At 53.3% G+C, this 134246-nt stretch overlaps 8 protein-coding genes, 2 long non-coding RNA genes, 12 other non-coding genes and 1 pseudogene across 38 annotated transcripts; 15 read left to right on the top strand and 8 right to left on the bottom strand.

Moving 5' to 3' along the window:
• Positions 1-1490: 1490 nt before the first annotated feature.
• On the bottom strand, positions 1491-13992 carry ARHGEF15 (Rho guanine nucleotide exchange factor 15). 8 transcript variants are annotated; one of them, XM_030296473.1, is made up of 19 exons: positions 13896-13992; positions 13356-13389; positions 12976-13179; positions 11443-12098; positions 10313-10645; positions 9995-10049; positions 8717-8775; positions 8401-8612; positions 8122-8282; positions 7788-7940; positions 7558-7687; positions 6214-6288; positions 6007-6099; positions 5757-5917; positions 5498-5650; positions 5260-5342; positions 5045-5149; positions 3229-3410; positions 1491-2539 (listed from the first exon to the last, which is right to left on the bottom strand). In XM_030296473.1, the coding sequence occupies exons 4-18, from the start codon at positions 12047-12049 to the stop codon at positions 3259-3261; spliced, it is 2532 nt and encodes an 843-aa protein (XP_030152333.1). In that variant the 5' UTR covers positions 12050-12098; positions 12976-13179; positions 13356-13389; positions 13896-13992; the 3' UTR covers positions 1491-2539; positions 3229-3258. The 8 variants fall into 8 exon arrangements, with proteins under 8 accessions (XP_030152333.1, XP_030152330.1, XP_030152327.1 ...); XM_030296470.1 differs by having other exon boundaries at positions 1491-2536; XM_030296467.1 differs by having other exon boundaries at positions 1491-3410.
• A 728-nt stretch (positions 13993-14720) lies between these two features.
• On the top strand, positions 14721-18771 carry LOC116737768. Its single transcript, XR_004342917.1, has 3 exons — positions 14721-14945; positions 15685-15741; positions 18552-18771. It is a non-coding gene; the product is annotated as an uncharacterized LOC116737768 (long non-coding RNA).
• Positions 18772-24574: 5803 nt separating this feature from the next.
• SLC25A35 (solute carrier family 25 member 35) lies at positions 24575-28396 on the top strand. Of its 2 annotated transcripts, XM_030296435.1 has the most exons (5): positions 24575-25537; positions 26429-26494; positions 26936-27088; positions 27475-27609; positions 27782-28396. In XM_030296435.1, the coding sequence occupies exons 1-5, from the start codon at positions 25163-25165 to the stop codon at positions 27953-27955; spliced, it is 903 nt and encodes a 300-aa protein (XP_030152295.1). In that variant the 5' UTR covers positions 24575-25162; the 3' UTR covers positions 27956-28396. The 2 variants fall into 2 exon arrangements, with proteins under 2 accessions (XP_030152295.1, XP_030152297.1); XM_030296437.1 differs by lacking the exon at positions 26936-27088.
• Positions 28367-29764, bottom strand: RANGRF (RAN guanine nucleotide release factor). Its single transcript, XM_030296438.1, has 5 exons — positions 29586-29764; positions 29381-29497; positions 29007-29163; positions 28814-28899; positions 28367-28641 (listed from the first exon to the last, which is right to left on the bottom strand). The coding sequence occupies exons 1-5, from the start codon at positions 29684-29686 to the stop codon at positions 28518-28520; spliced, it is 585 nt and encodes a 194-aa protein (XP_030152298.1). The 5' UTR covers positions 29687-29764; the 3' UTR covers positions 28367-28517.
• Positions 29765-41866: 12102 nt separating this feature from the next.
• Positions 41867-60143, bottom strand: PFAS (phosphoribosylformylglycinamidine synthase). The gene is given in 47 exon segments (XM_030295949.1): positions 41867-42197; positions 42200-42448; positions 42554-42877; positions 43890-44004; positions 44084-44175; positions 44326-44536; positions 44617-44700; positions 44703-44788; positions 45131-45152; positions 45154-45215; positions 45218-45250; positions 45449-45604; positions 45749-45826; positions 45910-45936; positions 45939-46046; positions 46049-46108; positions 46276-46350; positions 46353-46397; positions 46400-46442; positions 46444-46488; positions 46696-46827; positions 46960-47024; positions 47027-47078; positions 47385-47545; positions 47648-47731; positions 48040-48196; positions 48307-48332; positions 48335-48379; positions 53358-53399; positions 53402-53485; positions 53621-53756; positions 54691-54817; positions 54984-55072; positions 55074-55107; positions 55225-55243; positions 55246-55293; positions 55296-55363; positions 55724-55829; positions 55942-56131; positions 56464-56501; positions 56504-56568; positions 56800-56867; positions 56869-56906; positions 56909-56935; positions 57020-57116; positions 57118-57201; positions 60077-60143. Coding segments are annotated over 46 exon segments (4254 nt in total). The 5' UTR covers positions 57163-57201; positions 60077-60143; the 3' UTR covers positions 41867-41901.
• A 3992-nt stretch (positions 60144-64135) lies between these two features.
• On the top strand, positions 64136-84966 carry CTC1 (CST telomere replication complex component 1). Of its 7 annotated transcripts, XM_030294769.1 has the most exons (23): positions 64136-64220; positions 69124-69287; positions 73832-74069; positions 74219-74430; positions 74761-74905; positions 77536-77820; positions 77921-78049; positions 78570-78802; positions 78909-79086; positions 79175-79375; positions 79881-80007; positions 80597-80711; positions 80862-81189; positions 81290-81379; positions 81624-81817; positions 82193-82281; positions 82374-82548; positions 82819-82896; positions 83328-83472; positions 83563-83627; positions 83887-84052; positions 84200-84326; positions 84483-84966. In XM_030294769.1, exons 1-23 carry the CDS (start codon positions 64188-64190, stop codon positions 84620-84622), a joined length of 3657 nt encoding a protein of 1218 aa, XP_030150629.1. In that variant the 5' UTR covers positions 64136-64187; the 3' UTR covers positions 84623-84966. The 7 variants fall into 7 exon arrangements, with proteins under 7 accessions (XP_030150629.1, XP_030150630.1, XP_030150633.1 ...); XM_030294770.1 differs by lacking the exons at positions 84200-84326; positions 84483-84966 and having other exon boundaries at positions 83563-83640; positions 83887-83979; XM_030294773.1 differs by lacking the exons at positions 83328-83472; positions 84200-84326; positions 84483-84966 and having other exon boundaries at positions 83563-83640; positions 83887-83979.
• Positions 84967-85670: 704 nt separating this feature from the next.
• TRNAI-AAU lies at positions 85671-85744 on the top strand. The gene has a single exon. It is a non-coding gene; the product is annotated as a tRNA-Ile (tRNA).
• A 406-nt stretch (positions 85745-86150) lies between these two features.
• TRNAS-AGA lies at positions 86151-86232 on the top strand. The gene has a single exon. It is a non-coding gene; the product is annotated as a tRNA-Ser (tRNA).
• A 302-nt stretch (positions 86233-86534) lies between these two features.
• TRNAT-AGU lies at positions 86535-86608 on the top strand. Its single transcript has one exon. It is a non-coding gene; the product is annotated as a tRNA-Thr (tRNA).
• Positions 86609-89627: 3019 nt separating this feature from the next.
• Positions 89628-91629, top strand: LOC115500405. Its single transcript, XR_003964527.1, has 2 exons — positions 89628-90341; positions 90576-91629. It is a non-coding gene; the product is annotated as an uncharacterized LOC115500405 (long non-coding RNA).
• Positions 89791-89862, top strand: TRNAP-CGG. Its single transcript has one exon. It is a non-coding gene; the product is annotated as a tRNA-Pro (tRNA).
• TRNAD-GUC lies at positions 90325-90396 on the top strand. Its single transcript has one exon. It is a non-coding gene; the product is annotated as a tRNA-Asp (tRNA).
• TRNAG-UCC lies at positions 90667-90738 on the bottom strand. Its single transcript has one exon. It is a non-coding gene; the product is annotated as a tRNA-Gly (tRNA).
• Positions 91264-91335, top strand: TRNAW-CCA. The gene has a single exon. It is a non-coding gene; the product is annotated as a tRNA-Trp (tRNA).
• Positions 91630-99557: 7928 nt separating the features above from the next.
• AURKB (aurora kinase B) lies at positions 99558-104654 on the top strand. Its single transcript, XM_030294776.1, is given in 9 exon segments — positions 99558-99926; positions 102007-102109; positions 102218-102272; positions 102470-102661; positions 102882-103020; positions 103141-103289; positions 104069-104243; positions 104386-104401; positions 104404-104654. Coding segments are annotated over 9 exon segments (1032 nt in total). The 5' UTR covers positions 99558-99878; the 3' UTR covers positions 104559-104654.
• A 505-nt stretch (positions 104655-105159) lies between these two features.
• LOC115501295 lies at positions 105160-108219 on the top strand (annotated as a pseudogene).
• Positions 108220-111313: 3094 nt separating this feature from the next.
• BORCS6 (BLOC-1 related complex subunit 6) lies at positions 111314-113677 on the top strand. The gene is given in 4 exon segments (XM_030296237.2): positions 111314-112012; positions 112015-112148; positions 112150-112662; positions 112664-113677. Coding segments are annotated over 4 exon segments (1068 nt in total). The 5' UTR covers positions 111314-111894; the 3' UTR covers positions 112967-113677.
• Positions 113678-114391: 714 nt separating this feature from the next.
• Positions 114392-114465, bottom strand: TRNAI-AAU. The gene has a single exon. It is a non-coding gene; the product is annotated as a tRNA-Ile (tRNA).
• Positions 114466-114882: 417 nt separating this feature from the next.
• On the bottom strand, positions 114883-114956 carry TRNAT-AGU. The gene has a single exon. It is a non-coding gene; the product is annotated as a tRNA-Thr (tRNA).
• A 264-nt stretch (positions 114957-115220) lies between these two features.
• TRNAS-GCU lies at positions 115221-115302 on the bottom strand. The gene has a single exon. It is a non-coding gene; the product is annotated as a tRNA-Ser (tRNA).
• A 424-nt stretch (positions 115303-115726) lies between these two features.
• Positions 115727-115798, bottom strand: TRNAW-CCA. Its single transcript has one exon. It is a non-coding gene; the product is annotated as a tRNA-Trp (tRNA).
• A 7828-nt stretch (positions 115799-123626) lies between these two features.
• Positions 123627-133732, top strand: TMEM107 (transmembrane protein 107). 3 transcript variants are annotated; one of them, XR_004342900.1, is made up of 7 exons: positions 123627-123855; positions 124038-124105; positions 124208-124308; positions 125482-125578; positions 125809-126001; positions 132139-132688; positions 132889-133732. XR_004342900.1 is itself a non-coding variant. In XM_032591169.1 (5 exons), the coding sequence occupies exons 1-5, from the start codon at positions 123769-123771 to the stop codon at positions 125876-125878; spliced, it is 423 nt and encodes a 140-aa protein (XP_032447060.1). In that variant the 5' UTR covers positions 123630-123768; the 3' UTR covers positions 125879-126738. The 3 variants fall into 3 exon arrangements, 1 of the variants encoding a protein (XP_032447060.1); XR_004342902.1 differs by lacking the exons at positions 132139-132688; positions 132889-133732 and adding an exon at positions 128131-128294 and having other exon boundaries at positions 123630-123855; XM_032591169.1 differs by lacking the exons at positions 132139-132688; positions 132889-133732 and having other exon boundaries at positions 123630-123855; positions 125809-126738.
• Positions 126481-126616, top strand: LOC115501884. Its single transcript, XR_003964939.1, has one exon. It is a non-coding gene; the product is annotated as a U8 small nucleolar RNA (small nucleolar RNA).
• Positions 133733-134246: the final 514 nt, after the last annotated feature.

The following is a 134246-nucleotide window of genomic DNA, read 5'->3' as shown; positions in this document are numbered from 1 at the left end:
CAGGTGCCCTGTCCTATCTTCATTGGCATCGACTCCCCAAACGTGGAGACCACGAACACGAGGAGCAAGGTTGGTGGTGGAGAAAGGACTTACTGACTCAGAGAGATTCCCGGGGCGGCCCAGCTTCCCCACCTGCACCTTTCCGGGGCCTCTGACAATATCTGTTTCCTAAATCCCCCCAGCATGACAGAATGCGAAGGAATGGGGGTAATGGCAGCCCCAGGACTCCCCACGTGGGTCGGCGAGCCTATCATCACCTGGGACATTCGTACCTGCTACCCACACCACCATGCCTGGAATGGCAACCCTGGCAGCCCTGAGAGCCTCCTTCTCCCCTGGCGCCTCCTATCGCACCTACAAGGAAGTTGCAGGAGGCAACCAGAGAGAGAGACACGGAGTGTGCACGGGGGAGGGGCAGAGAGAGGGAGACACAGAATCCGAAGCAGGCTCAAGGCTCCCAGCTGTCAGCACAGAGCCCGACACGGGGCTGGAACCCACCAACTGTGAGATCATGACCTGAGCTGAAGTTGGACACTCAACCGCCTGAGCCCCCCAGGCGCCCCTCCCATCCATTTTCTCCAAGTTTACCGCGGTCCTCACTCCCCGCATCCACCAACCGCTCCCATTACAGCCGGGCATCGTGGCCCTCTGCCCTCTCCCACAGGCCCGCAGAGGGCAGACCCCTCAGGACTGCACAGACACACTGGGGTCACCCCAGAATGGAAAGGGGTCCCTAAGGTAACAGAAGGGTAACAGCCCTCTTCCCTGTCTTTTCAGTCTCCTTTGGAACGTGTGGTTGTACTTTGTGTGTCTGCGTGTCCCCTGAACAACACTTGTCTGCTCTCCATTTCCCCATTATCCCAGCATCAGAACTTCTGAACTGGTGAAGGGAGGCTTCCTTAGAGCAGGAATGGGGCGGGGGGCGGTGAGGAGCCTGGAGGGAATGTACACAGAGTGCGTGTGTGGCTGTTTGCCTCTGCGTGTCTATCTCAGTATCTCAGAGGAAGAGGGGAGCGTAGTGGGGAGGGGCTCCCCCACCAGGAAACTTCAAGGAGCGTGCGCACCGGCCCCCTCCCATGACCACTAACCTCCTCTTCCCGGAACCTCAGTCCCCCTATTGCAACCCCAGAATGCTCTTTGCCCAGATCTTACCAGAGTTGCTTTCTTCTTGTCATTTGGACCTCAGCTCAAACATCACTTCCTCTAGGCTCTTCCCCAAAGCCACACACACATTCACACACACACACACAATCATTCTGAACTCCAGCCCCTTCCTGTATTTTCTTCACAGCACTCACTGCTCCCTTACTTATTAATTTGTTTACTTGGCATTTGTTCTCCCTCAACCCAGAATGTAGGCTCCTTGAGGAGCCTTAGTCTTTTTCATCTCTGTACCCCTGTGTCCTAGAACAGTGCCTGATGCATAGAAGGCGCTCCACAAATAGGTACTGTATTGAACGGAACTGAATTGAACTGAACAGAGATGCTTGGCTGGTCAGTAAAGGACATTTATTGCTGACTGACTGCCCTTTTTGCCTTTCTCCCTATGTCTTCATCCCCTGCTGGAGTCCCAGCCATACCTGGCCCTGCCCTGTCCTCTTCCCCAACCCGCGACAGCGCTCTGCTCCAGCTGTAGACCCTTCCCCGCCCCTGCCTAGATCCCCCGGGGAACGACGAGTGGGGGCCAACACCCTCAGGCCATGCTCCTGGTCTCCAAGCCCCAGGCCCAGCAGAACCGACCCCGGCTCTCAAAGAATCTCTTTCCAAGCAGCCCCACCCCCTTACAAAGCCACGTTTGGGAAACTTTAAGCACACGCTCCCCTCCATACAGGTCCACCAACGTTTACTGAGGGTTTCTCATTCGCCGGGCACTGTGCAAGCCCGGACGGCCAAATGCCAGTCCCTTTCTCCCTCCGAGTCTCCCAGAGTCCTTCCACCTCCTGTGGCTGGCGTGGCGGTTGCTGTCCTGGGCCGGTTGCCACGCATGAGCAGAAGGGACAGAGTGATGGTCTAGTTCAGGGGAGGCCTGGTGCCAGGCCTGGGCACCCCCCCCACCCCACCCCCCACCCTCGCCAGCAACTGTCTGCTCTGCCCTGGCCCCATCCCTCACGTCCTTGTGGCATCCTGCAGGGCCGTTTCTCCTCTGGAAGGAGATGCTCCGGAGGGGGTTACACTGGCTCTTTGTCCTCTCCCCACTGGTTGGCCCAGTGTTTCTGTGACAGGGCCAGGATGACGGCGGGAAAGGCCAGGAGGCTCACCGGAGGGCCCGCGATCCACAGCTCCAGTCTCTTCACCCAAACCCAGAGGCGGTCTGAAGCCCGAAGCCGGGGCTGCGTGACTGGATACGGTTGGGTTGGAGGCCAAGTTTGGGGCAAGGAAGTTTCAGGGGGCTTCAGGCCGCAGCCACTGGCCATCTTCGTCCACTACCAGGCTGCCACGGACCCCTGGCCCAGCGCCCAGGCCTCTCACCCCCAACTCTGGCTTCTGGCTGCCAAGCCACACCCAGCACATCTCGTCTGGAGCTCAGACCTCCTGTCTTCTTGGAGAGAATAATAGGAAAAACAGGGGGTGAGGGAAGGCATGGGGCACTTGGTCACGGGGGGGGGGGGGGGGGGGGGGGGCTAGACCGCACACACACACACACGCCATGTTCAGCAGAATCACCTTCCTTGATACATCCAGAGACATGCACGGACGCGCACACACACATATTCTCTGAGTCACACACTCTGGATTCTTCTAGAAGAGAGGAAGTGGCTTGAAAGGGCACAGGAGGCACCCCAGGAGTGGAATCCAAAGCTTCCCAGACTCAAAGGGCAGGACAGTCGTGGCTGGAGAACGAGGCAGGGTCACTACCGGTCTCTTGGGCCCAGACCCCCATCTTGTGTGGCCGGATGGCTCCCTGCTTATCGCCACTGGCTATTTTATTCTAAGACTTTATCTCCAGCTCAGCCCTTTTTAAAGCTTTATTGACCTAGCTTAGTCTTCCTGGGCCGTGAGCGTAGCAGGGATACTCATTGGCCAGGGGCTCAGCCAGCTCAGCACCCATTGGCTGCTCTGCACTAAGCCTCTTTCTCCATTGGCCGCTCACTCGAGCGTGTTCGTTGGCTGCTCTTTCCTGAAGCTCGGTCCCTATTGGTTGCCAATAGAGGTAGCGTTCCCACTGACAGCGAATCCAATGGGTAGGTGGGCTTTGCCCTCCCGGTGCCAAGCGCCAGATGTCCCAACCTGTGCACCACCGCTGCCGCCCTGCCTGCCTTAGGGTGGGGGAGCGCTGGGGGGGCCTGAAGAGGGCCCAACGGCCTCGAGGAGTCTCTGGTGCTGGCGAAGGTGCTTCCTCCTTTCGTGTTCCCCTGTGACTTCACACACCAGCTGGGCAGGGAAGGCCCCAGGAAAGCCCTTTAGCCAGCCTGGGAAAAGAGAGACAGGGGCCCAAGTGGAGCCAGGGCAGTGGACGGGACAGGAAGGAAAAGGAGGTCCGACGGGGTCTGATGCCTGAGGGTCACGGTGAATGTGGGGATGAGTGGAGAAGCCTGGAGCGGCAGTAGAAAGGCCATTTCATTAGAGGTGGAGACAGCAGCAGCAACAGAAGATGTGTGTCATTCCTGTCCAGCCCTGCTCATCTCTCATCAGTGCTGCTCATCTCACGCAAGGGAGAGCTGGAGTTCTTACGGGACCCGCACGGTCTGGTCCCCCTTACTTCTGTGACCTCATCTGTTTCTCTGGCCTTTTTTCACTCCGTCTACCACGCTGGCTGGCCTCCTTATGATTCTTCAAACACTGTGGCCACAGGGCCTTTGCACCGACTCCTGCCTTGGTCTGGGACACTCTTTTCCCAGACACCATGCGCCCAACTAAGTTCTTCACCTCTGTCAAGTCACTGCTCACACGGTGCCTCCTTGTGGAGGGGCACCTCGACCTCCTATTTATTTTTAAATTTTTTAAATGTTCATTTATTTTTGAGAGAGACAGAGAGGCAGAGCACGAGCAGGGGAGGGGCGGAGACAGAGGGAGACATAGAATCCCAAGCAAGCTCCAGGCTCCGAGCTATCAGCACAGAGCCAGACCTGGGGCTTGAACTCATGAACTGTAAGATCGTGACCTGAGCCGAAGTCAGACACTTTACCGACTGAGGCACCCAGGCTCTCCTATTTTTACTTTTTTAAGCTTATTTATTTATTTTGAGAGAGAGAGAGAGAGAGCGCCAGCACCCCGTTGACCTATGTTAAATTGTAATCCTGGGGCACCTGGGTGTCTCAGTTGGTTAAGCGTCCAACTTTGGCTCAGGTCATGATCTCGCACATGGTTCATGAGTTCGAGCCCCGCATTGGGCTCTGTGTGGTCAGCTCAGAGCCTGGAGCCTGCTTCAGATTCTGTGTCTCCCTCTCTTTTTGCCCCTCCCCCACTCACTATTTTTCTCTTTTTCTCTCTCACTCTCTCTCTCAAAAATAAACATAATAGGGGCGCCTGGGTGGCTCAGTCGGTTGAGCGTCAGACTTCAGCTCAGGTCACAATCTCACAGTTCGTGAGTTCGAGCCCCGCGTCAGGCTCTGGGCTGGTGGCTCAGAGCCTGGAGCCTGCTTCCGATTCTGTGTCTCCCTCTCTCTCTGACCCTCCCCCATTCATGCTCTGTCTCTCTCTGTCTCAAAAATAAATAAACATTAAAAAAAAAATTAAAAAAAAAAAATAAACATAATAAATAAATAAACATTAAAAAAAATTGTAATCCTATCCAACCCTGGGGCCGCCTGACCCTGACTCTGTTCTACATGTGTTTTCCCACAACACTTATAACCCTCAGACACTGTATCATCTACTTTTTTTTTTTTTAAAGTAATTCCTACAGGGGGCACCTGGGTGGCTCAGTGGGTTAAGTGTCCAACTCTTGACTTCAGCTGGAGTCATGATGTATCAGTTTGTGGGTCTGAGCCCCACATCAGGATTCTCTCTCTTTCTGCCCTTCCTTCTCCCCTTTCTCTCTAAATAAATGCATAAACTTATTTTTTTTTAATTCACCGAATGAATAAATAAAAGAATCTCTCACCTTCAGGGCTCTTGTGCAGGTGCCTGGGCAGAGCCCTGGACTCCAGACTTCGTGCCTCAGTCCTGGCCGGTGCAGAAGACTCTGAACACAGTTCCTGGGAACAGTCTGCTTGGGGGTGGGTGACACACAGTGGGATCAAGGCCCTTTGTAGCTTTTCCCCCATCTTCCCCTCTCAGCCTCACTTTTCCTTCCCTCGTCTCCCAGAGGACACTCACCACAGTCCTCATAGACGGTGTCCGGGGAGCAGGGAAGGGGGCCGGGGGTAGGAAAGGCTCCCAGCCAGCGCTGCATGTCTGATCTGGTAGGGACATAGGGAGGGGTCACGTTTGAACCAGGAGGTCCTTCTGAGGGACAGACAGGGGCCGTGGAGGACAGAGACTGAGGAAGAGGGTGGCGGGGCCTGACAATCCAAGTGAGGGTCCCAGGGTGTTTTCTGAAGGCGACACGACTCACAGGGAGGAGGCTTGGAGTAGCCGGTGGGTGGGGCGGCCCTGGTGGTTGCTGAGAAGGGAGAGGCGGAACGTAGGGGGTCCAGATGGGTCCGGAACCTGCTGGGCCTGGACCAGGGAGCGGTGGGCATAGTCCAGAACCTGCAGCCGCTGCCCGCTGCCCAGGGAAGAGGCAGTTCAGAGGGAGAATGGGGGATCCGGCTGGACCCCCAGCTCCCCGCCTCCCTACCCCAGCCTGGGCTCCCTCCCTCCCTGGGACCCACCTCTTGGGCTGAGTGATGAGCAGCAGGTCGCTGAACAGTAGCAGGCAGAGGGGGGTGAAGCGGGGGCGCGAGGTAAAGAGCACACCCCCCCTCCGGCACCCTAACTCGGTCAGCTCCCCTTGCAGCTCCAGGCGCCTGGACCAGGACACCAGGGGCAGGGCCTGTGGGGGAGCAGGGGGAGGTTCTGGCTTGTTGCCGCACTGCGGGGGGGGGGGGGGGGGCGGGGGGGGGGGCCTGGGCAGGGGCTCACCTTGACTTTGTGAAAGCGCAGCCTCTGGGTGAGCCGGATCAGCTCCTCTGTCTGCTTCATGCGCCCCACCTCTGCACTGCAGCGCTCAATGATCTGGGGTCGGGGGAGCCGTGTCACCCACCCCTCCTTCCTTCCGCCCCAACCACCTGGTCGCCTGCCTCCCGATCCCCTATCCCCCCCCCCCCCAACAGCATCCCTCCTGCCCACCTTGCTGACGGCACCCAGGGCTTTCTGGGCATTCTCCTGGCGGCTGGACCCCTCCTCTGTCTGGCGCAGGATATTCTGGGGACAAGGAGGTAAGAGGGACTGGGCGCCCCGCTCTGCCGCCCTGGGATTCAGAGGGGCTGCTGTTCAGAGGACCCTACGTAGCTTGACAAACTGTTCTGGGTTCACCGGGCTGGGGAACCAACCTCAGGGAGGCAGACAGACCTCACCACTCCCCATCTGCATTACCCTGAGCCCGTCATGTTACCTCTCTGGGCCTCAGTCTCGCCATCTGTCAAATGGGGACAATAATACCCACCCAGCAGACCAGAAGCACTGCTGTAACGATTCAACGAGGTAAATCTACGAAAAGTACTCCTTGGCCCGCAGTAAACACAAAAGAAGACAGCTACTATTTTCATCGTTAGCTCTTAGCGCAAACAATGCAGCCAAGTGGTTAAGAGCGCCCGGCCGTCCATTTTGCCGCTCTCAGTTATTCTCTGTATGACCTGGGGCAAGTTATGTAACCTCGCGGTGCCTCAGTTTCCTCATCCATAAAGTGGGGTCAGTAACACTTCCCACCTACAGTGGCCGGTAATGTGAAACAGGTAGACAACACTTAAAATCATGCCCAGGACAGAGCGCTCCACAGCCGTTTAGCTATTACGATTAGTATGATTATGGCACTGTCTACACAAGGATATAGAAAGCTGAATACGATACGAAGAGGCTGATACCCTAGATGGGGCCTCTCACCGGGTCACCCACAGCAGGTGACCTGGTTTAGGGAGAAGTTTCTGCTTTGCAACAGAAGAGCGTTTCTGTGTCTCAACCTAACCCCCATCCCCGGTATCGCTCCGCCAAGGCGCCTTTTTAGACACGTTTTCCCCGCAGCGTCCTGCCCGCGTGGAATGTTAATGCCACAGATACGCTGCGCGTCTACCGACGTGCCCCCGCAAACACTGGACCAGCTAAGGTTGTTTTCACCCCCAAAGAGCTCATCCGTGCCTCGCTGGGAGTGCCATCACCCCCACTGGGGAGGCACGCGGCGGGAGACCTCAAAGGCCACTCCTCACGTTCCCCCCAGACCCAGGGACAGGAGGGGACCTGCCCAAGACCACTGGGCCAGCTAGTGGCCGAGCTAAGTGGCGAACCCGCGCGTCCAGCCAGGGGCTCCTTCGCGGCACCCAGACTGCTCCCAGGGACGGTCGGTCGGCTCCAGCCAGGCTGGGTGGGTCCTGAGTTGAGAAGCCGGGCAGGAGGGCCCCCCCCCCCCGCTGGGGGGGGGAGGGGGAGAGTGCTCCCGCGAGGGCCCTCCCCGCCCCTACCCCCGGGGGGCACAGGTACCTGCAGCAGCATGCGGAGCCTCGTGATTCGCTGAAAGGGCAGCAGCAGGAAGGACGGCAGCGGCAGCCGCTCGCACTTGGGGAGGCTTTGCAGGCGCCGCAGCTCGGCCGAGAAGCGCACGTTCGTGTCCCTGCGAAAGCGGTCCCCGCGGATGGCGGCGTCCACCTGGAGGCTCCGCCCCCGCCCCTGCGCCCCTCCCGTCCTCCCCCTCCCCCGCCACGTGCACTCACATAAGGCGGCTGTAGGTCTCCTCCTGGTATTGCTGGTTCCGCACGTAATCCACGTACACCGAGAAGGGGCCCACGGCGTGGTCGTGCACCACGTCACACAGGTCGCTGATGTGGGGGGAAGAGCGCACACGGGACAGCAGCGTCCCTAGAAACCTGAGGGAGTCAGGGGAACACGCAATGGAGGTGGGGCACACAGCCAGGTCTCCCAGGAGTCCGAGCGAAGAGCTGGGCGCTATCTGGGCCCCTGGAAGGGAGGACCTGGGACAAGCAGAAAGCTAAGGGAGTGCTCAGAGGCCAGAGGCCCCGCTTGCTGTTCCGACAGGACCCCACTGACCGCTCGCTGACTCCCTGGACTCGCTGCACGTTGGAGAAGAGGGTGTGGTGGTCCCGGGGGGTGAGCGTGTCCCGGAGAGCCTGGCTCAGCACGAAGGTGTCAGTTAGCAGCCGCAGGGAGCGCAGGTAGGAGGCCTCGGAGGTCACCACCTCGAACAGGCTCTGAGGAGGAAGGGCAGGGCAGTGGGCGGAAAGCCCGGCTCCCCGCCAGTCCCGGACCCAGGTTCCACCCTCCTCCCCCCGCCCCGCGCCAGCCCTGCCGGACCCCAGGCGTGCCTACCTCCTGCATGCGCCTCTCCTGGGGGCTGAGGGTGTCCAGGAGGCCGCTGGCCCGCACAGCCGGCAGCTCCTGCCACAGCGTGTTGCGAGGTCCAGGGGGCCGTGCGAAGGTGGGAGCTTCGCCGGGGTTTGTTGGAGAGGGACACCCGTCCTCGCCGACCCCCCAGAGCTCCTCTGACAGCACAGCCGCTCGATAGTTCTGGTACAGGGGCTCTGGAGTACAGACCCAGCACATCAGGGAAGCCCAGCGCCCCAGAACCCTTCCCCACTGCTTGAAGGGGGGGCACAGAGGGGACCCCAGGTCCAGAGGCCCTCACCGTCCTGCAGGGGCAGCTCCCAGTTCTGTTCCTTCAGCAATTCCAGCCCCTCCTTGTCCCTGCGGAGAGAAACAGAGGGACTGCCCCAGAGCCACCACAATCACACACCCCCAGGGGGCGCTATTCACATGCTAGTGTAAGGGAGTGCGCGATCCGCACACAGGTAGTGTGCAGGGACCCCGATGGAACCACAGACACAAAATTATTTATGCGGGGCTCCTGGGTGGCCCAGTCGGGGGACCGTCTGACTTTGGCTCAGGTCCCGATCTCCCGGTTTGTGGGTTCAAGCCCCGCATCGGGCTCTGCGCTGACAGCTCAGGGCCTGCTTGGGATCCTCTCTCTCTGCCCCTCCCCTGCTCTCTCTCTCTCTCTCTTGAAAAATAAACAAACATTTTGTAAAAATTATTTATGTGCCTGTTGTATACGAGGCCCTGTACTGGGCAGGCCCCATCCATTCCTGCTATCTCAGCTACTGGGTACCACACACTTCCAAGCCTCTCTCTCCAGAGCTCTCCAGATCGCTCAGGTGCGGATGGTTGTCTGGCGTGTCCTATTTGTGTCTCAGTGAAATTCAGCATGACCAAACCCAGAATCGCACCTCCCTGCTCTGCCGCATTCAACCAAGTTAAACACCTAGGAGAATTCCTACCAGCAAGGGCTGAATAAGTGAGTGGGGCCTCACTAGCTCCGATAGGGGTGGTGAATCTAAAATGATTAATAGGGGTGCCCGGGTGGCTCAGCCGGTTAAGCATCTGACTCTTGATTTCGGCTCAGGTCACGATTTCATGGTTCGTGGGTTTGAGCCCCGTATCGGGCTCTGTGCTGACAGCGCGGAGCCTGCTTGGGATTCTCTATCTCCTTCTCTTTCTCTGCCTCTCTCTCTCTCTCTCAAAATAAAATAAATGAATATTAAGATGATCAACAAACCCACATAACACAGGAGAGGCGTCCCTGGTGCTAAACAGATTTATAGACCATTGCAATAGAGGCTCAAGGTCCCGGAAGTAAACCAGAGCAATTGCTGTGGGCGGGGCTCTTTACCAATATCGCACTCAACAACTCTGTGAAGTAGCTGGTGTCTTATCCCCACCCACAGATGAGGACCCTGAGACCAGAAAGGTTAAGTGACTTGTCTGAGGCCACACAGCTGGTAAGGGACAGAACCGCTTGTCTCCAAAGCCCTAGACGTCCTTCCCCCACATGTGCAAAGATGAGATTTCGCTGGGCCTGAAGCTTAGCCTGCGCTGGGGTAGGGGTAAGGGTGTGGGTATTTGGTACCTGCCCTCCATAGATGCTGGAGGAGTGTCCTGACGAGCTTCATCAGGATTGTCCCCTGGAGAGAGAGCCCAGGGTCAAGAGAACAAATCTCCAGGATCCCCAGCCCCGGACTCCTGACTCCAGCCCCCACCCCACCCCCACCCGCCAGCGGGAGACGCTCACTATAAAAACTACAACTCCAGTCAGCCCCAGAGCAGCAGCTGGTGGAGAACAAAGAGTCCTGAGCGCGTTGTGGGTGGTAGTTTTTTGGCTTTTACAAAGATCCACCTCCAGCCCTTCCCTTCCCCGCCCAGAGACGCGCTCACCCGGGCTCTGTACCTGTCGGGATTCCGTCTTCCGAGGGCAAATGGAGATCTGGCTGCGGGGGGTCCCCAGAAGCGGTGATGTCTGGCCTGACCCACGCTGGTTTGGGGGCTTTCAGGGGTGGCAAGAGTTTGCGTTCGGCAGTGGAGCGGTAGGAGGTAAGGACCACTGGGGGGAGACTGAGGCTTGGAGGGCTGGGGCGGGAGCGGGAGGTCCTCAGTGGGGAGGCCCGGCAGAAAGCCCTGGGGCCATCCTCATAGCCCCCCACAGGTACCCAGCGGAGCTCCAGGCCAGGCCGGCCTATGTGGCAGACACAGGGGCAACAGGGAGGGCAGGCCAGGACAGCATCTGGGGGAGACAGGGGTGCCCTAAGGAGAAGGCCCTTGGGGCCTGGCCCCACCTTGCCTGGGCCTCCTCCCTCCCCCTAAGCTACCAAGCAGTGGGACAAGGTGGTCCAGCCCCAGGCATCTTTACCTTCCCCACCCTGACTCTCCTCAAACCCCCCAAAAAAACATGGCAATCAGACTTTTCCCAACATGAAATCCATTTTTAAAAATGTAGCCCCTAGGGGTGCCTGAGTGACTCAGTCAGTTAAGAGTCTGACCGACTTCAGCTCACGTCATGATCTTGCAGTTTGTGAGTTCAAGCCCCGTGTCAGGCTCTGTGCTGACAGCTCGGAGCCTGGAGCCTGCTTCGGATTCTGTGTGTCCCTCCCTCTCTCTCTGTCCCACCCCCACCCACCCTGTGCTCTGTCTCTCTGTCTCTCAAAAATAAATATATCTTGGGGCGCCTGGGTGGCGCAGTCGGTTAAGCGTCCGACTTCAGCCAGGTCACGATCTCGCGGTCCGGGAGTTCGAGCCCCGCGTCAGGCTCTGGGCTGATGGCTCAGAGCCTGGAGCCTGTTTCCGATTCTGTGTCTCCCTCTCTCTCTGCCCCTCCCCCGTTCATGCTCTGTCTCTCTCTGTCCCAAAAATAAATAAAAAAACGTTGAAAAAAAAATAATAAATAAATAAATATATCTTTAAAAAATGTAAAAAAAAAAAAAATAAAAAAATATATATATATATATATATAGCCCCTGAAAGGACCCAGTCTTAAAGCACTAAAAACAAAGAAGCCCACCCAGGGCTCCACGATGCACTTACCCGGAGCGCCATTCTCCTGTGACCCGCTCCCAGCAAGGTTGCCCTGGGGAACCTCTCTCTCGCCATTCACATCCACTGCCCCATGGGCACCCGGCTCCAAGGCATCCCCAGCCTGGACCTTGCCTTCAGCCCCCCATTCAAACCTGCCAGCCAATCTCCGCACAGTGCCTGGGGCCGAGGCAGAGCCACCCTGGGCCAGCACCTCAGCCCTGGGGAGCATGGGCGGAGTGTGGGGTGACCCGGAGGGCTTGGGTGGGGGAACTGGAGAGCGGGGAGCGGGCTCTGGGGTGACGGAGCGCCTGGACACTGGACTGGGGGTGCTGGAAGGCGAGTCTGGGGAAGTCTGGGAGTCGAGGCTGGCTTTAGAAGCCGAGGGGGGCAGAAGGGCAGGGGGCTTGAGGGCCGAGGCTGGGGGTTCCCAGGGGATGGGGGTGCACATCGGGGTTGGTGCATCATCGGAGGTGAGGGGAGCTTCTCGTGGAGAAGAGCCGTTGTGGTGGGGCCCTGGGGACTGGGCAGCCCTGGGGCGAGAAGGAGGACGGGGGCGGATGATCCGAGGGGGCTTCTGGGTAGGGGGTGTCGCTGCAGGAAGAGACTGGGCTGACATCTTCCTCTGGGCTCTTCAAAGGAGTGGGATACTCTTCTGGAGTCATCCCCTGAGGAAGAGGGAGGAAGAGACCCTTAATGCCCACCCCACCCCACCCCACCCACCCCCTTCCCCCGCCATGGGTAGACGGAGGCCTCCCAGCAGAAACTGTTTGCAAGCAAATGGGGACATGATTTCGGGGTGGGGGGGGGCGCGGGAGGGGGAAAGGCTAGTGCCCTCCCTCTGCTTCTTTCTCATCCCCACTGTCTTCCTCTCCTCACCTCTCACCCCTCCCAGCCTCCCAGCCTCCATTTCTCTCTGTCTTTTGGCTTCTGCTGCCACAGTCGGGCCACAGGGGGCAGTGAGGCCGGCGCGGGGGCGGCCAGCTGGAGACCCAGGTTGGGGGCCCCGGTACATCGCGCTTCTCCTATGGCCAGACGTGTCCGGCTGCAGAGCTGTGCGTGCGTGCGTGCGTGCGTGCGCCAGCGCGCGAGAGGTGTTGAGAACGCACGCTCCGTGCGGCCAGGCAGGGGGCGAGCGCAGGCTGCGGCGCGGTGCAGGCGGAGAGGCGGGGTGCGAGCGGACGCGTGTGCGCAGGCGCGCCGCCCGGGCCCGGGGAAGCGAGGGATGCATCACTATTTCCCTGCTCCAGCGGGCCCTCCGCCCCCCATTTCCCAGTTCCTCTCTCCGGACTCTCCCTTTCCGGATTATTTTTAGTCTCCTTTTCCTGCCCTCAAGATTCCTGGAGCCTCTGACCCCAAGAGACCAGGGGGCCCCGGGCACGGTCTCTCCTGCCCCGGCCTCATCCCTGCCCGCCCCCGCCCCGCATCTGGTCAGAGAGGCCCCAGTGGGAGGCCTGGGTCCTGCCAGGATGCCTGGTGGGTGGTCGGGAGACCGGACTGAAGGTGAGGACCAGTGGGGCCAGGACGCCGAAACCCGGGCTTCACCTCCTCCTGCGGGCAGGCGGCTGCAATCCTGAGAAGGCGGCAGGGTCAGGGCGGTGGCCCCAAACTCCGCACAGGAGGTGGCCGGAGAGTCAGACCCCTCCAGGCCCCGGATTAGGTTCTGGAGAAAGGATGCCGGGTGGGGGCTGGGGGCCGGAGGCTGTGAATCTTGCAGCTCAATGGCCTCTGTGTTCTGGCAGGAAGCTCCTTAGGTGACCCAGGCAGTGGCCTCACCAGCTGGCGGGCTCCTCCCCAGCCTTGCCCCCCTTCAGGGATCCCTCCCCTCCCCACTCCCCGCCAAAGGTACCTGCGTTTACTTCCTTTCCCGCCCCCCACTCAGGCCTCTCTCACAGGGACCCAGGTACCAGGCCCCACGCACTCACCCTTCAGTCCTCTCCACTCTGTCACCTCCCAGGGCTGAGTGAGTAGGGGCAGGAAACAGGAATCGGATCCTCCTCCCAACCGGACACCCCCCCTCCCCAAACCACACCGCACTCCACATGCGCACACTAGGGTTCTGGAAGATGTGATGGACCCAGGATCCCAAGGGTCCCGGAAAAAGGCTGAAACGCCGGCATGGGAGAGTGGGCTGTTCTGTATGCACAGGGTCTGGTTGTGGCTGCGTGGCTGCGTGGACTGGGGGCTGACGGGGCCCTGGGGTGAGGACGAAGGATGGGCTGGCAATGGCACAGGGCCGGGCCGGTGGGAGGGCACCGGGCACGGGTGTCTGGACACCTCTGTATCAGCTGAGGGACGGTGTGTGTGTCCCTCCAGGACGTGTCTATCTCTCCCACACCACACATGAGAGCCTGTCCCTTAAGCTTCTAACCCGTCCCTCTGGGTGTGAGCCAGTCTTTATGCCACACCACGGGACCCCCACCCAGGCTTCCCGCTCCCTGTAGTGCCCCCCTCCCTGAACTTACCTTTATCTTTCTGGAAGCTGTTTCTATTTTCAGCCTGTCCTGCCTACCCCTTGCAGCGAGGAGCGTGGGGCCAGGTCTCCAAATGCCTGTTCCTGTGTTTCTGGGGCGGGAACTGAGGGCCCAGATTGAGATCTCCACAGAGGAAGCCAGTTCCTTGGCCCCACCCGGCCATTGTGTCAGGCGTGTGTGCGTGTGTGCATGGGGGGGGGGCGGGGGGGAGGGAGGCAGGGGGAGAGGCCTCCAGTGGGAAGGAGGTCGGAGACCTGAGACCCCGGTCTCCTCCAGGTGGGTGTGACATTTGCTGGGACCCCTGCCTGTTCACCCTTCTCTGCCCACCTCTCTCTGGGTCCCAGCCCCTGACTCTCCCTTTCCCACTGGGAGGCTTTGATGTGGACTGGCCTGTGCAGTCAGCACCCCCTGAGGCTGGGTGGGCGGGGGACCCTCTCCCCTCTAATTTGCTCTGTGCTTGAGGGGCTGGGGGTGTGCCATAAAAACAGGGTGGAGCATGGGGCGCCTGGGTGGCGCAGTCGGTTAAGCGTCCGACTTCAGCCAGGTCACGATCTCGCGGTCCGTGAGTTCGAGCCCCGCGTCGGGCTCTGGGCTGATGGCTCGGAGCCTGGAGCCTGTTTCCGATTCTGTGTCTCCCTCTCTCTCTGCCCCTCCCCCGTTCATGCTCTGTCTCTCTCTGTCCCAAAAAATAAATAAACGTTGAAAAAAAAATTAAAAAAAAAAAAAAAAAAAACAGGGTGGAGCGAACCCCCGCCTAGCCTGGATTCAGGCTGGTGGGAGGAAGATACAAGGGCGGTTATGAAATCCGGGGGCCTCTGCCCACGCCCAGTGCCGCTCTTTCTAGATCTTCGCGCCCACGCCCAAACAAGATACTGGAAAGAAAAGCCGGAAAACTTGGTATAAAAGCGTTTGACCCCTTTTCTCCTCCACGTGAAAGGCAAAATTCTCGCAACGACCTACCAGGCGCTACCCGACCTACCCTCCGCCCATCCCTGTCCGGGCCTGCAGCCTGGAAACCTGCCTCCGGAGACGTCCCCATGGGTGAGTCCCTCCCTTCTTCAAGTCACTTGCTCAGAGACCACCGTCTCACGAGGCCTGCCCCACCACTCTGAAACTGCCAGCCGCCGCCTCCTGCCCCATTCCCGACCTGCCTTCTTTCCCCGCCGGCAACCATTGCTTGTAACGCACCAAAATCTGTGCTCTCAAATTGACAAATTCTGTTTATAGTTAATTACCTTTCCGTGTTAAAAAGTAAGCTTCCTGGTGGCAGGATCTTTATGTTCTGCTCACTGATGTATCTATCCCCAAGTTCTGGAACAGGGTCAGGCATATAATAATAGGTGCTTAGGGGCGCCTGGGTGGCTCAGTCGGTTGGGTGGCCGACTTCACCTCAGGTCATGATCTTGCGGTCTGTGAGTTCGAGCCCCGCGTCGGGCTCCTTCCTGACTGCTTGGAGCCTGGAGCCTGCTTCAAATTCTGTGTCTCCTTCTCTCTCTGCCCCTTCCCCATTCTCACTCTGTCTTTCAAAAATGAAGAAATGTTAAAAAAATTAAAAAATAATAATAATAGGTGTTTAATGTTTTGGGAATTGACACAAATTGAATCCTCCCCATAGGTCTACTAGTCTCTGACTCTCCTTCCCTACAGACCGTTTCCATGATTCTGTTGATCCCACCTGTTTCCCAACACACACACCATACACACTCATACACACACACACACACCAGGACCAGGAATCTAACCTCCCAGCCCTCATCTCTAAATCCTTTTGGACTTTCAGGGAGAGGAAATCTTTCCAAGAGTATCTCACAGACCCAATCAAGAAAGCTGAATACACGTAAGTAGCCAAAAGAATCCTGGTGTGTGTGTGTGTGTGTGTGTGTGTGTGTGTGTGTGCGCGCGCGTGTGTTTTAACTGAAACGGGAATATCTTATTCATTTTGCTACTTACAAAAATAACATTAAAAAAAGATAACCCAAGGGGCACCTGGCTCGCCCAGTCGGTGGAACGTGCAACTCGTGATCTCAGGGTTGTGAGTTCAAGCCCCACATTAGATGTAGAGCTTACTTTAAAAAATAAAAATAAGGACAGCACCTCGGTGGCTCAGTGGGTTGAGCCAGGGTTGTGGGATCAAGCCCAGTGTCGGGCTCTGAGTTGACCATGGAGCCTGCTTAAGATTCTCTCTCTCTCTCCCTCTGCCACTCTCCTCCCCCACTCACACACACACACTCCCTCTCTCTCTCTCTCTCTCTCAAATAAAAATAAATAAATAATAGGGGCGCCTTGGTGGCTCAGTCGGTGAAGTGTCCGACTCTTGGTTTCGGCTCAGGTCATGATCTTGTGGTTGGTGGGTTTGAGCCCTACGTCAGGCTCCATGCTGCTGACGGGGCAGAGTCTGCTTGGGATTCTCCCTCTCTCTGCTCCCACCCTGCTCTCTCTCTCTTTCTCAAAATAAATAAACTTTTAAAATAAACAAATAAATAAATAGTGTAACCCCAAAGTGCTGGTTATTAGCTGCAAACACGAATGGCACTTGACACTTTCTAAAACCCAGGGGTGAGTGGGGATGCCGGCAGAAGAGGAATGGAGTGGACTGGACCCCCCTGGGCCCTTCACTGTCCTCCCTCACTTTCCCGCTGCCTCTCTCTGTCCTGACTGACCCACCCGGAGGCCTCCTATCTGCCTAGCTGTTGGTGAGAGATGTCCCCTCCTCCCCCAAACTGAAGCTCCCTAGGACTGCACTCGGAATGTTCTAACATTCCTGACCAAGAGGCTCTACTGGGCCCCACTGCTCAAAGCAACCACAAGGACGAAAAAAAAAAACACACGACTTTTCAGAGCTATAAAATCACCGTCTGTTTATTTATATGTGTGCACCGTCTCATTCGAAAAGAAACTGAGCTCTGAAAATCATACCGTGCGACACCCACCAGATTATTTTTGTACGGACACGTATTTGTCGTGCAAATACTTTTGCAAAGGTAGTGAAGGTTTTTTCGTGTAGTAATACAGCGTCCCACCCCTACCAAGGCAAAAGCTTTCTATTTTTCCATATTCCAGGGACACCATCATCGTTTCGAGTCTGTATTCTGCCTTCTCTTATTTAGCGTTGCTTTATGACCCTTTGTCATGTTGCTACACGGTCTTCGTAACTACAGCTTTTCCTGGAATATAATATTGCATCAACTAGGTTTTACCACCTTGGTAAGAGCAGTAAAAGTCTTCTAGGAAATGCTTCACGCCCCCACCCCCACCCCACTCCATATGGTTCCAGTGGGACAGCCAACCACAGGCCATCTGACCCAGGTTTGGTCAATCCTCTGGCCACAGAGAATGGCCCAGGAATGCAGGAGTCACCCAAGCAGGGACAGCCTCCCTGGGAAAGAGCCGCTTTCTCTTTCCTCCAAGGGCACAAAGCAGGAACAAGGTTAAGTCTAGCGCCATCAGACTTGGCCTTTCCCCCACCCCACCCGCCATCCCCACCCTAGTCAATTCAATGGGGAGAAAATGAGCCCCATACCCCAGGGAAGCAGAGACAAGAGATGGAGGGGGGCTGACAACTCATTTTTGTCCACTGGACCACCCCATTTCCTGAGCCACTAAATTCTTTCATGCTTAAGCTAGTTTCAGCTGGGTTTCTGTCACTTATTGCTGAAAGAATCTTGACTATTGTAATTCATTCCCTAGGGCCGGACGTGTGGGTCGCTTTCAGGTTTTGTCATTACAATCAAGGCTGCAATGCACATCCTTTTCTGTGCAAAACACTTGCAATTTGAAATGTGATTCACGAAGGAACCCTAGGAGACACTTAGACTGTTCCTTGAAAATCAGGTAGGGCTTGGCCAGGCCAAGAGGCGAGGCTGGGTGCCCATCTGGGGGAACCACAGAGAGTGGGCCCATCTGGAGAACTGTGGGGAGAGAGTCTTGGCTGAAATGGAAAGAAGGTTAGGAGGCTGGAGGAACAGGCACAGAAGCTTTCTGAGTGGGGGTGGCGGGGGCGGAGAGAAATGGTTTTGACCATTTCCTTACCCAGCCCCACCTTCTGGTACCTGGTTCTCCTTCAGGGAGCCACCATCATTCTAGTCCACATGGCCCAGAAGCAGCCCGCCAACACGTGCTCTCTTCCCTAGCCACCGAGACTGATTCAGGGGTGAGCCTGTGACACACGCAGGGCCAAAGCATAATCCACGCGGGACGTAGGCGCCAATCACTGAAAAAGACCTTCTATGCTCTCTGGTAGGTTATTTTCCGAAGATGGTTGCAACATTCCCTCCCATCCCAAATTCCCTTTTGCAATGGGACTCTGACACTCTTCTCATTAAGAGGAAGAATTTAGGGTGACTCAGTCGGCCAAGCAATCGACTCTTGATCTCGGCTCAGGTCACAATCTTGCAGTCTGTGAGTTCGAGCCCCATGTCAGGATTGGGATCCTGTCTCCCTCTCTCTCTGCCCGTCCACAGCTTGTGTGCTCTCGCTCTCCAAATAAATAAACTTAAAGACAAGAGAAAGGAAGAATTTATTTTCCCTCCAGTTCAACCTGGGCTGGCCCCGTGACCTGCTTTGATCAAGAGAACGTGAAGAATGACACTGTGCCTGTTCGGGGCCTGGGCCTGAAGAGGACTGACAGCTTCATCTTTGTTTTCTTAGGAGCCAGCCGTCGTGCACAGAAATGTCGGTGAGACTACTGAATGGTGACCGGCCATGTGGAGGGAGAAGCCACTTGGAGAACCAGGATGCCCCAGCCATCAGCTAGGATGGAGATCTTAGGACACGTGAGAAGGCCATGTTGGATTCTCCAGCCCCACCCAACTAATACCACACAGGGCATCCACACTGAGCCCTGCCCAAATCCTTTTTTTTCCTCCCAAATTCTTCTTAACGTTTATTTATTTTTGAGAGAGAGAGAGACAGAGCGTGAGTGGGTAAGGGGCAGAGAGAGGGAGACACAGAATCGGAAGCAGGCTCCAGGCTCCGGGCTGTCAGCACAGAGCCCGTCGCGAGGCTTGAACCCACAAACCGTGAGATCGTGACCTGAGCCGAAGCCGGATGCTTAACCGCCTGGGTGCCCCAGCCCAAATTCTTGATCCACAGACTTCTGAGCAAAGAAATGGTTTGTGTGTCAGGCCACTAAGTCTTGGGTTGATTCCTTATGCAGAGATAGACAACCAAAGCGCTGTCTCTCCTCTGGGGATGCTAAGCTGATGAGGCACAGGCCTAGGGCTACTCCGTGGGGTGCCTGAGAATAAAACCAACACAAGGGAGAGGCTGAGACACAGAGGTGAGTCCCTGATCCCCCTGGCCTGAAATCCTATCTGTGTTTGCGCTTTTCTGTGATGTGAGTCAACAAATTCCTGTTCTGTAAGCTGGTTTGAGTAGGGTTTCCATCACTTATAGCCAAAAAAAAAAAAAAAAAAAAAAAAATTCCTTATGAGGGGAGAGGAGCTCTCGGTGAAAGAAATATTGAGTCCCACTGGTGTCTGGTAGGGCCGGGACCTTGAACTCCAATAGAATCCTGCCGGGAGTGGGGCGCCTGGGTGGCTCAGTTGGTTAACTTCAGCTCAGGTCAAGATCTCACACGGTCTGCGGGTTCAAGCCCCCGTCGGGCTCTGTGCTGACAGCTGGGGCCTGGTTCAGATTGTGTCTCCCTCTCCCTCTCTGCCCTTCCACTGCTCATGCTCTGTCTGTCTGTCTGTCTCTCTCTCTCAAAAATAAGTAATTAAAAAAAAAATGAAGAAACCTTCTGGAAGCACACAGTCCCCGGGCGTCCTTTTCTGTATGGAATGCTTAACCCACTGAGCCACCCAGGCGCCCCATAGAGATAGGTTCTGATGTTGGTAAGGATAAAGGATTCGGTCCAACTGCCACCAGGTGGAGGAGTCTGAGCACTTCAGGTGTGGGACCTGGCCGCCAAAGGAACCCATCAGTGTCCAGGCCACCCCAGCACAGGTGGAGACGAGGCACAGCCCAGTGTTCTCCACACACTGTATCATGCTCCCTACCCCTCTCTGTGGTCCCACCCTTTCCCCCGGGCACCTGGGGTCCACCTTTGGGTCCCCCCCTCCGCTCCTCTCAAATTTGTCTCAGGACATTCACACCCAGCAAAAAATGGTGACAGTTTATAGTCATCAAGACGACACGGTGTTAGCAAAAGAAATGATGCAAGGATCAACGGGAGAGAATACGGAGCCCAGAAATAGGCCCACACGGATATATTCAACCGATGTTAACCAAAAGAGCAAAGGCAGCTGGGTGGAGAAAGGATACTCTTCTCAATAAAAGTTCCTGGCACAGTCGGACATCCATGTTTAAAAAAGGGGCGCCTGGGTGGCTCAGTCAGTTGAGCGTCCGGCTTCGGCTCAGGTCATGATCTCACGGTCCGTGAGTTCGAACCCCGGTGAGTTTGCAGTCCCACGTCGGGCTCTGTGCTGACAACTGGGAGCCTGGAGCCTGCTTCGGATTCTGTGTCTCTCCCTCTCTGCCCCTCCCCCACTCATGCTCTTTCTGTCTCACTCTCTGAAAAATAAATACACATAAAAAATTTTTTAAAAATGAATCTAGACACAGGCCTTACATCATCCAGGCTCAAAAAAAGACTATAGACCTATGACGTAAAATGTAAAACTCTGAGATTTCAAGAAGAAAAATATAGGAGCTAATCCAGGTGACCTTGGGTTTGGCGATATGTTTTTGGATACAACACGAAAAGCATGGTCCATGAAAGAAAGAGCTCCCAACGCTAAAGCTAGAACACTTTGAGCAACAAAATAAAGTATATGGGATTATAACCCAAAGTATAAAATAAATATCCGTGGGTCCATACTGATAGAAATCAATAGTTGAATAAACGAATATATAAATGAGGGAGACAACTCTTCCGTGCATTAATTCCAAATAAATTGTGCAGATATTTCTCCCTTGAGGAGGCGGAGTCTAACTCTCCATCCCTTAAGTGTGGGCTGTGCACAGTGACTTCCCTCCAAACAGTACAGTTTGCAGAGGAGGAAAAAATCATAGCTTTGCAACGGAGACCCCTGACAAAGGGTACCTGATCCAGGTGATCAAGATCGACACAACAGGGACACCTGGGTGGCTCAGTCGGTTAAGCATCCGACTTTGGCTCAGGTCATGATCTCACAGTACGTGAGTTCAAGCTCCACATCGGGCTCTGTGCTGACGGCTCAGAGCCTGGAGTGTGTGTCTCCCTCTCTCTCTAGCCCTCCCTGACTAGTGCTCTGTCTCTCTCTGTCTCTCAAAAATAAATAAATGTAAAAAAAAGAAAAGATCAACACCCACAGTGAGAAGCCACTTTGACAGTATGCATCCAGTGGCACCCTTGATATGATGTGATGAATGACATTTACCTCTGTGGTCTTCCTCCCAAAAACCCATGACCTCAGTTCAATCATGAGGGGGAGAAAAGAAAGAAAGAAAATCATGAGACAAAAAGCCCTCAGTCAATCCTGAGAATGCAGAGTACATGCTACAAAATCCTTAACACAGGACTCCTCAAAACTGTCAAGGTCATCAAAAAACTGTCAAGGTCATCAAAAACAAGGAGAATCTGAGAAATTGTCACAGCTAAGACAGATTTCCAGCCTAAGAAGATATGACAATGAAGTGTAATGTGGTACGTGCCCTGCATGGGGTCCTGGAACAGAAAAAGAAGTTGAAGCAAAAATGAAGAAAATCCGAGTAAAATATGGACTCTAATGAATAATAATGTGTCAATATCAGTCCATTATTACAACAATATATCATATTAACACAAGATGTTAATAACAAGGGAAACTGGATGGGGGTAATATGGGAACTCTCATAGTATCTTTACAACTTTTACAACTTTTCTGTAAATTTGTTTTTAAAAAAATTTTTTAATGTTTATTTTTTTGAGAGAGAGACAGTGTGAGCCAGGGAGAGGCAGAGAGAGATAGAGGGAGACACAGAATTCAAAGCAGGCTCCAGGCTCTGAGCTGTCAGCACAGAGCCCGATGCAGGGCTCGAACTCACAAACCGTGAGATCGTGACCTGAGCCGAAGTCGGACGCTTAACCAACTGAGCCCCTCCAGGTGCCCCGCGGCTTTTCTGTAAATTTAACACTTCTAAAATTTACGCTATTAAAAAAACCCCTTTTTAAAAATGTTTATTCATTTTTGAGAGAGAGAGACACAGAGAATGAGAGGGGGAGGGGCAGAGAGAGAGGGAGACACAGAATCGGAAGCAGGCTCCAGGCTCCAAGCTGTCAGCACAGAGCCCAACGCAGGGCTTGAACCCACGAATTGTGAGATCATGACCTGAGCCAAAACCAAGAGTCGGACGCTTAACCGACTGAGCCACCCAGGCACCCCAAAATTAAGGTATTTTTGGGGCGCCTGGGTGGCGCAGTCGGTTAAGCGTCCGACTTCAGCCAGGTCACGATCTCGCGGTCCGTGAGTTCGAGCCCCGCGTCAGGCTCTGGGCTGATGGCTCGGAGCCTGGAGCCTGTTTCCGATTCTGTGTCTCCCTCTCTCTCTGCCCCTCCCCCATTCATGCTCTGTCTCTCTCTGTCCCAAAAAATAAATAAACGTTGAAAAAAAAAATTAAAAAAAAAAATAAATAAATAAATAAAAAATTAAGGTATTTTTAAAAATAATACTATAAAAGTAGTCTATCTCTAGGGTATCTAGATATTAAAGACAAAAGGCCCAAACTAATGGTTCTAAAACTTCAGCACACATCAGAATAACCTACAGGGCTTGTTGAACGGAGTAGTCAGTCAGTCTTCGCCTCCTGAGTTCCTGGTGCCGGAAGTCTAAGGCAAGACTAGAGAATTTGCATTTCTAGTGAATTCCCAGGTGCTGCTGCTGCTCTGGGGACCACACTTTGAGAACCACTGGTGTAAACTCCAGGATTAAAATAATAATTAATTCTCGGAGCTCCTGGGTGTCTCAGTCGGTTAAGTGTCCGACTTCAGCCCAGGTCATGATCTCACACTCTGTGAATTCAAGCCCCGCGTTGGGCTCTGTGCTTACAGCTCAGAGCCTGAGCCTGGAGCCTGCTTCTGTGTCTCCCCCTCTCTCTGCCCCTCCCCTGCTCATGCTCTGCCTCTGTCTCTCTCTCTCTCTCTCAAAAATAAAAACATTAAAAAAAAAAAATTCTCATCCCATCCACCAGGTGGAGAACTCTAAGAGCATTCTTTGGAAATTTCCAGAAGACTCAGAGCTCCTCCTGAGAAGCCCCATTATCTGTGCTACTTTACCCTCCACCCCTCCTGCCTCACCTGAACTGCTCAATGAGGTAGCAGTACAATGGTGAGATAGATATGACTCAGACAGGGTCTAGGGGTGGGCTGGGGCATCCAAGAACTCCCAGGGAGGTGAAGGAGTCCGGGAGTAAACAATTGCTAGTTAAAATGAAAAATGTGGGTAAATGCTTGAGAAGCAAAGCCAGATGGAAATGGCTGAAAGTAGAGAACTTGAAAAAGCTTCAAGTGTCAGGAGAAGTAAAGGTCAAGGTGAGGAATGGTTTGGGAATCGCCAAAAGAAGGAAGGGACATTCCTCCGGGCAGTGGGAACAAGACACTGGAGGGCACAGGGCACAGGAGTCTGACAGCTCCCGGCTTTTCTGGAAACCTGGTAACTGAGCACTTAGTACAGGTCCAACACTTGCACTCAGGTCGGTGCAATAGATAATTATCATTCCTGTTTAGAAAGGAAGGTCTGAAATGTTAAGTAACTTGCCTAAGGTCACTGACCCGGTGCACAACAGGACCCAAACTGGAACGCCAGAGGCGCTGAGTCTAAATCTGGTCGCTGCCTCACTCACACACAGGCAGGCAGCCTCTGCCTCCTCCTCCTCCTCCCTCCCTCCCTCCCCAAGATGACATCCCCCATCCTGCTTTCTTTCTCCCAAGCCTTCTTTCTCCTTCCACCCCTTCCCAGGGTTGCTAGCTAACCCAACCTCTTTCCTCAGTTCTCCCGTGATTAACTGTCAGCGGACTCATGAGCAAAGACAGGGGTCCAGGATCCCAGGCTACTCCCCCCCCCCCCACCAGCTGACAGTGTAAACCTAAACCCAGGGAACTAACCCCTCCCTTGCCCTGTCCGCCCTTCGCCTCTGGATTGCCGCGAGGATCAAGAGCTCAGGGTTGACTGCGCTCCCACGCCAACCTTCGGGGCCCGCAGCCACCACACCCCGGCGCTGGAGCCTACGAATACTCTCCACAGCCTCAAGAGATCCATCCGGTCCAGCAGGTGTGCCCCCCATCTGCACCTGCGGGCGTAGCCGCAGCCTCCGGGTTCACCTGGCGCCAGAACCCAGGAGGGAGCGGATCCACAGTTTGACACAGACCCGGACAGAAGGCGAAGGGAGGGGCGCCCTCGGCCCGCGAGAGGAGCGGCCCCAAACCCCAGCCCAGGAGCCCTGGGTCCAGCCTCTCCTCCCCGCGGGAGATACAAGCTCTGCTCCCCCAACGCCCCTCCCGGAGCTTCCCATCCGCCGCGCCGGCGCCGGCGCCGGCGTGGGGAGAGTTAATTTCAACAGCCTCTCCCAGGATTCCGGGGGCCGGGTCGTCCAGAGCACCTCCCATTGGCCGCGGAGCCGGCTCGGCGCTGATTGGCTGGCGCTCCCGGCTGCGGCTCTCCCCGGCTCCCGATTGGGCGCCGCGCTCCAGTGACTGGAGTGTGGCGGCCCGGCCTCCGCTGGCTACCCCTGGCCGGAGCTGCAGCGGGCTTCGGCAGCTGCCCGGGGACGCTTATCCCGGGCTGGAGTCCCGACTTGCTTCCCCGATACAGATCGATCCCGTTGCCTTCCCCGGGACGCCACCGATCTTCTCCAGGATCCTTTTCCTCCGTAACCTGCTGTTTTTCTTTTTCCTTCCTCCCGGCTCCCATCTCCCGAATCCGCATTTCCCTCCCCTGCTCCTGGGCCCCCGTAGCCGACCATCCTCATCATTCCACCTGCCATCCTCCTGACTTCCGCCCTTCCTTGGCCTCAAATCCTTGACCGACAGAGCCCTGCCATAACCTTCTCACCAGGCTCTCCTAAACTCCTTTTTCTTCTCTCTTTGCCAGCTCCTGACTCCCAAATTCCAGCTAACCCTTGACCTCTTGACATTTGACCCTAACAGTCTCCGCTCCAGACCTCTCAATTCCTATCTCCTGCAGCCCGGACTGCTAAGACTGAGGCCCTCCCCCTGATTTCTGACCCCCCCCCCCCCCCGTTTCTGAAGCTCAGTTTTACTTTTTTACTCCCGGGCCACTTCCTGTTACTGCTACCCCACCATGGACTTCTTGATGAGCGGCCTGGCAGCCTGCGGGGCCTGTCTGTTCACCAACCCCCTGGAAGTGGTAAAGACCAGGATGCAGCTGCAGGGAGAATTGCAGGCCCCGGGCACCTACCAGCGGCACTACCGAAACGTCTTCCACGCCTTCATCACCATCGGCAGGGTGGACGGCCTGGCTGCCTTGCAGAAGGGACTGGCCCCCGCCCTCTTATACCAGTTCCTGATGAATGGCATCCGCTTGGGCACCTACGGGCTGGCTGAGGCTGGGGGCTACCTGCACACTGCCGAAGGCACCCTCAGCCCTCCACGAAGCGCAGCAGCTGGGGCCCTGGCTGGGGTCATGGGAGCCTACTTGGGGAGCCCCATCTACATGGTGAGAAGAAGGATCTTGCCTGGGGCCTTCAGGCAGACACTTGGTGTCGGGTGGGCCCGGGCCTGCACAAGCTGATACTGAGCTTGGAAGTGGGTTCGTGCAGGGGATGATGGGGAATTTGAGCACCATACATCAGCGGGTGTAGGGGATCAAGGAAAGTCCCGGGCATCACAGAATTAGAATCCCGCAGTGTTCTCCTTTGAGTTTTCTGGAATAGATGAAGGGTCAATAGCCTGAGGCCCAGAGAGGGGAAGTGACCAGCTCAAGGTCACACAGCTGCTTATTGCTAGGATTAGGCCTTGCTTAGGGCTCCTCTTGGAAGATCCTGGGAGGCAGTCAGTTCTGTAAGAGAGGCAGTCTGTCTGGTCTCGCTCTCAGGGTATGAGATTCAGGGACAGTGACCCCTTCAAAAATCAGCCTCCACATGCCCCCGTGGGGTTTGGGGGCCAGAGAGCAAGTTTTACAGATGACCCCTCACAACCTGCCCCAGTTCGATGGGCAGGCTGGTTCACAGTGGTGGCCGGAGATCCAGTCTGAGAATAAGAGCTGGCACGAGAGGCCGAACACCAGAGTGTTGCCATACGGGAACAGTCTTAGGAAATGTTGCCTTTCTCCAACCTCCCCATCCCCCACCCTGCCTCCCCAAGGGAAGGAGGATGTAGAGGGGGTGGGGTGTCTTCTCCGTGCTAAGAGATCCATCCCCTGGGACTGGAGCCAAGGGACACAGAGTCTCATGACCGATTTGTTAAGTGGGAACCACAATAACTATCAGATTAAAAGGATATACCTTGCCGAACACCCCAGAGGAAGTGTGAGGGGGTCAGGCGTTCGGGTCTTTGGGGTGGGAGGGTGGCCCCCGGGCTGGAGGCTGTGATACTCTCTCGTCCCCAGGTGAAGACACACCTACAGGCACAAGCAGCCTCGGAAATTGCGGTAGGGCACCAGTATAAGCATCAGGTGAGGGTTTTCCAGCCCCGCTGGCTCCTTGCCCCCTGCGCCCCTTGCCCCCCAGCTCTCTGCCTGCCCCCGACAACTGCAACCCAGCCCCGGCTCTGCCTGGTCCACCAGCTCAGCCCCACTGCGTCCCTGGAGTCTGCCCAGACCCTCTTTCCCACATGGTCCCCACTTCCTCCACGTCTCTGCACCTGTTTCTCCCATCCCATTCTCCTGAGCTGCTCATGTCCTCCCTTGCTTCCTGCCCCTATTCTGGGGTGATGAAGAAAGGAACCACGGGGGGTGGCAGATCCCTGAAGGGGCCACATGCCGACTCTTAAGTCCACACGGAGCTGGTTGTCCAGACACCGGGTGCCTGTTAAGGACCCCTCCCTGGCAGTGTTAGGTGGCAGCCCCTGACGCTGGGGGGACTGAAGCCCGCCCCCGTGGTCTTCCCCCTGCCAGGGCATGTTTCAGGCGCTAAGCGAGATTGGCCAGAAACATGGTCTGGTGGGGTTGTGGCGTGGGGCCCTGGGCGGCCTGCCCCGAGTTATCATCGGTTCCTCCACCCAGCTGTGCACCTTCTCATCCACCAAGGACCTCATCACGCAGTGGGAGGTACTGCCTGGGAAAGGGGTGGGGCCACCCCGGGAACGTGGGCAGGGGGGAAGGGCAAGCTGAAGGGCCCCCCCCCCCCCAGAGGGGACAGTGCTAACATTCAGTGTGAGGGAACAAGGGAACAGCAGGAGGGCTTGGCGCTCACTGACTCTTGACACCCTTCCCACAGTCCTCTTGTCGCTTACCTCGCTTACCTCGCAGAAGTCGTCTCTGAGTCCCCAAGCAGCCTGCCCTTCCTCCTTCCAAGTGTCATCACGCTGTATTACAACTGGTGGCATGGGAGCTTCCCGAGTTACCAGCTCTCTCCTGTGTCCCCAGGACGGGGCCTATCCTTCCCTAGGCCTCGATTGATTGGCTGACAAAACTCTCCCTCCCTCCACTCTTAGGTACTTCCTCCCCAGAGCTGGAAAGTGGCTCTGGCAGCTGCCATGGTGAGTGGCATTGCGGTGGTCCTGGCCATGACGCCGTTTGATGTGGTCAGCACGAGGCTCTACAACCAGCCCACGGACTCTCAGGGCAAGGTAAGGGAGTGCTCTGGAGTGTCGGCAGGCAGGGAGAGCCAGGGGGTGGGCGAAGGCAGATCGTGGGGGCAGGTGGGACAGCCAGAAAGGCAGCCTGCCGAGGAGAGGCCCCCTGGTGGGCTCTGACAGACCCCTTCCCTGTGCTCTCCCTCCCTCTCCAACCTGCTCTCAGGGCCTCATGTACCGGGGGATGCTGGATGCTCTGCGGCAGACCGCTCGGACAGAGGGCATTTTTGGCATGTACAAGGGTATAGGTGCCTCCTACTTCCGCCTTGGCCCCCACACCATCCTTTCCCTCTTCTTCTGGGACCAGTTACGCACCCTCTACCACACGTACACCAAATAACAGCCAGTCCTTCCCACACCACCACATCGGCACTCCTTAGACACTTCTGCCTCCACTATTGTATTCTCGTGACTTCTGACCAGCGGATCTTTTCGTCCATCCAAAGGGAACCGCCTACGCCACTCCCTAACTGTCTTCTCAGGGTTGAATCACTACAAGGGATAGTTTCCCTCCCTTTCTTGGGTGTCACTTTCTTTAAACCTTCCCTACCCGTCCCCCTGGACACTTCATACCCCTCTCTCAGGGCTGAACCGGTCACTCCAAAGTATTTCCTCCTTTTATTTGGGCAGCCTTGGGTCCCTTCTGCTCTGATGCACAAACTTTACACTCCCCACTCCAAGACCAAAGGGAACCCGGCGGGGGGGGGGGGGGGCCAGGTGTCTTGTTAGATGCAATGGCACAGAGATTATCTTGGGTATAAAGCAAGTTTATTTCTGCAGACAGGAGGTGTCTTATGTTTATGCACAGGGAAGGAATTAGGGGAATATCTCCAAACCCTCGCTCCCCTTGCAGAACAGGGCCCCCACGTGCTTCAGCAGCGTCACGCGGTACTTCAGGATCTTTACTGGGGACCAAAGATGCCGGGATGGTGAAGGGTCAGACTGGTCACCAGCTGTTCAAAGTCACCCAGGCTCCAGGGCAGAAGTGACAGATTTTCAGGGCTAAGAAATGGCCTGTTGTCAGGGCTTGAGGGTGGGGGAACAGATGGAGAGAGAACATCATCCAGGCCTTGGGTTTGGAGGTTCCCACCTCCTGTTTCCAGGAGAACCCCACCAGCCAGTCTCCCTGCTCCTCCCCTCCCAGCAGATCCTCCTGGGGACCGAGCCATGAGCCATGTGTCCTATCTGTCCTCCTTACGGGGGCTGACTGAAGGTGAGCAGGACATCAGTCTGGTGCTGGGGCAGCCGCAGCAAGGCCTGGTGCACCGTCACGTCCTTTGCTACCTAAAGGGATCAGGGTCAGGATGCTTACCCGACCCCACCCCCTCACCCCTCCCCCGCCGGGGCCACTCCCTTCACCCCTCCAGGAATCTCACATTCCCTGCCCTCACCTGCTGGTTTTCCTTAGCCACCTGCTGCTTGCCAGAGAGGACCCAGGCTTCTTGACAGCAGCCCCTCAGGGCCAGGTTCTCCAAAAAGAGGGGCTGCACAGTTTCCACTTGCACAGCCCTAGCCTCCTGCGCCCCGCAAACGTCCTCAAAGTGGTATCTAGAGTAGGGGGAGCAGGGTCAGGCAGGGGCATCTCTCACCGCTCCTCCCCTCCCCCCCAGCATCTTTGAGTCCTTTGAGCTTCGCTCGCTTCCGGTGATAAAGTGTTGCCCTTGGAGTTCTCATTGCCCCGATTAGACGTCCAGCCGCAGGCCCCGCCCACTCCTCCAGCTCCGGCCCTCCCATTGGCCAGCCGCGCGGGCGCCGCCTCCCTCACCGCGCAGCCTCCTCTCCCTGCACGTGGGCCTGCTGCTCCAGAAGTTCCACGATCAGGCTCTGGTCCGTCACGCGGTGGCAGAAGACTTCCTGGTTGTTCGGGACGGGCCGGAGATCGCTGGAGAGAGGCGAGGCAGACCCCCGGGGTGACCCCCGCCGCTCCCCGCATCCCACCCTGTCGGCCAGCGGTGCCCGCGCCTTCTCACCTCACGTCGATGGCCCCGGGGGGGAGAGTGGCGGAGAAGGCCCCCCCAAACAGCGGATAGTCTCGCGTGGGCTCCATGCGCCTGGGACTAGGTTCGGGCATTACAGAGATGCACGAAAAACCCACGTGCGGCCCCGCCGCTTCCCCTCCGGCGTTTCGCCGCCGCCCCGGCAGTCTCCGGGCCACCCTAGTCCCGCCCCTTTAGCGTTTGGTCCCGCCCCGCGGTCGCGTTGGCCAATCGGCGCCTGCGTCTTCGGGGCGGTGCCCGGCGGGGCGGATCCCGGAAGCCACGCTCCCCCGGGGGTCCCCCACCCCCGACCCCGGCGTCTGCCGAGAGCTCTGATCTCGGTTTGGGAATAATGATGCCCGCCTGCTCCCGAGCTCGCGCCCACCCGTCTCCTCTTTTTTTTTTTTTTTTTCCAACGTTTATTTATTTTTGGGACAGAGAGAGACAGAGCATGAACGGGGGAGGGGCAGAGAGAGAGGGAGACACAGAATCGGAAACAGGCTCCAGGCTCTGAGCCATCAGCCCAGAGCCTGACGCGGGGCTCGAACTCACGGACCGCGAGATCGTGACCTGGCTGAAGTCGGACGCTTAACCGACTGCGCCACCCAGGCGCCCCATTTTTTTTTTTTTCAACGTTTATTTATTTTTGGGACAGAGAGAGACAGAGCATGAACGGGGGAGGGGCAGAGAGAGAGGGACCGTCTCCTCTTTTAAAAAGGGTTGCACCTCCTAAGATTGTCGCCTGAGACCCTCGTTAGGGACCCTTGCTCGTGCCAGGGACCGGCGTCTAGATGGGGTCTCCTGAGTCCAGGGAGAATAGTTTGAGGGTCTCGCAACTCCCTCTTTGGGGCCCCTTGATGGCAGCGAGCTGCAAACCAGACCGCTAATTCCCGGATGCGGGGAATTAGGGATACAGTGGGGCCAGGTGTGGGGCCTGGTTAGGATTCAGGCCTCATGCTTTCCTGGACGCGAGACCCAACCCGGGGATTATAATGCTTAATCCCTCTCAAATCTTGCCTTGAGAACGCGGTGGGGAGTGGGGAGGGTGGCCGCCCCAACACGCACCTGGAGGAAAACACGGATTAAACCCTCTGTTGTTTCTCTTTTATAGATTTTTAGAATGTTCTTAAAGTGTCTGCTCAGTGGTACCCTGCCAGCTAGTGTCTCCATTCATGTTTGATCCCCAGCACCGGGCAGTGTTTAGAACATAATAGACCCATTATGTATTGTTAAATGATTCAATAAACCCCACCCACGGGGTTCCAAGTGGGACCATACTATGGACCCTAATAATCTAGTGGCATTGGGGTCAGGGGACACCTCATTTTTGGCCCCTTACCAAAGCTGGAGGGTACAGAGGCAATTAAGACCCGATCCCGTGGAGTACACGTTGACCCAAAATTCACTAGGGCATCCTAGGGGTGTTTTAGCCAGGGCATCATCAGGAGCCAAGACTTGGAGATGAAACGGCATATTTTGGGAGAGGCTAGCATATCAGTTTGGCAAGGGTGCGGTGAGGAACGGGTAGCGGGCAGCTGTGAACAGTGACGCTGGAGAGGCTGCCTTGTGCAGGGTCTTTATAGAGCATCCAAAGAAGCTTGGCCTGGTCTCTTCTGACTGCTAGCATCAGACTTCTCTCAGCCTCACGTCCTCATCTCTAAAACGTTAGGATTAAAAGAGCTATGGACGTAGCGGCATCTCTGGATCTGTTTCTGGGCAAGGAGAGTGGACTAGGTTTGATCCATGAGGAATTCTAGAGAGGAGGGGAGTGTTACAGACCCCAGAGGGAGAGAAGGAGCTTGGGCAAGGGAAACCAAGGGGGCCAGATCCCAGAGGTCTACTCCATGTGGCCTCTGTCAGGTGGGGAGTGGCAGACCTCTTGGTCCCTCCCTCCCCATCTCTGCCTGCCACCTCCCCCCACCCCCAGCCCAACCCCACCTGCGCAGTACCAGCTGTAACTGCTTTGTGAGCAGTCAAGCAGATAGGGAACCCTTGGAAAGGGGATTTCAAGGACAAAGAGGTTAACGGGGCCCTGGCACTGGGCACAGGGGGTGGGGGCCTACTGAGCCAGGATTAGGGAGACTGAGGAGAAAGCCCTCCACTTCATCTATTTGGGTCTCTGGCATGCCAGGAGTCATGCTGTGCTGTGAGCCTTGTGTGAGACTGGGGATTCCTGGCCCGCCACAATTCTCTGAGGGCTCAGGTTAGGTCCGCTCTTGCAAGTGGTGAGAGGCAGACCTTCATGAAGTGACACAGGCACGGGGCCAGACCCCCACCCTCACTTGGCAAGCTCCACCTTGGACTTTGTTTCCCTTCTCTCACCGTTTACCTCTGTCTTTGTGCCGGTCACTTCCTCTGGCCCTCCCAACTGCTGACCCCTTGCATGTTCAAGTGCAGTCTCCCAAGAGACAGAAACTAACTGGGTCATCCAACTGGAAAGTACCTGTTTGGCAAGCCCTCGTGCTTGGCCACCTCCCAGGCCACTAGCCAGACACGAGTGAAATCCCTGGTCCAGCTGGCCGTCGCTAGGATGAAGGGTATCATGGGACGAGTCACAGACCCAGGTGGCCCAAGGGAGGGTGTGTGTGAGGGTTTGTCCGGCTCTCAGCTCACTGGTTGAAAGAGATCTGCAACTGATGGATTCCGTACCCCTAGGATGTTCCCTTAGGTGATGCCCTGCATGCACTTGATACAGCTGTTTCTTTGGGGACAGGTGTCCCAGAGCACCTTTGAGGGCACCAGGGATTGGAAGTGATGGACTTGGACCAGAGAGATGACCTCAGTATCCAAAGTCAAACATCAATTTTAGGAAGAATGAGGGTGACATATATACTTCTATTAAGCACAGGTTTTTTACCTTTTTTTTTTCCTACCGTGTGTCCCCTTGGCCGTTTGGTGAGGCCCATGGACCCCTACTCAGGAAAATGTTTTCAAATTCATAAAGTAAACTATGTATGACTACAAAGGAAATGAAACTATGTAAATATAATAATCAAAATGAAAACCCCAGATTTGTTTTAAAGTTTATTTATTTTGAGAGAGAGAGAGAGAGAGCGTGCTTGCAAGCAGAGGAGAGGCAGAGAGAGTGGGAAAGAGAATCCCAAGCAGGCCCCACGCTGTCAGCGCAGAGCCCAACGCGGGTCTCCATGCCACGAACCGTGAGATGATGACCTGAGCTGAGATCAAGAGTCAGATGCTTAACCAACTGAGCCAGCCAGGCGCCCCCAAGCCCCCAGATTCTTGTTAGAGTCAAGATGTGCTTCTCTGATATCACGTTCACAAGATCTAACAGCAGGTCTGGAAAGTGTGACGTCAAACTGGCAATGCACATACATTGTACCTCAAGAGATCAGCAACCCCCGTAATGTGACGGTATCTGCAGCCGCCATTGTGACAGAGCCTCTGGTACTGTTCCTGCTACTGTGGTATCTACAGTCACAACTGTAGGAGCTGCTGAATTTCAATCGGAAATAAGCATAAATGCATAACAAGCGTTTCCGGTTGGTCATTGGAAATAAGCATACTTCTTTCCCCATCCAAGTTGATTGATCGGAGCATAAGGAACCCAGCTGTGGGGGCGCCTGGCTAGCTCTCGTGCGACTCTCCATCTCAGGGTTGTGAATTCCAGCCCCAGGGTGGGTGGAGACATTACTTAAATAAAACTTAAAAAAAAATTTTTTTTTATTTTTTATTTTTATTATTTTTTTTTTTTTCAAAATTTTTTTTCAACATTTATTTATTTTTGGGACAGAGAGAGACAGAGCATGAATGGGGGAGGGGCAGAGAGAGAGGGAGACGACACAGAATCTGAAACAGGCTCCAGGCTCTGAGCCATCAGCCCAGAGCCCGACGCGGGGCTCGAACTCACGGACCGCGAGATCGTGACCTGGCTGAAGTCGGACGCTTAACCGACTGCGCCACCCAGGCGCCCCCAAAAAATTTTTTTAAATAAAAAGAGGAAAAGACAAACCGGGCTATGAAGTACGTGCCATGGCCGTGGACTAGGCTCTGAGAAAAAAATCCAAAAATGTGTGAAACACGGTGTCACTTTCTGAGCCCCCAGCGGAGCGAGAGAGCTGGGGTGAACAGTCTCCATCCCGTAAGGTTATAGACATTAGTGCCCTCACTTCCCGGTTGAAGCTGCCTCGGAGAGGTGCCCACGGTCCTGGGGCAGCCAGTGGTAGCCCTGGGAGATTTCTAACCAAAGACCTGGCATCGTGAAGGCAGTGTTTGAGGAAGACCATGTACCCTTGTATTGGGGATGATTCTATAGCTGTCACCCAGACCCCCCCCCCCCATGCCCCACGGACCTTTCCAGCCCTCTATCTCCCCCTTCTCCCCTCATGCTCTATATGCAAGGTACTCTGAACTTCCTTTAGCCCTTTGGCTGAGTCATTCTCTTTCATGCCTTAGTGCTTTTACACATGTGCCTTCTGCCTAGAACTTTCTCCCTCTCTTCCCTGGCTAACTCATTGTCAGGGTTCACTGATCCTTCAGAGGGCTCCTGTGATGCTTGACTTCCTTGTCCCCACTGTAGATACTCACTGTACTGTAATGCTCTAATCTTCAGTAGATTCTAAGCACCAGGAGGTTTCTGTTGTTTTGTTGTGTTTTGTTTTGTTTTAAGAGAGAGAGAGATTGAGAGACCACAAGCGGGGGAGAGGAGTAGAGGCAGAGAAAGAATCCCCAGCCATGTGGGGCCCCACATGGGGCTCAAACCCACAAACTGTGAGATCATGACCTGAGCCAAAGCCAAGAGTCAGACACTTAACCGACTGAGCCACCCAGACGCCCCAACCGTACCCATCTTTCACCTTTAGCTTCCCACTGAGTTGTACGGGGCCTGGTCCATAAATATTTATCGAATGGATATTGCTTAAGAGACAAGCAGTTATTTACCAGTTAAAACCAGTCAAGAGATGTCATAAGATAAAGAACTCGACTGGCCTTCCTTCTTAATTCCTGAGAGGGAAACTAAATCCTTGGGATCTTCCAAGTGACGGGGGTTCCTGGTTACTCATGGCGGGCCCTGCTAGCTTGCACTAATGGGACGACTACATGGTTTATGCAAAGGGAAGAGTCAGGATGAGCGTAGGCCACACTGTAGAGACCAACCATGTTCGAGCCACTTGATATCAGCCCAATCAGACCCCAAGCCCCAGTAAAAACTCTGGACACTGAGGCTCAGGGAGACGTTCTTGGATGGTAAACACACCGATGTGCCAGGAGGGCGATACCCCTTGTCCCCTGGGGGAATGGGCTTAGAAGGTCTGCTTCTAGGACCCTTCCAGACCCTTGCAGTGAAACAGCAGTCCTAAGTAGAGCACTTCCCTGAGTTCTGTGAGTCATTCCAGTGAAATATCGAACCTGTGGGCATTGCAGGAAGCCTGGAATTTATAACCACTTGGCCAGAAATGTGGGTGACTTGGGGACCCAGGAGATTTATAGTTGGCATCTGAAGTGAAGGTGGTCTTGTGGAAAACAATCTATAACATGTAGCACCTGATGCCACCTTCCAGTTGGTGTTGGACCAGTTAGGGTGACATAGAATAAGAGGTCAGTGTGATATCCCAAGTTCAGGGTGATGAGGGTCTGTTCTGCGCTGGTAGAGAAGGGAGAGGAAGAGACGGCACCAGATAAGCCATGAGCAAGGGAAGCCATGACCTGGGTGATCCCAGGTGGAAGGAAACATGGAGATCAGTGTCCAAGATGGAGGCCTGGCCGAGAAGAATGGCTACACCGATGACAGAAATAGGGCACGGGCACCGAAGGGTTTGGCTGTGGGGCCAGGAAGAGACAGCATCCTTTCCTCCAGCTCCCAACGGTGGAGTGCAGGTGCCTATGATTCTGCCATTCCTCCTTGTCACCGTGGGTTGTCCGTAGCCAGTCACACGGAGGCGACAGTACCATGTGCCAGGGCTCAGTGACGTTTCTTCCTGAGGACCCTCTGCCCGGAGCTAGCGGACGGCACACAGCCTCAGAGTGAGTCATGGGTCCTTCTGGATAACCTTTTCCGTAAGTACATCAGGGCCTCCCAGATCCTCACCTCCATCCCAGATGTGTCCTGGCCGCCCACTGGATACCTCCGTCGGTGCGTCCTGAGCACAGCACAGCCTCTTGACCCAAGCGTGCCCCCTCTCCAGTGTTCCTATCACGGTTAATGATATTATCATGGAGCCGGTCCAAGCAAGAAGTCTGGGCTCCACCATTGGCCCCCCCCCCCCCACGCTCTCCTCCTCCCCTCACATCCAGTTCCTGGTGAGTCCTGCCTCCTAGTGTCCCTGGAACCCTTCCATTTCTCTCCATCTCCAGTCTGGGCCAGCATTTCCTGCCTGGAGAGTGCCACGCCTTCTTCCCCGGAACCCCCCACCACACACACCCTCCTCTGTCTTCCTCCCCTGCAGCCCTAGTGGTAGTCCCATCTCTACCCCGAAACAGACCCCTTCTAGAGATTCCCTGTTGCTCTCTGGAGAAATTCCAGGTTCCCTAATATACTTGTTAGGTCTTTCCCCAGGCCTGTCCTCTCTCCCACTTAATACTCCAGACACCCCTTCGTTCAAGTCCTTACATCACCATCTTTGCGAGTCAAGTCTCCACCCCCCCCCCCCCCCCCCGCCCCGAGCTTTCCTGTAACAAGGTTAGTCCTCCCTCAGGCCTCAGCCACTCCGGGGAATCCCTCCCTGAGCCTGAAAGCTTGGGCCGAATTTTGTGGCCACAGGACAGGCGAAGCCGCACACACCCACCCCTTCTGGGGGGTGGGGGACTGACTCACAGTGGCCAGTACTCCCAGTGGGCTGCTCACACAGGAAGGTCCTTCCTGAAGCCAGAGACGGGACTCCAACCCAAGCCCCACCCCAGCAGTACCTGGCCCTCCACCATCTGGCTGTGTGCTGCCCCCACATATCCAATGACAGGCTGAAATTGATTTGATTTCCGCCCCAGCGTCTCGAATACCGCAGGTGGTAGGGAAACAGGTTTGCCCGCCCCCTGGATCCTGTTGGCTGCCAGGCAGGTATTAAACTGGGAAACCAGATGGGGCACCTGTGGGGCTCAGTTGGTTAAGCTTCTGACTTCGGCTCAGGTCATCATCATGCGGTCCGTGGGTTCGAGCCCTGCATCTGGCTCTGTGCTGACAGCTCAGAGCCTGCTTCCAATTCTGTGTCTCCCTCTCTCTCTACCTCTCCCCTGCTCGCACTCTGTCTCTCTCTCTCTCTCTCTCTCTCTCTCTCAAAAATAAACATTAAGAAATGTTTTTAAAAATTGGGAAAACAGTAAGACTTAAGGGTTCTCGTGTCTTCCATCCCACCTGAACACACACACACACACACACACACACACACACACACAGTGTCCCTCATTTAATGTGATGACAAGAAGTTGCCACTCTGAATGACTGGAGAGATGAAGTAAAAAAGGGAAATCCTTGAGAGGACCTGAAAAGCCAAGCCAGATTCACTAAATTTGCTCTTCTCTTAAAAAAAAAAAAAAAAGTGTATCAACCTTTCCTAATTTTAACATTCACATTTATTAATTCATTCCGCATATAGTGATTGAGCACCTAGTAGGCGGTAGGTACGTTTCCAGGTGGTCGGATCCAGGGGAGAGCAAAGACGGAGTTCTCATTCTCGTGGAGCTTACACTCCACGGTGGAGACAGATTTTTGATCGAAGGAGCACACAGAAAAATAGATTACAACAGTGACTTGGGTGTGTGGAGCTTCCGGTGTCTAACAGAGGGTTTCATCAGAGAGTTGTTGACTGGCGGAACCCCAAAAAAGGACAGGACTTGATTATTAGCTTTAGATGTTGCTATAGATTTTTTAAAAAGATCTTTAAGTAATCTCTGCCCCCAACGTGGGGCTTGAACCCACAACCTGGAGGTCAAGAGTCACACGCTCTACCAACTGAGCCAGCCAGGAACCCTTATAGGTGGCTTTTTTGTAGACCTCAGGTGTGGAGAGCTGTCATCATCCCCTTCGGTTCATGGTATATTATCATTGCCCGACTGGAGGGCCTTCTCTTACCGCCTTTGATCTCTAATTCCCATTTTGTTCCCCCCATAAGGGGATAATGATGAATTTATGAGATAGCTGATGGTTGGGATTTTGTCACATGGGAATGACGAAAAGATACTCGGTCAAGTTAAAGGACACTGGACAGGTTATGCCTGGAGGTTGGATGAGAGGGGAAGAAGGAAGTGGCTTGGGGGGAAGGTTATTGAGGTGGAGGTCCTGATGATTTCAAGATCTCAGAGTACCGAAGATGAAGAAACGAGAGCTGAGGGGCACCTGGGTGGCTCAGTCAGCTAAGCGTCCGACTTCGGCTCAGGTCATGATCTCACAGTTCGTGGGTTCGAGCCCCAAGTTGGGCTCTGTGCTGACAGCTCCGAGCCTGCTTGGGGATTCTCTCTCTCTCTCTCTCTCTGCCCCTCCCCAGCTTGCTCTCTCTCTCTCCCTCAAAATAAATAAACATTAAAAAAATTAAAAATGAAACAAAGAAACGAGATGCGAGGAAGGGAGGCTGTGGCCAGAGGCAGGGAGCTTGAATAAGCAAGAGTGGAACCAGTGTGGCAGATCTGGGTGATGACGAAACCCAAGGTTGGCCAAGGCGGAATGGACGAAGTCATTGGAGAAAGGTCCGGAGTGTTAAATGGTCATCGACATGAATCCAGAATAACCGAAGGGATTGGGGTGGACAGCAAGATGTGAACCAGGAACCAATGCCCTTGAAGGATGAGGGGGAATTAGGAAGGGTTGCATAGGATAAGGTTTGGCTACAAGTGTTAGAAAACAACCAAATATGGCTAAACAAGACAGAAGCATGACATCTAGGGCTTGAAGCACCCCAGTGGCTCAGTCGGTCAAGCATCTGACTCTTGGTTTCAGCTCACAATTCGTGAGTTCGAGCCCTGCATCTGGCTCTCTGCCGTCAGCCCAGAGCTTGCTTCGGATCATTTGTCTCTCTCTCTCTCTCTCTCTCTCTCTGCCCCTCCTCTGCTCTCTCTCTCAAATAAATAAACTTGAAAAAAAAAAAAAAGACATCCAGGGCTCACATGTAGTCTTCAGTGTCGAGACCCAGTCTCCTATCTTCTTACTCTGCTCCACGTGATGCCGATTCCAAAAGCTACCTCGTGGCCCAATGTGGTGCTGGGTGCTGGAGTTCCGGCCATCACACCTTTGACCTAGACATCAGGAAGCAAGGATAGCTGAAGAGAAGCATATACCCTTCCTTTAAGAACACTTGGAAGTCGTATACACGGTTTTCTCTCTCATTGGTCAGATGAGAGGTCACAACCCCTGCTAAAATACTCAGGGGTTCTATTTCTAGAAGGGGAACCAGACATTGGGGAACAAGTGACTGTCTCTTCCAGAGTGATGGGGAAGCCAGAACACAAAGTAGGGAGTGAAGGTGATATAAAAGGATGGCATGAGCCTAAAATGGGGCAAGGTGTTCTTCAAAGGGGGTAGAGAACAATCCAGAAGGGGTACAGGGAGGACCCAACTCCAACTCTCTGGGAGGCGTGTGAAGTCTGAGAATGGAAGCCACCACTTGGAAGGGGTGTGGAGTGGATTTTGGAGTAGCCCATTTCCCGTGGAGACAACGAGGGGCAGAGAACAGGTAGTCTGCTGGAGTTTGCTAGAAGATCTTTGCAAAGGGGATGGGCAGAGTCAGGAGCTGGGTCAAGGACCAGCAAAGACCGGGCTGAGAAGCCGCAGGGACTCAGTCTCAGCAGTGGCCAAGGGTGGGTCTTGCTTGGCCAGGGTGATCCAAACCGAAACCTATCTACAGATGCACAAACTTCTCTGCCACAGCCAGTCACGAACCACCCTTCTTTTGCATCAAGTGCTAAGTAAACTTGACATCTAAGTTTTGGTATCGGCTCCCAAATTGTGCATTTGAGATCATCTACAAATGTAAAAAACATTGTTGGAAAAAAATCTCTCTCAAAAATAAATAAACTTAAAAAAAAAAATCAACCAAATTACATTGAAGATCTAATTGGCCTTATGAGATGATTCATGAATCCAGGAGCAGCCCATCTAGCGAGTCGAGGGGGCCCCCCCAGGAGCCATACAAATGGAAGGAGGGTGGGGGGCAGAAAGTGATGTGAAAGAAATGGATTGTTCCCGGCAAGGGCAAGGATACTTTCCCTTACAGGGAAGAACAGGGGCCTTATCACGCAGACAATGGCTTCCTTTGAATATGGAGGCCCATGTGGCCGACTCACTGGCACCCATCAGAAAATTACTGACCGCTAAGACTACATTTTGTGGGGAGGTCGACAATGCAATGAGATTAAGTTTTGAGCCCCCTTTTGGGACTAGGTCTAAGCAATGTCATTTGGGGCCTGCTGTTTCCATGTGTATGCATATGTATACGTATATTTATATGTATACGTACATGTATATATGTATGTGTATATGTATATGTATATGTGTATGTGTATGTGTATATGCATATCTATGGTTCTTATAGTTTCCCACGATCAGGGAGGCATGAGCAAAAGCCAAAAATGACCCTTACTAGCCCCACCCCCTCCCGCTGCTCAGGGAAGTCAGTTTGCAAAGCAATAAGAAAAAGACCTGAATGCTTATTGTCTTCAGAGCCGTAATTTAAAATTGTTTCATTAGTCAGTCTCTTCTTTTTATTATTTTTTTGACGTTTTGCTTTTTAGTTTTGAGAGGGAGAGACAGCGTGAGTGGGGGAGGGGCAAGAGAGAGGGAGGGAGACACAGAATCCAAAGCAGGCTCCAGGCTCTGAGCTGTCAGCACAGAGCCCGACAGGGGGCTCAAACCCATGAACCTCAAGATCAGGACCTGAGCCGAAGTTCCACGCTTAACTGAGCCACCCAGGTGCCCCGTCTCTTCTTTTATTCTGAAAGAAAGAGGACAAATGGAGAAGGGGCAGAGAGAGAGAGGGGGGTGGGGAAGAATCCCAAGCAGGCGCCACACTGTCAGCATGGAGCCCGATTCGGGGGCTTGAAAGCAGGAACCGTGAGATCACGATCTGAGTTGAAACCAAGATCTGAGTTGAAATCAACCGCCCAGGCGCCCCTTGGTGAATGAAATTTCCTGAATAAAGATGTTGAACTCTCCAGGGGGCAAACGCATTCCAGTTGCACAAGTCCTGGGGAAGTGACCTCTGCACACAGTCACAGTCTTGTAAGCAAAGGAGGCGATGGACGGCTGTCAGCATTACTCTGGGTCCCGCCGCCTCCGGCGTGACTGCAGGAAGGCAGCAGCAGCTGTAGGCCGAGCCCTGCCTCCCGGCTGGCCCGTAGATGTGTGTCCCTAGGCTATTTATTTAACCTTAATTCTACCTTTGAGAAAAAAAAAAAACCAAAAACAAAAGAACAAAGAGGGTAGCCTCTCAAGTATCTTGATGAATTCTTGTGACATAATTTAGATACATTTAAAATGCCAAACACATGCTTAGTTCCTGGTATACTCTTTATACTCTTTATTTTTGAGAGGCTCTGGGCTGCCTGTGGAGCCCGGCTAGGGATTCCAACTCACAAACTGTGAGATCCTGACCTGAGGCAAAACCAAGCCGACTGAGCCACCCGAGTGCCCCTACAGCTGTGATTTAAATTCTATTCACACCAGAAGACCCCTGGGAGCAGTGACCACGTTAGGCCCTGTGGCTAATCACCACACATTAATGGAATGACCGAATGACTGGATACTGAAGGCTCAATCCGAGGGAAGCAGGTGCTGCCCTTTTCTGCCAGGAAGGGATCTGCTAAATCTAGAAGCAAATGCTGAGTTCAGAGGCCCGCACTGGGGCAAGCCCTACCCCACAGCTGGACACCGGTTTTGCAGAAACGTCCGCAAACAATTGCTTGCACCACACAGCACTACATTTTGTTTTAAGGTTTATTTATTTTTGAAAGAGAAACAGGGTGAGTGGGGGAGGGGCAGAGAGCGAGGGAGACACAGAATGCGAAGCAGCTCCAGCTCTGAGCTGTCAGCACAGAGCCCGACGCGGCGACGCGGGGCTCGAACCCACGAGCTGGGAGATCCCGACCTGAGCTGAAGTCCTACGTGTAACCGACTGAGGCCCCAGGCGACCAGCACTACATTTTGAAAAGAGAAATCTCGAAAGCTTCCTTCTGCAGTTTTTCTGATGAGAACACTCAGGCCCCGACTTGCGTGCTCTCGCACACCCCCAGCCCCACAATCCCACGTATGGGGAAGGGGCACGTAAAACATGCCCCCGAGCCCGGAGGAAGACAGGAGGCACGCCTCGATCACTGGCCCGAGTGGCCTGGGGCGATGGGACCCTCCCCCTGCTGCAGGCAGGCTTCTGCCTCAGAACCACACGCGGCTTCCCGGGTCCACAAAGAACAAACTATGGCAGAGAGGAACACATCCAACAATGTAAGGCAAAAGCGGGCTGATTAGTAACATTAGCTGAGGTTTTTTTTTTTGCGCTTTGGTCCTTGTCTGTCCCAGACGTCTGTGGAGATGACGTGGGGGTGCTTCTGAAGATGGGGATGGGGCGGGCTGAGACCGTTGGGCCCGGGTGCCCCCCACGACGCCCCCCTGCTCAGCAGCCCCCTCCCGGGTCCAGTTTCGCGCGTTGACGAAGAGCTGGAGCCAGGGGAGGTAGTCAGAGTGTCAAAGGGAGGAGGCTGCCACGCCCACTGCCAAAGCCGCACAGCCCGCTCAGGGTGAGGCATGAGGGCCAGGTGGCGGCCGTCGAGGGAGCAGACGCCAGCCACGCCCCCTGGGGACCCGTTGGGGTTCAGGGGATACTGTTCCGTGGGGTTCCCGTCGTCGTCGGCCCAGTGCAGCGGAGCCAAGCCCCTGGCCTCAATCTGGGCTTGGAGTTCCGGAGAAGAAAAAGCCATGTAACCTGGGGAAGGGGGGGGGGGAGAGGAGGGGGAAGTGAGATCACAGCTTCCCCTCTGGCCCCCCCCCCCCCACCCGGCCAGACCCTCCCCTCCTTTGGGAGGCTGACCTTCGCCATGAGCGCTCCACACGGGTAGCACAGCTCCTTCCATCCCTCGAAGCATCAGGGCCGGCCCAGGACCCACCCGCACGCTGGCCCAGCGGGACTCAAAGCGCCCAGACAGGTTGTGGCGAAGCAGGAGGCCCGGCCGGGCCGGCCAGGAGTCCTGGCCCGTCCCCTCTGCCTCCTCGCTGGGGCTACCTCCCACCCAGCCCAGCAGAGCCAGCAACTGACAGCCATTACACACGCCCAGGCTGAAGGTGTCGGGCCGCTTCCGGAAGCGTCTCAGTTCAGCCCCGGCCAGCGGGTGGAAGGTCACAGCAGCGGCCCACCCTAGCAGGGAACACAGAAGTCACGGAGGGACCCGGAACGGAGGCGGATGGCTGCGTTTCCGGTTTCCAGCCCTGCCATGACCGCCACCCCCGCCCCTCCCCAGCACCCAAAATACACACACGTGCACGCAACTCAGGGCAAATCCAAGGGGAAGAAATAGGTTTATCTGCTTAAATCAGATGTTGCCAAGTCCTGGACCAGAGATGGCCCGTAAGTTTCTTGCCTGGCCAGCGGGCATGTGCAACACTTTATTTCACTGCCTAACATTTACAAATAAGATTTTGTGGGGACGCCTGGGTGGCTCAGTCGGTTAAGTGTCCGACTTCGGCTCAGGTCACGATCTCGTGGTTCACAGTTCGAGCCCAGCGTCAGGCTCTGTGCTGTCAGCACAGAGCCTGCAGCCTGCTTCGGATTCTGTGTCTCCCTCCCTCTCTGCCCCTCCCCTGCCCCCTAAAATAAAACATTTAAAAACAATTTTTTTAACTAAAATTTCATATAGGGGCGCCTGGGTGGCTCAGTCGGTTAAGCTGCCGACTATTGACTTCGGCTCAGGTCATGACCTCATGGTTTGTGAGTTCAAGCCCTGAGTTGGGCTCTGTGCTGACAGCGTGGGGCCTGCTTGGGATTCTCTTTGTCTCTGTGCCTCCCCGCCACTCACATTCTGTCTCTCTCAAAAATAATAAACGTTTTTAAAAATACAGATTCTGTGCAAAAAAAAAATCTGGATTTTTGGCTTCTCTCGAAAACAAGACCTGGCCGTGCCAAGCCGGCTTTCTAACAGCACAATCTGCTGGTGTTGAGTGGTGCCCTTTGGTTGAGTCATGTGCCACCCAGCGCTCCCACACCTCATGTCGGTTAGCCACAGGCCTTGTGCTGGCAGCCGGCCCAGAGTCAATGTGCTCTCTCTCCCCGGACTTGGGAGGAGAGAGGCCAGCTCTCGGTCAAGAAGGGAGCTAAGGCACCTCCCCGCGAATGGGGCGGGGGAGGCCGTGGGCGGAAGCCTGACGCCCACCTTTGGCAGAGCCCAGGACATCCGCGTAGCTGAAGCCGCCCACGAAGGCCACGCCGCGGAACGTGTCCAGCCCGATCGCCCCAGAGCAGAGGTCCTGCATGGTCACATCCCACACCTGTCAGGACGGGGAGGGGAAGCTCAGGAGGACAAAGAGCCCGAGGCCCAGCCCCGGCCCCGCTGACGACGACGCTCACCTCGAACCCGGCCAAATGGAAGCCGTCTGCCATCTCGCGGTCTCCGTTACTGCCCTCCTCTCGCAAGATGGCAACCCGGGGAATGGGACCACCTGGAGGGTGAAGGAGGGTCTCTGGGCCGGAGGGCTCCTTCCCCACCGCCATCCCCCCAGACGCGGCTCCAGGGAGGCCCTGGCGTCGGGCCGTGGGTTCCACCCCGGCCCAGTGTCCGGGAAGCCACGACTGTGCACACATTGCCTCACCAGGCTCTCGGGGCACGGAAGCTTTGGGGAAGCCTGGGGGGCAGGCAGTAAGTGGGCCCCGTCCGCTCCCCTGAGCCCCCTGCTCTTCCTCCGCCACACAGCGCGGCTCGGCCTGCAGCCGGTCCAGCTGGAAACTCGTCTCCTCCCAGAGGGCTCGCAGCTGCCTCACAGACTCTTCCAGAACCACAGCCCCGTTCACGGACACTCGCACCTACGGGGAGAGGCCAGAGCGAGGACGTCCAACCCGGCCCCCTCCCCCGGGCCGGCACAGGCGGACCGCGGCCCCACCGCGAGGCTGCTGCCCGCTCCCTCACCAGGGCCGTGGGGCCCAGCGTCGCCCGTGGCGCCCAGCTCCAGGCAGTGCAGGCCGGCCGTCACGGGTAGCGCTTCAGCACCTGGGCCAGGTCGGGCCCCCGCACCTCCAGCACAGGGCCCGGCTCCTCGGCGAACAATGCAGGCAGCGCTGGGGGAACAGAGGGGGCGGGAGGGTGACAAGGGTGCCACCGGGGATGCGGAGGTACACCGAGGCGGGGGGGGGGGGGGGGCGGGGCGGCTAAGGGCTGAGTGAGCGCAGGCAAGGATCAGGGGTGGGGTGAGGCCTGGGAGACCAAGACCGAGGATGTGGCCTCAGGGTCTCGGGAGATCTCAGATGGCAGGGGCGGGGAACTCACCTGCTCAGGGTCAGGGAGATGGCAAGGACTCAGGGAATGGAGGTGGGGATGCTCCATTTTCTCACAGGACCTGGGGTCTACGGGGCCCACCCTGCAGGCCACTCAGGCCCGAGTCCAGACCCCCGGCTCCTCACCATCGACCCCAGGGGCAGGCACGGTCCACCTCTATCCCACAATTCCCAGCAAAGGCCATCTCTAGCAGGCAGGTGACGAGACCCCGTCACTGACATCGTGGCCTGAGCAGAGGAGACGGTCTGGAGGAAGGAGAAAAACGCTCAGCAAGCTCAGGGCCCAAACCTGACGGCCCCGCGCCCTCACCCAGCAGGCCACGTGTGGGAACCAGAGAGAGGGGACGCCGCATCCCTCTTGCCCCAGCCTCGCCAGCTCAGCCGGGGAACGCCCGCCACGCATCCGCCACACACAACACCGTCTCCGCCAGGGGCCCCGCTCACCTCGCAGCAGCCCCTGTGTGATGCGGAAGGCACGCACCAGGTTCTCGGGAAGGTCCAGGTTCGGGGGCTGCTCGCCCAGCTGCGAGAAGCACTGGGCCAGGGCTGTGCCCCCCAGCCGGTGCTGCCCGGGGCTCAGAGGCACGAACAGCAGCTGGCCTGGGGAGACGGGGAAGGGGTGAGGGAGGTGAGCGGCTCAGGACTCCCCACCACACTCACGAGTGCCAAAGCGGCCGGCACGCGGACAGACCCACAGACCCCGAACACATGACGCGGCGAGGGACAGGGAAGCATCCACGTTACCTCTGCCCCCAGGACGCTTGAGTCCGGGGTCACAGTGGATTATGTCCGGACAGACAGAGTAGGAAGAGAGAAGAGAAGGAAGGGAAAGAGTGACGAACAGGGAGGTGCAAAGAAGAGAGAAGAAGGAAGGACCACGCTCTAACAGGGGACACACCCAGGACATACGGGGGCCCGAACGGTCTCAGAGCGACCCGGGCGGCCCATGGAGGGAGTCCTTGCCACCGTCCCACCGCCACACCCAAGGCCGCCATCACCGCCACCATCGCCGCGCAGGCGTCGGCCAGAGCCGCGCCCTCCACGGGAGCTTGGCCGCCCACATCCAGTTCCCGCTGCACTTCACGTCCTGGGGAGCGGTGGACACGGGCATTAAAGAGGGAGAGCCGCGTGGAGACCGGACCGGGGCACAGGGACCGGGAGGTCCCGGGCACGAAGGGCAGGAGGAAAAGGTGAGCGGTGGACGGAGGTGCATCGCAGAGGCCTGCAGCCCCAGGGCAGAAGCCGCAGGGGACTCCCGGAGGTCGGTGACAGAGCAAACACCAGGTTGGTGAGGGCTTCGGCCACAGCCAGTCGGGCGGCAACCTTGGGGTCCAGCAGGCTTTTGACGGCTGCTCTCCTAGAGCCGTGGCAGCCCCTACGAGCTCCTGGTGATCAATGCCACAACCGCCACGTCGGCCAGAGGGGTCTGCAGGGGCCCAAACGCACTGCTGCTGCGCCACCAGGCCGCCCACGGAGCGGTCCACCTGCGGGACCAGGCAGGGTCGGCAAGAGGCCAAGGGACGGGACGCCGGGGCGCGGGGGCACCAGGCCATCAGGGCGGCCGCCGGGCCCCGTCACTCCTCCCTTGGGCCTGTTGAGCCCCCTCGGCAATCCCAAAGAGTGGGAGGCCAGGGCGGTGAGCAGAGGGAAGGGCGCGGGGGACAAGGGGCAGAGCAGGGGTGCAGGGAAACCTTGTTCGTGAGGTATCGCTTGCTGGCCACAGCAGGCAGCCTCAGGACGCGCTCCAGAGCCTGGCGCACACTCAGCCCCGGGGGCAAGGGCCAGGGCCGCAGCACGGGGAGACTCCGCTGCAGGAAGAACTCCTAGGACACAGAAGGCGGCAGGGGTGTGAGCACCGGGCACCGGGTGAGGGGTGAGAAGGCGCACGTCGGCAAAGGGGGAGTGAAGGGCCGGGGTGGGGAAGGGAGACCAGCCTCCCACCCACACACACGCACCTTCCGAGGCATCTGGCCCAGCACCCAATCCAGCTCCAGGTCCACAGGGGTTGGGGGCGAGGGGCGTCCCCTTCGCCATTTCTTCCGACGGGACAGTCCCGATCGTCCACCAGCACGATCTACAGACCATGGAACATGGCCCAGAGGGCACGAGACCATGAGGCCCAGCAGGGGCCACTTCGAGACCGTGAGGCCCAGCGGGGGCCACTTCTAGAAAGCAGCGAGGTGCGCTTCCCACCCTCTGCTTGGGCGTCCCCTCGAGGGCCCGGCCCCCCCCCCCCCCCCGTTTCCCAGTCTGTGAGCCACCTACCCCCTGCTCCAGCCCACCGCCCGCAGCTGAGCCACCAACTCCCGCCCTCCCACTCCCCGCACCTACCCCCTGCTCCAGCCCACCCCCCGCAGCTCCGCCCACCCATGCGGCCAACTCACCTCCTGTCTCCCGTAATGGTGCCCACAAAGCAAGCTGGGCAGCGCTCCCGGGCGCTGACACGACTGAGGAAGTCTCGGTCACACGGGCCTCAGCAGAGCATTTGACTCCTGGTACTCGGCCCCCAGATTTCCAGGGCGTTCAGGGTCGGGTCCCGAGCTGCATCCACGGGGGAGGAGGAAAGGAAGAGGTCGGTGGGCACTCCCCAGGCTCACGTTTCTGCTAGAAGATGGCGGGGGCCGGCGGGGAGGGGAGGGAGGCAGAGGGGGGACAAGGCCCACCTGGAAGCGGCTGGTGTGTAGATGACAGCTCCAGCCGGGTCACTCAGCTCCTTCAGGACGTTGCTGGTGAGACGGTGCGTGGGAAGGTGGTGACCTGGCCACGGTCGGGACCCGGCGAACAGAGGGCAGTGCCCGGCCTCCAGGGAGCCCCTGATGCTGTGTGTCCGCACGGATCACTTCCACACCCCCCACCAAACCACCCAGGGCAGCAGGCTCCCAACGCCCCAAAGCGGAGCCTCTCCAGAAGGTACAGGGGGTGGAGGATGGGACCCGGGGCCGGGCGGCCAGTCGCAGATCCTCGATGCCCCTCTCTGAGCCGAATCTGGCAAGAGCCCGGGGCGGCCGGGACCTTGTCCGGACCCCTTCTCTCACCGTTGCCACCGGCACCCTGGTCGTGGAGGCTGCAGATGGGGTTCCCCCTGGCGGCCTCCACGCAAGCCCGGATCACACGGTTCATCTTCTGTTCCATCTCCGGGTCTCCCCGCTGCACAGCCCCGAAGTCCAGGTCACTGGAATTGTCTCCCTGCACCTGGGGGAACGCATGGCATAGCTCAGGCGAGGGGGTCCGGGAGCTCACGCCCCACCTGCGCACAGGGCCCCACAACGTCCCGGAGGCTGCATCTGAGCTACTCTCCTCACCTGCACAGACGAGGCGGCTCCACCCCGACTCCGATCCTGTAGACGGGACCCCCGACCTTTACAACATCCATGCCTGAGAGGAAGGAAGACAGAGTCCGAACACTGGCGTCAAGATCCCACACAAGTGTCAGCACGAGTAAGTTAAGGATACAGGGAAGCAGACAGACCGGGACAGCAATCAGTATTACAAACGCAAGTATTCTTTGGATAAATACACTTTGAGGAATTCACGCTCCCGGATTATTCACGTAGGCGCAAAGTCACCTCTGTACCAAATTAACACTGCAGTATTATTTGTATTACCAGAGAGGAAATACCGTTGACCTTTCTTTAAAAAATTTTTTTTAATGTTTGTTTATTTTTGAAGGAGAGAGAGACAGAGTGTGAGCGGGGGAGGTGCAGAGAGGGAGACACAGAATCTGAAGCAGGCTCCCGGCTCTGAGCGTCAGCACAGAGCCCGACACGGGGCTCAAACGATGAACCTGCCAGATCATGACCTGAGACCGAATCCGGTGCGCTTATCGACTGAGCCACCCAGGCACCCCCTGGCCAACTGATTTTTGACAAGAGTCCCAAGACAATTCAAGAAGGTACGAATAGTCTTTTCAAAACATGGTGTTAGGACAACTGGATATGCACATATAAAAGGGAGAAGTTAGACTCCTACCTCACACCATATACAAAAATTCATTCAAAACATATCAGAAACCTAAATGTAAGAGCTAAAAACTATAAAAATAATATATAAAAAACACAGCTGTAAATCTTTAGGACTTCCTAAATATAAAGGTTAAGAGCTATAAAAAATATTACAAGAAAACACTGCTGTAAATCTTAAGGACTTTGGCTTAGGCGATGATTTCTTAGTCGTGACATCAAAACCATAAACAGCAAAAGAAAAAATAGATAAACCAGACTTTACCAAAATTAAAAACACTGGGGTTTCATAAGACACCACGAAGAAAGTAAAAAGACAACCCACAGAATAGGATATATTTGCAAATCATGTATCTACCCGATAAAAGTCTAGCATCTAGAATATATAAAACTCTTATAACTACACAAAAAAGACAACCCCATTTAAAAATGGACAAAGAAACTGGTGTAGCCGCTCTGGAAAACAGTATGAAGGTTCCTCAGAAAATGAAAAATAAAACTACCCTACGACCCAACAATTGCACTACTGGGTATTTATCCAAAGGATACAAGTGTGCTGTTTCGAAGGGACACATGCACCCCCATGTTTACAGCGGCACTATCGACGATAGCCAAAGTGTGGAAAGAGCCCAAATGTCCAACGACAGACAAATGGATAAAGAACACGTGGTATATAGGCAATGGAGAATTATTTGGCAGTAAAAAAGAATGAAAACTTGCCATTTGCAGTAACATGGATGGAACTAGAGGGTACTATGCTCAGCGAAATTAGTCAGAGAAAGACAAGTATCATACGACTTCACTCGTATGGAATTTAAGATACAAAACAGAAGAACATAGGGGAAGGGAAGCAAAAATAATATAAAAACAGGGAAGGGGACAAAACATAAGGGACTCTTAAATATAAAGAGTAAACTGGGGCGCCTGCGTGGCTCAGTCAGTTAAGCGTCCGACTTCGACTCAGGTCATGGTCTCACCTTGTGGGTTCGAGCCCCACGTCGGGCTCTGTGCTGACAGCTTGGAGCCTGGAGCCTGCTTGGGATTCTGTGACTCCCTCTCTCTCTGCCTCTCCCACTAATGCTCTCTCACTCTCAAAAATAAATTAAAGAAAAAACCATTTAAAAATAATCAAAGAAAAAAATAAACTGAGGGCTGCTGGAGGGGTTATGGGTGGAGGATGGGCTAAATGGGTAAGTGGCATTAAGGAGAACACTTGTTGGGACGAGCACTAGGTGTTATACGTAGGGGATGAATCACTGGAATCTACTCCTGAAATCATTAGTGCATTATATGGTAACTGACTTGGATGTAAATTTAAAAAATTAATAAAAATAAATAAAATAAAAATGGACAAGGAGGGGTGCCTGGATGGCTCAGTAGGTTAAGTGTCTGCTCTTGGTTTCGGCTTAGGTCATGATCTCAGTTGTGAGATCAAGAGATCAAGCCCCGCATTGGGTTCTGCGCTGGGCATAGAGCCTGCTTAGAATTCTCTCTCTTCCTCTCTGCCTCTCCCCCGTTCACACTCTGTCTCTCACAAATAAATTAATTAATTTAAAAAGAATGGACAAAGAATCGAGACAGACATTTCACCACGGAAGACATAGAAACGCATATGAGGAGTGTCAACGTCATCAGTCATTAGGGAAATGCAAATCAAAACCACAACGAGACACGACTTTATGACATGGGATGGCTAGAATCAAAAAAGATCAGCAAGACGTGGTGAGGATGTGGAGAAATCAGAACCCTCTTACATTGCTGGGGGGAGTATGAAAGGGTCCAGCTGCTTTGGAAAACAGTCTGGCCATTTTTCAAAAAGTTACACGTAGGGGCGCATGGTGGCTCAGTCGGTTGAGCGGCCGACTTCGGCTCAGGTCATGATTTCACGGTCCGTGAGTTCAAGCCCCGCGTCGGGCTCTGGGCTGACGGCTCAGAGCCTGGAGCCTGTTTCAGGAGGCTGTTTCAGATTCTGTGTCTCCCTCTCTCTGACCCTCCCCTGTTCGTGCTCTGTCTCTCCCTGTCCCAAAAATGAAAATAAAAAAAAAGTTAAATTGTTAAAAAAAAAAAAAGTTTACACATAGTGACTAAGGGACTCAGCAATTCCACACCTAGTTATACAGGCTAGAGATACGAGAACCTGTGGACACAGAAAAATGTGTACACATATATTTGGGGCACCTGGCGGCTCCGTCAGTTGAGTGTCCCGACTTCAGCTCAGGTCATGGTTTCACGGTTCGTGGTTCGAGCCCCACATCAGGCTTCCTGCTGTCAGTGCAGAGCCCGCTTCAGATCCTCTGTTCCCCCTTCTCTGCCCCTACCCCACCTGTGCGCTCTCTCTCTCTCAAAAATAAACATTAAAAAAAAGAAAAGAGAGAAAAACGTGTACACGTATATTTATAGCAGCACTATCCACACCAGCTGAAAAGTAGAAGAAACTCAAATGTCTACGGACTGAGGAATGGATAAACATGATAGGTCTACATAACGGAGTATCATTTGACTGTTAAAAAAAAAAAAAAAAAAAAAAAAAAGAGGGGCGCCTGGGTGGCTCACTCGGTTGAGCGTCCGACTTCAGCTCAGGTCACGATCTCACGGTCCGTAAGTTCGAGCCCCACGTCAGGCTCTGGGCTGATGGCTCAGAGCCTGGAGCCTGTTTCCGATTCTGTGTCTCCCTCTCTCTCTGACCCTCCCCCGTTCATGCTCTGTCTCTGTCTCAAAAATAAATAAATGTTAAAAAAAATAATAAAAAAAAAAAAAGAAATATTAATACATGCTCTGGTGCAGATGAGTCTTGAAAATACGCTAAGTGAAAGATGCCAGACACAAAAGGTCACAGACCGTTTGATCCCATTTACATGAAGTATCTGGAACTGGCAAATCCACAGGGACAGACATAGATTTAGCAGCCGCCAGAGGCTGAGGGGGGAAGGTGCTAAGGGAGTATGGTGGTGCGACAATGTTCTGGAATTGGTAGGAATCGATGCACAGACTTTGTGAATACACTAAAAAAACCCCACTGATGTGGGTTTAAAAGGGTGACCTTTATGATACACAGATTACATCTCTATTTTATTAAAAAATTGAAGTGTGCGCATATGTTCCTTATCTAAAAAAAGGGACAAATATACATATAGGCCTGTCTTCTCCCCCCCCCCTTTTTTTTAAATGTTTATTTATTTCTGAGAGAGAGAGGACGAGCGGGAACAGACAAGGGGCGGGAGAGAGAGGGAGACAGAATCGGAAGCAGGCTCCAGGCTCTGGGCTGTCAGCACAGAGCCCGACGAGGGGTTCGAACTCATAAACCATGAGACCATGACCTGAGCCGAAGTCGGACCTTAACCCGACTGAGCATACAAGGTGCCCCCATATAGGTCTGTTTTCTTAAACAAGTTCTTTCCTTTTAGCACGCATGAGTGGAGGGGCAGAGAGAGGGAGAGAGGGAATCCCAAGCAGGCTCACGCTCGGCATCGAGCCCGACGCGGGGCTCAGTCTCACGAACTGTGAAAACATAACCTGAGCCGAAATCAGAAGTCGGGTGCTTAACCGACTGAGTCACCCGGGCGCCCCAGGTCTGTTATATATGCTGGAAATATCTCCAGTAAGGTACGCAAGTTAACTGGTTAACAGTGATTATCTCTAGGGAGAGAAACATGGTGCTGGAGGTCAAGGGAAGGACAGTTTTTGCGGTATAACCTTGTTTGCCTTTTAAATTCTGAACCATGTGACGGGGTCACCCATTCAATACACGGGACCTGGTTCGTATCTTGATCGTACCCCACGATCCGGCACGGGGTGGGGCCTGACAAATGGTTGCCCACCTGAACTGAGCGAGCAGATAAAAGCCCCTGGAGGACAGCGCTGGTTGCCTCGACTTAGCAGGGCAGGCCCCTGGCGGGTAGAAGGAAACAGGCGCACACAGAGGCAACACAGACGGAGACAGCCCCGTGGGCATAAAGCGCCGTCCTGCCTTGAAAACCTATACTGGGAGAAGACACAGGAGCTGGGAGATTAAAAACAAACCCCTTGATCGTAAGGGGAAGGGAAGGAAAAATATAAACAGAGGGAGGCAAACCGTAAGAGACTCTTAAATACAGAGAACAAACTAAGGGTTGATGGGTGTGGGAAAATGGGTGATGGGCACGGAGGAGGGCACTTGTTGGGATGAGCATTGGTGCCGTATGTAAGCGATGAATCACTGGGTCTACTCCTGAAGCCAAGGCTATAGTGTATGTTAAATAACTTGAGAATAAGAAAAAAAAAAATATGTGCGTGTGTGTATAAATAAATAATAAACACATAAAAACGAACCCTAGCATAGCCTCTAATTCCCCTCCAGCAGCTGCTGGTGCTGCGGACAAGCCGGCTGGATAAGGAGAAAGGGGGTGGGCTTTTACCTGGCTCTGGGGGCTCCTTGCTCACATGCTCAGCCTCCATGGACCAATGCCCCCACTAAACATGATGGGTTTGATCCACTCACGCCGCTGGCCGTCCGGGAGCTGGAGGCCCAAGGAGCGGGCGAAGCCTGGAGCGTGACACCACAGACAGTGGGGACAGAGGCCAGTCAGTACCCGCCCCCCACAGCCCAGTGCTCTCAGTCATTCACCCCACCACACCTCTAGTACTAGGGGTCCGTTAACCCCCACACCCCCAGCCTCACCGGCCAGCACTGGCTCCCCAAACTTGTTGCCGTAATCAGAAGCCCCGTTACTGGCCTCAATGGCGACCTCCAGGGGTCGGGCAAAGTTCTCAGGATACTGGAAGCTTGGGTCCTCCCAGGGCAAATTGTAACCTGGAAGGAAAGGGGAAGGTTGGCTGTAAAGACAGAAGACAGGGGCGCCTGGGTGGCTCAGTCGGTTAAGCGTCCGACTTCAGCTCAGGTCATGATCTCACACTCCGTGAGTTCGAGCCCCGCGTCGGGCTCTGTGCTGACAGCTCAGAGCCTGGAGCCTGCTTCAGATTCTGTGTCTCCCTCTCTCTGACCCCCCCCGTTCATGCTCTGTCTCTGTCTCAAAAATAAATAAACGTTAAAAAAAAAAAAAAAAAAGACAGAGGCGCCAGGGTCCTTTGGGAAGAGTCTAATCCACCAAGGACCGCCCGTGTGGTTGGAATGTCCCGCTTCTGGAAGTTCTATTTCAAGGAGGTGTAGAGCCTGTGATTAAGCGCCGATCTTGTTCCCCACCTCCCACACCAGCCTTTCTTGAGTCTTGGGATCAGAGTTCTTAGGGCTCTCTAAGAAATTAGACTTTGGGGGCAGGTGGTGATCATTAAGACTGACCCAACACCATGTTTCGTTGCTGAGCAGATGCTTTTTTATAAAGAAAATTGCAGGAGGCGCCTGGGTGGCTCAGTCGGTTAAGCATCAGACTCTTGGTTTTGGGCTCAGGCCATGATTCCATGAGCTGTGAGTTGGGCTCTGTGCTGAGAGCGCGGGGCCTGCTTGGGATTCTCTCTCTCTCCTCTCTCTCTGCCCTCCCCCACTCATGCTTGCGCTCTCTCTCAAAACATAAATAAACTTAAAAAAAAGAAAGAACGTGCAGTTCTGCAAAGCCTATCTGGGCACCTGGGTCTCCCCTGGGCTTAAGAGTCCTCACGGCCACAGTCGGTGAAAGGCCAGCTACACTGGAGCCCTGCCTCCCAAGAAAAGGCACCCAGGATGACCTTAGAACAGAGGTGCTCCAGGCCTGCCGGGACAGGGAAGGGACGCAGGGAGCAAAGAGGCAGGACCTGGATGTGCAGGTTTCCAAAGCAGTAGCCAGCAGTCCCAGCCACCACGTGGGCGCCACGGCCCGTGCACTGGACATCTCGGATCCGGCCCCCGGTGCCTGTGGTCGCCCCACTGAAGGGGGCTACTCCTGTAAAGAGACGGGGGAGAGGTATGGGTACCACAGAGAGAGACCCCAACCCTGCCCACCCATTAAACTCAGGACAACCAGCCTGTCTGTTTTCCCAGACCAGCCGAGGACCTTCACTCTACCCTACACTCCGAGCTCCCTCACCTGTCCCCAGGACCCAGCTCACATGTGGGGAAGTTGTGGGTCTCCGCCGTGAAGACGACATGTCTCAGCGCCCGCTGCTGCCGGAAGCAGCTTGGTCGCGTGGGGTCCTCCGGGCTGTAGGAATCGTACCTCCTTCCCTTGGATTGCGCTGTGGACACATTGGTTCTGGACCTTGCTTCCTTCTGGGGTCTGCGCTTACCCCGTGAAGGCTTGGGGCCTCCCCTCTCCTGGACCCGAGGCCACCCCAGCCTAGACCCAAGCCCACCTGCTGTTGTCACAGAACGTAGGACGTTGTGTGGGTTCGAGGACGCCTGAGTGCTCATGATGGCCTCAACAGGGAGTGCGTCATCTCCTGCCCATCCATGTGGAGCTGGCCCTTGAAGAACCAGTGTCGGCTGTGCTCGCTGCAGGGGTGACGGGAGAGGCGGGGGGAGGGCCGCAAGAAACACGGGTCACGTCGCACACCGTGCCGGCTCTCCCCACCAGCGTCAGCAACTGTTACGGTACAGCAGCTCTCACTCAGATAACAGGTCACACCAGATTCCCAAACCCACAATCCTCAAACGTTCTTTCACTGTGGACCACTCGGACTCAAAGTGAACAGGGTGTCAGACTGAATGGAGACGACTGCATGGACAGGCCCAGGCCCCCAGACAGACTCGGGGCGCCCCCGTGCCAAAAGACAGCCGTGAAGGCGGGTCCCTGCGCCCTCCCTTCCAACCTCCACGGGCTCAGACATCAGGATGGCCCCCATTCCTTCCCACCTATTGGACTGAGCCAGGTCGAAGGCCTCCACGGTGCTGGGGTTCCGCTTTAGCTCCTGGAAGCGTTTGGTGTAGAAATCCAGGTCCCAGGAGTCTAGGGCCAGGCCTAGGAGACAACCACGGGAAGAGCGGACGGTGGGGTGCAGGCCCCCACTGTCACGGGTCCCGGCATCCCGAGTGGCCTCGCCTGGGCCTGCCTCCCGGGCACCCCTGCTCACCTAGCTCCCGGTTGGCTTTTTCCAGGGCACACCGGCCCTCTGCCAGGATGTCGATCTGGCCGTTGAGAGGTGCTGACATGCTCCGAAGGGAGAAGCTCTGGATGGGCCTCGGGAAGTGCTGCTCCGTCATCCGGTCATGCAGGGTAGCCAGAGCCAGGGTCTTCGCCTCAGAGGAAGGGGGCTTGGCAAACTAGGGGCGGAGACACACGCAGAGGGCAGGGGGCGGAGAGCTGAAGAGTGGACAAAATGGAGCACCCCCGGTCCTCTAAGTCACGCAGGGCCGGCCCACTGCTGTCTCCGTGGTGCCCGTGTTCTGATTAGAACAACACGCCCCGCCCACGCCGGCACGAGTCCGCGGTAAGGGGCGCACAGGCTGGACTTCCGTCCCATTCAGCCCTCGACCAGGTAGCCTCAGGCAGTGAACAACTTGCAAACAGGACAGGCCTAAAGCCAAGAGCTCCTCCCGTTTCTCCTTTACTACCTTTGTAAGTCAGGACCTCATCTCTTTATCTCAGGCCTCACCGAGAGCAGGTACCGCCGGGTAGTCTCCACGCGATCCCGGCCCCCAGCCCCGCAGCCCAGCACACGGACACGACGTTGGTAGAGGCTGGGGTGGAGAAGTTCAGCCTGAGGAGTGGGCCGGATGGTTAGCACCCCAGAGCCCCCGGTTTCAGTGGCTTTCCGGGCGGGGTGTGGCGTTCCGGGCAGGGAGAAGGACGGAACGAAGGAAGTACAGATCCGCCGAGGATCGAGATGGGAGGAAGGAGAGGAATGGAAGCAGAAGGGTTGGGCAGTGTGCCTGCAAGGGAGGAATGCCCGAGAACATGGAATGGATCGCCCTGGGGCTGAGACACTTGCCTGGGCCCAACCTCCAGCAGTAGGTCGCTGGAGTCAGAACGGAGCCAGGACTCCTGGGCAACATCACCCCGGTAACAAGGGGCAGCCAAAGAGCCACGTGAGCTTCTCATCTCCTCGGCGCTTGGGAGGGAGTCCGCTGCACGGAGGGACAGGGCAAGGATACCTGGAGACACGGCCCCTGGCTGGTAGACCTCCCCCAAGAATCCGATACTTGGCCCACCTGTCCAGTTCACGTTGTAGCACAGCTCGGTCTTGACAGCCTGCAGCTCTGGCAATTTCCCTTGCAGCTTCCTCCGAGTGTGTCCAGAGGCCGCCCTCTTCATGGCCAGAGGGACGGACATAGAAGTGAAGGACTGAGGGCATCTCTGCAGGCGTCCCGTACTGGAGGGAGGCGTTAGGTTCCTAAAAAGTAACACCACTATAACCTGTCAAACTGATTTCACGTTCCGAAGACAGATGAGGCTTCGGAGGCGTTAGGGATGGGGTGGGGGAGAGAGGGGCATTTTCAGAGGTACTCTGAAAAAACGGAAGCTTGGGGGTCTTAATTAGCCCTGCAAAATGTAGGAACAGGTACATTCTCGACGCATGCTCCTTGCCGGGCCCCCACGCGCGGTCTTAGGAACCATTTCCGCCCTTGTAGAGGTTACATTTATTGAGGGAGACAGGCAAGGACCCAAACGTTTCCAGGCCACTGTGGTTAGGGCCAAGAGACTGTGGGTACCGACCTAGCACTTTAGGAATTAAGGAAGACTTGCAGGGAAAAATAGCATCTAAGTGTAAATCTATAGGATGAGCCGGACTGGGCCCAGCTGCTGAAGTCAGATGACACCATTCTCTGACACTCTTCTGCCTTCTGAGGCGCCTGCTGGGAACCTGTCCTTCATTCTCTTCCCTCTACATGCTCTTCCTAAGTGACTTTGTGCAGACTCGTGGCTTTAAATACCGTCTGGTAGACTGAGCAACTGAAAATGCCAGCATTCAACCATTTCTTTTAACCAAAAACGGCAATTTCATATTATTTGAGTTGCCACCTGCCAACAGATTCCCTAACTTAACTCAATCTGGACTCTCCCTGAAACGCCAAAGCAGTACGTTAAAATGCTCACATGACTGGGGTGCTCAGCTGGCTGAGTCAGTGGAGCGTGCAACTCTTTACCTCAAGTTGTGAGTTCGAGTTCCACGTGGGGTGGAGAGATTACGTCAAGATAAAATCTTTGAAATATAATAATAAAATGCGGGGCGGCTGGGTGGCTCAGTCAGTTGAGTGTCTGACTTCAGCTCAGGTCATGATCTCACGGTTCGTGGGTTCGAGCCCCGCGTCGGGCTCTGTGCTGACAGCTCAGAGCCTGGAGCCTGCTTCCGATTCTGGGTCTCTCTCTCTCTCTCTCTCTCTCTGCCCTCTCCCGCTCATGCTGTCTCTGTCTCCCAAAAATAAACATTAAAAATTTTAAAAATAAAATATAATAATAAAATGAAATGCTTACGTGACATCTCCACATAGATGTGCCATAAACACAGATGATTGTCCGTTTTGGCCAAAACAGAAATTTTGATCCCTCACTCCTCCAGACCTGCCTATTCTCCCAGTTTTCTCCCTCCGGTCAACACTAACAAACAGCTGCTCAAGCCAAAAATACAGTCTACATTAATTCTTCTTTCTCTGAGCCCTCTCGGTATACCCAATCTGCCAGCAAAGCCATTTCCAAACATATCCCCGATCTGTCCACACCCTTCCATCCCTGTTACCATCTGTCACTACGATCAGTCACTTGGGACCTCCTGAATAGCACCCCAATCCCACTCCCGCCCTAGCCACCAGCCACTTGGCATATTTCAACATAAATGAGATCATGGCTTCTCATCACACGTGGTAAAACCTTCCACCCAGTACCTGGCTTTCCTAGTCTGGCCACTGCCCACTACTCCAACCCTATCTTATGCCACACTCTTTTTCATCCCCAAGGCCCCACCACACTGGCTTCTTTTCTGTTTCTCTTAACTTGTCAATCTCAGTTCTGGAAGGTGTTTTTCTCACGTGGATATTTGCACAGCTAGCACTTTTGTGACTTAGATTCCTGGTGAAATCACCTTCTTGGAAGGGACTTCCTTGATCCACCCTTCTGAACTAGCCCCTCTCAGACAGCCCTGTTTTATTTAATTAATTTAGGTTGTTTTTCAAGTCTATTTATTTTGAGAGAGAGAGAGAGAGGGAGGGCGAGAATCCCAAGCAGGCTCTGGTGGTGTCAGCACAGAGCTGGATGTGGGGCTCAAACTCACGAACCTTGAGATCATAACCTGAGCTGAAATCAAGAGTTGGACACTTCACCCACGGAGCCACCCAGGAAAGCCTAATTTAATGTTTAATATTTGCATATAATTAGTCATAATTAAAGTTAATTACAACTAATGTAAATTTAATTAATTATAAATATAAGCTTTAGGGCGCCTGGGTGGCGCAGTCGGTTAAGCGGCCGACTTCAGCCAGGTCACGATCTCGCTAGTCCGTGAGTTTCGAGCCCCACGTCAGGCTCTGGGCTGACGGCTCAGAGCCTGGAGCCTGTTTCCGATTCTGTGTCTCCCTCTCTCTCTGCCCCTCCCCCGTTCATGCTCTGTCTCTCTCTGTCCCAAAAATAAAATAAAACCGTTGAAAAAAAAAATTTAAAAAAAAAATATAAGCTTTAGAATTATATATGATTAGCTTAAATGATTATTAATCCAGTGCTTATCAGTACCTGACATTTTAATTCATTTTAAGCTCTACCTGCCCCCACTAGCCCAAAATCTCCATTCGGGCCAGGCCTCATTTCCGTGAACGATGATGCTCCTGACCGATCAGTCTCGATCCCCGCCTTTCTCAGCGCTCCCCACGCTTCTGATCACCCTTTTTCTGAAACTGGGCCCCCTCCCAGTCGTCCTTTATACCGTCCTTCCTATAGGAATTATCACACGTGAGCCATCTGACTTTCGTCTATCACTCCGTAAACAGAAGCCCCAAGAGCTCAGGGACAGGCTTGCCCACGCAGGGCTGCACCCCCAACGGCTAGCATGACATAATCGAGGAGATCCCAGGCGAGAGGGGCTGAGGGCTACGCGGGGAGTCTGCCCTGCCCGCGCGGCTCGGGAAGGCGCGCAAGGTCGCACGAATGCACCGCAGCTGGACACAGCTGGGCGGGGCCCGCTAGGGGACACGGACGTGGCCTGAGTCAGACCTGGAGAGGGTGGCGAAAGGGTGTGGGCAAACAAGGTGTCAGGACTGACGCGTGATAGCCATACGCACGTGGAAATCCACGATCCCCAGGTCCAGAGGTTCTCGAAAAGCAAGCCCGTCCCGTGGAGCCCGGAAGAGGCGGGGCTCACTCCCGTGGGCGGGGCCGCCGAGCAACTTCCGGTACCCCCCCCCCGCACCCCTCCAGCTTGTGTAGCTCAGTAACGAGCTGAGTTCTTGGTTTTGGGGGTTTTGTTTTTGTTTTTTTTGGGAAATACGGTAGGTCCCATGGCCTGCCCTCCCCGGTGTCCTTATAAACTGTGACGGAGACAGGAACTTTGAATGCAGGAAACGGAACGAGAAGCATCGTCCTTGTCCAGGACTCAGTTCCCTCTCCCTCCTACTTTGGCTTTCTTTCACTTTTTCCTTTAATAAATGAATAGATTTATTTAATTCTTAGCAGAGTGGGAGGCCTACATTTTAATTTCCACACTCTCGCCAGTGACAGTAACAATGACAACGATAGGAAGACATTCACTAAAACGCCCGTTAAGGCACTTGACAGGATCTCGTTTGATCTTCACAAAAACCCTTGGTGTACAGATGTGGGAGCTGAGGTTCCTCGCAACGACTTGTTACCTGGTTTTGTCACTTGGCACTTTCTACCTATGTACACATTTTTTTGTGCATTTTTTAAACCCTCGTAATACATAGATACATGGTTTGTATCAGTGAGGATCCTATCAGAATATGGATGGCACACTCGAAAAGGTCTAACAACAGGAATTCAATAGAGTTGTATTTTACAGAGATACGGGCAGGATTAAGGGAACTAACAAAGTACAGTGGGGGGTGGGGGCATCCAGAGGCTGGCAACGGCAGAAAGTGCTTACCACCTGTAGGCTTAAAGGGACAAAAGAGGGAAGAGTGCCATCAGCTGAGAGGTGCAGCCATGAAAGGGCATCCGAGGGCACAATTACAGTGTTGAAAGAGAAAGGAAATAAACATTGGGTTCTCTCTCTCTAGGGCCAAGTTCCCACACAAACTGTTTCTGCCTCTCATTAGCTAAATCTTGCCTGAAGCCTGACGGCAAGTAAGCTGGAGAGCTATGCCAGGGCCAATGGCCCAGAGGTCTTTTTAATGAATCTTTAACAGAGAAATGTTCCGAGTAAAAGGTGAAAGTCTTGATCCTCATCTGTTTCCTTATTTATTCCCCTCTGCTATATAGGGGCCAAGAGGAAGGTAAGGCACGTGAGTACCTGGGTGCAAAACTTATGGAGATACTTCAAATGTTCATTCACCCTAATTCCAGCCGTGCCCCAGATATAATAGTTGCTACCTGTTTGATGTGTAAAGTTCCAGGTTATTGAAATGAGTTTTCTCAGGGCTCACTTCTGACAGAGGTCATGTATTAATCTTTTGACATCTGAGCACCTCTTGGTTTCTTTCCCTTTAGGCGCTCCTTGGCTCCACCCAGTACGTACCTTCCAGAGCCTTCCAGGAGCCTTAGTTTGCTCAACTCTCTCTCTGATCCTATTTACTTCACATTTTCTTGTGTTTTTGTTTTTGTTTTGTTTTGTTTTGTTTTTTAAGTAGGCTTCTTGCCCAACGTGGAGCTTGAACTGACAACCCTGGGATGAAGAGTCACCTCTCTACCAACTGAGCTAGCCAGGCACCTCTCCCCAACATTTTAGTATTCCCGGTGTATCGTAAGTTTTCAGCTTTCACCTCCATATAGTGACTTCCAGACTTATCCTTTGGGCCCTAATCCCTCTCCTGACTTTGGTCCCATATATCCAGCTGCCCCTTGGACAAGAATAGCCTGTTCAAAATCACCAGGTCTAGAGGACAGCACCACACTTCCTTCCCTGTGTGACAGACCAACCACTCTTCTCCATGCTTCCCTAACATCTTCCCCTCTCCCATCCTTTTCCTTTAAGATGCTTATTAAATCAAGCATGATCTATTTCAGTGTCCTGTTATTCTCTTGTGCCCTTCTCATTTGGTTTTTGCATGCTGCCGCCAGATTAGCCTGACATTTAAATGACACCAGTGAAGGGAGGGTGGTGAGGGTGAGAAGTACAACTTTCTCTGATCACTGTCACTGATACTCAACGCTCCCTCCTGTGAACCATCAAAAGTAAATCCCAGGATGTAGGGCATATCTTCATGGATTTGGTAACTACAGGGAGTCTTCCAGAGTCCAGAAAACATTGAAAGCAAAAGGAATGATGAGGTTTGGGACTTCAGGCTTTGACAGGCGTTTTAACAAGGGTGTTTTGGGGGAATTTGTTGTTTCGGTGAAAAGGCAAGAAACATATCTAAAGTAATCATGGGGAGTGACTGCAAAGATTCACTTTCTACACAATTTGTCACTGCAATGCACTGCAGGAATAGAGAGCTTACATCGAATGTGCAATTGAATTAGGGGATACCATAAGTTGTAGAATTAAAGCCTATGTTCTCCTGTTTTTTTTTTTGTTTTTTTTTTTTTTAATTTTTTTTTCAACATTTATTTATTTTTGGGACAGAGAGAGACAGAGCATGAACGGGGGAGGGGCAGAGAGAGAGGGAGACACAGAATCGGAAACAGGCTCCAGGCTCTGAGCCATCAGCCCAGAGCCCGACGCGGGGCTCGAACTCACGGACCGCGAGATCGTGACCTGGCTGAAGTCGGCCGCTTAACCGACTGCGCCACCCAGGCGCCCCTATGTTCTCCTGTTAAATGATGACTAGAGCATTCTTATTGTCTACAGTGTTTTTGTATGTTTATTTATTTTTGAGTGGGAGGGGGCAGAGCATGAACGGGGAAGGGGCAGAGAGAGAGGGAGATACAGAATCTGAAGCAGGCTCCAGGCTTTGAGTTGTCAGCACAGAGCCCAACACGGGGGCTCGAACTCCAAACCGTGAGGTCATGATCTGAGCAGAAGTCGACGCTTAACGGAGCCACCCAGGAGCCCCTACAATGTTCATACTTAGAATATTCTACTATCTTGTTCCAAAAACAACTGGAAGCTGCTACAAGTTTACAACTTTAAATGCCCCTCTTTCGCTGTACTTTATTTTTTCTTAAAGTTTGAATTTTTAGTTGGAGTATAGTTGGCATGCAATACTATTATGTTTTAATCAAACAACAGAGTGATTCAGAAAGCATATACGTTACGAAATGCTCACCACGGTAAGTCAGCACAAAGCTATTACCATATTATTGACTATATTCTCTATGCTGTGACTCATCCCTGTGACTTATAACTGGAAGTTTGTACCCCTTAACCCCCTTTACTTCTCTCGCATATTCCCCCAACCTCCTCACTTTACCTTTCTAATCTCCTGTCTTCCCCTCCCAGTGCCTGGTGCATAGTTGCCTGAATTCTGCTCACTCACTGCCTACTAAGCCAGGGAATGCTTGGTTGGTTGACTGAGGTAGAAAGAGCAAAAGGCTTTCATTAGTTGAGCCACAAATATTTACCCAGTTCATATGCATATATATTTCAAAGAAAGACATGGTTTAAAGTTTTATGTAAGTAATCTCTACCCAGGGAGTGCCTGGATGGCTCTGTGGGTTAAGCATCTGACTCTTGGTTTCAGCTCAGGTCATGATCTCAGTTTGAATTTGAGCTCTGTGCTGACAGCTCGGAGCCTGCTTGGCACTCTCTCTCTCTCTCAATCTGTCTCAAAAATAAACTTAAAAAATAAAAGAGTCGTATGCTTTTCCGACTGAGCCAGCCAGACGCCCCCAGCTCTTATTAGCAACAATCACTGTTCTAGGCACCAGGATACACAGAAAAACAGAATAAGTAGGATAAAGCTTCTAGGTACAGCATAGCGGAGAAACAATTACAGCAGTGAGTCAAGGCCGTCACATAAGTATGAATGATGTGCTCAGGCTGCACTAAAGAGACAGCTCTCTCTGGTTGGTAAGATCAGGGAGATGGAAAGATGCTTAGGAGCGACCAACCAGGCGGGCTGCGCTAGACCCCGTTCCGGGGGAGGCCAGACAGGAAGCCACGGGCGAGCACGGCTTGGGGGGGGGCACCAGAGTCACCGCGGCTGCGCAGCGACACCCGGAGCCGGAGGCGGAGCCGCGGCCGCGCCCACCGATGACGTCACGGAGCGGCCTTCCCGAGAGCCCTCGCGCGACGGCCGTTAGCGGGCTCTCCCTGGGCGTAGCCTCGGGCGCATCATGGAGGCCGCCACGGCTCCGGCTCCCGACTCCGTGAGTGCCGTTCTCCGTCCTTCGTCCCTTTTTCCTCGTGCGCCCGGATTCTCCCCTTTCTCCTGCTCCCTCCACCATGTTTCTTTGCCTCCGTGCCTGCCCCGGCCGCGCCCGGGCGAGGGGGGCCTGGGAGGCTGTCCTTCCTCCCACCGTCGCTGGTTTCTGCGAATGTGTTTGTTTGTTCCCGGGGCGCCAGCTGGGAGCCTCGGACACGTCTCCGCCCACTCTGCAGGCTTCCAGCCCGTGGCGAAGCCGGGAGCGGACTCGTGGAGCCCGGTGGGGCTGAGGGTTCCGGGGGGGAGGCCCCTGACGCAGCTGCAGGGTGAAGGAATAACGACGATCGAGAAAAAACGTCTGAGACCCGAAGCGCACGTAGGGGTTAGCCAGGCAGAAAAAGCGCTGAAAGAGGTTTCAAGGCGGAGGCAAAGACATGTTCAGAAGCAAGAGATAGAAACAGGTATCTCTGAAAAACTCAAGTTCAGTTGGGTGGTGATGGAGGAGTGAGAGCTGACCGTCTTAGAAGTCTTGCTAAATAGCGACCCTAAACTGAGGATAATCGGGAGTTAGTGGAGGGTTTTAAGCAGAAGAGCGATTGGAGTTTTCCTTTCCTGAGATAGCGGTGCAGAGTACCAGTTAGAAGGCTGTGGTTGAAAAGCAGTGAGAGAGGATGGTGACCCCGACCAAGGCAGCAATGTTGAGGTTCCAGAAGTGAAGACAGTTTAAAAAAAAAAAAAAAAAGGAGATAGAGTCTATCTAAAGGACTTGGGTCTTGTGTAGGGAAAGGAAGGCATTAAAGGAGGACTTGGGGTTTCAGGGTAGAATTATTTGGTGAGGGTGCAACTTGCCAGTTAGTGAACGTTGGAAGAGGAGTGGTTTTTTTTTTTTTTTTTGAAAAGCACAGTGCTGGGATGTGTGGTGCCTGTACGTTGGCGAGGTGAAGAATCGGGTAGGCAGACGGATGTTATTAGAGCTTGAGATAGAGCTCAGCTAAATTCGCATCTATGGATGGCTACTAAAGACATCCAGTGGCTGAGGTCGTTGAGGGAAAAATGTATAGTGTTCTCAAACTTCAGCTTTTATCGGTACTGATCTGGGGAAGCGTATTTAAAATAGAGATTTCTGTGTCCCCCGCTCCTGCCAGGATTCTGATTCAGCATGTGAGATCCATGAATTCACATTTTTAATAAAACTTAGGTGATTCTGGGGCACCTGGTTAGTTCAGTTGGTTAGGCGTCCAACTTCGGCTCAGGTCATGATGTCGCGGTTCCATGAGTTCGAGCCCCGCGTCGGGCTCTGTGCTGATAGCTCAGAACATTAAAAAACAAAAAGAAACTTGGGTGATTCCGAGGCAGTGGCGACACTTTGAAAAACAGTAGTACATTCAATGCCAAGTAGTATATTCAGTGCCAAGTAGTGGACAGGCCCTCAGGAGCTAGAAAAGAAGACAGAAAATATGAGAGTCTGGGTGAGGCTCTCCTTACGTTGGTGAGGCAGTGCTGAATGATGGCATGGGCCAATTTAAAAAAAAATTTTTTTTCAATGTTTATTTTTGAGAGAAAGAGACACAGAGCATGAGTGGTGAGGGGCAGAGAGAGGGAGACACAGAATCCGAAGCAGGCTCCAGGCTCCGAGCTGTCAGCACAGAGCTCAACACGGGGCTGGAACCCACTGACCATGACCTGAGTGAAGTGGGGTGCTTAACTGAGCCATCCAGGTGCCCCTCCAATTTTTTTTAAAGACCTTATTTAGGGGCGCCTGGGTGGCTCTGTTGGTTAAGCGTCCGACTTCGGCTCAGGTCATGATCTCACGGTCCGTGGGTTCGAGCCCCGCGTCAGGCTCTGTGCTGACTGCTCAGAGCCTGGAGCCTGTTTCAGATTCTGTGTCTCCCTCTCTCTCTGACTCTCCCCCGTTCATGCTCTGTCTCTCTCTGTCTCAAAAATAAACAAACGTTAAAAAAAATAAAAAATAAAATAAAGACCTTATTTATTTTGAAATTTTTTAAATGCTTATTTATTCTTGAGAGAGATAGAGACAGCGTGAGTGGGGGAGGGACAGAGAAAGAGGGAGACACAGAATCCGAAGCAGGCTCCAGGCTCTGAGCTGTTAGCACAGAGCCTGATGTGAGGCTCGAGCTCACGAACCATGAGATCATGACTTGAGCTGAAGTTGGAAGCTTAACCGATGAAGCCACACAGGTGCCTCTTAAAGACTTTATTATTTTTTTTTTTTTTAATTTTTTTTTTTCAACGTTTATTTATTTTTGGGACAGAGAGAGACAGAGCATGAATGGGGGAGGGGCAGAGAGCGAGGGAGACGCAGAATCGGAAACAGGCTCCAGGCTCTGAGCCATCAGCCCAGAGCCCGACGCGGGGCTCGAACTCACGGACCGCGAGATCGCGACCTGGCTGAAGTCGGCCGCTTAACCGACTGCGCCACCCAGGCGCCCCTAAAGACTTTATTTTTAAGCAGTCTCTACACCCAACGTGGGGGCTCCAACTCACAATCAAGAGTCACCTGCTCTACTGACTGAGCCAGCCAGGTGCCTCAATTTTTTTTTTTTTTTTTTTTACATTTTATTAAAAAAAAATTTTTTTTAACGTTTATTTATTTTTGAGACAGAAAAAAACAGAGCATGAGCGGGGGAGGGGCAGAGAGAGAGGGAGACACAGAATCAGAAGCAGGCTCCAGGCTCTGAGCCATCAGCCCAGAGCCCGATGTGGGGCTCGAACCCACAGACCGCGAGATCGTGACCTGAGCTGAAGTCGGATGCTTAACCGACTGAGCCACCCAGATGCCCCTTACATTTTATTTATTTATTTATTTTTCAACGTTTATTTATTTTTGGGACAGAGAGAGACAGAGCATGAACGGGGGAGGGGCAGAGAGAGAGGGAGACACAGAATCGGAAACAGGTTCCAGGCTCTGAGCCATCAGCCCAGAGCCTGACGCGGGGCTCGAACTCACGGACCGCGAGATCGTGACCTGGCTGAAGTCGGAGGCTTAACCGACTGCGCCACCCAGGCGCCCCTACATTTTATTTTAAAGAGAGAGAATCCCAAGCATGCTCCGTACTGTCAGCGCGGAGCCTGACCCTGGACTCAGTCCCACAACCCTGGGATCATGACTTGAGCCAAAATGAAGAGTCAGACGCTCAACCAGCTGAGTCACCCAGGCGCCCCTAGGTGCCCCAATTTTGATATCCATGGCCATGAGTGACAGTGTTTAGCGAAGGTGGAGTGAAGGTGAGGTTTAGTGGTAGGGCTGTTTGCAAGAACACTGAAGTCACTAGAACGTGAAGACTGGTTTCTCAGGCTGCTAAAGATTGACTGAATGTGGAGGATTGACCAGAAGGTTAATAGAAGAGCGCTGGAGGAACAGGGATTGAGCTGTGATGGTTTAGAATTATCACTGGGGATTGGAATAAAGGTCCTGCCCCTCAGTACTGTTGAACTCTGTCAGAATTTTAAAACGAAGGAAACCAGCATTGGAAGTAGGCCAAACTGGTCCCCTTTTCTAGAGCTATCTATAGACAGACAACCGTGTGTCCAGAATGTGTGGTAGGTATATAAAGTGGTTCATGTGCTCTTTAGGAAGCCTACATCTGAGCTGAAAAGACAGAGCAGAAAACAAATCCAGTGGGATTATATCTTAACGTTGATTTAGCTTATGGGAACTCACGTGTATATACTTGACTAAAAAAAATAAATGATTAAAAATTAGGAGTGCTTGATGGCTCAGTTGGTTTAGCATCCGACTTTGGCTCAGGTCATGATCTCACAGCTTGTGAGTTCGAGCCCCACATCGGGCTCTGTGCTGACAGCTCAAAGACTGGAGCCTCCTTCTGATTCTGTCTCCCTCGCTCTCTGCCCCTCCCCTGCTCATGCTCTGTCTCTGTCTCTCTCCCTGAAAAATAAATATTAAAAAAATTTTTTTAATTATATTGTGTCCTGGGGCGCCTGGGTGGCTCAGTCGGTTGAGCGTCCGACTTCGGCTCAGGTCATGATCTCGCGGTCCGTGAGTTCAAGCCCCGCGTCGCACTCTGTGCTGACAGCTCAGAGCCTGGAGCCTGTTTCGGATTCTGTGTCTCCCTCTCTCTCTGACCCTCCCCCGTTCGTGCTCTGTCTCTCTCTGTCTCAAAAATAAATAAATGTTAAAAAAAAATTAAAAAAAAATATATTGTGTCCTTTTTATATACTGCTTATAATGCAGTATGTTTAAATATACTTGTTACCGTAGGATACCGTGTCATTTTTTTTTTTTTTAAATGTTTACCCTTGAGAGAGAGACACAGAGACAGAGTGGGGAGGGGCAGAGAGAGAGGGAGACAGAATCTGAAGCAGGCTCCAGGCTCCAAGCTGTCAGCACAGAGCCCGACTCAGAGCTTGAACTCCCGAATCTCGAGATCATGACCTGAGCCGAGGTAGGACGCTTAACTGACTGAGCCACCCAGGCGCCCCGCCCCCCCCCCTTGTCATATTCTTTATGAGCAACAGAAAGGATTTTTTTCAAGGGTGATTTTGAGTATTTCTCAAGTTGCTGGCTTTAGAACCAGACCCCACGTAAGATGGGATACCACTATGTTGTACCTTGTGATCATGGATCTTAGACGTATGTCCAAGATGTTGGGGGAGACCCACGGGGGTGTCACAGAGCAGTGTAAGGCCACCTGCATAGCTCCAGCGGGGCAATTGGTTATCACATGGCACCTACAGGAGAAGGAGGTCAGACCTGAGGTGTGACTGAATTACGTCACGCCTAAGGTTTCTTCTAATGGCTCAACTCGGCGGCTTGTTTTCTTTATTTACGTGCCCTCTTAATTTCTCTTTTTATTACTTTATTCCCCAAATTTCATTGGTGGGCAGGTCGGTTAGGAAGATGTTTTAACTAGATTCACTTTCCTCAGGAGCAGGCCTGGCTTGAGGCTGCCCGGACCTTCATCCAAGAGACCCTGTGTCCAGCTGGCACGGAGCCCGATGTCCAGTTGACTCAGTTGGTAATTGACTGTGTGAAGACCATCTGGTTGTCCCAGGGAAAGAACCAGGGTTTTCCCCTGCCCCTCAGCTACAGGTAAGGAGAGGCGGGCTCTCTAAGAGAGGAAGTTAACTTTGGGACTGAAACGGAATGACCTGTAGTTAAGGGGAAAATGACAAGCCTGAGGGGAAGCTGTGCTACCAGGAGGAAAAGGTCTATCGAGCCCCTTCTGCTGGGTTCCTCCAGCCTCCATTACGCTGCTTTCCTTACCTGTGGTTCTCCTTAATTGACTGATGTCAAGGGACATCAGTCTTGTTAGGGACAAGGAGAAGAGGGAGGAAGACGGAAAGACAGAAAATTTGGAAAAAGGACCCCCAAGGTGGAGAGGTTGATATTCTTTTGTGTATTAGGAAACTAAGGTATGGAGCATTAAGACGTCAGCAAGTGCAGATTAGTTGTGTTTGAAACTGGAGTTTCAAGTCTTCTGAAGGTATTTAGTTTTTGTTTTTTTACAACGCTTGTGTTTCTTAAACTGTTCAAGACAGTGTTAATAAGTTACCACAAGAAAAGGGTTCCATGGCTAAATGAGTTTAAGAGACACTGAACATGTGATAACCTTCTCTGGGAAAGTCACAAGGCTCATTAACGTATTAAAGGCTCTGAAAGGCCTGTGAAAAGAAATTCAATTACTTCCTCACGGAAGGAACCACTATCTCAAATATGGGGTGTGTTAATTCCTGTGTTTTTATTTCTATATAAATGTATACGCATTCTACATACACGTACGTCTATATGTTTTCTCAGGTCTATTTTAGAGAGAGCGTGTGCGTGCACACTCGTGTGCAGGGTAGGGGCAGAGAGGGAGAGGGGGACAGAGGATCTGAAGCTGGCTCCATGCTGCCAGCACAGAGCCCACTGTGGGGCTTGAACCTACGAACCGTGAGATCATGACCTGAGCTGAAGTCAGACGCTCAATCTACCGAGCCATCCAGTATGTTTTTATTGCACGTGTGTCTGTCCCTAAGCAGTATACTGTAGAGTTTTGCATACTTTTTGCTTTTATATAAATGGCACCGTACCTTATATATCCTCTGCAATTTGCTTTTTGTGCCTCGTGCTCGTGAGACTCACTCCTAATGATGGCTCTAGCTCCTCTCTTTTACTGCTGCATGGTATTCTGTTATGATGTGAATATACGTATCACTGTTTGTCCTCTAAAAAGTAAAAAAAGGTGCAGATCTGTTTAGCTTTGTTTAATTAGGCATCTCCCAAACTTACTCGAGCGTAGGATACTTTTTCCCTGGGCTGACCCTGCTTATGGCCGTTTGACGTCACTCGGCCCTGTGCTCTGTCTCCGCAAAGGCGAGGGATCTTTGGTGAGAAGACAGCCTAACGGTACTCTGTTATCCGAAACGTCATTTTCAGAATTCTGACTTGTTTTCTCAGCCGTGGATTTGTTATAAGCCGATGGTAACTACGCATGCTGGTCCGCCAGAATGTAAATCAACGCACTGCTTCCTTCGTTGAGAAGGTGCTGCGTGTGGAAGTCCTCCGATGAAGCAGTGCGCTTGCTGCGTCATACAGTCAGTACTCCTGCTCACCTTTTGAAAACCTTCACGTTTGCCGTGTTGGCTCCAGTTCTTTGTTATTTTTATTTTTTCAAGTTTATTTATTCTGAGAGAGCGTGAGAGAGAATGAGCAGGAGAGGGGCAGAGAGAGACGCAGAGAGAGAATCTCAAGCAGGCTCCACGCTGTCGTTGCAGAGCGTGATCTGGGGCTCGAACCACGAACCCCGAGATCATGATCTGAGCCACCCAGGCGCCCCTCAGTTCTTCTTTACGAGAAGTGAAGCGTGACAGATTCGGTGGAGTCTCCTAAGCGCTCTACCCTGATCCGGTTCCCTGCCCTTCTCCAGCAGCACCCACTGTCCTGAAGGGGAGTGCAGGCTCCGCGGGTGTGCACACAGTGGCCTCACTAGCCGTTTGCACGTTGCTTTCCCGTGGGTGGAGTTGTACCAGCGGATACACGTAGCGGTATACGTCTACATCCGGAACCTTTTCCAAATCTGGGGTTTGTTTAAAAAAATGGGTTTGTTTTTTTTTTTTTTTAATTTTTTTTTTTTAACATTTATTTATTTTTGAGACAGAGAGAGACAGAGCATGAACGGGGGGAGGGCCAGAGAGAGAGGGAGACACAGAATCTGAAGCAGGCTCCAGGCTCTGAGCTGTCAGCACAGAGCCTGATGCGGGGCTCGAACTCACGGACCGTGAGATCGTGACCTGAGCGAAGTCGGACGCTCAACCGACTGACCACCCAGGTGCCCCCAAAAAATGGGTTTTTTTGCCTCTTTGATGGGTATGAAATGATGTCTTATTTGAATCCCAAAGTAATTTCTCAGGACACGCTTGCCTGGGGGCACTTTTCTTCCTGTGTAACTCTTCTCATCCTAATCCATGGGCCTCTGGTTTCCCATCTTTTCCTACAGTTCTCGTCCACGTCCGTAACTATTAAGGTTAAATACGTTGTTTATGTAAACACGGGATGAAGTCTCAGGACAAAACTGTCCTGCTAACATGGGAAGGGCCCGGGGACAGAGAACTACTTACTGATTAGTCCTAGTAGAGGAGGTTGTGCAGCCTCTGGCAGTGGCGTAGAGTCTCCCGCAGGTGAGCCGAGTATGCGCCTCGTGGCCTCTGCGATCAGTCTAAGACGAAAGAGATCCGAATCTCTCCAGATTCTGGCGTTGCTAGAACAATGGAGAAGCGGGAAGTCAGGAATTGTTAGGAAAGTTGGAAGCTTTTTGAAGTTTCTTGTTGTTTTCAAGATAAACGGAAAATCGATGGCAGTTTACGTAGAAGTGAGTCTGTAAAGAACGGTGGGTGGGGATCAAACAGGAATTGTTTGACAGGTTCAAAGATTTTAATCATCTTTTTCCTTTCTCCTTGGTCATGTGCCTGCAGTGTGCCAGGCAGTATGTTAGGCAGTGAAAGTTGGAGAGCAGTGACAGATGCAAGGATTTGAAGTTCTCACCTTCAGTTTCCTGACCTAGACCCTGAAGAGTCTGGGGAGAGTGACCCCTGTCCTTACTGTTTTCTGTTCTGAAGGTGTCTCCACTTGCTTTGTCCCGGGCCGTTAGAGCAGTAGAGAAACAGGAAAAGAACATGGGCTTTTGAGCGAGGCACCCTTGGCTTTGCCACCTACGCCCCTGGGTTCCTGACTTCTCAAAGTTTCCTCGCTGGTAGTGTTTACAGTGATTTGGGGTGAAGCTTCAGTGAATCACTGAGCGGGAACGGGCCCAGCATCGTGTGTATGTAACAGGGACTCGACACATACTAGTTACCATCTGTGCCTTTTATGTTGTGCACATCCGTGTGGGAGAGAAGGAAGCAGGTGTGGAAGGGGAGTGGGCCGTCTAGGACAGCGTTCCCCGCTGTTGGTACCCACACGGGGGTCATGTTCGTGCTACAGAGGAGGGTGAGTTACGACGTTCTGTATCTTTATCCTTTCTCTTCTTTCTGCTCAGAAGATGGTGAGCATGCCAGTGTGTGCAGTCACAGGATTACAGGTGTGAATCTGTCCCGACCGTGATAAGTTCGCCTGTTACCACGTTATCCACGCCCCGCCTCGTCATGGATAGTGGTGGGCGGTGTTGCAGCACTTGCCTTGGGAACGGCTGATCCTAAGCATCTTCTGAGATCGGGGAGCTCTTGAAAGCGACTCCCGTCTCAGCCTCTGCTTCCCCGCCAGTCGAGAGTTCTGTGATCTCCCAGACCAGGAAGGAAGCCTGGCCGGGGCCACTGAGGTCGAGCCATCAGGCACAGGCCATGGTGGCTGCACTGGAGTTCTCTGTGGAGCTAAGAAACCAGACACCATCAGGGGAGCTGAGTGTGGCCATTGTTATCCCCACACTCCTGCCCTCGGGCTGTTCTTTTACTCCTTTGTGTTCCTGGGTCCCCTGTAGCTCCGTCTTGTTCAAAATGTCACTCAGCACCGACTTTCTTCCTGCCTGCCTTACTACCTAGTCTTTGGGCCTAGACCCCATCCTCATGTCCTTAGGCTTTTAGCCCTAAGGCTTTTTTGTTGTTTGTTTTTAATGTTTATTTTTGAGACAGAGAAAGACAGAGCCTGAGCAGGGGTGGGGCGAGAGAGAGAGAGAGAGGGAGACACAGAATCTGAAGCAGGCTCCAGGCTCTGTCTGAGCTGTCTGCACAGAGCCCGACATGGGGCTCAAACTCATGAACTGTGAGATCAGGACCTGAACTGAAATCAGATGCTTAATGGACTGAGCCGCCCAAGTGCCCCTTGGTTGTTTTTAACTTTAGAGAGAGAGTGAGTGAGCTGAGGAGAGGAGTAGAGGGAGGGAGAGAGAATCCTAAGCAGACTCCATGCTCAACACGGAGCCTGACTCAGGGCTCGATCCCACAACCCCAGGATCACGACCTGAGCCGAAATCAAAAATCCGATGCTCAACCGACTGAGCGTCCCCGCCCTTGGGGCTTTTGCCCTTGAGTCAAACTCCTCTCTTCGTCCATGTTTTCTGTTGACTTTTCTTTGGGAACTTGGGGGATTTGTTGGGGTTAAGGATAATTTTCTAGGCTTGGATATGGCTTTGCAGGACCTCTGCTCCCTTCCCTCTGCAGCTTTGTCTCAGTACAGGACCTCAAGACCCACCAAAACCTCCCATGCTGCAGCCACCTGTCCTGGAGCAGTAATGCATACCAGGCTTGGGCCCAAGAGGCTGGACCAAGTGGGACTCCCCTACCCCGGGAGCGGCTGTTACTCTTAGGGACACTAACAGACCTGTCAGGGGACTTGGAACAAGAGTGCAGGAAAGGAGACCTCTATGTGAAAGATAACACTGGTGTCCTGGGCTGTGAGGTGAGTAGGAAGGTGAAGGTCGGATGCTCAGATCCTAACAAGAATGGTATCTAGGGAGCGAGGAAATTAAGTCTCTGAGGGAAGAAAGGTGGAGAAGGGTGGATGGGACGCTAGGGTCCTGGCTAACCCTTGCTCTTGGTTTTTTCTAGCTCATAGATCTGGACCTTTCTTGGTTGGGCCATCTCTTTCTGTTCCCCAGTTGGAGCTACCTCCCTCCTCCCAGGTGGAGTTCTTCAGGGGAAGGACACTTGGAGCTCTTGAGTGCTCCAGTGCCAGTGCTCCCCCTGACCAGCAGTCCGAGCTCCCTCAGCCCTCTCTCTGTTCTCTATCCAGAGACTGCTTCCCGCCTGCTCAGGCACAGGTAGTCCTTCCCTGTCGGGGGGAGGACAGAGCGCCACGCAGCTGGGAGGAGGGGGTGGGCTGGTGGGAGGAGGGGAGAAAGGTTCTGGGAGCAGGACGGCTGGAGTGTTCCAGATGAGGGGGGCGATGGGGCCTCTCTGGGTATCGGGAGTGGGTGTCTTCACGTGAAGTTTGCCTCATCTAAGGTCAGGAAGAGTTTGAAGGGAGTCTTGGGAATGATCGCTTTGGCAGTTTTAAATCACCACTAGGTTATTTATGGCGGAAGGGAAGGCATCTACAGGGAAAAAGAAATGGAAAGGACTTCTCCCTCTCCTCTTTCTTCCTTCTTTAGAGGCAAGCTCAGAGGCGTGCAGCCCAACCTGGCCGGGAAGCTGGTTCGCGTGAGCGCTCTGGTGAGGAGTCAGAAGAAAGCTCACTTTGTCCTGTCTCTTGGTGGATCCTCGCCAGCTGGCAGCCTCGTGTCCGTCGTCGTGCAGGTGAGGACTGGGGTCCGTTCGGGCTGTGGAGTCGCAGAGGGGCCGTCAGGGCTCTTTGCAGGAGAGAGAGCAGTAGGAGAGGAAGGCAACTCGGGGAGCAGTTTTCTAGGACGGCGTTGTTGAAGGAGGAGTCTAGGGAACATCATTCCGACGCACAGGAAGCAGGGGGCAGACTTCTCTGCTGTGTAGTTCGTCTGAGTGGATGACTTGTGTACCGTGGGTGACTCTTTCAGACCTGCCAGAATCGCTTGTTTTTCCCCTGCATTAGAAAAGGATACGTTTTAGCACCGTTAAGACATCAAATATGTGCGTTTTTTTTTTTTTTTCTTTTTTTTAAGAGTGAGAGACCGAGCACGAGTGGGGAAGAGGGGCAGGGGAGAGGGAGAAAAGAGTCTTAAGCAGGTTCCATACTCAGCACAGAGCCCAGCCTGGGGCTTGATCCCACGATCCTGGGATCACGACCTGAGCTGAAATCAAGAGCCAGACACTCGACCGACCGAGCCATCCAGGCGCTCCAAGTATGTGTGCTTCCTGAAATTTTTTTGCAGTGTGCACTTTTTTGAAAACTTGGTACTTACTGTCTTACGACTTACATGATTATCTGAATAGTGTTTCAAAAGCATTTGAAACGATTAAAGGCTAAAAAGACTCTCTTCTGTGCATGTCAGGAAAGGCAGTTCTGAAACGTGGTAGCGCGGTCAGAATTCTCGTGTCCGTATGTGTCATGAGCTTAAGTGGCAGTTATTAGCGTGTTCAAGGAACCTGCAACGACTAAAACTAAAACCGCTTAGAGGCCGCCTAAATTTCTGGTCTGGTCTTTCCTCCTGGGTTATGGAGGAGCCTCTGTATTTTCTTTACGTTAGACTGTTTCCCGTCCCCTAGAGACCACGGGAAATGCTGTTCAGGGCAGAGTTGGCCTGAACAGGGGAGGAGTGATCTTGCTATATTTATAGGCTGAGGAGGAGACATATTGGAGACGTACTGTCGCCCTAGATGACCCCAGGGAATCTCTTCTGTGATGGAGGAGCTGAGATCATCTCTTGAAAATGAAGGACTGGACTCTGAAAAGAGAAGAAAAGGTTCAGGGTCCCTGCTGTTGCTAGGTATCTGGGGACACGAGGCTGCTAAACAGCGGCCCCGCCGGAGAGTGTTTGGCACTGGGGTAACGGGGGCCCGACTTCCTCAAGTGGGGCTTTTGCCTTAGAAGAGGAGTTGAGGAAACAGAGCAGTGCCGGTGTGCTGCTGGTAGGCTCGGGGCGAAGGGAGGCCGACAGGGCAGGGCTCGGGGTCCGCGTTCAGATCCTGGCACTCACACAGAGGAAAGAAGTGCTCGGCGTCTTGAGTGAAGGCGGAGGGGCTGCGCATTGGCTGTCCTGGTGAGAGTGGAAGGAAGTCTGTGGAGCAGAGGGCAGTGGGGGAGGAGCAGAGGCACCCGTCTGTGCAGTCAAACCGCTCTTAACTACTTGTCCTGCACAAGCCGTAAGCTTAGGTGAGGTCTTAGCAATACCTCGCGACGAGGCGTCAATACCTCGCGTCCACGGTCTGGTCGGTGGCCTCTGGTCGGTGGTCTCACCCAGTTGCACAGTACAGATGGAGGTCTGTGAGGTGGAGCACAGGAGACCGGGGGGTTCAGGTGTCCCGAGTAGGCAGAGGGTTTCAAAGCTCCTGCGAATGGCTGTGTGTTCTCTCGGCCCTAGAAGGTTGTTGCATTTGAGAACCGTCTGTCTTCCCCTGGTGCGTGAGTTTCAACAACCACACTGCTCCAGTCCATAGGATACCCTGCTCTCCGAGGCTTATTTTCTTTTTGTACTTTTGATGTCTCTCATTTTCCTATAAAATGAAGTTTTCAGCTTGTCATTTCTGGGTTTTTTCTCTCCTCTGGGCTCTCCCATCTTGTGTCCTGAGACTCCCAGGAGCGATCCTTCTCCATCTTGGACCATGTTCTCACTGCCTTGCTTGTCCTGAGTTTCGGACATCTTTATGTTGCCCCCTGCGCGAATCCCCCTTCTCTCTCCTCTCCGCTTTGACAAAGCAGAGACATCCTTCAGGACCCTGGGCAGGGGCCAGCTTCTTTCACTGAGTCTTCCTGATCATTCCAACCCATGGTCACCTCTCTCTTTCCCCAGAACCTTGCGGAATGTGTGTGGTTTTTGACACTTGATCGCATATGGCCCCGTATCATTACTTGAGTTTGTGTCTGCGTTCCCCAGTGGTTTAAAGTATGCGGGGAAAGAGGGTCCAATCTATTGTATTTCCCTTAACGTCTTTTCCAACACTGAATACGTATGTGCTCCGTACGTGTGGGTTAAGTAAATGAGAGTCATCTGTACGTTTACAAGGTGGGATGGGGAAATGCAAAAGCTGTAATTTTGGGATGGGATGTTTCCCTGTTTGGGTGGGATGGTTTGTATCTTCAGGGAGGGATTGGGAAACATGTGGCATCTTCTGTGAGAGGGAAGAGATCCAGAAGGTTAAGAGTTAACTGGCAGACAGGGCCGCTGAAGACGCAGAACAGAATTCACGAGGAGCAGGTCTTGGAAGTCAAGTCATGATGGAAAGAGACTCTGGCAGAGGGGCAGTGTCGTGGGAAGCGTCTCATGTACCGTGTTGCCTGCCCCTGCACGAGCCAGATCCCTGCCCAGCTGGTGTGGCACCGAGCCCTCTGGCCTGGTAGGTCCTATGTGCTGACAGCCTTGCGAGTGGTCAGGATCCGCGGCCACTGTTACCGCGTTTGGACGACCAGTCCCTCCTCCCATCTGCTGCCCCTGCGACCGGAGTGTGTGCGGGAGCTGGAGCTGGAGCTGGATGGACCCCTCTTGGAGGCTGACCCCCCGCCACTCCCCGCGCCCAGCAGCTCCCAGGACGGGGACAGGGAAGCAGCTCTTGTCCGGAACTCTACGCTCTTGTCGTACACGGTGAGCGCGAAGGAGAGATCCGAGAGTTCGGGGGGCAGGAAAGGCGGGTCTCCAAGGAGGGAGGAAATCGCGACCGACGGGACCTTTGGCGTGTTGGCAGGGAAAGGTCACTGGCGTGCTGAGTCAGCCGGCCGGCCTCTACGAGATGGACGGGCAGCTGGCGCTCTGCCTCGCCTACCAGCAGTTCCACAGCCTCAGGAAGGTGGTGCGGCCGGGAGTCTCCCTGGAGGTAGGTGAGGGGTCGGCTCAGAGGTCCTCTCGGCAACTCCCCCTGCCTTTATGGACTGGGCTTTTTGTTTTGTTTTGTTTTTTGCACTAGCAGCAGGGTATAGGAACGTCTACAGCAAAAACATAGAAAGAGACTGTGTGTTGGAGGGTGGGGTTGGCAGACTTGTGCCAAGAACAGTTTGGGCTCAGGTCAGGAAGGGCCTTCGAATAGAGGAGGTGATGCTGGGACCGAACGACATGCGTGGGGCCAGGACGGTCTCAGGCAGCTGCTGAGTGGTGGCCCAGCACCCGCCAGGGGCCTCCCGGCCGCCGAAAAGCAGAGTAGAGCTCGTGGGAGGTGAGGGCTCTCCGCAGGGGAGGGTTTGTGACGGGGCGAGGCGCAGGGGGGCCGGAAGGAGGTGCCGGTGTGGGAGAAGTCACGTTTCCCCCGGAGGCCGGGCTGGGGGACCGCGGTGACTCTGCCGGGCTCGTTCGGTTGAGGGCTTCCCCTCTGCTTCTTCACGTGTCCTGCTTTCCTCCAGCTCCAGGACGTTCACCTGCTGCAGTCCGTGGGCGGGGGGACGAGACGGCCAGTGCTGGCCCCCTGCCTCCACGGCGCCATCCTGCTCCGGGGCTTCTCTTGCCAGAAGCCTGAGACTCAGTCGTTCCACCAGGCCCAGGGGGCCTCCCTGTATGAGCAGCTGGTGTGGGAACGTCAGCTGGGACTCCCCCTGTACCTGTGGGCCACCAAGGCACTGGAGGAGCTGGCCTGCAAGTGAGGACAGGGGTCTGGGCGGGGGCCCGGGGGGCAGGACGCCTCCTGGGAGTGGAAGAGGTGCCTCTGCCTTTGGGGGTCACGACCGCCTCTCCTCCTGGCCAAGGCTGTGTCCCCACGTGCTGAGACACCACCAGCTCCTGCAGCACTCCTGTCCTGGGAACCCCAGCCCGGGGCTGCAGCTTCTGGCCCCCGTCCTGGACGTTCTAGCTCCGCCGGGCAGCAGCCGTCGCAATGCCCACAAGGAGATCCTCGAAGATCCACATCACTGTCCCCTACAGAAGGTACGAGCGTGTGCGGGGAAGGCGAGGTGGGTGGCAGGGCCAGCGTACCGCGGGGCGCGCGGTGTGACTGCTCTGCTCTCCCCGACAGTACACGCGGCTGCAGACCCCTTGCTCTTTCCCTACTCTGGCCACCCTGAAAGACCAAGGCCGGTGCAGGGCCTGGGCCGCCTTTGACGCTAAGACCCTCCTGCCCCTCCCGGAGGCCTCTCATCTGACCAGCGGCCAGCTCAACCAGCGTCTGTCGTGGTCCTGGCTCTCTCTGCTGCCCTCCACCTTCCACCCGCCCCAGGTAGGTGGGGCGCCAGCAGGGCTCAGGGACCCCTGTTTTTGCCGCCCTCCCTGCCGCTGTCGTCGCCCTTTCTCGTCATTGTGGCCGCACTAGCCTCCTACTTACACCGCCCGTCTCTTGTCAACCCGATCCGTTCGTTCTCCCTGCGGCAGACGGGAGAGTGGGCTAAAACCTCCCTGGGCTCACAAAGCTCTCTTGCTCTCAATCCTTTTTTGTTTCTGCCAGTGCTCGTGACATAAACCCACCCTCCTTCCTGTGTCCTGTGAGGCCCCGTACGGTCTCCTACTTCCAACCTTGATTCGTATGCTTTCTGCCCCGCTCCTGAACGTGTGAACGTGCGTGTGTGTTTTTTTATATCTGTCTTCCCCACCCGATACGAGTTCTTTGAGGTCAGAAACTGCGTCTTTTCTGTTCACTTTGTAGCTAACATTTGGCGGCGTCTGGAGCATAGTAGATGCTGAGTGTTTGCTAAATACTTGATACCTTGTCTTTCGTCCCCCTGCAGATTTTAATTGGGCTGCTGGCGGCTTCATCTCACAAAGGCTGCCTGCAGCTTCGGGACAGAAGCGGTTCCCTCCCCTGCGTAATCCTGGCCAAGCACTCTCAGCCCATCAGCGACTCCCGGCTCATAGGTTTGGAGTTCAGAAGTGGCGAGAAGATGGTGGACGGGGAGGGTCTCAGAACAGCAGGGTTGGGGAGGGGGCATCTCCTGGGATTTTCTCGAGATGCGAAGTGGCATATGTTGAACCACAAGTTCGGGGACAAGTCCGGGACACCAGTACTGGCAGAGGACCGGAGTCAGGGTTTTTCTAGCGAGGACTCCAATTCCCAGTGTTCATCTCTCCTACCGTAGCTCCTGATGTGCACGGCAGATGACGCTTCTTAGTTTGGGAGAGTGATGGTCTTCTTTGGATTTGCTGAGATTTGTAGACCGGGAAAGTTCCTGTAAAGGGAAGTTTTTTAGACCAAGGGACAGGCCCTGTAGGGATTTGTGAGAAAGTGGAATTGAGGCCGAGGAGGCCGGGGGCAGGCCTGGACACGTGGCCAGGACAGTTTCTCCCTTGGGGATGGCATCTCAGGAGGGGGGCAGGCCTGGGCCCTCACGTCGTGTTAGGGGAGCAACTCGGGCCTGGACTGGGCGGTGAGGCCTGCCGGGTAGTCTCCTCCACTTCCCAGCCCATCACTCTCTCCCCTCGCCAAAAGAGAAAACTTTCTCTCTAGGCTGCTTGGTGCGGACAGAGAAGTTCCAGTTGATCATAGAGAGGAACGTCAGGAGCACCTTCCCTTCTTGTAAGGAGCTGAGCATGGCGGGCTTCATCCAGAAGCAGCAGGCCAGGTCGGCCCTTCCGGGCGGCGGCGATCCCCTGAGCCTCCAAGGGGAAGGGAAGGGAAGGGAAGGGCCTGGTGCGGGTGGCGGGCGTCTGGGGCCCACGACACCCAGCGCCTGCACCTCTGAGAAACCTCTCCTCCTTGTCTCTCCCAACAGGGTCTACATCCAGTTCTTCCTGGCTGACGCCCTGATCCTGCCTGTGCCGAGACCCTTGCTTCTCTCAGCCGCCTCCCTCGCACCTTCTCAGACAGAGCCCGCCCTGCCAGAGGGCCCTCCCACAGAACAGAGCCGACTGTTCTTGCTGTCCCACAAGGAGGCACTGATGAAGAGGAACTTCGGTGTCCTCCCAGGAGCTAGTCCAGAGGTGCCCAAGCCCATTCTCAGCTTCTACGTATCAGGGCGCTGGCTTGGGGGCACCCAGAGGAAGGAGGGGACTGCATGGGGCCCACCTGAGCCCGAGGGAGATGAGAGCAAGGATCAGAAGGTAACCTGGACTGTGGGGATCTGGGGCCTGGCATCCCGTGCCCCTAGCTCCTGCCGGAGGCCCCAGCACCTCCCTCCCTCCCTCCCTCCCTCCCCCCCAGGTTCTCTTAGTCTTCCGTGGCTCCTCCATCCGCTGGTTCGAGTTCTTGCACCCGGGTCGAGTGTACCGACTGGTGGCTCCTGGCCCTCCCGTGAGTGTCCCGCCTCGTCCTTCATTCACCCTTCCCCGGACGGCTTTTTCGCCTTGGGGTCTGGAGAGCAAGCGGCAGTGCCCGGCTAGTGTCGAGGTCTCCCGGAGGAAAGGCGGAAAGCCTGTCTGAATCTGGACGGCTTCTCTCACCAGGCTCCAGAAGGAAAGCAAAATCGCCCCAGTATTTTGTGAGCCTCCCTCTGGAGCAGGACGCACTCACCAAGTTGTCTTCCTGTCCCCGGCAGACGCCACTGTTGTTCGCGGAGGGCGGGCCGTCCTGCGTCCCGCAGCGTCCTCTGGAGCTGGCCGGCTGCACGTCCTGCCTCACTGTGCGGGACGAGTGGACCGTGGAACTTGAGAGCAGCCGGGACCTCCCCGCCGCGCCTGACGCCAACAAGGCCCTGCCCGAGACCTCGCTGGCCGACCTGCTCAGTGGCGAGTAAATGTCCGCCGGCCTCGCCGGCCGCTCTGGCCGCTCGCTCTCCTCTCCCCGCGGCTGGGTTGGGTGGACAGCGTTCTCCGCCGTAGCGTGCGTCTCTTGGGCGTGCTTTAGCTCCTAGAGGAATGGCGTCCTCGGGAGGTGGAAGTGGTGATTCAGGCCTGGCTTCCCCCCTGGCAAGTTCTTGTTCTGAGAAGATCGTGAGCAGACTTTCTCACAACTGAGGAAAAGCTGTAGCAGTAAAAGGAAATGTTAAAAAAAATGAAGAAATTGACAAGGAAGAGCCTTTTTAGTGTAAGCAGTGGCTTGTTCTCAAATCTCTTCCCGTTCTCTGCTTTCTTACTCTGTCGTTCCTGTATTTCTGTGACCCGACAGCCACACCAATTCCCTGGTGTCCTTCTCAGCTGAGGTTTTGTCACGCACACTGTGTGAACCGTTTCCGGCCCCTTTCTGGACAAAGCCTGGTAACGATGCCTCCTTTGGGGGGTGAGAAATAGGTTAGCGGGGACTTTGTGGTCCTCGCAGATGCCACCGACCCTCCCCTCTCCTTCCGTAGGCACCGCTCGGACCTCGAGGGGGTGCGTGAAGCTGACCGTAGCTGTGCGGGTTGCCGACTGTCAGTTCCCCCCTCACCTGGACATCTACATCAAAGACCCACACTTGCCTCCCCCGCTGGGACTCCTTCCAGGAGCCCGAGTCTACTTTGGCCAGCTGGAGAAAAAGATTTCCAGGTGCGGATCTGTGGGGCTGGCTCTGCCTCCCCTCCCCGCTGACGCGGTTCTCCCGCCGTCCCTTTGACGTGCTGTCCGTGCTGTCCGCGTGCCGTGCGTGCCCTCTCCCCTCGAGGGACGCTCCGGGCCGGTCCTTGCCTCCTTCCTCCCTCTGCTTTGGCGGGGCCGGGGCCAGAGCGCATCCCTCAGGGGTCTGAGCCTGTGACCCCGGTGTCTGTTCTGGTCTCGCTTGGCTTCTTTCCCTCATCGCTCTTCCTCCTCCGCTTGCAGATCCCATAATGTTTACTGTTGCTTCCGGCCATCCACTTACCTGCAGGTCCTGAGCTTCCCCCCGGAGACCAGCATCAGGTCGGTGCCCCAGGCCCCGATCCCCAGACCTCGTGGCCTTGCATCCGCTTCCTCCATGTGGTCCTGGCTCTGGGAGTTTTGCCCTAACTAGTCTCCAGTGCTAGTGGGGCATGTTGAGTCAGAAGGGTTTCCTCTGCCCTGAATAAAAATGCTGAGAATTACTGTTTTACCCAGAAAGATTCAGTGTTCTAAGCCCTTCCAGGCTTTTCAGCCTAAAATGTAGCTGTCTTCCTTGGCTGACACCTTGGGTCAAGCCTGTGCAATGATCAGTGGTCAGAGGTCAGGATGCAAAATGGGTCATGAGGCTTCCCGGAGACTACAGAAGCCACCGCTGTCCCCGTCTCTGTGCCTGCTCGGTCCTTCCAGACCCAGACCTCGCTCGCTTTCACCCCTGTGGGCTGTTCTTGACCTCTCTCTCTCCCTGTCTTCAGTGCTCCCCTGCCCCGCATCTTCCTGGCTGAACTACTGCAGGGGAGCCGGGCCCCGTTCCAGGCCACCGCCTCTTGCCATATCGTTTCTGTCTTCAGCCTTCAGCTCCTGTGGGTTTGTGCTCACTGTACCAGCCTCTGCCCCCAGGTACGGGCGGGGCCAGGCGAGCCGGGCACAGGGTGGCAGGGAGTTGTGATGGGCCCAGGTGGGTTTGTCCAACCTCTGTCCTCACTGCAGGGAAGGTGTGCTCGTCAGGGCTCGACCTGCCCCACACAGACGTCCATAATCCAGGCCAGCGTCAGGTGAGCGCACAAGGTGGGCACCCATCGCTCCATTGATTTCTTTTCTACGCGGCTTCGTCTGTCTGCTCTCCTGTTGTTAGCACAGTTCCTGGCTTGTGGGAATTGCTTCATAAGTATTTGGGGATGGATGAACTAAAGAAAAATGAGTTAAGACGGGGCCGGGGTGGGGGGGGCGGGCAGAGAGGTGTGTCGGGTCCCCCCAGGGCACCGGGGTTTGCCGTGGGAGTTCTTGCTTCTCCCCGGCCCCTCCTTCCCCCAGGCTCCTGGTAGAGGACGGCACTGCCGAGGCTTTGGTCACCTGTAAGAATCATCACGTGGCAACGGCTCTAGGGCTCTGTCCCAGTGAGTGGACGTCCCTCCTGGAGTGTGTCCGTGGGCCGGGGAAGGTGGCCTTGCAATTTACAGGTCCTGGAGCCCAGGTGGAGGTGAGACGTGGCTGGGAGGTGGGGGGCTGGATACCCAGATTCCCACGGGTTTGGTAGAAAGTTCAAGAATTTGAAAAAAAAAAATTTTTCTGGGGAAAAAAAAAGTTAAAAATTGAATTCTGCTTAATCCTGAGTCTGCCTTTCTAGTCTTCAGCCAAGATTGATGAGCCTTTGGTCCTCTTCCTCCGGACGCTTTGTACCAGCTTTTCTGTCCTCCGTCCTGTTGTGCTTTCCTTTGAGCTTGAGAGGAAATCCTCCATGGTCACCGTGTTGGGTAAGGGAGGAGGGGTGTGTAGACAGGTGGGTCCCAGGAGGAAGGGGGAAGAGCGAGCGATTGCTGGGGGCATTTCCAGAACTGGGGAGGAAGACAGCGGACGGGGATGACAGACCACGCGCAGAGGACATACACTTTCCTCTCTTCCCGTTGCAGAACCTCCTCGGCTACAGCGGTTCCAGTGTGGGGAGCTGACTCTCCTGACTCGTGTGAATCCCAGGATCCAGCTGTCCTGCCTTTCCATCCAGGAGCCCAAGCACCCCAGCTCCCTGGGAGCCTTTTCCTTGTCCTGCTAACGGGGACTTCAAGGGTGGCCTGAAAGTCCTTCCCGCGGTGTTGGAGGCCCTGAGGCCCCTGCCCATCTCCTCCCCTCGTTGTCCCCTTACCTGTTCTGTGATCGCACTGGGACCCCAGGTCCCTGAATTCACAAACTGCTGTCCTCCTACAGTTTTCTGTTCTGGTGCCAGTCTGCCTTGAAATTGTTGAAATGGGCAAATCCTGGCACTCTTGATACTTCTTTTCTGGTAGGGGTCAAGGCATTGGCCCTGACAGGTGGCCCTGAGCACCTGGGTTCTGCCTTGGTGGGGGGTATTTGTGATAGGCCCCTTGGCCTGCAATAAAGCTCTGGTGATGTATCTCACTCTTGCTTTTCTCAGGGTCCCAGGCCTCCTGACCTCCAGGCAGCCAGCCCATCATTTCAGTTCTTGTTTGTTGCTAGTGGCAAAATCGGTTTAGAGAAGAGCTTCTGGTCCAACAAAGATAACCAAAAGTCATGCCTTAAAGGGAAGAAATTGGGGAGTGGAGGGCAGGGTAGACGAGGTGGCTATGATGGTCTCAGCCAGCAAGGTTGGGCCCAGGGAGAAGCCAAGTGCACCAGCCTAGAGGGCTGGGGAGAACACGATGGGTACGGGGGGGAAGGGGGGTGCCAAGCACTAGCAGGACACATGAGGAAGCTGGGGTGCCTGTGTTGGGGACCCCCCCGCTGCCCCGCTATCAGGGCTAAGGGTTTCTTATAGGCCAGGCAGATCATTGGTCAAAACCCTGAGACCGGCAGGAATTCTGAAGTCCGAACCCATCGATTCAGGAGTTGGCAGGAGCAGTAAATTTGAGGGTGATGATGCATCTGGCTGGTGGTCTGGTTCTTTCTTGGGAGCTGCTCCCTACTTGGAGAGCTACAGCCATGTCGCCTCTTAGAGGCGTTCAGAGGCGTCCTTAACTGGCCGTTAGGGGTCGCTTCCAGTTCGCATCTAGGAAACCGGTGGTGACGTCGTGGGTCTTCTGGTGGCATTGCCTATACTTGAGTGATGCATATGTAGAGACTTGAGGCACCCTTTTGGCGCAGCTGGCCGGTTAGCTCAGTTGGTTAGAGCGTGGTGCTAATAACGCCAAGGTCGCGGGTTCGATCCCCGTACGGGCCACAGCGGTCTTTTTATTATCTTTTTTTTTTTTTTTTTTTCTTACCCCCCCTTACCCATCCCTCCTCCCCTCCGCACACCTGCTGTTTACAACCCACAAGTTTCTGCGCGGAACCGATGACTTTTGATCGCAGACGACATGGCACCCACCGCCTCTCAAATCGCTAGCACACTGCCAGGCTTGGAAGGGAGGTGCCCGGGCGGAGGGAGCCTTCCCCGGGAGGCGGTGGGGGACAGGGTCAGGTCCCGGCGGAGGAGCCCAGGGAGGCGGGGCGGGGCGCGGCGGCTCCAAGTTCCCTGCTGGTGCTGTATCCGCGCTCTCGGCTCCCGAACCCCAAAGTTGCTCGGGGCCGTGTCTGCAGGGTTTGTGAACTGAGAAAGGCTAGCACGAGGACTTCCCTCAGACGGTGTAGTCGTGGCCGAGTGGTTAAGGCGATGGACTAGAAATCCATTGGGGTCTCCCCGCGCAGGTTCGAATCCTGCCGACTACGCATGCTTTTGCTTCTCCGACGTTCTGGCCGCGTCCCTCTGTGTCCAAGGTCAGGGACCGATCCCGCAGAATCTGGATGTCAGGGATCCTACACTCCCGGGGATACCCCGAGCCAGCACTTCTGCCTAGGGTTCATACGTCTGTTTTATTCCTTTCGACCCTGTGGGCATCCCGCGGCGAGAGGGCGATGCCGAATCCCGCCGCTCTGCGGAAACTAGTTTTAGAAAAGTCTGAAGGTGCCGCGGCCGCGCTCCGAGCGCTCTATTCCTGTAGTGCAGCTTCGGAAGGAAGCCGGGTGTGTTTGGCGCCGTGGCTTAGTTGGTTAAAGCGCCTGTCTAGTAAACAGGAGATCCTGGGTTCGAATCCCAGCGGTGCCTTTATTTCAGCCCTAGCGGGGGTTTTTAACGTTTTGTCGGTAAATCCATATTCTTTAATGGGTGTATGGGGTGCTTTTTACACCAGGGGAGCAAGGGCTCCAGTTCCGCCCTCGGAGCACCCAGATTCCCCGCTGAAACGACTTGCCACTCCCGGGACACCACCGCTCCAAAAGCTCGCCCCTCCGACCCGGCCTACGTCTTCCTTTGAGCAGCTGCTGTGGCACCGGCTGTGCGGGTGGGCTAGCCTCGAACCCCGCGAGAGGAGCCCCCACCCCCGCCCCCGCCCAGTCTCTACCCCAGGACGCCCCGGGGCGCCTGAGCCGCCTTGTTTGGTGTGGTTCTTCGTTGTATTTTGGGGGGCTGGGGCCTCAAAATTACATATGTACATATGTATTTTTAATACTTTTTTTCATTAGAAAGAATTTGGGGACGGTGCATATTGTATATGCTGCTCTTTCACGCACAGTTACCTTCATTGGTCTTATTATACTAGCGGAAAGTCAGGGTTAGGAGTTAGCAGAGAAACCGTGCCATCCGCTTTCCTCCAAGAGGGTGCTGACGGGCTGGCACCACGAATGCGGGCAGGGTGAGAGCCGAAGAGCGGTCTTTGCGGGGGGGGGGGGGGTGGTTCCACAAGGTCAAGCGCGGAAGCCCTGGGGGCGCACTTCTGGAACCCTGAAGCCGATCTCGAAAGGCTGTGGATGGAGGAGGCAGGAAGTAAGCGGTTGGCAGGGCCTAAACCTTCCTGGAAGACAGGCAGAAAGATCTCGATACGTTGATACAAGCCTTTGGCTCCCGAACCATTCTAAAATGTCTGAGCAGAAGTATGGTCTAGAAGGAATTGCTCTCTGGAGATGACAGGTCTCGATGCCGCACCACCCAAAGTTCGTGCTAAAACGTGGACCGCATTATGTGCGTCAAGGCACACCCCGTTTTCTCCAAGGGCTCGTGAGAAGGAAGAGGAAATCACAACCCAATGCGCTCAGGGCAGGGACAGGATGCTGTGACAACACGGAGAGAAGGAGCATCTCATGGGGACTAAGAGTAGAGAGTGATCAGGGGAGGCTTTCTGGAGGAGGTGAGCTAAGTCTTGAAGACCAGTGGAAATTTGCCACACGTTCTCTTAAACGACGAGTACTGTATATCAGCCAGTGTTCCAGGTGCTGGAAATACAGCAGGGAACAATAAACACAACGAAGGTGTTTTAAATATTAAATTAGACAATACACTAGATAGATGCTACGTAAAAGAATAACACAGGGATCAGAGTGTGCGTGTGTGTGGGGGGGGGAGGGCGGAGACGGTTGGTGATAGAAATGTCAAAGGCTTGCACCAGGGCAGTTGTAGAAGACATGGAAAGGAGGGGTTAAATGCAAGGCATGTTTATGGTCGGTAAATGGTCGGATGTAGTAAATGGCCGGATGTAGAGTCTGAAAAGAGGCAGATATTCAGGATAGAGCCGCAGATCTTTAGCACTTTAGCGAAGTGCTGGGGGCAGAGGTGCAAACAACTCCAATTCACCAAGAATATTTTTTCGCTCTTTCCCACCCAGTCTTTTTCAAGCAACTGTGACTACCCGAAGCCGCAGCTTAGAACTCCATTTCTCCGGGCAAAGCTTTGGCTCCTGTTAAAATCTAAAACACAGCAAATTCAACAGTAATCAGTTTACACCTCAGTTCTTGGATCCTAAGAGTGGGGTCCATGGGTGGGGCTTCAGGGAGTGGGTGAACTCTCTGATGCTGTATGCGTTTTTCTAGGGAAAAGGACCATGTTCTTTGAGGAATGTAGGGCTCGGCCTCTGCGTAGATTAGGTGCCTGAGACCAGGTGAGAGAGTGGTAACTAGAGACCTGGGGGAAAGCTGGCGCCCAAGGGGAGGAGAGAGAAATGACGAAAGGGTAAAGGGGAGGCAGATGTCAGAAGACCAGCCCCGAGCGCTTCATCCACTTGAAAAGGCCTGGGACGCTGACGGGACAGGATGGGCTGCTCTCTGCTCCCCTTCCCCGTCGCCTGGCCAGGGACACTGGGAAAAGAAAAAAGCCAAGCAGTGAACTGAGGTCTCCTCACTAAAGTGCCTGTGGGCGGGGCAGGAGGAAGGGCCCCACAAATCACAGGACTGGGCGATGGAGCAAAATGGTTCAGCCCAGAGATGCTCCCAGATCCCCGCTGGAAGAGCAGGGAAGGCAGAGCAGGTGGCGGGCAGCGGACTCCACCAGCTCCTGCGGGGACTCCAGGCAGCCCCCAGGTGACAGCGTGGTGAGTGTAGTTAGAGCTTAGAGACCCTGAGAGGGGATAGCAGCCGGGGAGACCCTGCGAGGCCCCAAGGCCGGGTGTGCTGGCCTTAGACCACACTCCTGCCGGCGTTTGCCTCCGAGCACCTTTCTGGGGGTCTTAGACGGCAGGTAGAAGGGTCACCTTCCCGGCCATCCTAGGAGGTAAGCGGACAGCGGAGGGTGGACGGGAGGGTAGGGGGAGCCTGACTGTGCAGGCGGGAAATCCTGGAGGCAGTGCTGGTGGGGCTGTTGGACGGCAGGGACGGCCCTGGTCGTCAGACCTGGCACCTCGTCCCCAATCACGCAGGTTGGAAAGCCTGTCCCCTACCCCGCCCCGCCAGCCACTCATCTCAATGACTCCTCCTCCGTGGGTCTTCTTGGCCCCGGGAATTATTCCCTTGCCTGGGCACCTGCCCTGCTGGTCGCTTCAGGAGGATGGACAGGTGCAGGACAGATAGAGGAGCAGATGTCCACCTAGGAATCTCAGGGCTCATTCATTGTCCCCAACCAAGCATCTCCACCGCCTATCTTTAAAGCTCTGCGCCAGAGGACTGGGTCCGAGGACGCCGGGAGCAGGCGGCAAGAGTTGAGCCCCCAGGTTATGGAGTGGCACCGAGACAATGACCACAGGGAAGCGGAAACTCGGGTGCTCAAGGCAGTCCCGGAGAGCCGCGCGGCGGTGGGGGGAGGCCGAGACCACTCCCTCCTACTTCCCCGACGTTATTTCCTGGGAGGAGTCGGCGTTCGCTGGCGGGAGCGGTGATTCCCGGACCCGGCTCGCGAGTCCGCGGCACCGGGCGGGTGGTCCCTGCGGGCGCGCCGGGGCCGCTCCCCCGCCGTGAGCCGTGGCCCTCGGACCGCGGCGAGCCTGGTACGACCTCTAAAGGCGTCCGCGAGCGCACTTACACGTCGGCTCGTTGGTCTAGGGGTATGATTCTCGCTTCGGGTGCGAGAGGTCCCGGGTTCAAATCCCGGACGAGCCCGGCTTCGGTTTTGGCGCGAAGGGCGAGTGCGGCCGGGGCCTGGCGAGCGGGAACGGCGCCCGGCGTGCAGGCGGATCCGCGACCCCGCCAAGCGAGCGGACAGCCTGGAACAGGTGCGCTGGGAGCTCTTTTGTTCTGTTCGCACACCCGGCGGCCGTAGGGAGCTCGCGGGGCACAGCCGGTCCAGGCCGGGGTGCGCAGGGCCGCGTGCGGACCCGGGCCAACCCCGCTCATTCTGGCGCGGCGGCTGGGGCTGTGCGTGACGTGGGGTGGACCCGAGTGGGGGCGGAACCTGTCGGAAGTCGGGTCTCCGCGGCCTCGCAGGCGGTCTGCTTCCCGAGTCGCTCAGTCGCCGTCAGGAGCTCTCGCAGGTTTGTCCCAGCGGCCGGAGGGAGCAAAGCCCCGGCCCAGGGCGCGCTGGGCACCAGATCCTCGAGTCGCAGAGCATGTTCTTCAGCTCCTTCCTCGTTAGTATAGTGGTGAGTATCCCCGCCTGTCACGCGGGAGACCGGGGTTCGATTCCCCGACGGGGAGAAGCGGGTCGCCTTTTGCCCTTTTCTCTTCTTCCTGTAACAAATCCCACTTGCAACCGAGCAACCGTCCTGGGGTGTGGGGTGGTGATTTTTTTTTTTTTTTTTTTTTTTTTTTTTAATAAGAGGAAAGAAAGGGAAGGAAGAAGGTAAAAGATAGTGGGTCCTCACTCGTTCTAAAAGCTCGGCGCGCAGCCCTCTGTGGTGGCCAGAGGATCCCGGCAGACCCCTGATCCCGGAGAGGGCGGCGAAAAGTTCTAAAACTGAAGGCTATTGCGTTGGCCGGGAATCGAACCCGGGTCAACTGCTTGGAAGGCAGCTATGCTCACCACTATACCACCAACGCCCGCTGGCGAACCTTGCTCCCGACGCTAGAACTTCCGAACGTGCGCAGGCGCGGGGCCTGCGAGAAGCCCCCTCCGAACTCGAGCGCAGGACGCACGTCAACGAAGCCGCGACCGAGGCGGCAGGTGGCACGCAGCCTACAGATGAGAAACCGAAGTTCAGAGTACCTATGTGAAGGGCTTTCGGAGTCACTGGGAGAGCCTCGGTTATATCTAAGACTTGTCTGGGGGCCAGGACTGCCGCGACACCGCGTGGGCTTTGTCACCCCCAGAAACAAGTCCCAAACGCACAGATCGCTTCTCTGTTGGGCGAACCCCACGTGTCGCAAGGTTGAAGAACTGAGCCTTGCGCCAAGCGCGCCTGAGCACATCTACCCACAGTAGGAGCTTTGATTCCTAGGTGTTCACTCCCGGCTCTCGAAAGGACTCGGACAGAACCTTCGGGGCCGGTCCTGAGGCTGTGGCTCCGCCCCTTATCGCTGACGATCGATCTGTTCACGAGATCCGTGCAGCCCCCGGCTCGGGGAGGCCTCGTGGCGCAACGGTAGCGCGTCTGACTCCAGATCAGAAGGTTGCGTGTTCAAATCACGTCGGGGTCACGAAAGCTTGCAATTTTAGATGTATGTTGATATTTTTCGGAGAAAGAAAGGGGGGAAAAAGATTTGTTTCTACATACGAAAAAAATACAAACCTCAGCGTTCCTGTGATTTTGCTTTTCCCAAAGTGTATGGATTTTCTCCTAAAATACAAATGTTGGAACGTCTATTGCAGCTTTCCAGTAGTGATCCTTTTAATCTCAGATATTTTAGGTATCCCAACACAAATTTTTCATGGGGAGCTATGAGTTCTTGTTCAGAAAATATACTTGGAACAATAAAGATTCTTTATTGGAAGGGATGTAGCAAGAATTGATAATTATTATAAGTAACAATTAATGAATTACAGAGATGTTCTCCAGGGGCGCCTGGGTGGCTTAGTCGGTTCGGCCTGCGACTTGAGCTCAGGTCATGATCTCGTGGTTTGTGAGTTGGAGCCCCGCTAGGGAATCTGTGCTGACAGCTCAGAGCCTGAATCCTGCTTCAGATTCTGTCTGCCCCTCCCCTGCTCATGCTCTGTCTCTCTCTGTCTCTTGATAATAAACATTAAAAAAAAGAGAGAGATGTTCTCCAGACTTCTCAGTGGTGACTAGAAGCCACCTGCATTTTTGCTGCTTCTGGTCTATTGGGGGACCAAAGAAATACAGGCCAGCCACTCTATAAGCCTTGTCTTTCCCAGCAGGCAATTCTTCCTGGACATCTCTTTCCTTAACAGTGTTTGTTTGAAAGTACCAGACCTGGGCTGAGCCAGCTCTGCACCCCGCACAGGGCAGACACCTGCACGATGTTTGGCCCTCCCCATCTGCTCCGCTCCCTGTCTGCTCTCCCGGTTCAGTGAACTGCATTTAATTCGTAAAGAACCTCTTGCTCTCATCCACTGGGGCCAGGTGATGCCTTAGTCATAATGATAGCTGACACTGAGGGCTTGCTGTGGGCCAGCCACGGAGCCAAGCGCTTCAGAGACCTTTCCTCAATTAATCCTGATAGCCAGCTTGCAAGGCTGTATAACCATGCCCATCTTAGAGCTGACACTCAGCAGGATTGATCCGTTTGCCAAGCAACACAGATTGCAAGTGGTGGGCTCAGAGGCAAACGCGTAATGCCCAAGCCCACAGGCTTTCTCCTGCATGGTGTTCCCTAAGAGCCCACCTGAGGAGTGACCAGGTAAGGTTAGTGGCCCCAGGGGAAGGGAGGATGACCTCGGAGTGTGGTTTATGGTCCAGAAGAGCCCTGGGATTAGGGATGGGATGTTTGTAGTCTAGAGACCAAATCCAGTCCACAGACATGTTTGGTGACTGATTTGCCAACATTGACAGCTCAGTCAATTTCACACGTAAATCTAGACTTTTTTTTTAAGTTTATTTATTTTAAGAGAGACAGAGAGGGGCGCCTGGGTGGCTCAGTCGGTTGGGCGTCCAACTTCGGCTCAGGTCATGATCCGAAATTCAAAAGATCCGTCCACACCTGGGGGCTACGCTTTCACATAGTAACAATCCACTAGAGCGGAGTCTTGCCTCTGTCTTTCAGACATGCCTTCCCTCTTTGACACACTCCCGATCACGGAAGCTGAGGTCCATCATACACCAACCTAGGGAAGATCCAAAAAACCTGGGGTTCGGAAAAAGCCTGGATTTTTGGCAGAAACAGGACAGTGAGTTCCCACCCTGACCCCTTTTGCTTCAGATACGTAGCACTGATAGATAAAATATAAAATATAGAGAACTAAAAGGCCATAGAAAGGCTTACAAATGAACAATTCAGTAGTCTGAATGCAAAACCTTGAACTGGGCTGATGAAGGAAATGGGATGCTGACTGGGGACAGAGAGGGAAGCCAGAGCCTCAGCGCTATCCTTGTATCAGAAAAGGAGGCTGTAAAACAAACCACCAACTCCCTGCCTGGAACCACAGGCCCGAAAGGGCAGGAGGACTCAGATGTGGCTCAAGACCAGAAACACGTCCAACTTTCCCTCTCCCCCATGATTGCATTTGAGATACCCTCAATATCACAGTGAGGCAGGAGCCCCCAAATTCCATGATAAGAACTGATTTTTTGACTGGGAGCGAGGAGGTAACAGCTATGGCCAGATTGTAGGTCAGGGAGCAATGTGTGACATGAAGAGAGAGAGAGAAAACAACAAAATGAAACACTCTTCTGGCCCAGATGACATTACAAACCCAAATCCCAAAACGTATGAAGAAGCATAACTGGAACAGAGACAATAATTGGAAGATATGAAAATAAGTCTACGGGGCAGTCCGGTAGAGAATTTAAAGTAAGTGTGACTGGGATATGTAAAAAGATAAATAACAAAATCAAATCATGAGACAAAAAGACAAAGATTCAATAAAGTCATATGGATAGGCAACTGACCAATTAGAAATCTCACACATGGATGACAGATGTAATAAAAGAAGTCTAGGTAGGGGTGCCTGGCTGGCTCAGTCGGTTAAGCCTCCGACTCTAGGTTTTGGCTCAGGTCATGATCTCGTGGTTTCCTGAGTTCAAGGTCCACATTGGGCTCTGCGCTGACAGTGCAGAGCCTGCTTGGAATTCTCTCTCTCTCTCCCTCTCTCTCTGCCCCTCCCCTACTCACACTGTCTCTGTCTCTCTCTCTCTTTTTTTTTTTTAACGTTTATTCATTTTTTGAGACAGAGAGAGAGACAGACCATGAATGGGGGAAGGTCAGAGAGAGAGGGAGACACAGAATCTGAAACAGGCTCCAGGCTCTGAGCTGTCAGCACAGAGCCTGATGCGGGGCTCGAACTCACGGACCGCGAGATCATGACCTGAGCCGAAGTTGGACGCCCAACCGACTGAGCCACCCAGGCGCCCCTCTCTGTCTCTCTTAAAATAAATAAACTTAAAAAAAAAAGTCTATCTTACATCTTAAGCTGGGAACAGTCTGAGAGAGATTTAGCTATTAAAAAAAAAAAAAAATAGAACTCAAGAATTTATCCAAAACACAGCACAGAACAGAGGGACGAGAAATTTCAAAAGCATGAAAAAACAAGCTAACTGATGTGGAAGATAGATTTAGAAGCTCTGATTACCTCCAGAGGAGTTTCAGAAAAAAGACAACAGAAAATAGTAAAGAAACAATATACATAGACTTACTTATTACATTTTTGCACTGAAGCTTCACCTGGATGCCTTTTATTTCACACACACACACACACACACACACACACACACCAGAAGCAAACAGGGAAAAATTGGTCAAGATTGAAATAATTGAATAGTAGTTATGCAGTTGCTTTAAAAAGTATTCCTGTGGGAATGCAAGCTGGTGCAGCCACTCTGGAAAACAGTATGGAGTTTCCTCAAAAAACTAAAAACAGAACTACCCTACAACCCAGCAATTGCACCACTAGGCATTTATCCACGGGATACAGGTGTGCTGTTTTGAAGGGACACATGCACCCCCATGTTTATAGCAGCCCTATCGACAATAGCCAAAGTATGGAAAGAGCCCAAATGTCCATCGATGGATGAATGGATAAAGAAGATGTGGTATATATATACAATGGAGTATTATTCGGCAATCAAAAAGAAGGAAATCTTGCCATTTGCAATACGTGGATGGAACTGGAGGGTATTACGCTACATGAAATTAGTCAGAGAAAGACAAAAATCATATGACTTCATTTATAGGAGAACTTTAGGAGACAAAACAGATGAACATAAGGGAAGGGAAACAAAAATAATATAAAAACAAGGAGGGGGACAAAACAGAAGAGACTCATAAATACGGAGAACAAACTGAGGGTTACTGGAGGGTGTGGGAGGGAGGATGCGCTAAATGGGGGAGGGGCATTAAGGAATCTACTCCTGAAATCATTGTTGCACCATATGCTAATTAATTTGGATGTAAATTTTAAAAAATAAAAAATTAAATTAAAAAAAAATAAAATCATAGCAGATAGCATGCAAAATAAAAGCTCATTTAAAGATCAGTTTTAGGGTTATCTGGGTGGCTCAGTTGGTTGGGCGTCCAACTTTGGGTCCGGTCATGGTCTCACAGTTTGTGCATTCAAGCCCTGCATCCAGCTTTGTGCTGACTCTGTGGAGACAGCTTAGGATTTGCTCTCTCCCTCTGTCTCTGCCCCTCCCCTTCTCTCTCTCTCTCTCTCTCTCTCTCTCTCCCCCCTCAAAAATAAACATTAAAAAATAATAATAAAGATCAATTTTACTTCTTGGTGTGAAAAAAAAAGTATTCCTGGTATTTGAAATATTTTGTAATCTTTTTTTTCCATATTTTTTTTGGTGGTAAAATACACTTACCATAAAATTTACCATCTTAACCATTTTAATGTGTACAACTCAGGGGGTTGTAGTATGGTTACACAGTTGTTCACCAATCACCACGATGTGATTACGGAATGTTTTCTTTTTTTATTATTTTTCATTTTTTTAAGTCTATTTGAGAGAAAGAAAGCACAAGTTGGGGAGGGGCAGAGAGAGAGGGTAGTGGAGAGAGAGAATCCCAAGCAGGCTCTACATGGTTGGTGGAGAGCCCGATGTGGGGCTCAAACTCTTGAACTGTGAGATCTTGAGCCTAAGTCCCCCACTTAACTGACTGAGCCACCCGGGCACCCCCAGAACATTTTCATCACTCTGAAAAGAAACCCCTGTAGCCATTGGCCATCCCTCCCCATTTCCCCTGCCCCCTTGGGAGTATTGGCCAGGCTCCCCCCAAACCAGCCCCTTCCAGATCCTTCTGAGTCTACTCCTCATTCCTGAAAGAGGCTTATTGGTTGATACTGAGAATTCGTGTCTTGACATTTCTTTGGGGGAGATTCCATTATGAGAAATACAAGGGACTAACATCTATGCATCCCGAGCGTCATAGTATCCCAGCCATCCTGCCCTGAACACATCCTGTCCCTTTGGAACACGATCCAATCCTGCCCCTTCCCAGTCTTGGGAAAATACGCCCCAGCAAGGAGGTCACTGACAACTCCCCCTCACTGACCTCTCCAGAAGCTCTGGGGTAAACAACAGGGATTTTGTTCACTAACTTGAACAGGCAGCTGATGGTTGCCTAGCCGATAGAACAGATAGTTTTTGTTTTGTTTTGTGGTTTATGAATAATGCAAATCCCGGTCCTGTGCTGGCCCCGTCAAATATTCCTGAAAGGCCAAATATCTTCTGGCAAAATGTGCGAGTGGGAGTTTAAAGACCGTGGAGGGACGGGGACACTGTACGGGATCGATCAGGCATATCCCACCCTTGCACTGCGTCTCCTGACACATTCCGGAAACATCTCCCTTTGCTAGGTCATGAGGAATAAAGGAGGCTGCAGGGGATAGAATTTTCACAAAGCTTTTCATTAGCTAGTCTCTCTAGGCCAAGTACGTTGATGAAGTCACTACAGTTGAGGTGGGCTCTCTCCCTGATCTCGGGAAGCGGGGTTAAGCTGACCCTAAGTAAAAACAATCCACCTCCAGAAGCAAAATTATTTTTTCACAAATGGCAGAGGGGTGCCCTTGGTTGCCAAATCTCTGGAGATACCTCATCACACACAGATCTCTGAACTTTTGTATTAACCATGGGCTCCCCGGAATGAAATTGCAAGCCACACAGCTTGTGACACACAGCTATTTCTACCCCCCAGCCCTTGGTGTTTTCACTGCAGTGGCTACGAGAGATACTCACTTTACCAGGATCCTTTGCAGTAGTCATGTGACACAGTTTGGGCCAAGGAGAAATCTATTGGGTACTTCTGGAAAGGCTTCTGCTTATCCTGATAAAAGGGGCACAGACCGTTGGCCGCCATCTTGCACTCATAAGGAACATGTGAAGACAATCACAGAAAGGCAATCCAGATCTCTAACAAAACAGCTACGTACTTGCTGACTTCTTGCTACGCAGGAGAAAATAGATCCCTATTGTTTGTGCCATTGTTAACTGGGCCTTCTGCATCTTGCAGCCAAAAGCATTAGGAAATGATCGAGAAACCCATAAGCACTTCTTGGATTTACATTTGGCTGAATTATATGAAACTGGTGTTTTTGTAGGTCAAGTGATTGACTCTCAACCGTTTCACGTCATTTATTCAAACTCTATGACTAAGAACCCTTGAGGCTGGGTCTGTAGATGTGTGTCCGTGAGTATTCTTTTGACCCCAAATAACCAAACCCTCAAGTCAATGCATTAGGGAAAGTGCAGAATAGGCGTCCAGAGGCTCAACAACATCATCAAAGTCTTGGGTTCTTCCCAGGCCTCTCTTCTGCCTTCTACGAGGTCAAGCTTCATTCTCAGGCTGCTTCCTTCAGGAGTACCACCAGCAGCAAGGTGTGCTTTGTGGAGAAAAGGAGTTCTGCCCAGCATTCTGGACAAGAATCCTAAAAGTCCCACTAACTGGGTCACTTGGGTCACACGCTTATCCCCCGAACCATGACCATGATTCTGGTCGTGGTGTAAATCAATCAGCATCCAATCCTGGGTTTGCGATGGTGTCAGCTTCCCTCTCAGATCCACAACATTTTGGGTGCTTTCTGGAAGTGGGAATGGCTAGGAGAATGGACACTGGCTAGGTAACCACGTTGTCCACAAGAGGTCTCCACCAAGTTGGAGATGAGGAGTTGGCAGAAACAGAAACCACTAGAGTGGAATCCGTAGACACTTGGTTGTTTCCATACCTGGGCTATTATAAATACTGCTCAGTGAACATGGGAATACAGATATTTTTTTGAATTTTGCCTTCCTTTTCTTTGGACAAATACTCAGAGATAGAATTGCCAGCCCCTATGGTAGTCCTATCTTCAAGTTTTTGATGACTCCGTGCTGTTTTCCACAGTGGCTGCACCAATTTACATTCCTACCAACCGTGCACAAGGGCTCCCTTTTCTCACATCCTCACCGGTGCTTGTCACTTCCCATCTTTTGGATGATAACCATTCGAACAGGTGTGAAGCTATGTCTCATTGTGGTTTTGATTTGCATTTCCTTGATGATTAATGATGTCAAGCATCTTTCTCGTCTTTCTTGGCCATCCGTATGTCTTCTTCGGAGAAACGTCTATTCCGATCTTCATCCCGTTTTTAAATCAGCTTGTTTTTTTGCTGTTAAAAAGTTGTATGAGTTCATTAGGTATTGGGGGTATCCGCCCCTTATCAGGTATACGCTTTGCAAATATTTTTTCCCATTCACCACCTTGCCTTTTCGTTTGTCGACGGTTTCCTTTGCAGAGGCCTTCAGTTTGCTGAAGTCACGCTTGTTTGTTTTTGCTCTTGCTTTTGACTGTGTTGTCAGAGTTAAAAAAGAAAAAAAATTATTGCCAAGACCTATGTCAAGAAACCTACAGCCTGTGTTTTCTTATAGGAGTCTTATGGTTTCAGGTCTTACGTTCCAGTCTTTAATTAATCACTTTTCAGTTCATTTTTGGGTCTAGTGTAAGAAAGTGATCCCAGTTTCGTTCTTTTGCTTGTGTACCTGTCCAGTTTTCCCAGCACCATTTATTGAGGAGACCGCCCTTTCCCCATTGTGTATTCTTGGCAACTTTTTCATAAATTAATTAACCATATATTTGTGAGTTTATTGCTGGGCTCTCTGCTCAGTCCCATCGATCTATGTGGCGGTGTTTATGCCAATACCTCGCTGTGTGAATTACTGTAGCTTTGTAATACAGCCTGAAATCTGGGAGCGTGATGTCTCTCACTAGCTTTGTTCTTTCTCCATTGCTTTGGCTAGTTGGATTCTTTGGCAGTTCCGTACAAATTTGCTACTGTTTTTTTTTTTTTTTTTCCTACTTCTGTAGACTATGTAACTGGAATTTTGATGGAGGTTGCATGGAATCTGTAGATTGTAGCGGGGGGAACAAGGGAGTTTGCTTCACAAACGGCGCTGGCATAATTAACTCCCCGTGTGTCCGAAACAAAGACCCTGGTCCCTACATACAGAAGGATACATCCCAGATACATTAACATTTTAAATTAAAGGAAAAAGATACGAGATCTTTTGACTCCCGGACAAGGCAAACTTTGCTCAGCCAGAACCCCAGCGATATTCCGCCTCTAACTTTGGGCCCCACCCGCTGCGTCACGGGGTGTCCAGCCAATGAGAATTGGGCATGGACAGCGCGCTCAGCCAATGGGGTCACGGCGGGAGATTTGAAAGGGCCTCAGCGGGGGGAGGGCCTGGCAGGTTCAGTCGTTTGCCCGGGGCCCGGAAGGTGGCCGTGCTCGGGCTCCAGGTGAGCCGGCTCCCTTTCGCGGGTCTTGCGCTGGGAGAGGCCAGGCGATCGGGCAGGTCGGGGGTCCGTTGGGCGGGCCCGCGCGCACCCGTGGGGCTGCTGGGAGCTCCAGGGTAGAGGGAGGGTCCCGAACTGGCGGTGCGCAGGGAGAGGGCGGGGGCGGCGAGACCAGCACCCCAGTGCGCCCCGATGAGCCAGCGAGCTGACCTGCTCCGTTTCACCGGCCCCAGGCCTGCGCTTCCGGCTAGATCGGTCCGATCCCTCCCTCTCTCGCTCCCTCTTTTTTTTCTGCTTCCTACAGCCCTGTTTCCCTTGTCTGCCCAGCTCTCCTCCCCCCTTTCCCTCCCAGGATGGCCCAGAAGGAGAACGCCTACCCCTGGCCCTACGGCCGGCAGACGGTAAGGGCTGTCCCACTTCCCCTCCCCCCACCCGCATGGAGCGTTCCTGCCTGGGGATTTGAGGTCCCGCGGGGGCCGGGGGCCGGGCGGAATCCTCCAAATCGCCCTCGGTTTTGCTCCGACGTCTGGGTCCCAAGAGTTTGCTGGCTGGAACCCGGTCCGGTCATTTGCAACTACATCCTATCAGGCGCTGCCAACTTGAATCTGACCCGCCTGCGAGGACCCTCTACAGGGTTGAGCCTCCTTGTCACGTATACATGCTATCTCGGCCGAGCAGACAGGTTCCGTGGTTCCCAACCCTTATCCCGAAATAATAGGCTAAATAGGAAATAGAAATAGACTCTGAACGGGTGTATGTAAGTTTAAAAGATTAATAATTTGGAGTCTGTTTTAACGACTGGTGTGAAGGAAAGATCTAAAGAGATTTATTTTCCAGTTGTCCTAAGACCTTTTCAGTGGCGAGTCTACTCTCTGATTTGAAATGCCACCTTTATTGTATGAAATGCCCCCCTGTATGTGGGTCTGTTTCTGGACCCTGTTTTGTTCAGCTTGCTCGTCTGTAACTTCTGTGCTCGTATCATTGCTCGGGAATGGGTTTTTAGGGCAGCAGGTTTTCTTCTTCTCTTGGCTAAGAACAAGGAAGGGGCTCTCGTAGGCTTTGCTCCCTCGTCGGTGGGGCTTGGGTATCCTGCAGCGTCCATCTATCCCCTTGCCCACCAGCTCGCATCCTCGTGGAGCACTTATCGAGGCTCTCAAGAATGGAGGCTGAGGGGCGCCTGGGCGGCCCAGTGGGTTAAGCGACCGATTCTTGGTTTCGGCTCAGGTCCTGATCTCACGGTTTCATGAGATCCAGTGCCACCTCGGGCTCTGCGGTGACAGTGTGGAGCCTGCTTGGGATTCTCCCTCTCCTTCTCTCTCTACCCCTCCCTTGCTCACGCTGTCTCTGTCTCTCCCAAAATAAATAAACTTAAAAGAAAAAAAAAAGAACGGAGACTGAAATAGAAACCACTGTCACGTCTACAGTGACAAAAAGCAGTTGTATATACTACTCTGAGAAATAGCAAGTGAGAAGTGGTCCGGGGGCATCAGAGTGGCCCTCGCTGCCTCCAGAGCCTCTTGTTGCAAAGGGGTAAATACTGGAATTTGTTGCAACATTCAAGACCTCCAGGACCTCATCTAAGCCTTATTAGACTGAGCTTTTTAGGGAGAGTGAGGGTGCCTCTGCCGATCCTTGAATTGGGGGCATTTGTTAACCTGCCCTCTACTGCCCGCTGGGATGGGAGCTGGTGTGAATGAGCATGGGGTTGCAGATGGACCGGACTGTAGAGGTTGGACAGTTTCGTGCCTGAGAATGTGGTGTGGGCCAGGGCCGAAGAGGTGAAATGTTCGGTGTTGGGGTGACTGAGTCCTTTTTAAAAACAAATTTTTTTTAATGTTTATTTTTGAGGAAGAGAGAGAGAGTGCGTGAGTGGGGGAGGGGGCAGAGAGAGAAAGAGAGAGAGAGACACACAGAATCCGAAGCAGGCTTGAGGCTCGGAGCTGTCAGCACCGAGCCCAATGCGGGGCTCGAACTCAGGAACCGTGAGATCATGACCCGAGCTGAAGTCGGATGCTTAACCGACAGGGCCATGGCGCCCCAAGTCCTTTGCTTCTTATCTCAGGCCACCTTAGGTTGCTTATTAAGAACCCATTTTGTGGGCTCCCCGGTGGCTCAGTCGGTGGACCATCTGACTCTTCATTTCCGTTCAGGTCATGCTGTCACGGTTCGTGGGATCGAGCCCCGCTTTGGGCTCTGTGCTGACAATGGAGAGCCTGGTTGGGATTCTCTCTCTCCCTATCTCTCTGCCCCTCCCCTGCTCTCTCAAAATAAATAAGCATAAAAAAAAAAAAGAACCTATTTTAATACAGAGCGATGAGCGGAGCTTTGGGAGTTTTGAGCAAAACTGTGGTCTCAGTGTTCCTCTTTGAACAGGTGGGTGGCTGGGTGACCCTCAGCAAGTACTGAAATGCTGCTGGTAGCACATTCCAAGCGGGTCCCTGGAACAAAGGCACCCTCAGAGCTCCCCCTGCTCCTTCTCAGACTCAGCCTGGCCTGAACACCCTGCCCCAGAGGGTCCTCCGGAAGGAGCCTGCCACCCCATCCGCGCTTGTCCTCATGAGCCGCTCCAACACCCAGCCCACAGGTAACCGGGACCCGGGAGAGGATTGAGCTGGGCGGACCAGGGTCTAGGGGGTGGGTGCAGGGATGAAGATATCAAAGGAGGGCCTCAACTCCCCTGTCGTTTGCTTAGCCGCCCCTGGCCAGAAGGTGGTAGAGAACAGCAGTGGGACCCCCAACTTCTCCATGTGAGTACCCAAGCCTTGGGGTGGCGGGGGAGGAGACAGGACAGCGAATAGGTAGGAAACGAGAGAGGTAGCCGCTCGGGGCAGGAGCGCCTGGTCCCTGCTCGACTCCCTCCGGAGGGAAACAGGGCTCAGGGAGTCCCCACCTCGGGGGGGCTGCCCGGCCGTCACTCGGCTGCCTTCCTCCCACTTCCAAGCAGGCGATCCTTCACCATCGATGACTTTGAGATTGGGCGTCCTCTGGGCAAAGGCAAGTTTGGCAACGTGTACCTGGCTCGGGAGAAGAAAAGCCATTTCATCGTGGCGCTCAAGGTCCTGTTCAAGTCTCAGATAGAAAAGGAGGGTGTGGAGCACCAGCTTCGCAGGGAGATCGAAATCCAGGCCCATCTGCAGTACGAGCCCCTGTGCGCCCACCCAAGCCCCTCCCTGCTCCTCCCTCCGCTCCCCTTTCCCCCCCCCCCCCCACCCCATCCAGACTGCCTCTTCCGCTGCCACTTAGCGCCCCGGAACTCCCACTCCCGAATGGGACCCCGGTTTGCCCCACGTGGCACTGTTGTCTTTCCCATTTCCTTCTGCCAGGGTGCAGCCTGAGTCCTCCCTTCCCTCCTCCAGGCATCCCAACATCCTGCGTCTCTACAACTATTTCTACGACCGCCGAAGGATCTACTTGATTCTGGAGTATGCCCCCCGGGGCGAGCTCTACAAGGAGCTGCAGAAGAGCCGCACTTTTGACGAGCAGCGAACAGCCACGGTCCGGGCGGGTGGGCGCCTGGGGCACCGGCAGGGGCCCGAGGCTGGGGGCCCCGCTGCTTGTAGCTTGAGGTCCAGCCTTGTCTGACGTCCTGTCATTGCCCCCACCCCCACCCCCCAGATCATGGAGGAGCTGGCAGACGCTCTGTTGTACTGCCACGGGAAGAAGGTGATTCACAGAGACATAAAGCCAGAGAATCTGCTCCTGGGGCTCCAGGGAGAGCTGAAGATCGCCGACTTTGGCTGGTCTGTGCATGCCCCCTCCCTGAGGTATGGTGGGCCAGGAGCCCTGCCCTAGGGGTGAATGGCTGGGGCGGTCAAAATAATACCACTGCAGAGCTCGTTACCTAGACACATGTGGGTTTGTCCTCCTGTCCGTAGAGACACAGCAATATCTTTCCAAGAATCGGAGACCCGCAATTTTGTTGCCCAGATTTCCTGCTGAATATGTTGGGACCCTCTTACCATGTGCTGAGGATGTTCCCACATCATCTGTGATGGCTCCATAGTATTGCACGATAGACATGGAACCTGATTTATTTCAGCAGGGCCATGCTTCCTGGACTTTTGACATGTCCCCAGTTTTTCCTTCATCCCCCGTTTTCCTTTACTTCTAAGATGAGCGTCGCCCTTAGATCTGATTATTTCCAGGTACATCCCCCTGTGTGCCATTCTACCTCTATTTTTTTTCGTAATGTTTATTTATTTATTTTGAGGTGTGGGGGGAGGGAGAGGCAGAGAGAGAGAGAGGGAGACACAGAGTCCGAAGCAGGCTCGCAGGCTCCGAGCTGTCAGCACAGAGCCTGACGCGGGGCTCGAACTCACGAACCGTGAGATCATGACCTGAGCCGAAGTTGGACGCTTAACCGACTGAGCCACCCAGGCGCCCCACTTTGGGTTGTACCTAGTCCTGCCCCCGGGGCCCTGTCAGAGTCTGGTTGAGACACCCCGCTGGCGCATGCTGGCGGTCGCTTGGCTGTCTGTCGAATGGCGGGGAAAAGAGAGGCCATCTTTATCTGGGGTCTCTTCCCCCTCCCCAATCCACCCAGGAGGAAGACGATGTGCGGCACCTTGGACTACCTGCCTCCAGAAATGATTGAAGGGCGCACGCACAACGAGAAGGTGGATCTGTGGTGCATCGGGGTCCTTTGCTATGAGCTGCTGGTGGGAAACCCGCCCTTCGAGAGCGCATCACACAATGAGACCTATCGGCGCATCGTCAAGGTAGGAGGGTGGGCCCCAGTGCCTGGCGGGGGCTTCGCGCAGAGGTCAGGGGCCGGCAGGGCCTGGGCCCTAGGTCATTGTCCAAGTGAACTGGGGTGGTCAGGGATAAACCTACTGGGCCCTTCTTCCTCTCCTTCTGCAGGTAGACCTGAAGTTCCCCCATCCGTGCCCACGGGAGCCCAGGACCTCATCTCCAAGCTGCTCAAGCATAACCCCTCCGAACGGCTGCCCTTGGCCCAGGTCTCAGCCCACCCTTGGGTCCGGGCCCACTCTCGGAGGGTGCTGCCTCCCTCCGCCCTTCAGTCTGTCCCGTGACTTGTCCCTGCCATTCATTCGGTTGTGTCTGTCTGTATGCCTGTATCTGTGTATTTGGAAGGAGGGGTACCCGGCCTGTTCCTCTGTCTGTCTTCTACCTCCGTTTTATTTAATAAAGGCTGAAGCTTTTTATACAGAAGCATTTCTATGGAAGCTTTTTATGGGGACGAGTTTAGACTTTCCCAGTAGAGACTGCTGTGGGGGCGTTCCCCTAGAGGGAGGGGATGGGGGCCAGGCAGGCCCTGCACCGACGTCCCCAGCCAGCAGCCACCCTCGTTCTGTTCCCAGCCACCCCCGTCATTTCTTCTCTGCTCTGGCCCCCAGGGCCTGGCCGCTGGGGCCTCAGATCCCCTCTGCTGCCCCTGAACATCACTTGCCTCTCCCCTCCTCCTCTTCTCTCAAATGCTGCCCCTCTAAGCCTTTCCTTCTGGTTCAGTCTCCACCAACCTAGGACCAACTGAACGTTGCTGTCCCTTAGAAGTTGTCTTTGTTTCGCCGCTCAAATCTGGTTACCTGGTCCACCGGAAGTTACCTGGTCCACCGGAAGTCACAAGGGTCGTGATGGGAGAGCCCACTTTTAACGTCCGTATTCGTGAACGCCATGCTACAGTGGTGTACCGATCCCTTTCCACAGCGCACACATTTATTTTCTGTGCATCTATAGATGCACAGAACTGGAACATGAACTCAGTGTTTTCTGCTACCATGTAGTCTAAGGGGAAAAAAGTTTCTTTCTTCGTCAGATTAAGGAAGGGTTTGGTTTTTGGTCTCCCGAACAGGTGTTGACTTTCATCAAATGCTTTTTCTGCCTCTGTTGGTTATTTGCTCTTTTGGTCAAGGCCAAGTATGTGAATAAATTTCCTTTTTTATACTTCATGTAGTTAAAAAAATTGTTTTTTAAAATCAGTGTTCTTATTTCGGGGGCACCTGGGTGGCTCAGTCGGTTGAGTGGCCGACATTGGCTCAGGTCATGATCTCATGGTTTGTGAGTTCGAGCCCCGTGTCAGGCTCTTGGCTGTCCGTGCCGAACCTGCTTTGGATCCTCTGTCTCTCTCTTGCTCTCTGCCCCTCCCCTGCTCTCTCTCTCTCTCTCTCTCTCTCAAAATCAAACATTTTGAAAAATAAATAAAATGATCGAATGATGTATAAGGCCTTTTTTTTTAATTTCTAGTTTCTCTCCCTTTAATTTTTTTTAATGTTTATTTATTTTTGAGAGAGAGAGAGAGAGAGAACGAGTGGGGGAGGGGCAAAGAGAGAGAGGGAGACACAGAATCCAAAGCAGGCTCCACACACTGGGAGATTGTGACCTGAGCTGAAGTCAGACGCTTAACCGACTGAGCCACCCAGGCGCCCCTCTCCCTTTTCTTCTCTGCCAACCCCACCCTTCCTGCGCCAGCGAAACCTGCCAGGTCCCGGCCCACCTTCCTGACAAGCTCGGCTCCTTTCACGCTAGTTCATCCCACCTCCTAGCTGTTCTGCCTGTTTCTATTCCCGGTGCATTCTCCCCATGGGAAGTTAGCGTACTTGGAATACAGTCCAACCTCGTTCCTCAACACGGTCATCTACCGATTTTCAACCCTGCCTACATGTCTTAGGATCACCTGGAGGGGCTTACAAAGAAAACAAAAACGCTCACACATCAGCCTAGCAAATTCAGGTTGAAGTGCCCTCGGTGGAGACCCAGACATCCATCTGTTTTACGAGTCTGAGTTGAGGGGTGCCTGGGTGGCTCAGTCGGTTAAGCATCCAACTCTCAATTTCGGTGCAGGGGATGACCTCACGTTTTCATGGGTTCCAGCCCCATGTTGGGCTCTGCACTGACCCTGCGTGGAGACTGCTTGGGATTCTCTCTCTCTCTCTCTCTCTCTCTCTCTCTCTCTTCCCCTGCCCCAGCTCCTGCTCTCACTGCCTCTTTCAGAATAAATAAACTTTAAAAAATTACCAAAAGCCCGAGTTGAAAACGACTCCAAGCTCATCTCCCAACTGCCCTCCCCCTTCCATCAGTCATTAATTGATTGATGGCCTCCTGGCTGCTCCTTGGCATTGCCAAGTTTGTTTCCACCTCCAGGCCTTTGCCCTTGCTCTTGCCTCTGTCTAGAATGCCACCCCGCAGCCTCCTTTGAGTAACGGGAACAATCTGTGTCACGACCTTTGGTCCGTGACGTTTGCTTTTCCAAGAGGCACCCTCTCCTTATTCATGAAAATTCCACCTGTTCCCGCGAGAGCCACCCCCTTATCCAAATGAGGGGAGAATAGGGCAAGTCTATATCCCACATAACGCTACATTCCACCCCTCAGCCCACTCGACAAACACCCTACTTGACAAACCCTACAAAGAACACAAGGGCCTGTGTCCGGGGGTGTCCTGGGGGGCGACAGCTGCCCTAGTTGATGTTGTTTTAAGTAAAGCTATCCTTACGCCGACTCCAGCTGATCTTGGAACGTTTGTTCTCTTTGGGCACTTGCTGATCGATCCCCTTACCTTTCCACTGAACAGACGACGACAGAAAAATGACAAGCCACCCCCCTCTTCTTTTGACGGGGGAGGATCTGGTGTCTTCCTGGTTTGCATTTCTGTGGGTGGTGCGGGCACTGGCAAGACCAATAAGAAGTGATCCGCTCCCTTCACCGTGGGGGGAGCTCTATGGAGGAACGAGCTTTCGCTTCTGGCCAGCACCCCTGAGTTCTAGTTCTTTCTCTACTGTTTTTAGTCATGTGACCTTGGCCGTGTTGTTCATTCTTTATGAGCATTTAAGATGGAAATAACAATCCTACCTTGCTGATAACAGTCTGTTCTCAAGTGCAGTCGTAACTAGATTTAAAAATCTAGTCTCTAGCGCATGGGTGGCTCAGTCAGTTAAGCATCGGGCTCTTGGTTTCGGTTGGGGTCACGATCTCGTGGTTGTGGGTTCGAGCCCTGCATGGGCTCTGTGCTGACCGTGTGGAGCCTGCTTGGGATTCTCTCTCTATCTCTCCCTCTCTGCCTCTCCCCTGCTGGCTCTCTCAAATTCCCACACACTGGCTGCATCCCAAGGAAGTGGCTTTCTATGTTTGGAATAGGTTGAAGAGAAAGGCCACATTTCCTCAGGGTCCCCGTACCTTAGTGAGCTCTGCAGAGTTCCAAACCCTGTCTGATCTTATCTGTGGCATCACGCTTTCTACCCAGATTTATATATTGTGCGCCTCAGCTGATCACGTGAATGGATGAGACTAGTAGTTGGGAAAGCTGTATGAGTGTCACACGCTGTCTCCTAATGATGTGGCTTGAAACAGAACTGGGTGTATTGGATCAGACTGACCAACTGACCTCTAATACCACGAAACTAGTTCCTGAGATAACCGGATGTGTGGCAGACATTCTGTGCCCACTGGGGACAGCTGAGGTCGACACAGATTGGCAGTAATCTGTCCCGAAGCACAAAGTGAGAAGTTTCTCGGGGCTACGTGGGTAGGGAACCGGCTGGTTGGGATCTGGAGGGACTATCAGTGGACACCCAGAAAGACCGTCAACCCCAAGCAGCAGCCCAGATACATACCCGCAGAGAACGTCACAGAGAAAACTGAGGTAAAAATCCGGGGATCCGATCAGATGCAGAGATGTGGATACAGAATAATGTACAAGAAAAGGACTAAAAGATTGGTTATTTTTGAGGCTCGATGAAATATAAAATTCAGAGGATTATGTTGGTTTGTATTGGATCTGCTGTTAATGTTGCATAACTTTCGATTAGTGTGTTTATCTTTATGAATACGACTACATACACGTGATTTCATTTTATTTTATTACTTTTTACATGGTTTCATTTTAAAAATGAAAAAAAAAGGGGCGCCTGGGTGGCGCAGTCGGTTAAAGCGTCCGACTTCAGCCAGGTCACGATCTCGCGGTCCGTGAGTTCGAGCCCCGCGTCGGGCTCTGGGCTGACGGCTCAGAGCCTGGAGCCCTGTCTCCAATTCTGTGTCTCCCTCTCTCTCTCTGCCCCTCCCCCATTCATGCTCTGTCTCTCTGTCCCAAAATTTTTGAAAAAAAAAAAATTAAAAAAATAAATGAAAAAAAAAAAAAAAAGAATTGACAGAGGGGTGCCTGGGTGGCTCAGTGCAGTTAAGCATCCGACTTGGCTCAGGGTCATGATCAAACAGTTCATGAGTTCAAGCCCCGCGGGTTTCTGTGCTGATGCCTGGAGCTTGCCTTGGATTCTGTGTCCCCCTCTCTCTCTGTTCCTCCCTCTCTCACACTCTGTTTCTCTCTCCTCAAAAATAAATACACATTAAAAAATTAAAAAATAAAAATCTTTAAAAAAGATTAACAGAGAGCGATAGAACATAAGATGGAAAGAACCAGGGTCCTCGGTTGGTTTTGTGGAGTTACTCAATTTACTGACCCTGGAGTCCTCGGCCACCTTCCCGTTATATATATATATCTTTGGCTGATTTGCTTGTAAGATCAAGGGCTATTAACAATTTGTCATACACTTGGCCGATATTTTTTCCCTCTCTGCAATTCGTCTTTTAATGTAGTTTATGGGTGGTTTTCTATCTTGGAATTTCTAGTATTATATTGTCAAGTCTTGTCATCTGTTTCCTTTATGGTATCTGACTTTTGGTCTTACTTAAAAAAGCTTCACTGGGGGTGCCTGTGAGGTGCACTCGGTTGAGCATCAGATTCTTGATCTTGGCTGGGGTCATGATCTTACAGTTCGTGAGTTCAAGCCCTGCTTGAACTCGGTGCTGATGGTGTGGAGCCTGCTTGGGATTCTCTCTCTCTCCCCTCTCTCTCTGCCCCTCCCCTGCTCGTTTCCCTCACTCTCTATCAAAATAAATGAATAAACTGAAAAAAAAAAAAAAATGGACATGGGCTGGATTTGGCCCATGGGCCATACCTCGCTGGCCCCTAATGTACATCCTGTGGGTGCTCCCCCACGGCCCTGCCCTCTCCCCCATTGTGTTAGCGGCCAGATTTGGAGGCAACTGACCTGCCCCCTAGCTCTAGAGCATAACTGTTTTAAAACCTAAAAAGTTGATTCTTGTCATCTTGTTAGAGTGATTGCTCCTGGATACTCATCCCTAAGTCAATCACACCCCGGCCAGTGTGACTGAGTTGATACCTGAACCAGTTCAGGCCAATGAGTTGCAAAGGGAGATTAACTGGTGCTTTGGGGAAAGATGCACCCTTCTTCTTGTGGGAGGCCTACTGGACGCTGTTCCTTTCTCCCCTTCTGGAAGATGTGGGAGCCTATCATTCAGTGTTCCTGGTTGCATGAAACAAAAATAATTCGGTGGCAATTGAAGCCAAATGGACTTTATTATGAGGGTCCTGGTAGTTCACAACTCTATAGGAGCAGTAGGAATCTCTAGAAGGAAGAGGCTTGGATCTGAACACCAGGAAAATTCCACTGCTGTAGACCACAGTGAGCCGGAGCCGTGTGCCCGAAGCGGAGACACTTGACATCTCAAGCGTTGCTTGACATCTCAGCCTCTGTAGCGGGAGGCGGGCTCTGCCTGATGAGGTGGGAGAGTCCTTAAACACTGAGATTCGGATCTTGGGAGAACCAAAAAAGGTTGACAAATGACCCTGTCATGGACTGAAGGTTTTTGTCCATCCCAAAATTCATGTGTTGAGGTGCCATCCCCCCAGTGCGATGGTATTTGGAGGCGGGGCCTTTGGAGATAATTAGGGTTTCGACGAGGTCTAAGGGGGCGGAGTCCTTATGATAGGATTAGTGCCTTATAAGAAGTTGAGAACTAGCTCTCTTTGCGGTGTGAGATGCCTGGGGAAGACAGGAAGAGGGAACCCAATCAGCTGGCGTCCTCGACTTCCCAGACTCTAGAAGTGTCAGACGTAATGTTTGTTGTATAAGACACCTGGTTTATGGCATTTTGTTATAGGAGCCCAAAGAGACTAGTACACCTCTGAAGAATGACAAACACAAGCCATGTGCCACCATGAGGAAGCGAACTTGGAATAAGGCTGCCCCAGAGACTGAAACCAGGTCCTTTGTGACATCTTTAGCCCATTGGATTCAGGCTTCTCTGATGCACACTCTGTCTTGAGACCATTATTGCACGACACAGCACAGTCCCCTTCTTTTAATGTTGTTGTTGGTTCGATTTGCATTTTTTTCTATCACTTGCTGAACAAAGAACCCCTGCCTGATGAGGGGTAAAGGGAAGACGGGGGTGGGTGGGGGGGGGGTGGCGGTAACAGTCCCAGAGAGGGGGAAGAAGCCTAGAGTAGACCATTGGGCTGATGGTTTATTAACAGGCCTCTGGGTGCATTGACAGAAACACATCTTGAATGTGTTCAAGTCACAAAGGGGAAATTAATGGTTTGGGGTCATTTACTGAATACATCTTTATGAAGCACCTACCATATGCTGGGCACCGCGCTAAGCACTGAGGATACAGATCAAAACAGACAAAATAACCTTACCCGCACGGAGCTTACATGAGCAAATAAACAAACACAGAGTGTGTTAGATGGCAATGAGGGCTATACGCAAAAGGAAGGGAAGGGAAATAGGGAGTTGCTGGGGAAAGTGACTGCAGTTTTAAACAGGTGGTCAGGGAGTTATTTGAATAAGGGTGGTATTTGAATAAGGAAGGAGGTTGAAATTTTCATGCTGAGCCATTCATTTATTAAATATTTTACCTCGTGGCAAAATCACACACCATCCTCCAAGCAGAGAGATCTCATACGTGGAGGAGCCGGAGACAGCGAACAGTGTCAGAAGCACAGGAAAGCCCGTAAGCCGGCTTCGTTGTCCATCGGGAGTCGCTCTGGCCAGTTCCTGTGCCAGGTCTGTGAGCCGAGGATGATGCAACGGACCATCCGAGTTCTGCTGAGGATTCTGGTTTCATCCCTCCTGATGGACCAAGCGTGGTTCAATCCCGATGGTCCAAGCAGGACAGACTCTTTTCGTCCCCCACAAACTCTCTAAGGGGTCGCATCTCTGGTGCCCACTCGGTGGGTCAGCAAAGCAACAAATGTGGGCGTGACAGTTGTGGGTGGAAAGAGTCTGAGCCGGGCCCCGTAGGACTCGCGTATTTTGGAACCTTGATCTTTAAGATTTGCCCCGCCTCCTCTCGAAGGGGCGGAGCGACGAGGGCAGCTGTCACCGCCTTCGCACCACCCGCCGGCTCTCACGTGGGTTGGGCCGCTCAGTAACAGCTCTTCTTCCGGGACTTCCTGGTCGCCGCGACCAATCAGAGTGCTCTTCCTGTCCTGACCATTGTCAGCCGGCTGCCAATCGCGCGCCTCTACCAACGCCCCTTAAAGGCGCCGCCGACGCCGCCTGAGCCGGGGCTGATCAGTTTCTCGGTTCCTGCCCCCAACTGCGGCATGGAGTCGTCCCAGGGGCGGCCTGGGCCCGAGGCGGACCTCCCGGCTGTAGGGGAGCAGCAAGCCGTGATCTTCGGCGGCGGGCCGGGCCGAACCCCCTCTGAGCCGCCCTCAGGCCTCCCGCGTCTGGGCAGGATAGGCGGAAGGCCGAGAACGTTGAGGGCGCGAGCCGCCACCCGGGGCGTCCCCGAAGACTTCCAGCCGCGGCGCCGTCCACCCGGGCCGAGCGGGAGGCTCGGGACGACGAGCCCGGCCGCGGAGGGGACGCGGTCCGGGCCGGGTAGCCGCCGGGGGGCGCCGGGCCCTGAGCCCGACCCCCACGGGTCCTCCCGGCTGAAGGACCCGGAGCCACCGGAGGACGAGCTTGCATCCGAGAGCGGCTGCCGTCGAGGGAGCCCGGGAGGCAGCGGGATGGAGGTGGAGCCGCAGGAGGAAGACGAGGAGGCGGCGGCGGCGGCTGGCAGGGCTGGCCGCTCGTTCTCCAGCCGCCTTCAGGACAGCCGCAGCCTGGACGGGCTGAGCGGGGCGTGCGGCGGTACCGGGTCCGCAGGGGGTGCCGAGCCCGGCGCGGGCGGCGGGCGCCGCGCCACCATCTCCAGCCCCCTGGAGCTCGAAGGCACCGTGAGCCGCCATGGCGACCTCACCCACTTCGTCGCCAACAACCTGCAGCTCAAGATTCGTCTGAGCGGCGCCCCTCAGCCCCCGCCCCCTGCCCCTGCGCGGCCCTGCGCGGCGCCCGCACCGACTCCCGCCATTCCTCCCATCGACCCCCGACGTGCTGCGGGACCTGGAGCGGCTGAGTCGGGAGCTGGGCGGCAGGGTGGACCGTCTGCTGCGCGGGCTGGGTGGCGCGGTGCAGGAGCTGACGGCGCTGAGCGTGGGCTGCATCCAGACGTACCGCGACGCCGTGGACTCCCTAGGCGAAGCCGTGGACATGAGCATCAAGGGCATGTACACCCTGCTGGCCCGCTGTGAGGAGCTGGAGCGGGCGCTACAGCCAGTTCAGGGGCTGGCGCGCCAAGTCCGGGATATCCGACGCACCCTGGAGGTGTTGGAGGCCCTGTGCAAGTGACCGGGAGGGCAGGACAGGGCCGGCCAAGCCGGGGCCCAGCAGGATCCTAAGGACTCAAGGAGCCCTGGTGGGAACTGCCCGCCGGGGGGAGGCCTATATACTGGAGGCTCTTCCAGATGCATTTAGCAGGCCTGCGACCACTCGCTGGGCCTTATTCAGGTGTATGTGGGGAAGGTCTGAAGCCTTCCCCGGTGGGAGGGGATGATGCTCTGCTTCTGTTAAGTTGGCCATCTGTAGCTACCTTGTTCTCAGCTCTCTTCTCCAGCTAGAGCACCGTCTCCGGGAACCCAGGGCTTTGGGTGTCGGCTTGGGAGACGTGACTGCCATATGTGGTCCAGGAAGGAGAACAGAGGAGGCCCCAGCCCCCACTGTGGCCACCCTGATTCCCGTGGTCACATCTCAGGTGCCAGGGGCTGTGGGAGGTTGAGCGGTCCTTGGCCACACACCATGCAGACACGGATGCACATCCGCAGATGGGTAACCCCCTGCTTCTGCCCTCTGGCCCCCTACCATCCCACCTCCCCAGCCAGACCCGGGGTGGAGCTAGACGGAATGCATCGCATGGTAGAGGGGGGTGAGGTGGGAGGGGTCTCGCTGCTCTCAGGGTTCAGGCAGAATTGTTGCTGGTTTTGAAGCCCACCTATTGTGGAGTGTTCTAATCAGCTTTGGCTTTCTGAGTTTTTGTGGAATTAAAGTCCTGCTGCTAAGGCTCAGGTGTGTTTGTGTGGGCTCACAGGGGTGATAAGCTGAAGGAACGGGGATGAGGGTCGGTCTTTTTCACGGAGCTCTCCTGGCAGATGCTGGGAGAGGGGCGGGGGTCCCAGGCTACCTGGGCAAGGGTATGGCTCCTGCTCTTAGGCAGCCCTGCCTTCTGGGGAGATGTGCAAGACACAGACATGGGCTCAGAGATCCATTAAAGCAGAAACACAAGCAGGGTGCCCCACTATCTGTCAGGGTCCTCTTAAATCTTGAAGCGGGACCTTAGGTCTGTAGGGAAGGGGTCCTCTTAGATCTTGAAGCGGACAGGCAAGGACTGGGTGACCTCTTGGCTGGGAAGACTGCAAACACCTGTTACCTCCATTCCTGACCCCGTTTCCCACATGCTGCTGCTCAGTGTCCTATTTGCCCCAACCTCTCCAAGCCTTCTGTTCACAGTTCATATAGTAAGATCCCGGAGCCCCCAGGTTATGGGCAGGAGAGTTACAAATAGAGATATAAGAAAAAAACTCCAGTTTTATGAAACTTTCCTCCTCCCCCGCCCCCCAAGGCAATAGCATCTTGGATTGAATCTCATTACGTTTCTATTTTGGGTGTGAAAGTTCTGGGATTCAAAACGTTGCTCTGCAAACCTTCCCCCGGTAACAAGAAATTACCAGTACGAAGTTTTACGGAGAGGGGAGGAAAGGAAAAGAGAGGAACCGCTTCTGGCCCGTACGGGGATCGAACCCGCGACCTTGGCGTTATTAGCACCACGCTCTAACCAACTGAGCTAACCGGCCAGCTGGTGCTAGTGCCTCAAACTGGAACCTTGTAAAATTCATATCGTTGGTCCGTCCTGTCTGTAGGAAAATTTGAAAATGGGTAGGATCATTTGGGGGGACGTGAAAACGATATTAACAGAATCACCAGGCACTTCGGGAAGCGACAGCAAGGCGCAGCACGGGTGACGGGTAAATACAGATGCCACTCCCTGCTCGGCAGCAGGTCGGGATGTGCATAGGGAGCCCGCGATGGACAGCGCGCACCTAGTGGTGTCCGCCATCCCAACCAGAAACGTCAGAGGCGGAAAGCGCCGCCCAAAGCCTCCCGGTGGATTCCCGGGCAGACGGTGGTGGACCTGGGAGGGTGGGGAGTGGGGGGGTGGAATTGCACAGGCAGGATGTCCTGAGACACCTTGCAAAAGCAGTAGGCTATGGAGGCACCGCTGGGATTCGAACCCAGGATCTCCTGTTTACTAGACAGGCGCTTTAACCAACTAAGCCACGGCGCCCACCGCCCGGTACCTGGCACCTTCTTTCCTTGGCCAGGTCAGCTCCACGGCAGGTGCGCGACAGGTTCGTGGCAGGTGCCTAGACGCCCCTTGGCACCAACCTCTGGCTGTTCTGTTAAACGGAGTAGAAGGGACGAAAACCAAGGCTGAGGACAAACGAACAAGTCGCAGGGGTGACGTGGAAATTGAGTCGGGGCGGGTAGGAGGTAACAAGAGAAATTCTTGAGATTACAAAACTGAACCCCGGCTGCGACAGCCGCACGCCGACGAGGATGGGATTCGAACCCACGCGTGCAGAGCACAATGGATTAGCAGTCCATCGCCTTAACCACTCGGCCACCTCGTCTGCGAAGTTGCGGCTTCCGCTCTTCTCTCTGGGGCCTGAACTCGTCCTCCCGCGCGCGGGGCCCACCCACGTGGCCGAGGGAGCGCGCGCCCGGGGAACCGGCGCAGCCCCGCGAGCACGACTCACAGGGCGACCGCCAGCCGAACGACCTTCTCTCCCGCGCGCCGAACCGAGGGCCCCGCCGCGCGCGCCCGTCCGCCGGAGCCCGGCCACGCGCCCAGGCTCTGGGTCCCCGGATCTGCGCGCACGAGCCCGCGAGATCTGGGCTCCCCCGACGGGGCGGCTCGGGACTGGGCGCCAGGAGCCCTCCTCTCCCGGCCCCCACGAGGTGCCGCTTCAGCCTGGGCGCTGGGGCTCCGGGGTAGTGAGTCACGACGGGGGAGGCGAATAAATAAAAGTGGTGGAAGCCTCGGCGAAAAGGAGCTGACCCCGACGTGATTTGAACACGCAACCTTCTGATCTGGAGTCAGACGCGCTACCGTTGCGCCACGAGGTCGGCCGGCCAAAGAGGTGGACAGGTCTCCCCATGGCCACTTGGCGGCTGGCCGGGGACCCGGCGATTGGGGACTGAGAGCGGGGACCCCCCCCCCTTCCTCCCGCCCAGAGCTTCTAAACTCCGGTGGCGTTGATGCCTGCGCCGTCCCGGCGCCAGCTTCGTGAGACCTGCGGGGACCCGGCGCGCCCGGCAGGGCAGCGGTCGTCCTGCGGGCGAGCAGGTGGCCGCGAGCTGTCACCGGGGACCCCCCCCCCCTTCCCCCGCCCGCCCACAGCCCAGCGGAGACGGACGTGCGAAGAATCCCGTAGAAAGCCGGACGCCTGGCGGAGCGTGAGGGAGCGCTGCCGGAGCCCCGGCACCTGGTGGGTGAGACGAACTCCTGCAAGCCTGCGTCTCTTCCTGGGTGCACCTTACCGTCGTCTGCGGGGCCTTCCGGCGCGGCCCCAGCCCCAGGCTCGGAGGTCTGATTTAAAAGTCCAGAGCAGAGCCCCAGCTTCCGTAATTGTGTCACTTGTTACAGTGTTGGGGAATAATTTACATGCAGTGAAACACGCAGATCAGAAGTGTGTGTTCTGATCAGTTTTAGTAAATTCAACCCACAAACCATTTAAGATGTAGGATGTAGGACATTTCCTCCACCCCCAGAAAGTTCTTCCCCGGTCCCTTCCCAGGGGCAACCACTGTTCTGATTTCCATCATCATAAACATCAGTATGTTTTAGAGCTCTCCAGGTGAGAAAGAGCTGGGAACTTCTAGAGAGGGGTACCGGAAGCTAGCAGAGCCCGCCCCCCCATTTGCCTCTTGACAGAGGAGAGGGGTTCAACAGGCCGACATGGCAAAAGAGGTCATGCTGTGTCTCACTCTCTCCTTTCCAAGTCAAATGTCTGCACATTGGGCACAGTGGCTCTTCTGAAAGTCACAGGGACCACAGTGATGTCAAAGCCCATGGACGTTTCTAGGGCCTGGCTTTGACTCAAGGCAACATCTTCTTTTAAGAGCCTTCTTCTCCTTTGGTTGTCATGACATTCCTCTCCTGCCTTTCCCCATCCCCACCCCCAGTCTCTTTTTCTGTCCCTTTAATTCCGAGTTCTGTCTCCTCTCCTCACACTACACGCTTTCTCTAAAGTCAGCCATCTGTGTGCTGAGGGCTCCTGGAGCCTGCTCCCACCTCTGGGTTCAGACGGCCAGCCCCTGCCAGGCACCTTCACTGGACCCCTGTCATCCCTCCTTCCCAGTCCTTCAGGGCTCACCGCCAGTGTCTTACCCCGTCTCTTCCCTCTCCCTCCTTCTCATTTCCAGTCATCAAGTCCTGTCCATTCCTTTTCCTCCAGAACTCTCCTGCCAGCCCTCATTCTTCCACTTCCACTGCCCCCCCCCTTCCTCTTTTGCCGGATTATTGTAACAGACTCCTTTCTGATGTCTCTGCCTCCAGAATAGCCAAAGAGTTTTTGCAAAACTTGATTTGCATTTCTAAAATGCAAACTTGATCCCATCACTCTGTGGCTTACAGTCAGTGCCCCAGCACCTTTGAGATTAAGTCCTAACTTATGGGCTGGGCCCCCAAGGCTGCACACTTCTTAAGAGGGCCCTGGGAGGATGTTGCCAGTGTTTCACATATAGGCTTTGCCACTTCCTAGTTATGTAATTTGGGCTGGTTATTGAACCTCCTTGAGCCTCAATGTCTCCATGTGGAGAATAGTAAAGATTGTAATGGATCACTATTAGTTCATTTGCTAAGATAAAGTGCTCAGGGCCTGACTGGTCATGATCGCTCAGTTACTACAACTGCTATTATTAATGTCTGGTCCTTGCGTGATTCCTCAGCCACTGCCTCCTCACCTCCCATGTGACAACCCTGCTGACTCATTTACAGATGCTTACATGCACTTCGGTCCCAACTCTCCTCTGCTGATCCTTCTTTACCTGGTTGACCCTTCCATACCCCCCCCCGCCCCCCGCCAGCACTCAATTCAGAAGCTCCCTCCTCCCTCCTCCCCCACTCCAATCTGGAGGAAGAAGCCTTTGATGTGTCTCCTCCAAGATAACTTAAACACTACTTTTAAAAAATGTTTATTTATTTTGAGAGAGAGAGGAGGTGTGAGTGAGTGTGTGTGTGTGTGTGTGTGTGTGTGTGTGTGAGATCAGGGGAGGAGCAGAGAGAGAGAATCCCACGCAGGCTCCACACTCAGCCTGGAGCCTGATGCAGGGCTTTAGCCGGGGATCGTGGCCTGAGCCAAAATCGAGTTGGACGCCTGACCAACGGAGCCACCCAGGCGCCCTAAAACACTATTTGTAATTGTTTCCTTGATTGTTTCCCTCACCACATCCTAAGTTACTCAAGAGAAGGAAGTATGTATTCCTGGCACCCCATACAATTCCTGGAGTAGAGTGTGTATTCAATAAGCATTGGTGAAATTAACGAGGAATCGCTTTGGCAGAAGCACCAGAGTAGGGGAGAGCCTGCTTTGTAGAGGAAGGAGACGTGTCTGAGTAGCTCAAGGACGTGGGGTGAAGTGGAAATTTTTGCTAGAAAGGGAAGTAGGGTCAGTGAATATGGTACTGGGGAACGTGGACTTGATCTCTAGGTTCAGAAAGGTCCTGCAGCAGGTGTGAGGTATTATCAGTCCAGCGTCACCATCCAGGGTGCTCTCTGACATTTAAGTCTCCATGTATCCCACCAGTTTCCAAACTTTAGAAATCAACAGATGATTCTGTCCGGATCTGCCTTGTTCAATATGGTAGCCACCAGAGTGGCTGTTCAATATGCGGCCATTCAAATTAAGTTGAGGGACACCTGGGTGGCTCAGTCGCTTAAGCATCTGACTCTTGATTTCAGCTCAGGTCATGATCTCATGGTTCGTGGGTTCAAGCCCGGAGTTGGGCTCCATGCTGACTGCAGGGAGCCTGCTTGGGATTCTCTCTCTCCCTCTCTCTGCCCCTCCCCTGCTCATGCTAGAGCATGCTCTCTCTCTTTCTCTCTCTCTCTTTCTCTCAAAATAAATAAATAAATAAGCATTTAAAAAAAGAAGTTAAGTAGAAATTTAAAAATTCAGTTCCGTAGCCCCACTAGCCAAGTGTTCAGTAGCCGGCTACCACGTTGGACAGAGACAATATGAAATATTTCCATTATCATAGAAAGTTTCTGCTGGACAGCACTGATGCAGAGGCTGAAAGCTGGTGGCTTGAGGCTTGTGTACTCTTGTCATCTTTTTCCCCCTTCTCATTTTTTTTTTCACTTTTAAGTTGGATACTCACATTTATAACTGGAGTAAGAAACTGGATTTCTGGCCTCTCTTAAAACAACAACAAAACCCCCAGGAATCTGGCAACACTGCACTTTTATTTCCTTCCTCAAGGGGCGCCTGGGTGGCGCAGTCGGTTAAGCGTCCGACTTCAGCCAGGTCACGACCTCGCGGTCCGTGAGTTCGAGCCCCGCGTCGGGCTCTGGGCTGATGGCTGAGAGCCTGGAGCCTGTTTCCGATTCTGTGTCTCCCTCTCTCTCTGCCCCTCCCCCGTTCATGCTCTGTCTCTCTCTGTCGCAAAAATAAATAAAACGTTGAAAAAAAAATTAAAAAAAAAAACAAAAAACAATTGAGCAAAGCCGAGTAGCTGCTGCCTCACAAAAGCCACAATAGATGTTAAATCTGTCCGTTCGCGATGATCCTAAAAGCAATGAATTGGTCACTCTTGGCGGGTATGCTCGATCTAACGACCAGTTTACAGGAAACGCAGGACACAGAGGAACATGTTAAATGAGAAGACCAGAACACTGCCCACACATGGCCCAGTGCCTTCGACAGAGAAATTGCAAGAAAAGGAAACAAGGAGGAGTGGGGAGGGAGGAGGAAGAATCTAAGATTAAAAAAAAAAAAAAAAGACGAAAGAGACACATTAACCAAGTGCAGCGTGTGGACTTCATCATCTATACATGGATATTGCCAGTGGATATTGGGCAATGTCAGCTATTCGGTGATGTCTGGGATTTGCTTCGAAATAACCTAGTGGGGCTGAGAGGGAGAGAGAAGTCCAGCTGAAACAAGTTTGGCCACGTGGTGGTATTTTTGAAGCAGAATGGTAGGGTTCAAACGGGGTTCGTCATACTATTTTATTTGTACATACGTTTGAGTCTTTCCATGATAACCACCACCACCCCCCCCCCCCGGCCCCCAAGCTCTTTTCTGACCAGATCAAATCAAATGTTAGGATGTGTGGGTTCCAGCCCTGGAGCCAGTGGACCGCCACCAGTGAAGGACACGCCATGTCATCAGCAGTACCTCCTACGGCCACAGGGTGGTTCTAAAACTCACTTTTGTGTGACCTCTGCAGAGTAAGCTTCTGGGAACCAAGGTCATGGAAAAGTGACAGGACAGACCTAAATGCCTGCTCACTGTTTATTAATTCTTTTTTTTTTTTTTTTTTTTTTACTTTTTTAACGTTTATTTATTTTTGAGACAGAGACAGAGCATGAACGGGGGAGGGGCAGAGAGAGAGGGAGACACAGAACCGGAAGCAGGCTCTAGGCTCTGAGCCATCAGCCCAGAGCCCGACGCGGGGCTCGAACTCATGGTCAGTGAGATCGTGACCTGAGCTGAAGTCAGCTGTTAACCGACTGAGCCACCCAGGCGCCCCATCACTGTTTATTAATTCTTAATGTGAAACGTGACTACCAGTTCTTACTATCTAGTAGGCTCCCCTAGGCAGGAAGCCTATAATAAACAGAATGCCCCAAACTTCCATCTGCAGGAACCCAAACTCTAAGAGACATGCTTGACCCCTTCCTTTTTTCTCACCTACCCATAGTCTCATGTTTAGACCTTATTTTTTAATGCTCTCTTGATTCCTTACACTTTGCTCCACTTTCTTATTCCACTCTGGTCCAATATCATTCCATCCGTCCTGGATAACTATACCGATTCTTCACAAGCCTTCCACTTAACATCTTAAAATCGATTCTCCATATTGCAACCAAAGTCATCTTCTAGAATGCTAACCTGACCAGGTCCATCCCCATGGCTGCAAGGCCACATGTCTTGTCCACCCATCCCCCACCCCCCGATCTCTTCTTCCCCTTCCAATACTAGGCTTCAGACACACTAGCTTCCTTTGTGTCCCGCGAACACACTGGCCTTGTTCCCACCTAAGGACCTTTGCACTTGCCTCTGCCTGGAAAGTTCTTTCCCCAGATCTTTCCCCGGCTGACTCCTTCTCTTCATTCTATTTGCTCCGGGAACTTGGAAAATCTTGCAAAGGCATGTGTTGGGTTTTGCTTCCTTTCATTGGATGACAGTGCTACCTTCTTCTGCGAACGGTCAGACTTGATCAACTGTCACTGGGGGAGTTTGGCTCTGAAGGCCTGGGCTTCCTCATCCCAGGAGAAAGGTCATGTGATCCGCAGGCACCGGAAGGAGGCCTTCAGTGCTTTGCGTCTTGTCCGTGTGCTCAGAAGGTTTCCAGGCTGCTACGCTGTAATTACGCGCACAGAGCCCGCCTCATTATACTTTCCATGTCTTTGTTGTACTTGTTTTGAGGGTCTCCTAACGAGTGTCACCTCAAAGGAGAGAAGCAGATGGGGTCACTGTATTTTGCCTGTCCCTCCTGAGGTGGCAGAGGTTTGAAAATATTTTCAGAATTTTGAAATGGTGCAACGATTAAAGAGAGAGTCTCCCCTACACATCCGAGAGCTGAGAAACCAGTGTGGGTCGTATTCGATCATCAGCCAGTATTTTTGGAGTAAAAAAAAATCAAGAGACTTTGCTGAATCTCAGTCTTTATACAGATAATTCCTCTGAAAAATCTAAATGATGGCATTTTATTGTTTTATGAGTTTTGGTGACCACATTGACTCCATTAGGAGGATAAGGCTGTACTACCCTCGAAAGAAGTGGTTTTGTATGAAAATGTCATTACATAGTTTCAATATATAGGAAGTGAACATTTAGGAACATCAATCTGAAAAATATTTCTTCTTTTTATAAAGCAATTTAATGTCTCAATAATAATACTATATAAGACCCAGAAGGAAAACTTAGAAAGGGTTATCATTTAAAACTTTTTATTTTAAAATAATTTGATTTACTGAAAAGTTGCGAAAATAATACAGACAGGGGTGGATGGCTGGCTTAGTCGGTAGAGCATGTGACTCTTGATCTCGGAGCTGTGAATTCAAGCCCCAGGTTAGGTGTAGAGCTTACTTAAAAAAAATAAAATAAAAGATAAAAAAAATACATATATAATAAGAGAATTCTCATGTGCCTTCAAGACCAGGCTTTATCATTACCTCTCTATCTCTACAGACACGCGTATATATTTTTTTTAATCATTTGACGGTAAATTGCAGACATAATTCTCCTTTACCACTAAAACTGCATGTATTTGCTAACCAGGGCATTCTCTTCCATAAAGGCAGTAGAATTTATCAAAAACCAGGAAATTAACACCGATAATACTGATATCTAAACTGGAAGCCTTATTCAAATTTGCCAATGGTTCCACTAATGTCCTTCACAATAAAAGAAAATGGTTGTGTTTTGTTTTCCGGTCCAAGATCCATTAGGATCTTGTCATGTCATTTGTGTCATGTCAAATGTGTCACATCTCTTTAGTCTCCCTAAATCTGGAAGAGCTCTTCAGTCTTTGTCTTTCGTGACTTTGAAGAAACACCTTTTCACTATCTCTTTGAGTTCTGATTTTACCTATTGGTTTAGAAAAAGGAAATCTATCTATTTGAGTGGGGTCCTCAAATAGATGTGTATCCTCTCAATTTTGAGCACATTTCCTAAAACAAAGTTTAAGGATAAAGGACTTTTTTTTCAAAGAGTTTTTGCTTGCTCTATTATTCTAGAGTTTCCTTTTTAAAAATGTTATTTACAGTATTGGATTACCGTGGGGGACTTGTTTGCTGTCCCTCTGGATCTCTCTGATGAGAATAGAAACTCCAGGAAGGTAGAGACTTGGGTCTTGTTTGTCCAGAACAAGAGCCCAGCACATGCTAGCTGGTCAATGAATATTTGTCGAATGAATGAAGAAAACAGAAATGTCCCTTGGGCTTGGGTGTTTAGCTTAGACCGGCCTAAAAACACTCAGATGGAGAGTAGGGAGAGAGATGATCTGGTCATCGGCCCAGGGGGAGGTCCCGGGGATGCTGTGACCTGAGGGTGAGCAGCGAGCGGGCTAGAACTTTCTGTTCTGCAAGGATCCCAGTTGAGGGCCCAAGGTCAGTGAGGTCGGTGATAGCAAGAGGTACTTGGGAATGTAGCTGGGCAAAGGCCGGTGCCCATATCTCAAAGAGATCAGAAAATCCGTCCGCTCCTCGCTTCCATGCCCTTCCCCAAAAGCGCCCCTCATCCACGTAAAGAGAACGGGCCACTTTCCGCTCTCTGCGATGCTCTCACTAAACTGGGGCTGGGCGGGGAGGGGAGAAGAAGAGCATCAGGGAAGGTTCCGATCCGCGGTCCTCGGACAACCAGGGGCTCGGCGGCCATCTAATAAGTGACGGCGGGACAACGCGGGGACATCCGCGTCTGCACGTTTCTTTCCCACGTGCCCAAGGCAGCGGGGGCTAAAGGGATGCGGAGGAGGGAGAAAGAGACCCTGCCTTAGGCCTGACGGGGACAGAGGGCTGCAGCGACCACCTAGGTCGGAGGGACCTGCCGGGCTCGCGGCAGAGACCTAGTCGGGGAACTCGGAACCGCACCGCACCCCCGGCGGCAGAGCTCCGCCTCGCGTTTTCTGCGGCGGTGGCTGCCGCTCGAGACTTTACAGCCCTCGCGAGATTTTCCGAGATCCCGCCGCAGCGCCGGCTTACGCGGTTGCTAAGGCAACCGGGCGGCGCCAGCGCGAGCGGGAAGGAGGCGCCCGTCGAATTTTTGCGTGCTAGCCTGCGAGACTTGAGGAGACTTCAGGCGTGGTCATTCCTGAGCCCCACAGACCACGGCCTCTGCTCCAGTCGGTACTCCTGCCCCAGGGGGGCCATGGGCCGGATCTCGGGGCTCGTGCCCTCTCGCTTCCTGACGCTCCTGGCGCATCTGGTGGTCGTCATCACCTTGTTCTGGTCGCGGGTAAGACCCACGACCACCCTCCTCCCGTTTCCACCCCGTTCCCACCTTGGGGTGGTCCCAGCCCCACTACGCCCCTTCCCCAGGGCCTTACGCGGGCGTGTCTTCCCATCCCCCCTCGGACCCCAGGGCTGCCCCGCTGCGCTCCCTTCTTTCATTTTCTTCCTCTCCGCCCCGCTCCCCAGGACAGCAACATCCACGCCTGCCTGCCTCTCACGTTCACCCCCGAGGAGTACGAGAAGCAGGACATTCAGTGAGCACTTGGGGCAGGGTGGTCAGAATTCAGCACTGGTGGGGGTGGAAGGGTCTTTGAAGAAGTCCCCGAGGCCTGAGCCAACCCCCTTCGTGTCTGCAGGCTCGTGGCAGCGCTGTCCGTCACTCTGGGCCTCTTTGCAGTGGAGCTGGCCGGTTTCTTCTCAGGGGTTTCCATGTTCAACAGCACCCAGAGCCTCATCTGTATCCTTTTTGCCTGCGCGCCTTTTCCACACGGCCCATTTCCATCTGGACTCCCTTTCAGCCACCTAACCAGGCCTTTCTGGCACAATAGTGTGTGCTCTAGCGGGCAAACAGCACCTCCGGCTGATAGATCTTCTCAGGCAACGTGGAAAGTTTAAGACGCCCTTCGATCCTTTGTTAAGTTCCCGCTGTGCACCAGGCGCTGGAGATCCCATCTGGGAGTAAAACTCTGTTTTCTAACTTGCGGAAGAGGCAGGTATGCGGACAGGACATCTGTAATTCAGTGTGATAAGCATTGTGCTACAGGAGTGTGTGAAGATATGACGCTCTATGGAAACTCAGAAGAGACGGAGAAATAAGGAAGATGGAGATCAGGGAAGCTTCTTGACCCTTGAATTGTAGACTGAGAGGGCCAGGGGCGCTGGACAGTGATTCCAGCAGAGTGAATTAAGTCATTGCGAACATTCTTTTCTTTTCTTTTTTAAAAATGTATTTATTTGGGGCGCCTGGGTGGCGCAGTCGGTTAAGCGTCCGACTTCAGCCAGGTCACGATCTCACGGTCCGTGAGTTCGAGCCCCGCGTCAGGCTCTGGGCTGATGGCTCGGAGCCTGGAGCCTGTTTCCGATTCTGTGTCTCCCTCTCTCTCTGCCTCTCCCCCGTTCATGCTCTGTCTCTGTCTGTCCCAAAAATAAATAAAAACGTTGAAAAAAAAATGTATTTATTTGAGAGAGTGCAAGAGAGGGAGAGAGAATCCCAAGCAGCCTCCGCACTGCCCGAGTGGAGCCCGATGCGGGGCTCGATCTCAAGAACAGTGAGATCATGACCTGAGCAGAAATAAAAAACTGCAAGTTTAACCTACCGAGCTGCCCAGGCACCTTGACGGCGTGCAATGGGGAACTTGCTTCTACCTGAAGGGGCCAGGCTGGCCCCCTAGATATGGGGTTGGGTAGCCTGGGGTCCCAGCTGTGCAGGCTCAGTTCTGGTCTCTACTCACATGGCTGTCCTAAAATTCAGAAGTCAGGGCTGCCGAAAACGCAGAAGTGTGGCCTTGGGAATGTGGTAAGGGAGCAAGAGGTGAACCTGAGAGCAGATGCCTGCCCCACCAATGGCCTTTTCTGGCTCATCGCTAACTACTGAACCAAAGGCTTTCCTTGACTCTGGTGCATTCCCAAGCCATTGGGGCTCATTGTAGTGCATCTGTGGCCCTGTCCTTTTTCATATTCGAGCGTTGGGAGTGTACCACGTACTGGTACATTTTCGTCTTCTGCAGGTACGGTACCACCAATGTTTGGGAGTAGGGGAGGAAGGTTTACTCAATCTGAAGGTTTCCCCCACTCAGTCCTTTACTCCATGTATGAGATACCAGATCCACTCAACATCCTGCAGTCTTTTGAATTCCCCTTCTCCTACACTTTGGGGGTGGAGTCTCCAGTTTGGGGATTTGGGGATTTTTATTGGAAGGGGCCTTGAACCAACCACCCACTACTCTACTGTCCACAGTGCCCTCCCAGCTGTCACTGAAATGGCATTGTTCATCAGCGTCTTTGGACTGAAAAAGAAACCTTTCTGAGACCTTCGTGACGGGAACATAGGGATGATGGTTCGAGGAACACGGGACCACTCACCATTCCTGGACCGAGGAAGGCAGTCTTCAGCCCTCAAATTGCATTTGATGGAGGATGTCAGTGTTGGGGTAATTATCACTCGAGTCTGGGATTATCAGCGTTTTCTTTAGTGCTTGTAATAAAATATATCTTAGAGTAAGATCAAGACTTACGACAATTCTAGGGGAGAATTGGGGCGGCCAAACTGCTAGAGAAACGGAAGGCTGTTTTCCAGCCTTGCAGACTGTAAGATAATACGTGTCGCTTTTATTTTGGTTATTACGGTAGATGTCTGACGGAAGGGGGCCGGTGGGCGGAGATATGTAAATAAAGTCCCCGTGATTTTGGGGCCAAGCTCGTGAGTGGAGCATTCTGGGAGGAATTAGATTGTCTCTTTTTGGCAGTCAAATCGGGAAAGAAATATTGTTTAATTCTGCAAATAAACGAGCAACGGTAACGGAAGACCCTGAATAACATCGGGTTGCTCGGGCTAGCCCGTTAACTACTCACCCTAGCTGCAAGCGGGGCCTTTTTCCCTGAGTAAGGAACGCACGTGTGTTTCCGTTTATCGTCAGGTAGGATAATCCTTACCTGTTCCTCCTTCGGGAGGGCAGATTGGAACATGATGATTGGAGATCGCATGATTCGTGATTAACGTCTCTGCGTAATCAGGACTTGCAACACCCTGATTGCTCCTATCTGATTCTGCCTGACGATCCTCGCCTTTGTTTTTATGGGAAAGTGATAGATTTTGACCTTTGGGTGTGAAATGGTGCAACCACCGGGGTTTTGCCGCGTATTGCGGCTGGGGAGGGACGGTGACTGCTTGGAGTCTTCCTGACAGTAGCTCGTATTTTGGGATTCGTATTCTCCTGCTATGGCTTGCCGGTTTTCCGGAAACTTCCATCGTCCGACGACTGGTCCTGGCGTGTTTTTGAACGACACAGTCTTAGTGTGGCGGCTCCTTAAGGGAGGAGCCGATTAGTGTTCCACGAGGTTAGTTAATTGTTACAAGGAAAGAACTGGTTGGTTTCCAGGCTTCCGTGAAGTCGCTGTTAATATTTTATCAAACTTGGTGTCGCCAGTGGTTTATTACCAGACCGTCTATCCCACCGAAGCCAGAAGGGCCACCTGGGCGTAGCTTCCGCTGTTCCTCAGTGGTCTGATGAGTACCCCCCACCTCTGCCTGCCAGCACATGGCAAGAACACGTCCAAAAGGAGATTATTTGAACACGCTATTAGGCATTGGACAAACACTGCCAGGGTCTGAGGTGCCACCTTGTTTCAGATCAAGGGTCGTATTTCCTAGGGAAGGTTCAGTGTATGTCGGGAAGGTCCTCTGTGCATTTTTTCAGTCCCAAACGGGGGAGCCCTGGCCATTCGAAATAAGCAGAAGGCATCCAAGGAGATGCTTTCTGGTGAGGCCCCTCAGGTGATGCCCCCCCCCCCCTTTTCCCTTCTGGAGGATCGTCCCTTCTGGCAGCCCCTCATCCCGAGCACTCCTTCAATAAATACTTCTTGAGCATTTCCTATATGCAAAGCTCTGTAGGAAGTACTGACTGAGGGAAGAGTGTGAATATGGTCCGTGCTCAGCCTCACGATGGAGCCATCGTGGCGCATGGAGACCGACCAGAAACAAGTTCCCCCTCCTCGCAGAGTACTTGCAGAGCAAATTGTGGTAAGAGCCGCAAAGGAGAATTACAGAGGCTACGGAGCAGGGGTTCATTTGCCCAAGGTGGCAGGAGTATTGCTCCTATAGGAGCAGTTGGAGTTGAGGTCCTGGAGTGTGGCTGGGGAAAGTCACATCCCACTGCGGTCTTGTGCTTCACCGATTTGTGAAAGCCGACCTTTTGTGTTTCAGAAACATTGTGGGCGAGTTGTGAAACAGCTCTTATCAGAAATGATACAAACAGTTAAATTGTATTTAAAAACAGAGGTCATAAATACTCAAAACTCATTACTTCCTGATTATGTTTTTTCTTCTCTCTCTCTCTCTCTCTCTCCCTCCCTCCCTCCCTCCCTCTCTTTTTACTTTGTAGGAGTTTATTTTATTCTTTTTTTTTTCAGTGTGGTTTACACACAATGTTACACTAGTTTCAGGTTCCTGATTATTTTCTACATGTTACTATTATGTGCTCTTGAGGTTATTTACATTTACTGTATCTGTATCGTGGGAGTGCTATATAATGATGTGCTCCTACTGTGTATCTCTTCCCAGCTCATGTGGAGACATCAAGTTGGTATTTTGAAACTGGCTCCGGCAGGAGTATTTACTCCACAGAGATTGGCAACTGCGGCATATGGGGCTTTGTTGATTACCTAGATTTAAGAAAATGTTGGGGGCGCCTGGGTGGTTCAGTCGGTTAAGCGTCGAACTTCAGCTCAGGTCATGATCTCTCGCTTCGTGGGTTGGAGACCCGCTTTGGGCTCTGTGCTGACAGCTGGGAGCTTGGGGCCTGCTTTGGATTCTGTGTCTCCCCCTCTCTCTACTCCTCCCCCGTTCCTGCTCTGTCTCTCAAAAATAAATAAACGTTAAATTTTTAAAAAATTAAAAAAAAAGATGACGGAGACAATGTTAATAATGCAGGTTACACATAAAACTGCCATGTCTGTAACTGTTACATTGCAAATAGCACCGAAAATAGAGGAAATATTCTCCCAGAACTTGAAAACTGTTAACAGATTCAGTGAAGAAGTCAGTCCAGTCCCTGAGGAACCAGTGAAAGTACAACATATCTTCACTGCTTCATTTTGTGTCGTTCCAAAATGTAAATACAAATATCAACCAACATTCATTTTGGAATTACACTGGTAGGGTATAATTCCACTTAGGAAGTCATGGATACAAGAGTGGAATTTACAGTAAAGAATATTGTATATTTCATTATTATTTGTAAATTCTGTTACATATCCTTTGTGTCAGTAAGATTGATAATAAATTTATGTACATGTATAAATACGTACTGCTTTTGGAGAGTTGGCTGTTAAATATTTATCAGCGATTCCTGCCCCTCTCATCCCAAGAAACTGCCCATCGAGGATCCTTGTTTCTAAATCCAGAGGGCACTCCTCAGCCTTTGGCTTGGCCTCTTTTCGCCACATAATATGTTGACCACTACTCTTTTGAAAGGTTTTCTTTCTTGGCCTCTGAAAAATAGTTCCCTTGGTTTACCTCCCACTATTCTGGCTGCTTCTTCTCAGGCTCATCTAATTTTTTTTTTTTTTTTTTTTACTTTACTTTTGAGAGAGAGACAGACAGTGCGAGCAGGGGAGGGGCAGAGAGAGGGAGACAGAATCGGAAGCAGGTTCCAGGCTCTGAGCTGTCAGCGCAGAGCCCGCCGTGGGGCTCGAACTCACAGACTGTGAGATCGTGACCTGAGCTGAAGTCGGACGCTTAACGGACTGAGCCCCCCCCCCCCCCCCCCGCCAAGGCGCCCCTCAGGCTCATCTAATATTGATTGTGTGCCTACAACGGGTCAGTCACTGGGGAGATGCCACTGGGTCACTTCCCCCAGTTGCCCTTATGTGTTGCTGATCGTTGCTCCTTGGATACCTGTAGCTGCCTCTTGTCTTCAGACACCATGTAGATGCTGCTGTTTTCCAAGTGTTGGCTCTCTTATGTGAGCCCCAGTCCAGGGCAAAGACTGTGGGAACGAGCCGTGGGGTCAGTCCGGGTTCAAAGTGCACCCGGCCTCCTTCGTGGCTGTGTGATTGGCAACGGGTTACTTAACCTCTCTGTGCCTCAGTTCCTTCACCCACACTCCAGAAACAGGTACTACAAGCACTTTAACCATCTGTCTCTTAGTCAACACCAGAGGCTTTGCCAATTAGCATCCGAAATAGGTTTTTCATTTTATTGTGTAATCAGTGGCTTGTCAATCAGGATAAGCCAATCCCACAAGACGAATACTGCTTGATTCTGCTTACGCGAGGTACCAAGGGTAGTCAGACACATAGAGACTTAAAGTAGAACGGGGGGTTCCAGGGGCTGAACAAAAGGGGGTGAGCTGTTCGGCGGTAGAGAGTTTGTTTTGCAAGATGAAAAATTGGAGTTCCGGAGATTGGTTGTAGAACAATATAAATGTACTAACACTACTGAATTGTGCACTTTGAAAATGAGCAAAGGCGGAAGGGTGCCTGGGGTGCTCAGTGGGTTACGCCTCCGACTCCTGCTTTCGGCTCAGGTCGTGGTCTCACAGATTGGTTCGTGGGATCGAGCCCTGCATAGGGGTCTGGGCTGACGGTGTGGAGCCTGCTTGGGATTCTCTCCGCTGCTCTCCTGCTTGCTTGCACACACACTCTCTCTCTCTAAATAAGTTAATTAATCAAACCTTCAAAAATGTTTACTAAAACAAAACTTGACATTTTAAACCTTTTTTCTTGACTAATTTTAGACCTACAGAAAAGGTGCAAAATAATACAGATTTCCTGTATGCCCTTCACCCAGGTCCTCCAAATGTTAATATCTTGCAAAGTCAGGTCACGATCATGGAAACCAGAAGGTTAGTGCTGATGCCGAACTATTACCTGGTCTACAGATCTTACTTGAATTTTACTAGCTTTCTCCTTAATGCCCTTTTTCCAATTCAGGCTCTAATCCAGGATTTCACATCGCATTTAGTTGTCATTCTCAGGCTTTTCCAACCACTTTTTTTTTTTCTCGTTCCTTTCACTATCTTGACACATTTGGAAAGTCCTGGTGAGTGGTTGTGTAGAATGTCCTTCCATTTGGATTTGTCTGGTGTTTCTCATAATTAGATGGGGGGTATGCATTGGAGTGAGGGAGAGGCCTGGGTGGCTCAGTCGGTTAAGTGTCTGATTCTTTTTATTAAAAAAAAAAAAAAATTTTTTTATATTTATTTATTTTTGAGAGACAAAGTGAGACTGGGGGAGGGGCAGAGAGAGAGGGAGACACAGGATTGGAAACAGGCTCCAGGCTCTGAGCTGTTAGCACAGAGCCTGACACGGGGCTCGAACCCACAGACTGAGATCATGACCTGAGCCGAAGTTGGACACTCAACCGACTGAGCCACCCAGGCGCCCCTCTTTTTATTTTTGAGAGAGACAGAGAGATAGAGCATGAGCTGGTTAGGGGCAGAGACAGAGGGAGACACAGAATCTGAGGCAGGCTCCAGGTTCTTGAGCCGTCAGCACAGAGCCACAGTTCGATATGGGGCTCGAACTCACAAAATGTGAGATCGTGACCTGAGCCGAAGTTGGACACTTAACCGACTGAGCCACCCAGGCGCCCCAAGTGTCTCGTTCTTGATTTCGGCTCAGGTCATGATCTTATGGTTCGTGAGATTGTGACCCCCGAGATCTTGGGATTCTCTCTCTCTGCCCCACCTCTGCACGTACTCTCTCTCTCTCTCAAAAATAAATCAACTTAAAAAAAAATAGTTTGGAGTGAAGAGGACATTTCTGAGTATGAAAACAAAACACAGAAGTCCTAAAAGAAAACCCATAACTAACTAGAATTTAAATAACATTTTGAAAAAAAGAAAAGAAAACCCCGAAACATTTTATGTATTAAAAATGTAAAAAGTATGCATGGTAAAAAACCATAAGCAAAAGATAAATGACAATCTAAGGAAAATGTAATTCACATTGCAGAGAAAGGGCTCATTTTGATACATAAAAATCTACAAGTCTATAAGCGATACACCAACAACCCAATAAAAAAAGGCACAGTAAGGGGCACCTGGGTGGCTCAGTTGGTTAAGTGTCCAACTTTGGCTCAGGTCATGATCTCGCAGTTTGTGGGTTCAAGCCCCGTGTCAGGCTCTGTGCTGACAGCTCAGAGCCTGGAGCCTGTTTCAGATTCTGTGTCTCCCTCTCTCTGACCCCCCCCCCCCACCCCATTCATGCTCTGTCTCTCCCTGTCTCAAAAATAAATAAAACATTAAAAAAAATTAAGAAAAAAATTAAAAAAGAAAAAGGCACAGTAAAATTGTATGGACATTTCACAGGAAAGGAAATCTAAAGAACTCTCAAATATATGAAAAGATGCCTAAGCTCATTGACCATAAGAGAAATAAATGCAGATGGTGTTTGACTTGTACTGGTAACACCGGAAAAGTCTCATTGAGAGTTGGAGAGGGTATGGGTGGAAGTAAACAGGCCTCACCTGCTCGTGGGTGGGAGTAACCCACCCACAGAGCGCAATTTGGCAATATCCACGCAAATCAAAAGCAATCAAAACAAATGCTCCTCCTCTCTGACCCAGGATTTTCACTGCTGGGAGGTAGTCCTGCATGTGGGTGAGATGGGAACGTGCCGGTTATTCCTTATGGCTTTGCTGGAGTCCCAAACGTGTGACCGTCAACAGGAGACCGGTCGAGTCGCGTTAACAGCGTAACCCTGGGCAGCCGGGAAAGAAACAATGTCCAGGATTGTGACAAAAGGACTTTGTGGAATGGCTCCTGTCGTTTGCTTCCATTTGTGTAAAAAGTGGGAAAGCACAGACCGGCCCGTGGGAAAACCATCTCTGGAAGGAGCCAAGGTACCTGGGAAGACTGGTGCTGAGGGCAGAAGCCGGGTGCCTGGGGGACTGGGCGGGAGGGGGACTTTCTCCGTGTGCTTTTTTGAACTCTGGGAATTCTGAAGCACATGGCCTTTAAAAAGACAAACCGTAACATTCTTGAAGAATGTGAGCCTGCGGTTGCCGGTGCCCCCCATCTGGAAATGAAGCCAAGTCAGAGTCCCGCAAAGCTAGAAACAGAGACAGCAGATTCCCCGATGATGTCACAGGAGTGCCTGGTTCCTGCTATTTCCAGGTGGGTTTCAGTACGTGAGCCCTCAGATTCTCCTTTTTGGTTTAAATCGGTTTGAGCTGTGTTGGCGCGTGTCTCGATGGTTACGTGCATCAAAGACCGCGGTGGGTTTTGGGTTTTGTTTCGTTTCGTTTTCCTGCTTTATTGAGGTATAACCGACAAACACACTGTGTTTTAATGATCTTTCTTGTGCCTTATCGTAGCTCCTGGTGTCAGCACAGTGCCTGGCATCGGAGAATGAAGGAGCCCTCGTTTCACGGATGAGGAACACGGGGCGCCAGGAGAAAGCCATTTGCCTCACGCAAATATGGAGAGCTGGGGCTAGATAGGTCCCAAGTTTCCTGGCTGTCAGGCCAAATCAGTCGCTCGATTCGACAAGTCTTCATTGAATATCTCCCACCTGCCAGGCTCCGGACATGGCATGTGGGACGGAAGGAAATAAGGATGATGTGGCCCCTTGCCAACCACACATACAGTCTGGATCCCCCTTCCCCCCAACAGAGCAACTTGTTAACCCCAGTGAGCCTCTAAGGAATTGAGGGTTGCAGAGTCCGGATGTGCGACCAGGAGGCCTCCCAGGCTCCCAGTCCCAGAAGACTGGGATCGGCCTGCGTCTCGTCTTCCCCACACCAGGCTCTGGCGTGTGGCCTCCCCACCACCCAAGCCCACGCTGCTCTGTTTCCCGGAGGCAGGAGGCCCGGGCCCGTCCTGCTGCGGTGACAGGAGCCAGCTCCCTGGCCACACTGGTCACAGATGATCGGAGCTTCATCAGCTCAAACGCGGCTGTCCTCACAGGAACGGTGGGCACACAGGCCCTGCCCGAACCCACTCTCCCCAAACAGGAGCCTAGGCGTTCACCGTTAGCGGCCCAATTGCCTGCTGTGCTGTGTGTTTGTCTTTTAAAACACTCTTCACTGAAACTGTAGTTCACCATCATTCATTCATTATTCATCGGCCTGCCTTGTTTCTGGCACTGTGCTTGGGACTCATGCAGGGAGAAGAGATTAAAAAGGTACCGCTTTGTGTATGTATATTGTTTTATACACACACACAAAAACTTTTTAAAACAGGTATCATTCTGTATGTGGGGGGGGGGGGGAGGTGATTCATTAATTTAAAAAGACTCCATCGAGGCATTTCTCTGAGCCTAGTTTTCCCCTAATGTAAAATCAAGACAATACCAACCTCATAGGGTTGTCGTGAGAGTCAGTTCATCATGGCAAGTATATAGAACAGCATTCCTAAGAGCACTGTTATAATAGCAAAGAAAAAAAGAAACAACCTAAAAAGCTGGTCCTTGAAGGATTAAAGTGTGGTAAGTTTTCTGGATAATCTGGGAGATTGGCTATGAACATTTGTCTTCCCTCCCTTCCAAATCTGAATTAAATAACGAGAGAAGTCAAAGGTGGATACATCTACAAGGACCAAGAGACCCGAGACAGCTGTGGACATGAGATTTCAACAAGGCGCTCAAGGCTACATGGTGGCTGAAGGGTGATGGCAGACCACGCAAGGACAAGGGCAGAGGGAGTCAGGGCATGGCGTCCGAAGGTCCTGGAGG

This window comes from Lynx canadensis, chromosome E1 (assembly GCF_007474595.2).
Source record: "Lynx canadensis isolate LIC74 chromosome E1, mLynCan4.pri.v2, whole genome shotgun sequence".
NCBI classification, from domain to species: domain Eukaryota; kingdom Metazoa; phylum Chordata; class Mammalia; order Carnivora; family Felidae; genus Lynx; species Lynx canadensis.
Note: the sequence above shows the minus strand (reverse complement) of the source record. Positions and strands in the feature narration are given on the sequence as shown.

Coding starts and splice junctions, on each gene's coding strand:
- ARHGEF15 (XM_030296467.1), bottom strand. CDS start 12,049: ATGTCAGCCCAGTCTCTTCCTGCAGCGACACCCCCTACCCAGAAGCCC. Junction 10,646..11,442: donor ACAGGAGAATGGCGCTCCGG/GTAAGTGCATCG, acceptor TGTCTCCCCCAG/ATGCTGTCCTGGCCTGCCCT. Junction 3,411..5,044: donor CCTGCACAAGAGCCCTGAAG/GTGAGAGATTCT, acceptor CTCTTTTCCCAG/GCTGGCTAAAGGGCTTTCCT.
- SLC25A35 (XM_030296435.1), top strand. CDS start 25,163: ATGGACTTCTTGATGAGCGGCCTGGCAGCCTGCGGGGCCTGTCTGTTC. Junction 26,495..26,935: donor GGCACCAGTATAAGCATCAG/GTGAGGGTTTTC, acceptor TCCCCCTGCCAG/GGCATGTTTCAGGCGCTAAG. Junction 27,610..27,781: donor CCACGGACTCTCAGGGCAAG/GTAAGGGAGTGC, acceptor ACCTGCTCTCAG/GGCCTCATGTACCGGGGGAT.
- RANGRF (XM_030296438.1), bottom strand. CDS start 29,686: ATGCCCGAACCTAGTCCCAGGCGCATGGAGCCCACGCGAGACTATCCG. Junction 29,164..29,380: donor CAGGGAGAGGAGGCTGCGCG/GTGAGGGAGGCG, acceptor CCCCTACTCTAG/ATACCACTTTGAGGACGTTT. Junction 28,642..28,813: donor CTCACCTTCAGTCAGCCCCC/GTAAGGAGGACA, acceptor CCCACCCTCAAG/CCCTGACAACAGGCCATTTC.
- CTC1 (XM_030294769.1), top strand. CDS start 64,188: ATGGAGGCCGCCACGGCTCCGGCTCCCGACTCC. Junction 79,087..79,174: donor ATCACTGTCCCCTACAGAAG/GTACGAGCGTGT, acceptor TCTCCCCGACAG/TACACGCGGCTGCAGACCCC. Junction 83,473..83,562: donor GTACCAGCCTCTGCCCCCAG/GTACGGGCGGGG, acceptor TCCTCACTGCAG/GGAAGGTGTGCTCGTCAGGG.
- TMEM107 (XM_032591169.1), top strand. CDS start 123,769: ATGGGCCGGATCTCGGGGCTCGTGCCCTCTCGCTTCCTGACGCTCCTG. Junction 123,856..124,037: donor TCACCTTGTTCTGGTCGCGG/GTAAGACCCACG, acceptor CCCGCTCCCCAG/GACAGCAACATCCACGCCTG. Junction 124,309..125,481: donor CAGCACCCAGAGCCTCATCT/GTATCCTTTTTG, acceptor TGCATTCCCAAG/CCATTGGGGCTCATTGTAGT.